General features: G+C 36.8%; 8 protein-coding genes, 1 long non-coding RNA gene and 1 pseudogene across 36 annotated transcripts; 3 read left to right on the forward strand and 7 right to left on the reverse strand.

The window, feature by feature from the left end:
• Positions 1-12,107: 12,107 nt before the first annotated feature.
• LOC103934487 lies at positions 12,108-16,661 on the reverse strand (annotated as a pseudogene).
• A 4,762-nt stretch (positions 16,662-21,423) lies between these two features.
• Positions 21,424-30,380, forward strand: LOC103934448 (ribonuclease MRP protein subunit POP4). Of its 15 annotated transcripts, none has more exons than XM_048567495.1 (17): positions 21,424-21,694; positions 21,827-21,858; positions 22,008-22,134; positions 22,872-22,952; positions 24,087-24,173; positions 24,945-25,047; positions 26,376-26,450; positions 26,563-26,738; positions 27,588-27,821; positions 27,925-27,960; positions 28,065-28,141; positions 28,215-28,483; positions 28,784-28,852; positions 29,012-29,070; positions 29,531-29,632; positions 29,794-29,900; positions 30,047-30,380. In XM_048567495.1, exons 8-16 carry the CDS (start codon positions 26,735-26,737, stop codon positions 29,889-29,891), a joined length of 948 nt encoding a protein of 315 aa, XP_048423452.1. In that variant the 5' UTR covers positions 21,424-21,694; positions 21,827-21,858; positions 22,008-22,134; positions 22,872-22,952; positions 24,087-24,173; positions 24,945-25,047; positions 26,376-26,450; positions 26,563-26,734; the 3' UTR covers positions 29,892-29,900; positions 30,047-30,380. The 15 variants fall into 15 exon arrangements, with proteins under 15 accessions (XP_048423452.1, XP_048423456.1, XP_048423450.1 ...); XM_048567499.1 differs by having other exon boundaries at positions 26,563-26,679; XM_048567498.1 differs by having other exon boundaries at positions 21,425-21,694; positions 26,563-26,679; positions 27,591-27,821.
• Positions 30,381-32,074: 1,694 nt separating this feature from the next.
• On the reverse strand, positions 32,075-34,969 carry LOC125469750. The gene is made up of 2 exons (XR_007251968.1): positions 34,542-34,969; positions 32,075-33,513 (listed from the first exon to the last, which is right to left on the reverse strand). It is a non-coding gene; the product is annotated as an uncharacterized LOC125469750 (long non-coding RNA).
• Positions 34,970-37,108: 2,139 nt separating this feature from the next.
• On the forward strand, positions 37,109-38,091 carry LOC108866218 (low temperature-induced protein lt101.2-like). Its single transcript, XM_018644448.2, has 2 exons — positions 37,109-37,183; positions 37,605-38,091. Exons 1-2 carry the CDS (start codon positions 37,109-37,111, stop codon positions 37,695-37,697), a joined length of 168 nt encoding a protein of 55 aa, XP_018499964.1. The 3' UTR covers positions 37,698-38,091.
• A 4,040-nt stretch (positions 38,092-42,131) lies between these two features.
• LOC103934412 (interactor of constitutive active ROPs 2, chloroplastic) lies at positions 42,132-46,834 on the forward strand. 9 transcript variants are annotated; one of them, XM_048567689.1, is made up of 4 exons: positions 42,132-42,434; positions 43,755-43,882; positions 44,582-44,756; positions 44,879-46,834. In XM_048567689.1, the coding sequence occupies exons 2-4, from the start codon at positions 43,854-43,856 to the stop codon at positions 46,541-46,543; spliced, it is 1,869 nt and encodes a 622-aa protein (XP_048423646.1). In that variant the 5' UTR covers positions 42,132-42,434; positions 43,755-43,853; the 3' UTR covers positions 46,544-46,834. The 9 variants fall into 9 exon arrangements, with proteins under 9 accessions (XP_048423646.1, XP_048423645.1, XP_048423649.1 ...); XM_048567688.1 differs by having other exon boundaries at positions 43,769-43,882; XM_048567692.1 differs by having other exon boundaries at positions 43,769-43,882; positions 44,585-44,756.
• Positions 46,835-48,879: 2,045 nt separating this feature from the next.
• Positions 48,880-53,204, reverse strand: LOC103934400. Of its 2 annotated transcripts, none has more exons than XM_048567696.1 (8): positions 52,948-53,204; positions 52,233-52,427; positions 51,856-52,119; positions 51,411-51,445; positions 51,238-51,330; positions 50,795-50,948; positions 50,047-50,681; positions 48,880-49,797 (listed from the first exon to the last, which is right to left on the reverse strand). In XM_048567696.1, exons 1-8 carry the CDS (start codon positions 53,078-53,080, stop codon positions 49,222-49,224), a joined length of 2,085 nt encoding a protein of 694 aa, XP_048423653.1. In that variant the 5' UTR covers positions 53,081-53,204; the 3' UTR covers positions 48,880-49,221. The 2 variants fall into 2 exon arrangements, with proteins under 2 accessions (XP_048423653.1, XP_009342421.2); XM_009344146.3 differs by having other exon boundaries at positions 52,233-52,430; positions 52,948-53,203.
• Positions 53,205-54,641: 1,437 nt separating this feature from the next.
• LOC103934392 (PWWP domain-containing protein 5) lies at positions 54,642-57,372 on the reverse strand. Its single transcript, XM_009344136.3, has one exon. The coding sequence runs from the start codon at positions 57,083-57,085 to the stop codon at positions 54,881-54,883; it is 2,205 nt and encodes a 734-aa protein (XP_009342411.2). The 5' UTR covers positions 57,086-57,372; the 3' UTR covers positions 54,642-54,880.
• Positions 57,373-67,900: 10,528 nt separating this feature from the next.
• Positions 67,901-75,504, reverse strand: LOC103934383 (E3 ubiquitin-protein ligase UPL4). Its single transcript, XM_009344130.3, is given in 20 exon segments — positions 67,901-68,396; positions 68,494-68,577; positions 68,670-68,798; positions 68,889-68,957; positions 69,038-69,118; positions 69,226-69,330; positions 69,415-69,645; positions 69,744-70,723; positions 70,726-70,831; positions 70,833-70,967; positions 71,309-72,136; positions 72,138-72,486; positions 72,571-72,692; positions 72,780-72,932; positions 73,179-73,340; positions 73,433-73,591; positions 73,676-73,792; positions 73,881-73,991; positions 74,112-74,784; positions 75,325-75,504. Coding segments are annotated over 19 exon segments (4,620 nt in total). The 5' UTR covers positions 74,745-74,784; positions 75,325-75,504; the 3' UTR covers positions 67,901-68,330.
• Positions 75,505-81,831: 6,327 nt separating this feature from the next.
• On the reverse strand, positions 81,832-86,352 carry LOC103934350 (nuclear transcription factor Y subunit B-1). Of its 4 annotated transcripts, none has more exons than XM_048567509.1 (7): positions 86,151-86,352; positions 85,788-86,018; positions 85,561-85,690; positions 84,889-84,894; positions 84,702-84,776; positions 84,360-84,410; positions 81,832-82,205 (listed from the first exon to the last, which is right to left on the reverse strand). In XM_048567509.1, the coding sequence occupies exons 2-7, from the start codon at positions 86,009-86,011 to the stop codon at positions 82,173-82,175; spliced, it is 519 nt and encodes a 172-aa protein (XP_048423466.1). In that variant the 5' UTR covers positions 86,012-86,018; positions 86,151-86,352; the 3' UTR covers positions 81,832-82,172. The 4 variants fall into 4 exon arrangements, with proteins under 4 accessions (XP_048423466.1, XP_048423465.1, XP_048423468.1 ...); XM_048567508.1 differs by having other exon boundaries at positions 81,832-82,211; XM_048567511.1 differs by having other exon boundaries at positions 84,360-84,415.
• An 8,252-nt stretch (positions 86,353-94,604) lies between these two features.
• LOC103934335 (probable LRR receptor-like serine/threonine-protein kinase At1g67720) lies at positions 94,605-101,169 on the reverse strand. 2 transcript variants are annotated; one of them, XM_048567594.1, is made up of 15 exons: positions 100,874-101,169; positions 100,011-100,542; positions 99,293-99,798; positions 98,977-99,109; positions 98,797-98,868; positions 98,614-98,682; positions 98,472-98,540; positions 97,630-97,698; positions 97,166-97,320; positions 96,831-97,069; positions 96,198-96,324; positions 96,052-96,120; positions 95,747-95,933; positions 95,317-95,452; positions 94,605-95,159 (listed from the first exon to the last, which is right to left on the reverse strand). In XM_048567594.1, exons 1-15 carry the CDS (start codon positions 100,938-100,940, stop codon positions 94,827-94,829), a joined length of 2,763 nt encoding a protein of 920 aa, XP_048423551.1. In that variant the 5' UTR covers positions 100,941-101,169; the 3' UTR covers positions 94,605-94,826. The 2 variants fall into 2 exon arrangements, with proteins under 2 accessions (XP_048423551.1, XP_009342370.2); XM_009344095.3 differs by having other exon boundaries at positions 100,011-100,539; positions 100,874-101,168.
• Positions 101,170-105,968: the final 4,799 nt, after the last annotated feature.

Here is a 105,968-nt window from a genome sequence, read left to right on the forward strand (position 1 = left end):
CTCCAGTTCCTAGTGGTCACAAACTTAGTGCATATGATGGTGAGCCACACAACAATCCAGAGATGTACCGGAGTATTGTGGGTGCCCTGCAATACTTGACAATCACGAGACCAGACCTTTCTTATGCTGTGAACCAGGTATGTCAGTTCATGCATTCTCCAAAAACTACACATTGGCAGGCCGTAAAGAGGATTCTTCGGTATGTAAAGGCCACATACAATCATGGCCTTGTCTACAAACCTGGTTCTACTCATCTCATGGCTTATTCTGATGCTGATTATGCTGGTAATCCAGATACTCGACATTCAACTGGTGGTTTCTGTATTTATTTTGGGTCCAATCTCGTGTCCTGGAGTTCTAAGAAACAAAAGACTGTTAGTAGGTCCAGTTCTGAAGCTGAATATAGGCAGCTTGCTTACACCGCTGCAGAAATTTCGTGGCTCAGGTCTTTATTTCGAGACTTGAACTTGCATCTTGACATACCCACAATTTGGTGCGACAATATTTCCTCAATTGCTCTTGCTTCCAATCCCATGTTTCACTCAAGGACAAAGCACTTGGAGGTTGATTACCATTACGTTCGAGAGAAGGTGGTTCGTCGTCAGTTACTTGTTAATTACATTTGTTCTCAAGATCAGGTTGATGATCTGTTCACAAAAGGATTATCATCAACAAGGTTCAAGCTTCTTGTTTCCAAGCTTTCCGTTGTTCCTCCACCTGTTAGCTTGCGGGGGGATGATAGACCACGTCAGTCTGTGATTCTCACTTCCGAGACTTCAGGGAGTTGTGATCGCTCTAAACTCTTATCCATGAAGAGTTAGCTTAGGTTACAACTCTTTCAAATGTTTGTTGGTTCTCGGATATATATATTTCCTCCAGTTTGTTGTAATCTTTAAATTTTGAAAAGCCTTGTAAATAGGGATTGCTTTCCCTGATGTAATCTAAAATGCAATATAAATACATGCAGCCTCTCGTTAAGGGGATATGCAATTAACGTGAACTCTTGAGCATTCTTAAGTTTTACATCTTCTTCTTCTAAACTCACAACAACAACAACAAATTCGAATCCAGATTCTCGATCAATATGACGACGACCTCCATTCTGTTCCCAATCTTGATCACCTTCCTCTTCCTTTTCACCACCATCACTGCCTCCCAACCCATTACTTTCCCCATCCTTACCATCCACACTACCAGTGTCCTCCAATGACACCACCGTTGCCGTTACGCCGACACTTTCAGCCTCTTACTTTGTGGAGGCCCAAATTGGGCTTCCACGGTTTCCCGTCAAACTGGCTTCAGCCAAGGGATCTTGGGGATTGACACCTTCTCATTGGTGTCGCGGCCATCCACAACCAGTCGACTGCCGTCCTTGAAGATAAACCACTTTATCTTCGGGCTGGGTAAACAAAACCTCATCGGTTTTGGCGCGCACAGTTCCATAGTCGGACAGCTTGGCCTCGGAAAGGGCCACCCTTCTTCCACCCTCTCACAGCTCAACATCTGCCGCTTCTCCTACTGCCTTCCGCTCTCCAATTCCAACCCCCAAAATACGAATGCAACCCTCGAGTTTGGCCCCAAAGCCGGACTAACTACTGCCTACTACTGCAATACCCCGATTATTGAAGGACCCCCCGACCACCCTTTCGACTATTACCTTAACCTCACAGCAATTGCCGTCGACAACGTATTAGTTTACACACCTTCAGAACGGAGAGAAGGAGGGGAACCGGGATTTGTAATTGACGTGGGAGCCACGGTCACCGTCTTGTACAAGGAGGCTTACATCCCGATGAAAAACGCTGTGATGGAATATCTTTCCAGTCACTTCGGACTGTACCCGGTTTACCCCTCCCCACCTGAGTACGATCCTCCAGCTTATGAGCTCTGTTATTACAACGAGGATCTTGAGTCCCTCACCACCCTCACCTACCCGAACATTTCCTTCCATTTCGAAGGAGGAGCGGTGTTGCAGCTGCCAGAATCCCAAGCCTTCCACAACTTTGTGGATGAGCTTCAAACGTGCTTGGTAATGATCCCCAGGACTGGGACAGAGCCAAGCCGGCTGGGTGCACCACAGCAAAGAGGGTGGAGATTCACGTACGATCTCCTCCATTCGGAGCTGTCTTTCGCTCCAAATGGGTGTTGAATCATCCGCCTCTGGGGTTTGGAACTAATAGCAGAGTTAGTCCCATTGCAAATTTCATCAACAATTATCGGTTTATGTTGTAATCAAGCTACTAAAATATTGAATTGGTTTATCTTGAAGAATATTAGGTATATGTTAAAGTTACTAAAATATTGAGTGAAAAATAACTTATTAGTCATTGCCAATATGTTTGTTGTAGTGTAAAGGATGGTTTTCGAGCATCCGTGCATTTGTTCCTATTCTTAAAAAACACGTGTGGAGATTAACATCCTCTTTCGTCCAAAACTAAACTTTACAACAATTTTACATTAATATATTTACCAATCAATACAATGCAATGAAGCTTTCAAATCACACACACAGTTCGAAAGTTATTTTGTTACACATTTAGGAGAAGTTACTCTCGGATGATTCACTCATGGTCTGTTGGTAACTATCCATTTTCGAAGCGAAGTGCATTTACAGAAGCATAGTTAGGAGCAATTGCAGAACCATGATTTTCTAGGAGCATGACATGTGCATCTCAGGTGGCAAGACTGACCACAGCCCATAGAGCATAGTTCCGACAAGTTAGGCTTAAGCCCATTAAAGATATTACTTGTCTCTCAAGTAAGGAAACTCTAATTCAAGTCAAATTAGGATACCTTGAGGATTAGACAACGTGATCCTAGGAGGATTGATATCTTATCCTAAATTCCCTCCTAGATAGTCTCCCAATTTAATTGAAATTATTTTCTCAACGAAGACTCAAGATCAATAGTCTAACTTATTATTAATCAAGGGACCTACTCTGGATTCTCCATCTTCTCCGATATACATATATTTTCTCTACACCTAATCTTTTTCACCATTTTAGGCCCAAATCAGGAGAGATTTTTCAGTGTGACCGTCACATGAGGTAGTATACCACGTGACTCTATATAAATGGTAGATTATCTGTGTTAAAAGGTTAATAACTTAAAAATTAAAATTTTTCATCACTTACATAAAAACATATAGTATATCATCTGTGTTCTCGTCATAACTAAAAATTTCTCCCACATCAAGGGTTTGTTCATTTGGAACTGGAATCCAATTTTGGCGCAAATGGGTTCTCTCTCTTAGCTATAAGGCCCACTCGAGGTTTTGCGAAGTCTCTAGAAAGTATGTTTTATGAAATTTCTAATGATATACGTGCGCTTTTATTGGTACAAACAAGGAACGTTGGACTGGCACCCCCAAAACATGCAAATTAGTCAGCCATTTGCCCATTTTACCTTCAAGTTTAAAATAATTGTACAACTGCTATTTAGTAATATGGTCTAGTAATGTTTTTCTTTACTTGTAAACGATAGATCTTAGGTTTGATTATTGCCAAAAACAAATTCGAACCATATTATTGATAACCCATTGTAAGGTTAAGTCCAACCCATCCTCATTAATGTAGATAAGATCATTTGTCCCAAAACAGAAAACGTAATTATGCAACTAAGTTTTAGTTTTGGTAATATAGTTTTTCAAAATTTGCTAATTTTGACCGTTGCAACTTGGAAGCCGAACTTGAAGTCTTGAACTGTCCAATGTATTAGAAGGCTAGCATTACTATAACGTGTTGGAAGAAGTTGGGTCATCTGTGTCCTATTGTATTGTGCTTATGACATTAGTATTTCGGAAGAGTAATGCTAAGTCGACTAAATTTGTAGATTAAAAGTATAAATTAAATGATGTGTCACTAATAAGAAATAAAAACATTAATTAACACTTCAATAATAATCCAATCAACAATTTCCATGTCATTTAGTCCACAAAATTTATTATCTCTAGCATTACCTGTAAAAAGTTGGATCAAATGCGTCTCGCAATTTTACTTATTTCCCCGACCAAGAAACATGAGAGACAGTTTACTATGCCCAAAACATCAATTGGTACGTCATATTTTATCATCTATGTAAAAAGAGGAATATATTTTCTTCAGTGTTCCTCTACTTTTAATTATGACATGATGTACCAACTCGTGTTAAGGGAATAAAAGACAGCTTCTCCAACAACGTCTACCATTAGTGCTAGTTAATAAATTTATCTTATAACTAAAAAATATTATTAAAAACCATTAATAAGTTACAACAAAACTGTCAAATAAATAATATCATGATACAATCAAATACTAATTTTACATTCGCGTAACGTAACCATCAAATAAATAAAATAATAAATATGAATGATCAATACATATTATTTTAAATTTCAAAACACCAAAAGAGTTGCAATAACCACTATATAAACACACGGTCTTTCCTCAAATATCAATAGACCTCAAAGGAAAAAGAACCAAGGTAATTTAGTTGAAGAAATATCAGTAGTCACAATGCGTTCCGGGTGTGTCATGGCATTACTTGCTCTACTTCTTTCCCATGTTTATAGTCAGGATTTTTACGGATTTGTGCCCATACCGAGCACCCACGTTCCATATGTGATCGAATTTGCAAAATTTGCTGTATCCGAGTACAACAAAAAAACCACAGACAAGTTAGCTTTCGAGAGATTGGTTGAAGCAAAGTACACCTGGGGAACTCCAGTCTATTACGTGCTTGTCATTGCGGCCAAGAACGAGTCACTGCCCAATATCCCCTCTTCAAATTATGAGGCTACTCTCACGATCGGACCTATTAAGACATTGGACAGCTTTCGTAAGATTTATGGCTTACATGCATACCCACCTATTAAAATCTAGCTCCAATAATTCTTAATAAAGTATCAATGTTGATTTCGCATAGTGATGTCCATTTGTTTTTGCTCGAGAAAAGACTTATAATTATGTCCTAAGTTGGCAAGACCATACAATTTATGTACCAAATTTGCAAGACTATATGCTGCCTTGTTTGCTTCCCTGAAAATGGATGTTACGAATTTTTCTTCATAAATGCTAAATATCTTGGATCATAGAATGGACTCGCCATGGGACTTGAGAGTTGTGACTTTTGCTGGAGGATTTGTATTAATATATGGGTGAAGTGCCAATTTTGTCCCTGAACTATCACCTCAGAAAAAAATAGGTCCCTGACCACCCTAACCTACCCGAACATTTCCTTCCATTTCGAAGGAGGAGCGGTGTTGCAGCTGCCAGAATCCCAAGCCTTCCACAACTTTGTGGATGAGCTTCAAACGTGCTTGGTAATGATCCCCAGGACTGCGACAGAGCCATGCCGGCTGGGTGCACCACAGCAAAAGAGGGTGGTGATTCACGTACGATCTCCTCCATTCGGAGCTGTCCTTGGTCCTATTCTTAAAAAACACGTTTGGAGATTAACATCCTCTTTCGTCCAAAACTAAACTTTACAACAATTTTACATTAATATATATACACCAATCAATACAAGACTGACCATAGCCCATGGAGCATAGTTCCAACAAGCTAGGCTTAAGCCCCTTGAAGATATTACTTGTCTTCCAAGTAAGGAAATTCTAATTCAAGTCAAATTAGGATACCTTGAGGATTAAACAACGTGATCCTCGGAGGATTGGTATCTTATCCTAGATTTCCTCCTAGATAGTCTCCCTATTTAATTGAAATTATTTCTCGACAAAGACTCAAGATCAATACTCTAACTTATTATTAATCAAGGGACCTACTCTGGATTCTCCATCTTCTCCGATATACATGTATTCTCTCTACGCCTAACAGAGACTCATCTTTCTCACCATTTTAGGTCCATATCAAGGGTTTGTTCATTTGGAATTCCAATTTTGGCCCAAATGGGTTCTCTCTCTTAGCTATAAGGCCCACTAGAGGTTTTGACAAGTCTCTGGAAAGTATGTTTTATGAAATTTCTAATGATAGACATGCGCTTTTATTGGTATAAACAGGAATGTTGGACTGGCACCCCCAAAACATGCAAATTAGTCAGCCATTTGCCCATTTTACCTTCAAGTTTAATGTAATTGTGCGACTGCTATTTAGTAATGCGGTCTAGTAATATTCTTCTTTACTTGTAAATGATAAATCTTAAATTGTATTATTTCCAAAAGCGAATTTAAACCACATTATTGATAGCTCATTGTAAGGCTAAGTCCAACATATCCTCGTTAATGTAGATAATATCATTTGTCCCAAAACAAAAAAAATGCAATTATGCGACTAAGTTTTAGTTTTGGTAATGTAGTTTTTTAAAATTCGCTAATTTTGACCATTGCAACTTGGAAGCCGAACTTGAAGTCCTGAACCGTCCAATGTATTAGAAGGCTAGTATTACTATTAACGTGTTGGAAGAAGTTGGGTCATCTGTGTCCTATTGTATTTTGCTTATGATATTAGTATTTCGAAAGAGTAATGCTAAGTCGACTAGATTTGTAGATTAAAATTGTAAATTAAATGATGTGTCGTTAATAAGAAATAAATACGTTAATTAACACTTAAATAATAATCCAATCAACAACTTCCATGTCATTTAGTTCACAAAATTTATTCTCTCTAGCATTACCTGTAAAAAGTTGGATCAAATGCGTCTCGCAATTTTACTTATTTCCCCGACCAAGAAACATGAGAAACAATTTACTATGCCCGAAACACCAATTGTACGTCATATTTTATCATATACGTAAAAAGAGGAATATATTTTCTTCAACGTTTTTCTACTTTTAATTATGACGTGATGTACTAGCTCGTGTTGAGGGAATAAAAAAAAGCTTTCTCCAACGTCTACTATTAGTGCTAGTTAATAAATTTATCTCATAACTAAAAAATATTATTAAAAATCATTAATAAGTTACAACAAAACTGTCATGATACAATTAAAGACTAATTTTACATTCGCGTAGCGTAACCATCAAATAAATAAAATAATAATTATGAATAATCAATACATATTATCTCTAACAATGATTATTTGGACATAAAGGTAACTTTTCAAAGTATTGAACACAAGGAAGTTTTTGGCCGGAAAAACCCACCTCTGGGTTAAAAAACCGGAAACTCTCTACTGAGTCCAATCCACTAGTATAAACAAGGTTCATACAAGGACCATACAAGCTCAATTCTTAGATCCCTATCTATGGAGCAGCTTTACCTTTGCGCAACCTTGCCTTACACAAGATGGACTCCTTCGGTCTTCACGAAGTGGCAACTCCTCATGAGGTCATCACCTTGTGACACTAAGATCAACACAATCAATGAAATGATATGATGTTATGATGTGCTCATGTAATGAGGATTCAACGACTAGTCAGGTTCTCCAGTCAAATAGTTGAAGAAGAACCTACCATGAATCCAAATGTTTAGTCTAAGAAAGACATGAAACTTTGAAGGTTAAACTAAGAACTTAATGCAAAACCATGAATACAATGCAACCCTAATATGCAGTGATTGGGTATTTGTGCATGAGATGGTTTTGTGACTAGGGTTTCGGGTTGGAAGCTTAAGAGGTAGCTCTAGGCTAAATGCACTCTTTTCTTGAAAATGTGAAAATCTTAACCAAAGAACAAATGAGACCTTGGAAAGCATTTTAATGGAAGCTGGATTTTTCAGACCAGAGGGACAAGGAGACACATGTCACAAGCCAAATAGACCTTCCCAGATCAAGGGTGAGAGATCCACGCACAGAAAAAGGTGTCAATTTGTCCATGTGCGCTTTCTTAATTTTCATGCCAGACAGCTGGAAAACAGACGAAAATTCTGACTAGACAACTACACTAGATGTGACATCCCACATCGCCCAGGGAAGTGATCCTTAAATGTATATTCCCATCCCTTCCTAGCACGAGGCCTTTTGGGAGCTTACTGGCTTCGGGTTCCGTAGGAACTCCGAAGTTAAGCGAGAAGAGGGCTAGAGCAATCCCAGGATGGGTGACCCTCTGGGAAGTTGCTCGTGAGTTCCCAAAAACAAAACCGTGAGGGAATGGTAAGCCCAAAGCGGACAATATCGTGCTACGGTGGTGGAGCGGGCCCGGGAAATGGTCCCACCCGGGCCGGGATGTGACACTAGATAAAAGGAATCTGGAAAAATAAGTTTGACATGCATATGTAAATGTATGACACAAACCCTTTTGTAGTGAAGATGGCTGGTGATTTAACAAGATCAATCCCCAGTAGTAATTCCATATTAGTATTGCACCCTAACTTTAAGCTATGAGCATGTGTGATAGAAAGGGTACGAATCAAGGAATGGGACCTACGCAGATGAGGCTCAAAAATGCCTAAGCGGAAACATCCTGACGTCGGGATTATATGCCTCGATTCTAACTCCTGAGGGGACGCAAAAACAGAAAAGGTGAGTGGACCAAAATTTATAATAATACTAATAATATGAAAACCATTTTATTTATGAACATACTAACCCTCTGTTTTGAAAACACATATAATACTACATATAGTAATTTTTCTGAAAACTCTAGCATGCACTGAAAAACATTTGTAAAACATGTATGCGCAAAACAATGCTTGGAGATGGTAGTAAAACTGCCCGAAGGCAAATCCGTAAATCTCGTCCATATTGTACTCTCTAGGGATATCATAGTCGCCCGAAGGCAGTACCTGTCCATCACCCGAAGGTGAAGCTGTACTACATTGGGTTACGCCAATAAAGAAACATGGTAGACCGCATCACCCAAAGGTGAAGCTGTACGACTCCGGGTTACGCCGGAGAAGAAACATATACATCACATATCCTCAACTGTAAGCTATGTTAGTTTTGAGTTCAACTTTAGTGAATTTTCCAAGTCTTGATATTGAGCTCAGAAGTTCATTCTTTTGTCAAAATTTCGAACTTGAGTATCTTTACGCCTGACTTGAGTTGAACCCATGGATACTTGGTCGTGCTCAATTAGAGCAAGTCTCGAGATGTAAGACCAAGACAAAGTGCAAGCTGCGGGGCGCTGTTTTATAGTTTTTGTGTGTATATCCTCTATACCTGATGTGTGTGTGTGTGTGTATATATATATATTATCTTTCTCAGGGAGACTACTCCTAAAAACAAGATCCGGGAAGCACATCGGAGGGTGATGGTTGCTAACCATCTAGATGCAGGGGGTAACCACCTTGCATCCAAAATTAACTAAGCTAATTAAATGATGCTTGGAAGAACCAAGGAGCTCTGCATTTTCAATATGTTAACTTGTCCTTTGCATAGCCATTCTTGCGAAGGTTTCACATAGTGAGTTTTAGGAGTGTCATCTCTGTTTTGGATCAATAATTTTCGGCGTATATGAATGAGCAACGAAGCGATTCTGTAGAAGTGAAATTAGAATTTGAGATCATGTAGTTGGAACCCTAATGGGAACTCTTGTACGTTTAATTTCATGAAATTTCTTTAGCAGTGAAGTCATATGTCTAGGATCTTTGTTAGTTTGCTTTGCCCCTGAAAACTCAGCAGGAATTCCTCGATATGGCACGTATTTTTGCTGTTGTACACCTCTGTCAATTTAGTTCTCTCCTAAACAAACTATTTAATATGGAAAAATAAGTTGTGAAAAGACTAAAAACCCTTCTCTTCACTAAAGACTAAACAACCAAAGTTTCTGTTATAAATAGCCAAAAGTAAGAGAGAAAACATTTGCTAAAGATAGAAGCAAAACGGATGCAATGTATTACATTGTTTATTTTCGTAATTGTATCACAAAAGGAGTGCATGTAAAGAGAGAGGAAGAGATATTAGTATTATTACTTTTACTTTTGATCTGGTGTGTTGTTTGGTCATACACTGTATGCTTTTTATATAGTCATCTACGTGCATAAGTCTACAAGGCACATTAAGGCATGTTGAAAACCAAGCCATACAAGTTGAAAATCATGTCATACAAGTTGACAATACCTACTTTCAAGCCAATTGATCAAATTCAATGGTCACTGTTCATTTATTTTAAGCCATTTAATAAAATCAACAGTGAATTGCAATCTGTGCTACGCACTGAAGGTAAATCGATTGGGAGAATGGAGAAGTGTTGGAACTTGAAAGAGACGAGAGCCACCAGAAAACTCACAAACTTGGAGAGTAGATGATAGCTCGGACACCAAAAACAGAGTGCCCATTCGATGCTGACTTTATTTACTGTTGAAAACTACACATTCAGATTCAGTGGCATCCCATATGTCAATATTTACTGCACGCCCGTCTTCATTTAAATTTACTCGGTTAATAAATATTAAAAATAAATACATTGGACGGTTTTGATTTATCCAAGATTTGTATAAATTTGGCTCCCTCCATTTCTCTGCGTTCCCATGTTCGACCTGCCAACAGTCTCGATCCTCACTCATCTTCCTCTGCTTAATTCACAACAACAACAATTTCGATTTCGAATTCACCTTCATCTTCCTCTTTGCCACCAATCTTCTTCTCAGTGTCACTGCCTCTGCTGCCTCTCAAACTCTTACTTTCCCAGCCTTACTAACCGCACCACCACCGTGTCCTCCAATGACACTGCCGTCACCGTAACGCCGACACTCTCAACCTTTTACCTTGTGGAGGTCCAAATTGGGCTTCCATGGTTCACCGTGACACTGGCTTTCTCTACGTCATTCCCCAACAACCTGGGTGCAGTAGGGTAAAGGTGTAGTCTGTTTGGACGTCCCCTCCAATTATATGAACTTCAACACCTCAGATGGTTTCAAATCGATTCCCGGGGACATGATGCCAAATATTGCAGTCCCCCATGTCGACAAAACAGCCACAGCGGCAGATCTGTGTCGGTACGACACCTTGTCATTGGTGTCGCCGTCATCCACTTCTAGTCCACTGCCGTCCTTGAAGATAAGACACTTTATCGTTGGCCTGGGTAAACAAAAACACCGCCATTTTGGGTGGGCACTGTCCGATAGTCGGACAGCCCCGGTCACCCTCTTTGTACAAGGAGGCTTACCTCTCCCGTTTTGATTACGAGCCCCCGACTTACGATCTCTGCCATACAACCAGGATCTTGAGTCCATCACCACCTCGCATACCCGAACACTTCCTACCATTTCAAAGGAGAAGCGGTGTTGCAGCTGCCGGAATCTCAAGCCTTCATCGCCTTTGGGGATGAGCTTCAAACGTGCATGGTAATGATCCCGAAGAATGGGACAGAGCCAAACCGGCTGGGTGCGTTGCAGCATAGAGGGTGGATATTCACGTACAATCTCCTCCAATCGGAGCTGCTTTTCGCTCTGAACGGGTCTGCCGCTGTCCAACTATGGGGCTGTGCGCGCCGAAATTGGCGATGTTTTGTTTACCCAGGCCGAAGATAAAGTCGTTTATCTTCAGGGACGGCAGTGGACTGGAAGTTGATGACGGCGACACCAATGAGGAGGTGTCAATCCCCAAGATCCCTTGGCTAAAGCCAAGATCGTACCGACACAGGTCTGCCGATGTGGCTGTTTTGGCGACAGGGGATGCAATATCTGGCATCGTCGGCATTCAGCACCCTGATTGTCGGGGTTGACGTAGAGAGAACCAGTTTCACGGTGAACCATGGAAGCCCAATTCGGACCTCAAGAAAGTAATAGGCCGAGAGTGTCGGCATAACGGTGACGGCAGTGTCATTAGAAGACATGGTGGTAGTGGGGATAGTAAGGCTGGGGAAAGTAAGAGGTTGGGAGGCAGAGGCAGTGACAGTGAGAAGAAGATTGGTGGCGAAGGGGAGATGAAGGTGAATTTGAATTCCAAATTGTTGTTGCTGTGAATTTAGAAGAGAGAGATGAATGATGATCGAGACAGTAGGCAGTAGGACTTGTGAACGTAGATAAATGGAGGGAGCCAAATTTTGTACAAATCTTGGATAAATCACAACCGTCCAATATTTTTGTTTTAAAATGTACTAATTGTTTTGCAACTCCATGGAAAACTCCATTTACTGTCAAGAATTCAAAAGAACGAACAAAAACGACTTCCCAAGATCTGCCAAACACCGCGATACTTGTACGGCTTTGTATTTTGCATTTTTTTACTGTGCCATTTGACTTAACCTTAACCTGGGTGTGAGCAAAAGAATTTAAATCAACTCACAATCTACATTGCATTCAAATGGAAAACTGAAAGCTTCCACTTTTTATTACTGTCAAGAATATGCAAATCCGAACAACATTCGGGGCACACGTCCTCACAAAAGCAGCGAAACATTACGTTGTTTACCCTTTCGTGGCCTTCAATGTTTAACAGTTAGATACAAACATTTGTATGAGTTATGAATCCAAAAGAGAGAAAACAACTTCCATTTGTTGAATCACATGTGATACAGTGAGCCGTGGACGGTGAGAAAAAACCATACCACCAGAGGAGACGCAAACTTCACGTAGACTGCGGCACCATTGCTTCACAGCATCTCGTCATCAAACGTGCTAATCCTCCAAAACTTTTCGAACTCAGCTTCACGCTCTGCTGAGCAAAGGAGCATCCTGCGGTTATTCTATGGTATTTACATACGAATTCTACGTAAAAGGAACCAATTATCAGAAAGGATGCGCAAGTCGCGAGAGAATCAAGCAATTGTTGATCTACATTTGTTGATCTTTCTTCCCGAGTTGATCTCTAACAGAGTATCAAGCATTTGTTGCTATCTCTTCTGAGTTACCTTCCAATGACGTTGTATCTATATCCAATTTTTCGACTACTGGACCTTGAGGGCTTCCAAAAAGAGTAGTGAAGATCTGTCTATGGCATTCATCGCAGAAGTACAAGTACGAGAAGTGGCCTTCATTTGGCAGCTTATGCACGTAAGATCCAGGTAAAACCCGTGCTATATAATCAGTCACTGATGGTGGGACTACCATATCATCCATTCCCTGCACATTTTTCATTAGGCATAATGTCATTAACAAAATTCTCGAGCCAAGTTGCACCGACGTTAATGCATGCATTTTGAATGAGAGTAGTTCTAAGTCCTCGGTTAGAATTTCAGCATATGATATAACTGACCCCCGCAAAACCAGCCGCATACAAAAGTAAAATGTCGCAAGATTCATAGTAGAAACACCAGAGCAGCAAACGTTGGATAGGCAATTAAGAAATACAAGGGGAAAATAATAAAATACATTAACCAACCTGCCATATGTGTATCTGGCCTAGAAATCCAGTCAGCATGCATTCTGCCTCACTGTTCCAGAGCCAAGCTAGAAATCCTCTTCGTTGACACTGTTTCTGTGCCTGAAGATCTGCCAGACTAAAACCCCACCGTGATACTTGTAGGACAGCTTCCTCTATGAAGGGTTTGATACTCCCTTGGCGGATCGACTCCTCTATATCCCTTTGCAAATGTTCCTCAACTTTTGGATCTTCAATCAGAATTTCATCCTGCACGTATCAAGAATATGAAAGTTGACACCTTGTGCAATGAATACACCTGAATATGTGTGAAGCGGTCCGGAGTGCAGGTTTCAAAAAGTGACTAAAAATATGAAATTGTTAATCTACCAAAGGCAGAAAAAAGCAGTCTTATTATAAACACAAAAATATACTGGCATGCATGATCATGCCTTGCTTTAAGAGAAATGAGAAACATAGAAATCTGTTTAAAGCTGGCACTGACTGCGGGGAAGAAAAAGGTTTTCACATCTTGCAGGATATTTCATGGATTAGATGACAATGAGCTCACCTTCTTCCCCAGTGAGAGAGACAACCATTTATCAATTCTGTCATGTTTCCCTGATAGGAAGCTTCGGCGATAAAAAGAGGACAGAAATTTTGGAAATCTACGAGCGAAAAAATACATTAATCTCCTTCGTAGAACCCATGGTTCCCAAGTCTTTTTCTTCTCCTCTTTAGTCATACCCGGCTCATAGGGATTAATCATTGGGCCCACCATGGCTGCACCTGCAAGTTCACTCAAGATTCATAACACAGCAAGTTATTCCTGATAAATCTTTAGAAAGTCATAGAATATAAGGGTGCACATAAATAAGGTTCGGATTTTGGGTGTTAAATATTATTATGCAAGCATCCACAGAACCCAAATAGAAATTAAACCATGGTCGTAAATTTTCAGAAAACAAGTAACATACCTGCAACTCTGTCAGGAATGTATCTGAGAGAAGCCCACGCATGCATCGTTCCACTTGAGTGGCCCAGCACCCAGAACTTGTCATCAACACCAATAGCATTTGCTAAGTATAGCATATCCAATGCCGATGAGTTAAGATTCCTGCTGGGATGAGGATCACTCTCCCCAAAACCAGGAAGATCATATGCGACCAAGCGGATACCAAACTCTACAAGCAATGATATCTTATTCCTGGTATACCTTTTGAGAAAAAAGAATAATAAATTGGAGGAGGAGGAAAAAACCAGTGTATGATATCTTTATACCATATACTCTTCAGCAAGAGCATAGATTATGGTTTCCAAGATTCTAACCACCTAAAATAATATAGCAGTACCAGTGATTTATTCACCTGCAAGTCGAGATGAAAGAAAAGAATGTGGAGCAATCAGTAAAAACCGAGTGCTCTTTGCTGGGACACCTTGTTCATGATAGGCCAATCGTCTCCCGTCTGGAAGTAGTACATGACTAGCACTAGGAGGATGTATTTGCACTTTCTTCACTGATCGGACCAAGCTGTCATGGTTGGTATTGACATTTATAGCTGCACATGTTTAGAAATGTAGACACGTCAGATCATGCTTATACCACGAAAGAACGCAAATGTATACTGCAGTCAAAATCAAGTTTTGGAGCTCCTACTGAAAAAGCCTTCTTAGTTCAAAAGAAAAACAATGACTAATCTAGAAAAACTTTACTAGGACAGTTGAAAGTTAAAGAAATAATAATTCCACTACATACAAAAAGGCCGAATAAGAATACCAAAACCACTCCATCGAGGACTGACTCAAGTAATTTTTTTTATTATATTTATTCATTCCACCAAAACTATCAAGTATCAACATTCAGAAGACTAGTATAGCCTTATCCAGAGGAATACAATGCTTTCCAGCATGGCTCCAGGAATCGTAGAGCACTTCTCTCGTTAACTCCTTGTAAGATTTAATGAAATGCAACAGAGTAAAGTTGCATCACCTAGAAACTATTTAGAGAATGCACAGAGGCGAAAATGGAAACCCCAGCATAGCATCGCAGATTGAAAAAAAAGAAAAGAGACCGCTACGTTTTGAAACCACATTTCCCTTAACAGTCTGCTTACATTTGGAAGGTTCCATGCAAAAATTACTTATGCAATTTTAAGCATCAACTTTCTGCCAACTGAATGACAAGCAGTCCAAATATTATCAAATGTCGCCACTCATGATCCATTGATCAAGCGGGGAAAGACTCGAGCTCAAGAACACGTTGTTCAACCATTGAATAAGGTACATCAAAAGAACAAAACCCGAACACTAACTGAAAAACATTAGGAACAAAAATAGAACACGAAAAATGCGAAAGCTCTATCCAAAAAAAGTATGTAGATCCGTAGTAGCTCCTCCCAAAACAATTGGAAACAGATCAAAAACCTTAATCACAAAAAAACACTTGAACAGTAAATTAATAGTCTTATGAGTAACAAATACAAATATTTATGCAATTATCACAATCAAATTAATGCAACAAGTGCATAATCAACAAACATTGAACATTTAACAAATGCAAAACAATATACCTGAAAGTGCAAGAATGAACACCAAGAGTATAACCGGCCAAGCGTGAGCCGGATCGCGATCCTCCGGCAAAAACTCATTCAAGTATCTCAATTTCGCAGACGCCTTGGCGCAGGGATTCCGAAGCTTTTGGACAATGTACGAGTCCTCGGTCAGAATGTTCTGCTCCACAATGTCCTTACATCCTCTTGCCAAATCCACAAGTATCTCGCCCCAAGCGATTGCGAATCCCTTAATCTGATCCTTGAAGTTCTCCGATTGCTCCAATTCTTCGCAGGAGGCGAAACCAGCATCAAACGAAGCCGTAGAGACTTCGATAGGATCGGCCGCCGCGTATCGTATCCCCGAGTCACTCACCAGACTCGCCAGCTCGTCCCTCCACGAGCTCGATCCTCTCACCTCCGACATTTCTGTGAAATTCGAATAACACAGTCGACAGAGAGTGAGAGTGAGAGCTCAGAATCATCGATAGGCTTATACATACATATATACATACATATATACATACATACATACATACATATATAAATATACATAGAGAGAGAGAGAGAGAGAGAGAGAGAGTTGCAGAGGCAATGATGTCAAAACTGTAACTTTCCAAGCGTGAAATTGAAGCTTGGTTTTCAACCTAATTTTGCTATAAAATTTAAAAAAAAAAAAAAAAAAAAAAAGAAAACCGAACCGACCACCGTTCAAAAACGAATCGGAACCAACACAGAAAAGTGAAAAATAAAATTATAAATATTCAATGCATCAAAAAGCAAAAGCCAAAAGCCAAATGCACCTCTGCATTGCTAACCTTACCTCAGCGGCGTTTTAGCTTTTGCTTTCCCTAACACTGAAACCGTTGCTTCTCTGATCTGAATCATTCAGCTTTTTACTGGAATTGACTTATGCACTTCTCGTCGGCCCTTCGCCAACGCTGGTTTTCTGCAAGCACTTCATACGGAAAAGCGTTTTTCGGTGCTTGAGGTTGAAGATGCATAGTCGAATACGAGAGCCGAGTTTACTTTTGGTGTGAAGTGGAATCGGACGGTCTGGATGTGTCCACGTCATCGGCTGCTACGCCGTGATTTAAACGGCTGGAGACCGGCTCGGGCGGTGCGTGTTGGGCGGTGCGTGTCGGGCGGTTCTGCCCACGCTGTCTGTCGACCTGGAACTGCCGGTTTTCAGTGTACGTCGCTGGGCCCATGTGACACGGGAATGTTCTTTTTAATTTATTATTCTCTACCGCCAGATAGGTAACATTAATTTATGCCTGGTTCGATCTTAACCGTTAGTTCTGGTCAATGTCTTTTCCAAACCGTCTCATCCAACGGTGTTTATTTGATTAGGTTTGTGAAAGGACGTGAGTGATGCCGAGAGGACTCGAAGATGTCAATGCGGAAGTTCCTTGACGTCGAGATTGTACGTCTCGATTCTAAGTCCTAAAGGGGGCAAAACAAACATGAGTGGACCAAGTTGATATATATATAATAAAACAGTTATCAACGTACTAACCCCAAAGTTTTTATGAAATCACATATATATCATGATAAACATAAGTTTTCCGAAACCTAGTATGCCGTGCAATGTCTCAAATCATAACTTGTATATATAGTAATCACTAGTGAATGTTTGATAACCCCCAGGCCCCATGCCGGCTCCCCATCTCTGAGCAGATAGTTAGAGGAATACATTTCAGGCTCCATGCCAGCTCCCCATCCCTGTGCTAATAGCCAGAGAAAACACACTCCAGGCCCTATACCAACACCAAACCGTCACCCGGGACAGACTAGAATATATCCCTACGTCCCGTAGCAGAAATGACCACTAGGTAAGTACAAAAGCATTGAACATACATATATTAAAAAGCAACTTCATAGTATAAAGTCATCCATCATCTATACTATAAAAAGGTGTTCTAAACATGTTCTAAATATCATATCATCATCCATCGGATATTCTATAAGAACACGGGGTTATAGGAAAAATAGTAATAATTTAAACTAGTCTTAGTAAGCATGTTATCTCATAAAACGTTTCTTAAAACATAGTCATCAAATCATGCTTTTCATGTATGCATTTCTACTATCAAAACATGCATTTTTAGAAGGGGTCCACTCATAGTACTTAGCCATTGAAGAGCCACGCAACTAGCGAAGATAGAACGCCACAATTAATTGCTCCTAAGCACATAAAGGGTACATTTAGTCAAACTCTACTCAAACGAATTAATTTGGGAAAACGAACGTCAAACATAGATTCAGGACGTCAAAATTAGCCTAGGAGGGGTCTCGCATGAAAACCTAAAAAGTCAACGGTCAAAGTCAACGTTGACCGTTGACACCGGGTCAAAGTCAACGAATCTGAGTCAAGGGTATTGTGTTGGACCAGGTTAGGTCAAAGGGTTTGGACTTGGGTTTGGGTTCTGATGGATTTGGGTTTTAGAATGCACGGGCCTAAGGCCCTAAAGGGAAATGGCCCAAAGGCCTTTAAATTAACAAAATAAAAAGAAATAAAAGGGTTAGGTTGGGCTGCCCAGGGTTTTGGGCTTGGCAAGAACGGCCCGAAGGCCTAGGTGGTTTCTTGGGTTGGGTTTTACGCTGGAGAAGAAGCCCGGAATTCGACCGGAATTTAGACAAACTTTGAACGTCCATAACTTTGTCAATACTTAACGAAATCGAGTGATTCAAAAATGAAAAGCATAGCTCTCGAAAAGACGAAGAGAAAGGTACCTCACAGGATGCTAACTCACCGTGGTTTGGCCGGAAAACACCTTAAAAGCCTCGGAGGTCGCCGAAAATTGGGTAAGATTCAAATGGATATAACTTCTTCAATACTCAACGAAATTGGATGATTCAGAAAAGAAAGTTGTAGTGCTCAGCGAGACGAAGAGATTGATACCTTCACGTCGGCCAACTCGTCGTGGTTTGGCCAAAAAGTGGCCTGAAAGCCACGGGTATTTTCTGGAATCTGGGTTTAGTTCTCTGAGGTGGTTTTCCTGTGTCAAAACGTCCCCAAGACAATACCTATTTTCATTTAAACCACCAAATCCTTGAAAATGAAGAATGAGTGATGGTATTTCGAGCCTCACCTAGTCGGGAATAGTAGAACTCGCCAGCATAGGTGTGCTAAGCATGATTGGGTGGTCTCTGTGCTTCACAGAGAATGAGGGAGAGAAGAAAGGCCCAACGATGGTGGTGATGCCGTCGTGTGTTTATATGTTTGTGTGTGTGTTCGACAGTGAGGAGGGAAGAGTAAGGTCAAGAGAGAGATGCATAGAGTTTCGGGGAGAGAAAGAGCTAGAGAAAGAGTCATAGAAATCAGAAAAGAAAGAAAATGGGAAGGGAACCGGGGGACAAAACAGGGGGTGGGCCCCTTGGGCTCACCAATTAAGAACCAAAAACCATTATTTTAAACAAAAGAAACCCAACCAAAGTGAAAATACGAAAATACCCTTTTTGTTCCGTAAATCTCGGGACGAGTTATTACAGTGGGCCCTGCAGTCAGCTGGTTGTTGGCCAACATCATCATCCCAACGACTATAATTGACATCCAATGGCTGAGGTTTAAGGACCGTTGGTTGATCCAACCATCATGATTCAAAATTTTTTTTTTTAGAATATGTTATTTTAAAATACATTGAATCCAATGACTGAAATCAAATATAATCAAATCTAACAGTAAAAAAAAAGATCTAACGTCCCAAATTTAAATTCAACGGCTAAAATAATTAAAAAAATTATTTAACTCAAAATTCACCCAAAAACTCTATAAATACCTATGTATTTGTTCAAACATCCACACAAAACTCAATTTTCTCCTACTAATTATTGTTTCTATTGAATTCCTAATAATTATCATTGTTTATGTACTTTATTAAATTTATGTCTTATTAATTATTGTTTCTATTAATCTAGATGCCTTCAATAATTATTCTATTTATTATTCCACACTTTGATGTAAAAAATTTGGTGTTGAACGGTTGGTGAATTGAAAGTTAGCCTAAGGTTGAAAGATTGGTGAAAGTTGAAGGCTTGCTTTGTGGAAAATTTAGTGATTTTTCAATATTTATCTGAATTTAAATATTTTTAGATTAAAATGTTCATAAAATTAATTTATGATAGTCTACATTTTTTTTAATTTAATTTAAGAAAAAAATAGCCTAAGTTCATTCTTTAATAATTCCGGACTAAAATTTTAGCCCAGAATGGTTAAAGCAGAAAAGCTGTTTCTGAGCTAAAAGCTAACTTTTTTTGGCTAAAAAATCTGGCTTTTAGCCCAACCATTGGAGTTGGTCTTATGTGGTACATTGATCTTTTTATAAATTTTGTTCTCTAACCGATATGTCAAATTTAAACTATTATTTATTACATTATTTACTTTTTATAGTTTTAATTAGTATTTTAAAACAAAAGATAACTATTAAAATTATAAAAAGTATTTATTAATTACTAAAAATAAATTTGAAGTTACTGTCAAATTTGACAACAACTTCCTCTACTGCCTTTTCATGTCATGCGAGATGACTAAAGATAAATGCGTAATGTTAATTTAATAATTGATGTGACTACGAGTTCGAATAATAGTTTGTTTATGCTTAAAAAGAATAACCTTAGGGTAAAGTATAAAACGACGTTATTTTGCTTGTTTTGGTTCAATTTGGATTCTAAACGGCAGAAAATCAAAACTACTAATAAATTTCAGTTCAGTTTTTTAAATTTGATTCGGTTTCTTTTTGTTTGTTTTTTTTTTCTTCTTAAATTTCCGAATAGACGTTTTTCCAAAATTCCCTGTTAGTAATTTTGGTTAAAATCAATGGTAGTCTCTAAAAGCCCAAACTGTATCTCCACTTTAACCAGATGGTGCATTTAAACTCTCAACGTCTTTGCGCGCGCTGGTAAGTCGACCTCTTTCTTTCGCAGAAATCCTAATACCCCAAATAATATCAACCGATTAGCTCACCTAAACACCATTCACTACAACGTCCTTCGGTTCTAAGAAGCTTCAAAATTTGACGCAACCAAGGTACGTTACACTCTTCATCTCCCCTCTCTGGTAAATTTGATTATCTACTAATTTCCCTTTTTTTTTTTTTTTCAAATTTGTATGGGTTACTCTTAGACTAGGGTTTTGGAAGGGTATATGTGTTTATGTAATTTTCATATTATTATGTTTTTGGATTTCTAGCCAAAGTTATTGCCTCCCCAAACTATTTGATAAAAACCCAAAATTGGATTTTGCTGAAATCCGATAGTCCAGAAATCTGTTTTGAACGGTTTTAGGAAGGATTAAATGGTTCGTTTACTAATCCGTAATCAAAATAAGAGGAATTGAATTGATGAGGAATTGTATTGAGGGAGAATTGAAATAGGGAGAAGTCAGAATCAAATTCCTGTTAAAGTTGTTTACTATAATGTCCTAGAATCAGAGTTAAAATGATATAAGTTGTTTACTAGTTCACCTGAATCGAAATGAAAATTAATATGATCACTAAAATACCCTTAATCTTAATAATAAAAAAAATTCATAACTTTTTAATACAATTTCACACATACACACACATATAGTTTTGTTAAAATTTATTTATATATACTAAAACCCAAACTTCTGGTTACTGTTCCAGAGCAGTGTGCGGACCAAAATGCCCCTCAATTCGTTTGTTAAGTCAATTTTTTGCCATCTTTGCTACAGTGAAATGGCATCGCTACCCTCCTTTGCCACGCGTTTGTCGTCGATGATTTCAGAAGAGGCTATCCCTTCTTCGTGGACTACGGCTTTTCTCTTTTCTGGACTCTTCTTTCCAATTCTATCTCTGTCTCACAAACCTTCTCTCAATCCTGGCCTTGCTCTCCCATCTCGAGTTCTCTCTGTGTCTCGGCTTTTTCCAAAAAATGGTTAAGTCGGTAAAATTTGTTTAGATCCTTTTGTCGGAGGCTGCAGACGACAACGCTCGCTTGCTAAAAAATAGTCAGTTTGATCTCGATTTGCAGAAAATTTGGAGCGGATCACGTTTCCTGCTGCCGATTTGGTATGGGCTTTGAATGTTATGTGCTTGGGAGTGTAAATTTGGATTTATAAACGGGTTTTTCATTTAAATTTTTTGGTTGTGATTTTGGGAATTTTGGCCTCAGATTTAATTTGGTTTTCTTTTTGGTTTCAGGAGATCCGGTTTTTCGGGTTTCTGACATTAAGGTGAGGAGTTTTGAAATTCTACGTTTTTTATTCGACTTCCAGCCTGAGATGTAATTTTAAAGCTGAAATTTCCGACTTTTTTTTTATTAATCTTAAATCAGATTAGTTAATTATAGTTAAATAATTTTTTTTTTCTTTCTGTTATGCAGCTGAAGTAACTAGAGTTGAGAAATAACAATTGGAGCTTAGAGTCTTTGCATATGAAAGTTGAATATGAGCCTTTGAAAGGCTTTGTAAACGTGTTCTCAATTGTAGGGCATTGGATAGCAATTTTGGGTGAGTCTTGATTCCCCAGTGCACATAATTTTGTTTCAGTTTATTTGTCTACTTTTGCATTTCTGTGGAATTTTTTGGAAACCCCAATGATTCAGAATTGAAATTTATGTGTAAATTGATAAGTGTGGGTATGTCTAACAGAGTAAGAGCAGTAATCCAGTTTTGTGATCAGTTCGATTTAGGGGTTTTGATTCAGTAAGGGGTATGGATAGTGTGTGGACAGAGATTAAGCTCTGTGGTGGGCAGAAACTATAGTGTGTCTCCTACGGGGTTGTCTTTTTTGGAATCTCATTGTTTAAATCAGTTGACAAAGTAATTATTGTCCTCACATGTCTTCCTAAACTACTCATGAAATTAACATTGGGACGATTATGGGATCCTCTACTTTACACCTCTACTTGCACATTTATTTATTCGTATTTAGAGTGTTGATGATTTAGTCAAAGAGTTAGTCAGTGCATGGTCTTAATATGCTTAAATTCTTTTTTTTTTTTACAATAATTTTTGTTATTCTTTTCCGTTTAGTTCATTTGAATTCGTTTTTAAAGTCCATTTGATCAATAAGTGTAAAAACTGAACAGCTTTTCTGAATGTATTTTATTGGACTTTGGTGGACAAATGTATCTTTGTTGATCAATCTTATCTTTGTGTGGTCCTTCTCTTGATGTTATAAATATTCAAGGCTGCAATTTTTTTCTATCTTTGTGATATTAATTTTTTTTTGGTCATGATTGCAGGTTTTTATAAAAATTCACCTTCAAAGATTGAGTAAAAATATATAAAGGTTGTTGGTGATCGGTATAAAGACAATAAAAAAGGTATGAATAAAATGTTTGAGATTATATGATTTGATTTGATTTTGTAATGTACAAAATTCTTTTTATATTTTTCAGATTAAATAGGTTTAGGACTGTATTGGTTAAATCTAATTAAATTTTTGGAATTTTCTATGAACAATATTTTGTTTCATTACAGGGTTTGGTGGTTCTACTTTGGGTTGAGAAAGGAAAAAAAAAAAAAAAAAAAAAGAAGACCATTTTGTTGGCAATCAATATAAAGACATAATACAAAAGTTATTCTTTAATGATATCATTTGGTTTCAATTTCTGACCTATGATTTGCAATATGAATTAATAATCTGAACAAAATTTGTTCGCGCTTATTATCTATTCTCTTCTTTCCATATATATATATTTTTCCATGTTTGATTTTGAATAAATTAACATTTGTTTCTGATGTAAGCGACAATTTATAATAGATCTTTATGTCCTGCGTTTCTTTTTAGGCTTAATTTTTGTTAATCATATAGTTGGTTTTCTTTATAATTGTCAAGATGATGATTTAATTTATTCATTGTTTTCAAGGCATGGTATACATATTTATATTCTTATTAACGATTTATTTCTATGTGTGTAGTTGCATGGGCTTATTTAGAGAAGCCTGTATTTATCATTTGACAATTTTTTATCAGTATTTATTTGCCCTGTATTAGACGTATTTTACAGCATCTGCGAGTTATTGTACAAAAATGGGGTCCATATGGTTTTGTTTTGTATGGAAATCTGAATAGTTTGATTCTAACGTACTAATGCTGACTCATTTTTATTTTTACATTATATCTCTATATTACATAGAGACACCAAACCAAATATATCTGATCCATCTTTCTACAACATTCTTTTTTCGTTGTTTTTGCAAAAACAATGTTTTAGAACTAACTACCAATTGATAATATTAGATTACATTTGACCAAAGAAACAATAATATATTATCACTGTCAATGATATCCATTGTGAGTATCTTTAGGAGGAAAAGAGAAGAGGAGAAAACACGTACATATTCTTCCTTTTTCTTTCTATGTGTTTTTGGGTGGAGGATATGAGAGATTGTTGGTGTTTGGCTTCTGTGGCTATGTTTGACTGTTTTTGTATTGATATTGTTATTCCTTTCAGGGTCGAGAGATCAACACAGAAAGCGTAAGAAATAGATGAACAAAGCAGATTGAGCTGAATAATCTCGATCAAACAACATTCATAATTGTAAGCTCAAGAGTAACTGTTTTTGTGTTAGTTGCATGTCTTAGTAGTTAGCAATCCTTTCCTTTACATTTGATGAAATCATTTATGCATTACTGAAGCTTTGTTATGCACCTAGCTCTTTGCTTCTCTTGCCTACTATCGTTTTCTACTATTGAAATACAACTTTATACATGTTTTATAAACTTTTAAAACCCGCAGCAACGCGCGGGCTCTATTACTAGTTTAAACTATTATTTATTACATTATTTACTTTTTATAGTTTTAATTAGTATTTTAAAACAAAAGATAACTATTAAAATTATAAAAAGTATTTATTAATTACTAAAAATAAATTTGAAGTTACTGTCAAATTTGACAACAATTTCCTCTACTGCCTTTTCATGTCATGCCACATAGAGATGACTAAAGATAAATGCGTAATGTTAATTTAATAATTGATGTGACTACGAGTTCGAATAATAGTTTGTTTATGCTTAAAAAGAATAACCTTAGGGTAAAGTATAAAACGACGTTATTTTGCTTGTTTTGGTTCAATTTGGATTCTAAACGGCAGAAAATCAAAACTACTAATAAATTTCGGTTCAGTTAAGTTTTTTAAATTTGATTCGGTTTCTTTTTGTTTGTTTTTTTTTCTTCTTAAATTTCCGAACAAACATTTTTCCAAAATTCCCTGTTAGTAATTTCGGTTAAAATCAATGGTAGTCTCTAAAAGCCCAAATTGTATCTCCACTTTAACCAGACGGTGCATTTAAACTCTCAACGTCTTTGCAGAAATCCTAATACCCCAAATAATATCAACCGATCAGCTCACCTAAACACTATTCGCTACGACGTCCTTCGGTTCTAAGAAGCTTCAAAATTTGACGCAACCAAGGTACGTTACACTCTTCATCTCCCCCCCTCCGGTAAATTTGATTATCTATTAATTTCCCTTTTTTTTTTTTTTTCAAATTTGTATGGGTTACTCTTAGACTAGGGTTTTGGAAGGGTATATGTGTTTATGTAATTTTCATATTATTATGTTTTTGGATTTCTAGCCAAAGTTATTGCCTCCCCAAACTGTTTGATAAAAACCCAAAATTGGATTTTGCTGAAATCCGATAGTCCAGAAATCTGTTTTGAATGGTTTTAGGAAGGATTAAATGGTTCGTTTACTAATCCGTAATCAAAATAAGAGGAATTGAATTGATGAGGAATTGTATTGAGGGAGAATTGAAATAGGGAGGAGTCAGAATCAAATTCCTGTCAAAGTTGTTTACTATAATGTCCTAGAATCAGAGTTAAAATGATATAAGTTGTTTACCAGTTCACTTGAATCGAAATGAAAATTAATATGATCACTAAAATACCCTTAATCTTAATAATAAAAAAATTCATAACTTTTTAATACAATTTCACACATACACAGTTTTGTTAAAATCTTAACAATTCTCATATATTTATTTTTAATAAAACTTGGAACTTTTTTTTATTTCTTAAAGAGTAAAAACCTAATTCAGCAAGGAAAAGAAGTAAAAAAAAAAAAAAAAAAAAATTTGAAAAAAGAAGAAAGGTTCGGGAACCTCTACGGTTCCACCACAACTCTCTCTACTCTCCCCGTCTGCATCCGCATATTATTTTTGCGATCATCCCCAAGCGCCAACTCTTGCCCATCCTGACCTTGTCGGGTTCTATCGGCCTGAAGATCTCCTTTTGGCGGTAAATCATGAACTCCTTGCCTGCGGCCATTCTCGGATTTCTCAACCATTTGCCAGCCGCTCAATGCTTTATGTTATGCTCTCTGTAAAAACGTCTGCAATCGAAATTCAATCCGTAGTGGGTAAGTCACAAGGTTTTTCTTTTTTTCTATACTCATCTGCATCTCTCTTTCCCCATCCGAATTTGGATCTGGGGTGTCCGGAGTTTGTTTGTAGAACTGTTGGGGTGGGTTGGTGATAGGTCTTGGCAGTCTGGGAGGTGGTGCGGTGGTCTGCGTCGGTTAAGGGTGGGGATGGGTGGGTGGTTGAATGGTGGGAGGCCGATGGGAGGGGCAGGGCAATTTCGGTGTTGGAGAGGAATTCAATTCCCTTTCTTCTACCTCCATTGAGGAGGTGTGTAATTGTATTAGAGGCATTAGAACTCTGACTGCCTTTTTTTTTTTTTGGACAAATAGAACTGACTGCCTAATTGTAACATTTTCAATTGCTTTATCAATGGTTGTAGGACGTAGGTTTTTACTGTTTAGAGTACATGATCTTGCCGAGATTTCAGCTCGTCTTCTTTAGATTTAGACGACGAGTTAAGTTCTTGTGACGAATACATTTTCCTTTCATACTTTTGCATTCCAAGTTATATTTGGGATTTGCTGAACATTTAATCCGCTCTAATAATTAGATTCAAATTTTGACAGGATCCTGCAAATGGTTAGGTTTTCACTGAATTGTAGTTCGGTTGAGGGTTCGGAGGAGGTTGCCCAAGAACGAAGGACAGTTTACTAATCGGTTTCATTGGTCCTGGGATAGCTCTTGTGGGTTTTGTTTTTGGATTCCTAGGCTTAGTTTTGGCTGATTTCACTCTCATTGATGAATATGCTTCTCTCTCTTTCTTGGAAATCCTATGTTGTAATGTGTTATTTTTGCTACTCTTTGCAATTCAGTTACTTAGTAGATATTTTACGTTAATTTGTTGGAAATTGAGTTTTTGAGACTTTATCTTGTTCGGTTTGCTAATAAAGGTATCATCTTTGTTTCTGAATTCTCATTTCTGCTGTGGTCTTGTTGTTCATCTTATCTGTTAATGTTCTCTATTGTTTGTTTTTATGTTCTTTTTAAACCTCATATTATCTTCAGGGCACATTTGTAAGATTCTTTGATATTTGAATTATGCCCTTTTGATTTTTCTATCATTCATTAACTGGGTCATGATCTGAAGGTGATCTAATTTCTCAACTAGAATTTTTTGAGTTTCAGTCATCCATTACTTCATGTCTAAATGTTTCTTCTTCAGCATCGAGGTCTTTTCATTTCACATAGCACTCTCACAAAATGAACTACATAATGAATGATCCGAGAGTTTACTGGGATTTACCTTTGGTATATATCTTCATGATTTATTTTCTTTTAGTTATGCTTGTCTTTCTGCATAAGGTGTTTGTTGACCAGTTGGTGTTTGATCAAATGTTTGGATATTTATAAACATATTAGTTATTGCATATGGACCATTCAGCCAAAGGCTCTATTAGTATTGTGTAGTTAAATGGATATCATATTCTGTAGTTTTGTTTATTGCATGCTAGTTCTTGTCTGATTTTATTTTTGTTATGTTTTGTCTCTTTGTCCAATTACTAGCAAGAGATTCCGTTTTGGGTGTAGGGCTGTTTTCAGTTGATGGGTTTGTAAAAGGGATACTAAACCAATTTTCCTTAATCTTTTCAAGCAGCCATGGCCGGTGAAACAATTGTTGACGATCAACGCCAACGCACTTTGAAGGCATTGGAACGAAGGTTTGAGGCTGCCCAAGTCGAGCTCGATTTACATCAAAAGAAGACTGTCAAGAGATCAAAAACCGATGAAGCTGGAAAGAAATCGCAGATTGCAAGTTCTTTGGCTGTTAATTCTTTACCAAATTTAGCAAATCCATCGGCCTCAAGTTCAACTCCATTTAAGAAAGGTTTGTGAAAATCTTAGTTTCAGATATTTAATTAAATTTTTTTTTCTGTTATGATTTTGTATATTTATGATTATTTGATTTTTCTCGTCTTTATTCTTAATAGGAGCTTTCACTTTTTCGGGGTATATTAATTCACAAGGTACTGTTTCAGTTTTAGTGAATCGAGGCAAAATTTTTTGGTAGTTTAATTTAAGAGATTAGGATTGAGGTTATATGTTTATTTTGCTTGTATTTGTTATTCAGAGATCGACGAAAGTGGTCCAACATATGCAAAACTAGTTCAATCTGTTGATGAGAATCTGCTGGCAACTAGTGTTGAGGTACTTTTTCGTGAAGTTGAAGCAAAATTTTTGGTTTAAGTCATTGGTTTAAGATCTAGTTTGTGAAATGCAGGTCTCTGGCGGTAGAAAGGAGAGTAAAGTTGATAAGGTTTTGCACGAGCTTCTTCAGAGTGGAGACTCAGCTCAGAAGTACATGCAAGGATCCAGAAGTAAGAGAATTGACAATTGGATTCTCCTCGATAACTATGTGCAAGGACGTGGCGTTTCAACTGGCTCTAGTGCCAGGGCCCTGCAGATTCATTCCAAGCGTTCTAAAAAGCACATGTCAATGAAACAGCAAAAAAGGAAGGGATTGTTTGATTTTCCTAAAGATTTTCATAGGTGAATTGTGTTTCTCAGCATATGTTGCCATTTGTGAATCTGTGATACTTATTTTTCTTCTTCCAACAAGTGAACAATAATAATGATACGCTAGGCAAATTGTTTTTTCTGATCCTGAAGTTACAAGCTTACGATTCAGAATGGCTTGTTTTTACTGGTTATCATCAATATATTTCTCCTTCAATAACTGGAGAGATGTTTTCCGTGATTGATGATAAGATCTTAACAATTTTTTTTTTACTTGTTATATTTTTCCATCTATGGTTCACTCTCTAATACTTTCTTTTGTTTGGATCACAGCTTTGATAAATTTAAGCCAATGCATGAGTTGTGGAAAGGCTATATTATGCAACTCTTAAAAACTACTGGGTGAGTATATCTTTCTCATTGCAGATATCAGAGTTATGTATACTTTTTAATGGTTAATCGTTTCTTTCTTAAGCATCTATAGTTTTGGGGGGCAATATGCTTTGCATTTTGTTAGTCTTCGATGTTGAAAACTAACCACAAGTTTGTTCAATCCCGCAGAAAAAATCAGCTGGCTCAGTGTATTCTTAGTGCAGATCTACATGGTGCTATTATTTCAGGTTTATTTCTTACTTTTTCATAACTTTCATTAATAACTGCCCATTCTTGTCCTTAATGTAAACATTGTGCATACTGTTTGTTCATTATTCACCTCTAATCATCCTCCAAGCCATATTACGAATTCTTATCACACCAGATAGATCACTTGTACTATGGCTTCTTGTAATTCCAACATGTTCAAACATCCTAAAATTGAGAACCTTTTATCTCTTTTGTCGATCAAAATTGGGAATTATTTAGGACTTTAATTCTGCTCCTTTAAGTTATTTTGTTCTTCTCTTATGTGAATGGCTCAAGGATACATTATTCTATATCAAGTTATGAACTTATGTTCAAATGCATGTCCTTTGAACTATCTGGACTCGTTCCTGCACATTGCTTGGCAGTGTCAAATACGCCCTCATCTTCCCTTTTCTCTCTGTCTATACTTACTGTAGTTCCCTGTCTATTTACTGGCAGTTGCCGAGTGTAAAGTAACTTCATACACTGGAGTGAGTGGTATCATGATTCGTGAAACAGCAGAAACATTTGGGATAATTACACAGGATAATAAATTCAGAGGTAATTGAGCTGCTGATTCAAAGCTTTAATTTATTTAGATGTTCTTGGTACAACTCGTGTTGATAGAACTTTGAACTGAACCTAAAGTGAACACGTATGTGTTCATGCTATTGATAATGGAATGCTGATGGTTTGATTATCTGTATGGGGCATATTTGCAGTGGTGCCCAAAAAGTTTTCTGTGTTTATATTTCAAGTTGATTGCTGGAAGATTACCTTGCACGGGGACAAACTCACTTCAAGAAACTTGGGCTTGTAATTGTTTCAGGTGATCTTCTCCACTATTTATATGGGATTTAAGAATTTGGCAAGCTATTTGATAACGAATCAATCAACTTTACTACTATCGACGTTGTTTTCGTATTCAGTTTACTTGTTAACTTGTTCCCGATTTCCAATTGTGGTAAATTGCAGAACAGTTAAGAGTTTAACAATATCATTGACAGTCGTTCGACAATGTTGGTTGGTGGATGAGCGGCTGAGACCAGCTTTGGCATTGAACAATCGAGAAGAACTATGATCACAAAAGGAAGGGGAGTGGACTCTTGCAGGTACCAGCTGGTCTTCAGTATGCCGCTTTACAATTCTTTGCTAGGCGTCAAATACAATTAATTGGGAGTTTTTCGTTAAAGTTCCCAATTAATAGATGTACGAAGCTGTGCAATTCTATAGTTATCTCTTCCATATTTCACTATGGCAGCCCATCTCTTACATGTTTCATAATCATGGAAGATGTTTTATTTTTGACGTTATATATGATCGCAAAGAATGGAAGCACTGCCTCCAAAATGGATCACATGAACCAGCACGCTAAACATTACAAAAACAGGCCTTTCATATGCCTAAATGGATCACATTCACATGGGTGGTGTGCCATTCTCATCACCCCACTAGTAATTAACACCTTAAAACGAACTTATGAGTCTCACCAACTGTAGGACTCAGACATGCTCTGCAACGTTCTGGATTATAATTAACACCGTCTCTAAACACACTTATAAGAGCGCACATTTAAGGGGCTTATAGATTTTAAGGCTTAAATAAGAGTTTGTAACCTGAATAGTTTTATAAATCTAATTTAAGTTTCTATTATTAAAACTTACCATATTTAAATATTTATAGCACATTTATTATTTATAACTGACCATCCGAAATTGTCTATCCTTCCATAATTAATGTATTTTCTTGTGCTTCCATCATATAAATAAATAAAACTTATTAAAATTCAATTTCTTATCAGCACGTAATTTCGGTACGATTGCATCGGTATATAAGTTTCGGTATAATGTATCTGTACAAAGTTTATGTACGATGCATGAGCATATAAGTTTTGCTACAAATGCATCGATACATAAGTTTCAGTATGAATGTATCATTACAATTGCATCGGTATATAAATTTTAGTACGAATGCATCGGTACATAAGTTTTGGTGCCGTTGTATCATTACATATGTTTCGGTACGAATGTATCAATATATTAGTTTCAGTACGATTGCATCAGTACATAAGTTTCGGTACAAAATATCTTGGCACATTTCTATAGTACATACATAGGTACATAATATGCATATATATATATATATATATATAAAGAAATTTACTCACGATAAAGAATATATGATATATATATATATATATATGACATTTTTTATTGTGGGACTTAATAATAATTGTCAAATAATATTTTCATTGTTTATGAGGATCAATATATAACCCTCAATAATTATTACAACCTAATTAATATAAGCTCAATAATTATTACAACGTAATTAATATTTGATCATTACAACTAATCCCAAAGACTAAAACTATGTTTGGATGAGGAAAATAAACTTGGAATTTAGGTAAAAATCAGAATTTGTAAATTGACATGCACCAATTCCCTTGTTTGGATTCATAAGCATAGAAATTTAGAATTTCTGCATAGAAAAAAACTTGGGATTTGGGACCTCCAATTCCTAAGTTTAAATTCCATGTAAATAGGTGTCATTTTCCAATTTCTCTGATTTAGAGTTTAAAAAGAACAAATTCCGTATTCAATTCCATTATTCTTTTAGGTTTACCAAACAAGAAAATTCACAAATTCTAGAATATAAAATCTCGTCATTTCAATTTCCGTCATTTTAAAATTCCTTAGTAATCTTAAATTTCTTCATCCAAACATAGTGTAAAGTTAGTTTTTAATCTTATACATGGTATTATTCTAAAAGTAATCCTCCCCGACTCCTACTTCTTTGGATCACTTCACTCACTCTATTGCGAAGATAGTAATAGGGGTTCGATAATTCTTCAAGGATTGAAAAAGAATTCACTATTTTATTAAGGGGTGTGATATTCACACACCCCTTTTTACTTCTTCCACATTTTTTTGGTTTTTAACCGTCGGATCAGATAAATTGAAGAAGATCAACGGACATAAATTAACAAGGCTGTGTGAGAAGTAAAAATGGTTGTGTGGATGGTACCCCTTTTATTAACTAGATTATAGTTATAAATCAACACTGGTACAGTTGCTATTACGTTTGGAGACCGAACAGAGAACACATCATGCTAGCTTTGGTTTGGAGCAAAGGCCATGACAGAGTTGCTGAGATCAAACAAAAACCTCTCTGTCGTTGTATGACCCCTATGATGCTGGGTCCAACTCCGACGGTGTGGAGAATAATACAGCTTTCATTTTCCTCAGAAAATTTAGAAAAACCCTGGGACAGCCCCATCATTGCCCCGTCTTCGAAACTGAACTCAATTCTCGGAAACAGATCATTTGGATAGCCACTAAGGCCAACCAGATCGTCTGTGGCATAGCACAAGTCAACTCCTGTCTTGCAATCCGGGACAGGCACGACTCCATACCTTGTGGGCAAGTATTCGACGACACGTTTTGCCAACGGATAGTATGTTGCATCAGCAATAATGTCAGCGGGGTTCCAACATTTATTACGAAGCCATGTATGGCTTCGATATCCCTTCACAAGGACTTGGCAGCCATGGCTCCGATGTTGTCGAGTACTTGGCCACAGTTATGGAGTCATAACTGTCTCGGATAGCAAGACAAGAGTTGACTTGTGCTACGCCACAGGCGATTTGGTCAGACTTAGTGGCATCCACATGATCTATTTCCGAGAATTGAGTTCAGTTTCGACGGCAGGGCAATGAGGGAGTTGTCTCAGGTTTTTTCTGAATTTGCCGAGGAAAATGAAATCTGCATGATTAATGTCCAGATCATCGGAGTTGGACCCAGCATCTTAGAAGCCATACAGCAGATCATAGTAATTCCTGTGAAATTTAGGTAGTACTTGAAGTACTCCTCCTCAGCCGGGCCTCAGATGATCGGAGTGAATTGGATTCCCTTGCTATCTATACCCGCCTCATCCCTAATGTCCAGTGTTGCAGCACCCTTGTCAACGTTGTTAGTTCTTCAACGGAAGGAAGGCAACTTGAGAACAGCTCCCATTCCGTAGTGGTCAGGTTCGCCTTGATCATCCGACGCTTTGTAGATGTGGGGTGGCCTGACCCAAGGCCCAACATTCACTTATGGCCAACCTATTATCTCCGAAGACAAGGTGGTTGTGTGTTGTGTGTACAACAACCTATGACGAATCCCTGGATCACCGATCCATCTGCATTTGAGAATGTGTCCATTCCGAGAAGTCCTTGGGTGAATCCAATGTCATAGACACATTTTTCTCATCCAGATGAAGGGTCCGGACCAGCAACCGCCAACAGCTGCAGAGCCTGGCAAGAACTGGAATGTCTAGGAGATGTTCGGGCTGAAGTTTTGAGATGGCACCTCAAAACACTCTTGGCAGCCGGAGGACTGAAGCCATGTGGCAGCTTTGGAGTGACAATAAACTTGGTGGTGTTGGTGGATGAGTTTGAACTGGGTAATGAGATATTAGTTTCACCAGAGGATAAAGATCCCATCCTAATTTCACGGAGAATAAAAAAACAGAAAAAACACAAATGAAGTAGTAAACCCCAGTGGACCCTAATTTCATTGAATAATTGGGCATAAGGTATGCCTAAGTTAATGTTGAGGATCATGTAAGTGTAAACTGACAGATATACTTATTTCAGTGACAGAGAAGATGAATGAAAGAGGAGAGCGGGAGAAGCAAAAGTTTAGGGTCTAGGGTTAATGATACAAGCACTGTGAAACAAATGGATGGAATACTGTAGCATTATTGTTAATCCGCTGTCATGTACGCCAGCTAACCCTTGGAATTTATTCCACAAAACAATGCATAACAATGCATGCATGTATGTATGGAAGTTACGTCTGAAATAATACTTGCATATATAACTAGCAAGCTAGCTAGGTTACAACAATAATGCATGAGACGGACAAATGATTAACCAATTGGCCGCAACTTGCAGGCCAATTTGACACTTTGTAACAATTGCGTTGGAGCTCTTAATCTTCTAGTGAGGGACCATTCTACCTTATAAATTGGAATGCCTTCACTAGTTGAGCTTTCTAGCTATAGCTAATTTTGCCACACAAAGGACGAATCTTAATTTATCAGTATGAGTACGTCTTGTAAATTTGTGCTGATATCGATATTACAGTTTTCACAACGTGTGCATGTAACATGTTGGTGTTGTAGAACATTATAATATATAGCTATATCCTTAGTGTAAATTTGTAATCATGTAATGCATGGTATACTCTTTTCTTTAAACAAAATTGAAATTATCTCGAAAATTTTCAAACATAGCCTTTCTCCCCCCACCAGCCTCCCATTCTCTCTTCTGCCCTTCTGCCTTAAATTGGCAAACCCACCCTTCACATGGATGTCAAACGGACGGTCCTAAACAATCATCACGTCACGTGGCACTTCCCAACAACTCTAATAAATACAAACCAAAATATCTAATCTAACAAATATCTGGTCTCAGTCAACGCACCTTCATTTTTAATGGTAGTCTAGCTGTGGGGCTCCTCGAGATGCAGTCGTTTGTAGAGCATCATGCCTGCTAAGCAGTCCATATGCTGAGCATTCTTCTGGTGATCTGCCTAGCATTGCTCTGAGAGCCAAGCAACCTGCTTGAGCTCGACGATCCAATTTTGCCTTGTGTCTCGTCATAGACTTTGATTGGTTGGTAATCATCACATGTCCTGAGTCGATGGTTAAGTAAGCTTGTTTCTTCAGCATTGTGCCATAAAGTTGTCAATTAGCCCACGTGCTCATGTCATTTGACATCGAAACTCAACCTGGCAGTTCAAACTTAATGCATAATCCGTCGGTCGACTGTAACGGTCGACCTAGATAACTCGGGAATTCTTTCTTTTAGAGCTTCATTTTGGGCTTCTTGGTATCTTGGGCTTGCGTGGCTTTACATTGGGCTTCTTCCTAACTTTCGTAGTCTTCTGATAGGCCTAAAAATATCTAGCGTTAATAATAGTATTAGAGTGAGAATTTGCTCATCATCCTTGCTTGGTGGTGAGCGTGACCACTTTTCATAAAACGTTCTATGTGTCTTTACTTAACCATTGTTAAGTAGTTATATTTTTAAATACATAAGAAAATAACTTAAATAGCTGTCCCTTCAGCTAATTGGTTCCCTTAAAATCTTGAAATTATTTCCTGTAATCAGCAATATATCGTTCTTTCCTACTAGGACAACTTATGTTAATGATACTTTTGTTTACTACTGGTACAAACGTATCATTGAAACTCTGCAATATAGTGTCTATTCCATGATTCTTTTACTCTTTGAAACATTTAACGTTTAGCTTGAAAAATACATTTTATTGCTCAACCACATAGAACGACATGAATTGCTTCTGTAAATTACCGAATCCACTTTTTGCTACTAGCACCTTTTCTCGCCCATCATTTTGTGGGCAAATATTTTTTCAATGGCTTTGTTGGAGCCTCCGCCCCAAATCAAAATTTGTACTCCTCTCAAGGTTTTTACCCTTGATTTGGGGCCAAATTTGTGGGTTGGTTGGTTTTTTATTTGAGAACTTTAACAAAAAATTCTCGGTACTGTTTACTTTAACGAAAAATCACATTTTTATACTAAAAAGTCAATCATGGTACTATTTACTTTACCATTTATTTTGTTTTTATCGTTAGAGCTCAAAGTCTTCAAGTCTTTTTTATTAGTTTTCCTTTTTTATTTTTGATGAATCAGATCCACCTCCTATGGCTTGGTCTCCACGGTGGAGTTATTCTTCTTGAGCAATTAGCGGGGACACCGCCTTACCTAGCCAGATTTGTGGTGGCTTCGCGGTGCTTTTCTCTCGGTGGTTGCGGATCTCTCTAGAACCGGTTAATTAAGTCGCAGGTGGTCCTAGCTGGGTGTTCTTATTTCGCTGTGAAGATGAGCCAATCAGTGGCTCCTGTTTTCGCAGTAGTGTAGGTTTAGTGTACTTTTGTACCGCATCTAGCTGGTGATGTCCCGACTAACAAGCAATGTGGCATCGTTTGTTAGCAATGATTTTGTGTGGTCTCGCTTATTGTTGATGACATTGCATGTTCCACAATGTAGGTCTCTTGAGGCTGCCGTCTTTGTGGCAGATGTGTGATGGCTATACTTGAGCTGGTACCGGTAGTTCTTGTGCTTATGGTAGCCATTTAGAGGACTATCATGTTTGCATGCTTGTTTGTGCAAATTATCCCCATAGCAATATATTGGTTACTTTAGGAATATATCTACACGGCAACCCTTGTAGGCTTGTAGCTATTCTTGTTTATCAATGGAATATCTCTATATTCTTCTAAAAAACAAAAATATACAAGTGAGCCTAATTTGTTTTCCTATATACTTACACGGCAATCCAATCTGTATTCAACCACACCCCACAACCAACCCCATCTACCCTCGTCGGAGATCATGGACAATTGTAACTGGATCTCGTCTCTATTAAGGGATGTGCACAATTTTGGCTCCAACATTGGTGCTTTCAATGGAGTTGAACTCAATTTCCTCCAGCCAACGACCTTTGCAATGAGCAATAATTAAAACTAAAGGACCCTGAAGACGGAGCTTTGATTGATACTCTAGAGAACATAACTCCCGCAGTTTGTAACAATCACAAATTATAGCGACTCATACGAAGATTGATTTTTGAATGGACTTAGTTGCTGCTACCGTCCATGATCAAGGACTAGTTTTCCCCATAAAAACACCACATGAATGGATTTCTAATACCTTTGGTTGTTTCTTAAAATATCTTTTGGTGTTCAAAATTTTCCAATAACGAAAAAGGATGGTTTCTAATACTTTTAGGTAATTGGTGTATGACATCCACCCGTCAAAGCACACCAAGCCCATAATCCTAAAAGGTAAACCCACCAAAGCATTGTTTGGTGGAATGATAGACGCGTGTATTGCTGGCCATGCAAACGTAGCCTTAGTTCCTGCGGTTTTCCACAACTAATTTTGCACGTTCTTCTCATCGGCTCTCAGATTACAAGGCTTCTCCCACAAACGAATTAGCAATAAAAACTCAGTTAATTAATAAGATGAGGACATGCGTAGAAGTCGTATGTGCCATAATTCTTCCACCAGTTGGTGTCATCATTCGCTATGGCTGTGCGGTAAGTCACATTGTCACCATTTGTATTGAATGAGAGTTCTTTTACATTTACCATTTCAACTGGCGATCTAGTAATCTGTCCACGCAAAGTTGGAATCTAATGGGTATGCATTGAAATACTTGTTTTCTTAATATTGATTGAATAGAACTGTATGTTTATCTTCAAGTGTATGCAAATCATGCAGTTATATATCTTCATTTGGCGATCGTAAGAAGCTAGTTTAGCAAGTTATGACGAAAACAATTTTTTGTTTATACAATTACATGATTATCTTACCCGTTAACTGAATATCTTTCAAGTTACGTGGCTAGAGTCCGTTGAGATGGTACTAAAAAGTATTATCATCGCTTTTGTGTGGTGTTAGGGGGTTTTTTTTTTTTTATATTTATTTTTTTATATAGGTTTGTTTGTGAAATTGCAGGTGGAGTTTTGGATTGCCTTATTGCTGACGCTATTTGGGTATATACCAGGAATTATATATGCACTTTATGTCATATTACGAGAAACTTCGTAATTATTTTAGTTTACATTACATTTTTAATTAGTGATCAATTTGTGTAATGTGTGATCTGATTGACATATTTTAAGATATAAATCTTCATTTTTGTTAAATTTTCATCTTGTTTTGTATAATTAGTCCACCTTTATACTTGGACTTTCTAGATTTCTTCTGTTTCTTTGTCTTGTATAAATATTGGACTTTGCCCAATTGTTCCTGCAGAGCATGTTTGGAAGTGTCTATCAAATGCTTTTGGTTCAAGTGCTTTTAGGGTTGAAAAGCACTTTAAGTGCGTTTTTAAGAAGTACTAGTTATATGCTTCTTTTAATTAGGAAGCACTTTAAGCATTTTTTCTAAAATTCATTTGTATTTTTACTAAGATAGATACTATAAGCACTTTTATAAAAGGATTTTTAACAATTTTAAAATCATTTCTAAACAACTCATAATTAACGCCTTGAGCGGAATAAGGCTTTGTGAATTGATGAGGACTGAACCCAATCCCAAAATGACTACATATCATCCTACATTGCACTAAGATTTTGATTTGATCAACTCCAAAAAAGCGTGACATTATATATGTTTAATACTAAATGAATATCAATTTTCTAATCATTCGAGATTCGAATTTGAATTTTTTTTTTATATGGTGAAAACAAATACCACTGAGCCTCAATTAGTAACATTGATTAAGATTCTCATTTTGAAGACTTGTGATGTTTATGAGCTCTTGGATTAATCTTATGGTAAATTAAACCATCAGCTTATATAATTTATGATACACGAAACAAAATAATTTTACGAAGTGATTAAATTAAAAAGAATTCTCGCGTGAAGTCTTCCATCTTCTTCCCTTACTGTCTCTCTAATCCACATCCCCTTCCTTCCTCCATCTCTCTCTTGATGATTCATTCTCCTTTACTCCACCTAAGTTTTTTGTTGTTTCCTTTTCGCCTGTACTCCACCTAAGTTTTTTGTTGTTTACTTTTCGCATATGAAAAAAGAAGAGGGATCTATTTTAAAATTTTCATCATCGTCGAAAAATTTCATATGAAAAAAGGGTTCATGTGTTCGAAAAAAAGGGGATCCCAATTTTCGAAACCACACAATCTCAATTTTTTTGTGTTTGTAACTAACTAGATTTGAATATTATTGATAAAAGATTCGATGAAATTGGATGTCTAAAGTTATTAGGGTTTTATGCAATTAGATTTTCTGGGTTTTTATATTCAGTGAGGAGACTAGGTTTTGCAGATGGAAGAGATTCGACCTGACGTGAAACCTTCTTCTTTCTTTTTTTTTTTTTTTTTTTTTTTTTGGTTTTGTGAATTAGTGTTTTGTTTCAGTGTAATAAAGATTATTTAAGTTGATGACTTAATCTACCATAAGATTAATCTGAGGACTCATATAAAAGGGGTCTCACAGGTCTTTAGAATGAGAATCTTAGAATTGTATATTGATAACAATATAAAACAATTAGAATGCAAAATGCATGTTTGTTAGTTAAGCAAAGGCATTATTTTTTCCCTTAGCAGTTTGAGAAATGATGTAATTTACAGACAAACAAGCAACAAACTAATTTACTTATTAAAAAAAAACCCTAATCGGATCGCTAGCCTATGATACATCAAGTTGTTGTGGACTAATATGTATTAAAATACCCCATCCCTCTCAGAGAAGTCTTAAAACAACAACCAAAGCCTTATTTTCTAATCCACTTTTGAGCAACGAGTGTGACTTGCCCTTTGCTTTCCAGATGGATATTTTGTTTTTGTTAGTTGCTTTTACCTCTTTTAGTTCAAAGAAATGAACAAAATTATACCTTATTTTATATGATACCAACTTGCTTTCATTGCAGACAAAGCAAAGGGCTTTGTACAAATAAACATATGGATTGCCCATTTGTCCTACAATATAGGACTAGTATATATCAATGGGTGACCTTTATTTCCACTCACATTTGAAATGCCACAATTAAAGAAATAAAGAATGATACCCTTCTTTAATTATATCAACTCATGCCATGCACACTACAAGGACACTTGACAATACTTTGGCATATATGTGAAGGCTATCTTCCATTGTTTTTTGCATTTTTTAAGCTTTTACTGTAGGCTAAGTTGGGTGCCTATGTGTGCGTTGGACGAATCCTAACTTTGGATATATTATCATTGTGGGTCTTGTTTGCTTCAATGAGAAGGAATCACATACTCGCGCATGGACGACTAGCTGTAGTATTAACACAAAATAATTTTTGTGCATGGTTATCCATACAGGCACTAGACACAAGGAGGATGAGACATTTTGTGTGTGCAATCAGACAATTACGTGATTTAAGCATCCACACATAAGAAATTCTCTCATATAGTGCTATTACTTTGAATAAATTAGAGTGCTCAAAACAAACTTATGCTCCATCTTGACATGGAAATGTAGTGACAATAAATAACAATACTAGACTCTTTGAGTTTGATGATTGGAATGATTGATTGTAACAAGAACAAGATAAAATTTGTTTTATCAGACAAAAAGAGGTAAGTGCACAAAAGAGGGGGATTGAGCACTTTAAGTATGTAATCAGATATTAACGTGATTTGAACGTCTGTATCCAAAAATTTCTCCAAGAAGACAACTCGTCTGCTTGATATGATTGATCATGCAGAAATTAGGCGGTTTGCCCATATTGTTCTTTGTTAGTATCCTAGTTTTGGGGGCCCATTGGTGCAATTTCAGGGGGACCCCATGGAAGAAGGGAACTAGTTAGCTACTTACCAGCCATTTGTGTCCTGTAACCCGAAGCAGAAGACTTAGCACATGTGATGGTTGAAAATGCATCCAAAGCCTAATCAATCTGTCTTGTCAGTTACTAAATATCAGTTGCATTAGTTTCCCCCAAAAAAAACAAAAAAAAAAAAAAAAAAATCAGTTGCATTGACCAGGCAAGAGTCCTAGGTCAATGGAAAGACAAATGTTGGAGATCCACAAATTGGGATCTACACATTGATGAGTTTATAGCCAATGGGGTCTAAAATCATTGACAAAAACTTTGAAAAATTGAAGCTTTGACAAATCCAAGTGTATCCCAATTGCCTGTGCAAACCAGCTGTTTAGAGGTGGGTATGTGAAGGATGATATGCTCTAATTCAATGAATCAAATTGAAAACATGGGAATTGAGAAGAACTAACTACTCTCCATTATTTTTGAGTAATTATAACTTGAAAGTCTTATTCACACTATTGAAAATCGGGGTCATGAATAATCTCCTAACCTAATTAAGTATGCAATCTTTATTAAGTAATATTATAAGACCTTCCGCAATAAGCAAGACAATTAAGTTTGATTCGAATTGTATAAGAATCAAACTCTTGCACATTGCGGAAAATAAGTTTATGGGACTGATTTCAATTCTTGAGTTCTATGAGAGTAAAGCTTGGAGATTATAAGAGGCTTTTATCCAAAATGGTCTTTGAAATTAGTATAACTCTTCACTTTGGTCTCTGAAATTTGAAATTAATAGAAGTGATCACTAAGATTGTCCACCATCAATTATTTTGATTATTCTGTGAAAAATCTTCATTAAATAAGGATAAAATGACAAAAATACTCAAATTTTGTCAAATCATTTTGGTCTATTGTTTATTAAATTAACAATATTTTTCTCATTTAAGTCCTTATTTAACAAAGTTTTTTAACAGAATTTTCACAGAATGACCAAAATAATTGCTGACGGACAATATATATGTGTGTGTGTGAATCAAACTCACCTTAAACAATTGTAAAATGCCTACGTACAACACACACCAATAAACAACTCATGCTAATGCATGCATACCTGAATGATTGTCATTATCTTTTTTCTTAATCAAGATCAGTTACGTATATCATGAAGGGTACCTAAGATTCGTTGTACAACCAAATAAATGAGTTTTATAAGGGAATTGAGAGACCAATAAATCATGCATAGGGGGCCTAATGGAAACAAATTATTGGAGATTAGCTTAAGATGGGAGAGTACACTATATATAATCACTAAATAACCCCATTTGTTCTTGGATGTTGGAACTTGAATTAAGCCTTGCTCTTCGCCCCAAAAACCATTTAAAAAAAAAAGAATTAGTTAATGGTTTCGTTACGTAATTCATCATTTTAAAGATTGAAAAGATTAACAGAAATATTTCAATTTTACCTGATTAATCATCGTGTAATTCATTAGTGTTTGAAGTTAAACTCAAAATGTATCGTGTCTAATATGAATCTGAAATTCACCTCCTGCAGCTAAGCCACCCCATGATAATTACTCAAAAACTATTCGGGTGGCTGTAGCAATCACAGAAGGTAAGACTAAGACCTACTATCACTCTATCAGCAAACCCATGTGAGTGGGAACGTGTGGATTAATAGGCGCGTGAGGGTAAAAACATTTATAAATTTCTATTAGCCAATTTAGGCATTGCTTTTGTCTGTTGCTCACTTCCCTCCCTCCACTGACAAATACAAAGAAATGGAGAGAAAGAGTCTCACTCACTTGGGAAGTGGGCACACAGAAGCAGCTACTGCAGAAGCTACCAAACCCTCCCAATGCTACTGCTGCAACTCTAAACCAAGCAAGCTCTAGGGTTTTCTGCCATTTCCAAAGCCTCTTTCTTTTTTCTTTTCTTTTTTCTTGTCTTTTGCCAAACATCTGCTAATTAGTACTATCCAACCTGAGGAATATTTGCAAGCCACCCTAGTCAGAGGCAGAGATCTTTGTGGTAAGGCCAAATGTCAAGGTTTTTTCTTTTTATTTGAACGACATTCTAATCTAATCTAAACTACGAAGAGGAGGAGGATTCTAACGGTATTTTGATGTCATGGTTTTCGTTGCAAAACCTTTCCCATTTGATACTATCCTTTCAACTTGAGTCTACTCTTATTTTTTACCTTCTGGTGAAAATGTGTTGTCTTTTCTGGGTTTTTAGAGCTTGTTTTAGTCTATGAATTTCTGGGTTCTGTTGCTTTCTTATGGAAAATGTGTCAACTTTTCTGGGGTTTATTTTTGGGTTAATTGTTTTTTCTGGGTTTAAAGAGCTTGTTTTAGACAGTTAATTTATGGGTTTTGTTGCTTTTAGTTTGTTCTTATGTTATGTTATATTTTTGGTTTAATTTAAATGTTGGGAACTTGTGCTTTTAAATGAAAATGTGGGTTGGTGGTATTTGAACTGAAAGTCTCTTACTTTGCAAGGCAATTTCTGAAGAGTTGCTGGAGAAGAAGAGCTAAAGTTTCTTCCTTTTCATGTTTGTTCTTTCAGATTTTTTGTTCCACCGCAAAATATTTTATTTTTCCCTATTTTGCTAAGCAGGAAGCTCTATTCCCATAGTCTCTCTTTTGAGTTTTTCCTGTTTCTATTTTTTTCTGTAGATCTGTTGTGCGAATCTGGGGTTCACAGATCTATGGGTTTCATTAATATATTGGTTCTGTAATTTACTATAATTTAAGAACGCTTTTGATTGCATTTTATTGCATTGCTGCATTTCCAAGAATATTATGTCATAGTTTTTAATTTGCAGCTAAATTTTAAGAGAGTGGATTTTCATCAAAGAACAGAAATGGGGTTCATTTGTGCTTCCGCTGGGTTCAGTATGCCCACACTTAAATCAATTATTACCGAAAGATCCTCCTTTTGTCATGAGCACTGATGCAAATTAAAAATTAAGCCACGGCAATCGCACGTGGTTATTGTTGTCATTTTCTAACTCCTGCTGGTCCCTTGTGGCTTAAATCATTTTTTGGAATGTAGTTTAAAGGTGGGAAAGGGAGAAAGGGAAATTAAAAGGTTAGCTTGTTTAATGAGACTCGATGAATCTTGCAGCTGCAGCCTTCTTTCTTAAATATATATTGAATATTTAGTGGGATTGGTTGGTAGTAGTGGTGTTAGCTTACTGTGGGATTTCTTTGAAGGCAGGTGTTGTTTGTTTGTTTGTTTGTTTGTTTGTTAGTTTTTGTACTTTATATGGATCTAAGGTAGCCATCTTTAGTGAGCCATTTTTCTTGTGTTTTTTGTGTGCATATATATATGGTAATCTCTTTGAAGTTTCTTTATCTCAGCCAAAGATCGTTTCTCCGAACTGCTTTCAGGGATTTGAAAGGGAGATCGAATTAGGATAACACAATCAGCACTTATAACAAGTAGATGTTGAAGATGCAGACACCAAAAGCAAAGTAAGATCAACATTTATTTGCTTCTTTTATAAGAATATTAACTTTGTTTAATTTTTTAGTGTTGTTTGCTTAACAATAATCACTCTTAGACTTCAAATTTTCTGTGTTCGTTATGGGAAAATTTTGACATATTGGGTAAGTAATGGTGATACAATTAGCTGAGAAAGCAAAATAGGACTGGTGTTCTAAATGATACTTGTCATCGAAAATCATATGCTTCAAATTATATGTAACTATCTAGAATAAAGTAAAAGGAAAGCAATAAACAGCTTGAGAAATATTTTACTTTGAGTTTTTAACAAAGTTTATAAACCTCATCTAAACTTAACTGAGTATGAATTCGGATTCAGATTTATATCTATCCATGCGGAATTTGTGTTATATGCCAGTATCATCAGATTTGAAATGCTGATTTGTAAGTTATAATTTTGTAAAATACTTCTCTCTTTTCTGCTTAAATTATTATCGCACTGTATCTGAAAGTAAGTTAGACAAATCAAAGAAGGTATTGCTTTGGTAAATGGTTGTTTGCAGTATATCCTCCAGATATGGGTGAATCCATTTGTAGCAAAGTTGTATCCGCATCTATCTTTTTTTCTGTGTTTCGTGTTCTTGATGCAACAATTTGTGAAACTTATCTTTACTTTGAGTACTTTGATGCATGTCTTCTGATATTTAACTTCCTTTTTGTATTGATAGCAGAATTGGCTCTTTGGAAGTGCCTCAAAGAAGATCTCCAGTAAAGCCTCGAACTACCAAGACGCCTGGATCAGAGCCGGTTTCTGTATCCTCTCCAAATAGGGCGACTAAGACCCTGAAAAACAGAAGTCCAAAAGTCAATGAGCGCATGTCACCACGAAGCCCTGTACCTGAGGTATTCCATGATAACTTATGTCTTTAAGAGTTGCGACTAGAAGGTTATCTAGTGTGGTTTCTTATCATTCAATTCGAAACGATTGTAGTTTCTCATTTACTTCCCTTTTCCCTGGTTTTGAGCTTCAGAAGAAGCAACCGAAAAGAGTGTCAGAATTGGAAACACAACTTGCTCAACTCCAAGAGGATCTGAAGAAGACAAAGGACCAGTTAAACACAACTGAGTCACTGAAGAGACGATCCCAGCAGGAGGCTGAAGAAGCGAAGAACCAGATATTAGCCATGTCTGCAAAGCTTGAAGAATCCCAGCAGCAACTGATGGAACTTTCTACTTCTGAAGATGCTCGTCTTCAAGAGCTTCGTGAACTGTCTCAGGATCGGGATAGAGCATGGGAGTCTGAACTTGAGGCTGTTCAAAAGCAGCGGTCAATGGATTCTGCTGCCCTGGCCTCTGCCATGAATGAAATTCAGAAGCTAAAGGGTCAGCTCGAAAGGGTAGCCGAGTCTGAGGACACTCAAAACAGGCATGCAGAGTTGGCATATGCTGAGATCCAGACCTTGAGAAAGGAACTTTCCGAAACTTTTTCCCTGGTTGAGAAATTGAAAGCTGAGCTCAATGAATGCAAAGAATCCGAATCCCGGGCAGTAGAAGTTATACAAAGCACTCATATGCAATTGGAAGCGGCAAATGCAACCATAGAAATGCTCAAATTGGACGGGATCAAAGCCACAGAGTCTTGCAACTCCTTATCGTTGGAGTTGGAGCAATCCAATGCTCGTGTTAAATCACTGGAGGGTCTTGTGAGCAAACTTCAAGCAGAACTGATTAATAGGAAAGGCAATCATTCGGTAAACTCTACAGACAATGTAAAACTTGTTAAGGAAGATGAAAATGAAGAAAGAAAACAGTTACAAGCAGAGCTGAATTCTTTGAAATCCGAAGTGGGTCAGTTGAGATCTGCATTGGATGCAGCTGAGGTCAGGTACCAGGAAGAATACATTCAGAGCACATTGCAGATTCGGAATGCGTACGAGGAAGTTGACAGTGCAAAATCTGAAGCGTCCGAGAGGGAAGCTGAACTGACAGCAGAACTGAAAAAAGCGAAGGATCATATTGAAGACTTGAAAGCACAGCTAATGGATAAGGAAACTGAAATTCAGAGTGTATCAAAGAAAAATGATGGGGTGGCCTTGAACGTTGAGAAAAATTTATCAACTGAAGACGAATCTGAACTTAAATTGGAGCTAAAGAAGTCAGAGACTGTAATGGTAGAGTTGAAGGCAAGTTTGTTGGATAAGGAAACAGAATTGCAGAACATAGCTGAGGAGAATGAAATGCTCAAGATGGAACTAAAAAACAAGGAAATCGAGAGGAATAAAGTTTATGATGAGGCTGTTTTTTCGGAGGAAGCTGCAAGGGCTGCAGAGGGAGAGGCTTTGGTGAAACTTGGCTATGCGACTGAGGAAGCAGATAAAAGTACCAGGAGAGCCGTACTGGTGACTGAGCAGCTGGATGCAGCACAGGCTGCAAATTCTGAACTGGAGGCTGAGTTAAGGAAGTTAAAGGTGCAGGCGGATCAGTGGAGGAAGGCCGCTGAGGCAGCTGCTGCCATGCTTTCAACTGGAAACAATGGGAACCTTGTTGAGAGAACAGGTTCTCTTGACAGCAACAACTACAATCCTATGAATTCACCTTATTCAGAAGACATGGATGATGACTCGCCGAAGAAGAAAAATGGGAATATGTTAAAGAAGATCGGCGTGTTATGGAAGAAAGGCCAAAAGTAGTCAGAATTATGTGACAAGTTGCTTATCGTCGCTTGCTATTATTTTGTTGGATTCAGTATGTTCTGTTGTAATCTTGACAGGTATTTTGGAGGGTGCTAGGCTGCTAGCACCCGAGTTTCGTGTGGAGTTAAAGACCGACATTTGCAGACTGTATAGGTATGTGGAAACTGGTGAACTTTGAAGAGTCCTTTCTCACATGATGTATCGCTATGAAAGACTTGGATTAATGTTGTATTTTACTTTGAGCCTTTCCATTTTATGTTAATTAAATCAGTTTCAGTATTGGATCAATGCAGTTTGCATTATGTTAATGTTGTGCTAAATGCATCCAGTCCTTTGTGCCGAACTGACCTTCCGGATTCAAGCCCGGGCACTGTCCATTTTCCAGACGAAAGAGTTCAAAATGCTCATGCATCTGCTTGCCTTTGCGCAAAGTTTTCGCCTTTTCAAGTTAGAAAGACGAAAGAAAGCAGGTGGTGGATTGTCTTGGCGAATGTCATTTTTTTTAACTCATTTCGTTTCGGGTTCAATCATTACTCATTCGTTTTGGGTTCCAATCATTCTCCTCTTAGTGTAATTTAAAATTAGAGTAGTAATATCGCTTGTAATAAAAAAATTTAAAAGAAAATTTTGAAAGGGAAAACAATAGTAGCATTGTGGGTTAGCTGAAAGGGAAAACATTAGTGGCATTGTGGGTTAGCTGAAAGGGAAAACAATGGTAGCATTGTGGGTTAGCTCAAATATAAAAAGCAAGTGCTTCTCTCAGCAATCATGGATGCCAAAAGATAAAACTTACGAAAAGTATTTGTTTAACATGAAGTATTGTTCTCTCACTAATCATGGATATCAAAGGGCCCTAGCATGCATAAATGATTATTATCTGTACTAAAAGCAAACTAAACGCAAAATATTTGGATGTGTTTTGAGTCTTGGATTGAAAGTGAAGTTATGCTAAAGATAGGATTCAATTGAGAAATTATAAGCACACGCAATTTTTACATTTTTAAACGGTTTTTTTTTTTAATTTTTCGATATCATATTGAATGAATTAGATTGAATGACGGAGGAAAAATAGTGTGTTCATATTCCATTCATATACTTTTTGTGAATCTCTTTTCTTCTCGATGTAAGGAATTTTATTCCAAAAGCATCATACTTTTTTTTTTGTTTTTGTTTTTTTGTGGCAAACTCCAAAAGTATCATACTTTATCAAATGTTAACCAAAGCAATTTTGGGGCCTATACTGATAGAGAATGAACTTTAGTAACTGCTGATTTTCAATAGGGTAGAGAGTGAATATCACCATCAGTCAACAGTAATGAGCAAAAATATTTTCAATTATTTACCGAGTATTTTTTGGGCGAATAAAAAAAACAACATGCCAAGTGAAAGAAAACCTCTTTACTATTTAAGCACCAATGTCAAATCATGACCGTCAAAAATCAAGAACAGTAGAATCTCAATAATTTAATGCATGTTAAATTAATAACCTCAATTAAATAATATTTTGCAACTTGAAAAATAATGTGCTAAATTAATAGTTCGTTAAATTTATAAGATAATATATTATATATAAAAAAAAACCTCATATAAGTCCCATATAATATATAAACTAATAATATGTATCATAATTCTTATGATTTGACTACGAGGCTTTTCTAAAATATGAGTCAATCATTCCTTTGTCTATCGAGTCATTGAGCATATTCTTGGATAACTCCCCGGCCATCCACGCTTGGTTGTTGGTTTTATACTCATAAAATTCATACCATGCAAGTTTAACATTCTTGAAACACCGCGGTTTAGCATACTTCCCAAATAATCCATAAAGGAGTTACAACAAATAACAACTGTTAGTTTAAGTTCATGAAAATCACTTTACCAGAACGCTAGACCTGACAATATTTATGTTCTTTGTAGACTTCTTTTCTCATTGATGGCCAACGTGTAGCTCATAGTTGTTGTCTGGACAGACATATCCTTAAAGTGTCATCTCTTCTTGTCGGTATACAATTAAGGACTAGGAGCGGTCATTGATGGTGGTAGTCATTCATTCTCGTTTGGTGATCTGTCATCTAGATTCGTTAGGCTAACTTATAAGTTCAATGTCTAGATCTTATCATCTTTTAGTGGGCTTTTTCAAGGCCCATCTGGTATGCCCAAAACAATTGTATATTATTTAATGAGTCTAAGGGACCCCTGCAACTGTATATGGCGTATAATTCAAACAATCAAATTAGGGTGTGAAATATTCTAACGGTCGAATTTTATGAGAGAAGAGAGAGAGAGAGAAGGCAGGGGAAATGCAGTAGACTTAACGTAATATAGAATAAGGGTACACGAAAAACCATTTAATTGGCAACTCAAATGCGTTCTTCTTGTTGATATATGCACCAAACAAACAATTTCAATGCAAAGACCTACAGAACAATCCTATGCAACAAGACCACTTTCAATGCTACCTGCCCTAATCTCGGCTTGTTCTCCCTTCAGCACAGGTGATCCTCTTGAATTATCAACAAACCCACACGCGTTGCAAAGGTTCGTTACAAGAAAATGCTACTCTTTTAAATAAACACCATCTCTGTGTCTATGTTCATGGCTCCAACTTGTTTGCTCAAGCCACTAACCTGATCTTCGAGATGAGATTTTTCCGACTGCTTGAAATCACTTGGTTCCTATGTTGCATCACCCAATTTATCAGAAAGGGGGTTGTCAGCATTACATGTGGAACTTGTATCAAAAATAGTAGGAGACCCGCCATTAATAGGAGTGACTTTTGCTGCCTTCCCATGGGAATGAACCTTCAATTGTGGGCTCACTTTATCTTTTGAGAAAGTAGGGCTGCCCCTTAACTCTACAACACAGTTTTCTTGCTCATTAATGTCAGTACCATGTTCTTCAGTTCCAACTTTCTCATCCTTCAAGTGATTTTCTCTGCCAGATTTATGAGGCCCTTGACTTGGAACTTTAGGAGATATGCTGTTCCTTGAAGGACGAAGGACCTTTGCAGCACTGGATGCTTGCTGGAGTGGTACTGGAGACTTAGGTTTCGTGCTAAAGGACGTTTTTTGAGCATCAGTGGTCTTATTCCCCAATTTAGATACATTTCTAACAGGTAAAAGTTTTCCCACCTTTCCCTTGTTTTGTCCCGCACTCAGGATAACACTTCGCACCCCACTTTTAGGCAAGCCACTACGTACAACAGGATGAGGCTGCATACTTCCCTTTGGGGAGGACACCGTTGTTTTCGCCTGCATAAAGTAAAACACCAGGCGGTTATTTTTTGAGGGGACCAGGTGGTTATTTAAAAGAGAAACAAAAGAAAAATAACAAGGTGATTTTGCTAACATTAGTTTCGTCACATTCACAAAAATGCTACTTTGAAGTTATTTAGCCTAGGCCTTCCGGTAACAGCATAGTTTATCTTATTCAACTTAGGAGACTAGAGATAATAATTTCCCATATAGAACACAAGAATCAAGAGGCAAGGAAAAACGAACCCCATCAAAGAAGCCAATTTTGGGTGATGGCAATCGTAGTCCGGAAGGTTTTGAAGCTGGAGGAAGTCCACTATTTTCGGTTGAAGCTTTCACATCACACTGACGAAGCAACCCAGTCACCTGAGTCTCATTTCCAATTGAGCTTTGATCATAAATATGGTTTTTCAAATCTAGAATATCTGGTGTATCACCACCTACGGAGCCGCTTTTGGACGATCTTGTGTCAAGGCTAGCTCTTGGACTGTATGACATTTTTTCTAAAGTTGAAAATGACGACGATGACTCTGAGGACCATGAGTGAGCAGGGGATGTGCTAGTAACCAGCTTTGTCCCAGGCACCTTGTTAGTTGACAGAAGAGATTTTCCAGATTGACATTTATTTCTTGGCTCAATTCGTGATGGTGTTTTGCTGGTAGAACCGGAGGAAGGGGGATTGGCAGTCCTGGAATCAGTTTTTCTCTTGGAGTTGCAGGGACCAATGTTGTTAGAAGTACTGCCAGAACTATCAAATGAGGAAGGAGCTCCTTCTCTCTTGGTTCCGGGTGAAGTATCCAAAAAGGAAGATCTAGCTAATGGTCCAGGCCCAGGTAGAACTCGTGAACTTAAGGGTATTTTTGGCAATGGAGCCCCTCTACCTGCAATGGTCAAACTAGGATTAGAGAATGATAACTTTATACCACAAGCATAAACACTTCGGCCTTCAAGGAGAAAAAAAGAAGAAATATAATCAAACAGAAGTTCTTGTTACCAGTTGCACTTTTGACATTATCCTTTTCCCTTTGGATAAGTTTGCTACCCAGAGAAGCCCTCTTGGTTAAAGGTTTTGGGCTAGGTATAGGCTTCCCTATTACCTTTGTTCGCTTCAAAAGAGATGTAGATGTGTCTCCACGTGCAGAATCAGACTTCATTTAGAGAACATAAGTGATGTGTCAATTAAGGATATCAAGACCAGATCTCTTTTTAATACTGTTTAAATGACTAAATCAGCATAGAGAAGAAATATGATCTCTGTAATGTTGAATTCAAATAGCATTAATAGCTTCATAGTTGGTTGAATTGTCGTTATACTATGACAAACAGATTCATTTCCCAGTCGTATTTGTTCCAGAACTAACTGCTTGTATTATAAACAGTGAGTAATTTTGATGGTATAGCATAATTGGTATTGATATCTATGTTTGTTTCACATGCCTGTGATACGTCTGGACATGTAGATGCCTTTTTCACTTTCCCTGGTTTTTGCACACTGACAGTTGGCTTCTTAGAAGCAAATCTAGGCATCACCTGAAATTCACAACATTATCTCAGATATTCTTGTGATCGTATCAGTGAAACTGAAGCTTGCACGCATTAACTCGGCATACCTTGTTTTGAGAAACAACATTGATCCCCTTCGAAGCTGAAAAATGACTAGACCTGGTTAGTTTGGAAAATAAGTTACCAAGAAAATTGGCTGGTATGAGAAGTGTGAAGGCAGTGGTACCACAAAGGTTTCAACATAGTTTCTAAGTTCCCTCAACAAGGGTATTATTTATATATATATAACACCAACATTACTTCTCTAGAGAGAGAGAGAGAGAGAGAGTATAGTAAAGAATCGGTTAAATTCCCTCTATCCCTTCAACTTCCAATTTATGTCTAAGTGCTTCAAAATAGGGAGAAAAAGGAAGAAACAAGTAAATCTGTGGCCCTAATTCCATTTCTGCTTCCAATCCTTGTCATCAAGCACAAATTTGCGAGCACCTAAACCAGGCTAATCCACACACTTTTTTGTTTCATACAGAATACAAGGTATAGAAGTATACTTACTGCCCCTATTATTGGTTTCTGTTACTCCCGAACCATCTTTCATACTTTCATTCACTGCTTTGGATGCTTTACTGGATTTCTGGATTGAAGCTCTCACATCTTCAAACAAATTGGCCTCACTACTTTCTAGTGTCAAAGTATCACTTCCTAATGTGGAGATGGAATCGGTGGATCTGTGAATTTCCTCTTGAATTCCGGGTAACATCTTTTTTCCAGTCTTATCTCCGTCAATCATGCAAGACAGCTCCTCAGGATCCAGAACACCTGAATCCACAAAATTTATATCACCCGCTATGAATTGGAATGTGCAAGATGGAAATAACCTGAATCACATTGACTGAAAACCTTCTGACAATAAAATCTACACACAAGCGTACCTGCACTGGTGAAAAAGGCTCTATCCCAAGCTAAACTCTTGCGAAGATTGCACTTGCCACTTTTCTTTGTCATTTCAGGTTCCAGTGATTCATAAGGTTCAGTTACTTGCTTGGTTAGCTCAAAGTTTTCAGGCACATCCTCTAATTTGTTAGCAGTCATACCCTCAAACAATTGAAAACTTCTGTTTTCCTGGTCTTCTGCATACCACATTGCGAAAGATTAGTTAAAATGCGAAACCAACCAGAGTAATTTTTCTCATTCACTAGCGAAGGCAGAAATATAGAAATTATAAAATTACACAAGAGTAATTTTTCTCTCATTCCTCCACACTCAGCCCGTGCATAACATAAGGTGTCGCCGTGCTAGGAAATCGAATTCCTTGCTTCCCTCACACAAAATTAAGATTTCATTTTCTAATTTACCACCTAATATTGTGCTCGAGAACAATTTCCCACTTTCCCCCTGTAGATAACAATGAAATATGCCTTGGTGATACTCTAACCTAATCAGCTATCGAGAAGCCCTGAATTTGCATATCGAACGAACGTAAAGTGTCAAAAAATTCAATGTACTTTCAAACAACAAAGGAATCAATTCAACCATTCCGAGCATTGCACGAACAAGATCATTCAGCTTCAAAGAAAACCTCAAATTCCTACAAAAATTGAAAATAAATCTAAAAAAATCCTAAAAAATGGTGAAATTGAAGGGGACCTGAAGTTGAAAACATGTTGTCTCCAGCAAACGAATTGAGGAGCGAATCGTCCTCAGCCGAGACGTCGATGAGGCTGAGCCGCCTCGATTGGGTGGAATCGGTCCTCTTGTTCGCCGACTCGGACTCGTACATCTCGGGCGAAATCGAATAGGATTGGATCGGGGTTGCTGCAGTGATGGAAAAAGCACAGTCGTTCTGTGGAGAAGGTGAAACGAAATATTTTGAACAGCGAAGAAGCGGCGGTTCAAAATTGTAATTATTTAATTAAATAAAAAAAATGGGGAGCGTCTTGTGTGGACTTTGCTCTGACCGGATTAACGGTGTTTTGCTTATTGCATGGGCACACCAGAACATGGGCCCCCATATTGATCAAAAAGTAGGTGATAGGCCTACATAAGGCCCATCTCTCATTTGAGATTTTCTATTGTATTATGAGCATAAGATATTCTAAATGTTGAATGTTTATTTAAAAAGACAGAGTTAAAATCTAACAGTTAAAAATCGGAATATTTTGCCGCTTAATATTATGATTTAGTGATATTCCTTTTATTTGTGAAACGTATCATGTTTGAATCTTGCCAAGGACGAATCTGAATCACATTATTACTAGTCTATTGTGAGGCTATGTCAACCCCCTCCCCTTTAGCGTAAATAACATCATTTGTTTAAAAAAAAATGGGTCATTTACTTTCATACTCCATTGTAGCTTAGAATATTTGCTTCCATCCTAACCTCCCTACGTATTTTATCAACATTTAAAAATTGAAAAAATAAAATTCGAAAAAACAAACAATATTCTTTTTTCTTATCACCAACAAAATTCTACGTAAAAATTTTAAACGTAAGTAAGGCGATAGAAGAAGCACATCTGCTTTACCGAATGTTTTTCTCAATTATACCCGTGTTGACCAATTTGAAAGATGATGATTATGGTCTAAAGAAAGTAAAGAAGAGTTTCTCTCAAGCATTGATCAAATATCCGTACCCACATTTCGAGCAATTTTTTAGTGTGACCGTTATTACACTGTAGCGGTCTTTTACTAATTCACTTGCTATAACATGGACGTACGGATGGTTGATCTCATATTTTCTTCAATTTGTTCTTTATAAACTATTTTACTCTTGCATTGGAAAAATAATTAAAAAGTGGAAGACAAATAGATGACACTGCTTGCTTGGATTGGAAAAAGCTAAGAATAAGGGAAAGCTGGAATGAGATCAACTCACCTCAATCAATCAATCTAGCACTTGGTTTTTCAGATCCAGAAATACAAATTGTAATGTGTGAGCCCCGTATATTTTGGGGGTTGTCTTCAATGGTTCGCGAATAAACGGTAAAGATTGACGAAAATTTCCATAAAGTCAATCTTCATCGTTCATTTCCCGGCCTATTGAAGAAAAATTGTATGTTTTGATTCCTATGCGTTAGTAAACATAACAGAGAAAAAAATCGAAAATCAGGATTATAATAAATCCCGTAATTACACATTCCAAGCAAGTAAACATGACACGAACAAGTACTTAGAAATTTGAAGAGCGGACGCATACCCAAACCTTGAAAAAATAGAATCAACAGAAAATCGAGGGAGATGAAATTTGCTCAGGAGACAGGTTTAGCTTCACTTGTGTTGTATAAAAGGTTCAAATCTACTCTGATGGTGGAAATGAGAATCTGAGACACTGCTCGAAAATATGTCAGACACAGCAAGAGAACCTATCCTAATTGTACCAGATAGTTACATTATGAAGTTCTGAAAGCCGATTACGAAATACGCTACATGGATATACACATATTTATTTAGCCTTCGTCCTATCAATTTCGATAAAAATACCGAGTCAACTACAAATTCATATGGTTTCTTGCTTGAAAGTTTCGTTAAAGAAAAACAGAACAGTAACTTCATTCTTGAGCTTTTACCTGAACAAAATGTATCACTTAGTTGCATTGCGTCCAGGTGCTGTTGCACATTTTCTGCCACGCTTTTTCGCATTGGTTGAAGAAGCAGCTTTACTTGGTTTAGACGGCAGGTACTTGAGGCTGTAACCGACAAGTGAAGGTCCAAAAGTACTGTATTTCCCTGTGCTGCTGAAAGCTGTTTCAGCATCAGAACGTTTCTCGAAAACCACTGTGGCCCGGCGGTTATTCCTCATCACTTCAGTCAAAGGCCCATAGCGGCTAAATATTTTCTTCAGGTTTTTCTCTGAAGGGACGGACTCCAAATCTGAAAATTTCAAGATCAGAGCTGTCCGAGAGAGATATTCATCACAACTCTCACTTGAGACAAGAGCTGGCTTCACTGTTTCTGACTCAATATCTCCACCAGCAATTTTCTGTTCAGAATCCAAATTGGGATCCGACTCAAGACTTGCTTGCTGTTCATCAGTAGAGGTCTCTATATCACTTGGAGCTCCAGGCACTAACCCTTCATTTTCATTTCGACTCTTGAGTGATGATTGCTCAGGAGGAATTTCGTGTGACTTGGATTTTTCAGTAATGCTGGAGCTCATTGATTTCTTCCCACTCCTGATTGATTTCTTAACCAGCTTACCACCAAACATTTGTTCCAGAGACATTTGATCCTCCTTTGGATTGGAATGGTCCAAGCATATAGTATTCCTAAATTCCTGGAAGCAAGTAATCATGGAACTCAAGAAGCTGTATCCATTCATGGGATCTATAGCCGCCAAGCAGACCTGAGACAGCATCTTATCAGGAGATGGGTACTCACTTCCTTTGCCTTTATCCTCAACTTCAACTGCTCCAGATGTTGCACTGTAATTCTTCAGTATTGAGCTCAATCCACTTAGTTGGCTTGCAACCCTGCGTATCCTATCTCCAACTTTAAAAGTCTGTTTATTTTGTATAGAATTACTATCAGCCCCTGTCAACGACTCAATTTTCCGTTGCTTTACTGCCGAGTCATCAGATGTAGCATCAGCTGCCTTTCGTTTCTTACTGGAAGATTGTGAAATCAGTTTACTGCCCACTTTCCCTTCCAATCCTTTCTCACTCACTGGAGTAGACAAATACTTCTCAGCCACTACATCTGGTATACTTCTCTCTTTTTTACTCGGGCGCATACTATCTCCAGACATGTTCTTGCGCTTCTGCGGTAAGTTATCTTTACTTTTTGATTGCGGCCCCAAATCCTCATCCTTAATTACTGGAAGTGCATTTTCACTTGCTTCAGCACACTGCTTCTCTCCCAATAGTAATATGTCAGCATCAGTCAGCAACCCACCAAGTATATTGAACTCTGGCAGTGGAGGACAACCCTTCCAGCAATTGAAGGCTGATAATTGGGCCCTTGATGTCACAAGTTCTAGTCTGTCAACTTTTCTATATGGAAACTGAGCCAACTTCTTTACAAACCTAATGAGTTTCACAGGTTCAAAAGAAGCAGCACTTAAAGACTTGTCGCCACCATCTCTTCTACTTGCTTCTTCACTGATTCCAGCATTTTCAATTATCTGAGTTTTGAGTTTTTCATATACTTCTTTGGATATGCAAGAACAGCTCAGCCCTAATTCTACCCGCCTTGAGACTTCATCCAAAGCACAACCAATTGCATTGTGGAATTCTTCCATGTTGCTTTGTTTCTCCATTTGTGAAAAGTTCTCAAAGAAGGGCTTAATCCGCATTGCTTCATTCCAAGCAAATGTATTATCCCAATAATACGCTATTAGGTAAGTGCCTCTTTTAAAATACTTCTTTGCCTTCACTGATGCAGCTGAAGGATCACAGATCTGCCCAGGCCACCAGGGATGACTCCTTACCTTTCCCCATACTAGATCACAATCACGGAATTCTAGTTCTGTGGAAGCAGACTTTCCATTTCTATCACTTGACACATTCCCATCTGAGGAAGTAGATTTTCCATTTTCAGTATTCTGCCGAACCGCATTCTCTGAAACATCACGGGTCAATTTGTTCTCACTTGTCTGTGCTTCCACATTAACTTCCATGGGCTGATTTTCTAGTCCATCACAGGTTTCCATCTTAGACTGCGTGCTTACATTCAGGTCTTTTTTATCCAAAGACTCACTATGATCAACAACTTTCACTTCCATAGCCGGGGTGCCTTTTGTTGTTTGTCCAACAGTTTCCAAATACTCAATGTCACCATTGCCACGCATAGAACTGGAAGCATCAAGACTCTGGTCTTCAACTTGGCCCTGCTCCACCTTTTGATCATTTCTATTTCAGCAGGAGCCATATCAGCTACTCGAACAACGTCCTCTTCTTTCTCATCTATCATGATGTCATCCCTTCCATGAACTGCCACATTCTGCTTCGCCTTAACACTCACCAAATCTCCATCCTCAGAACCCACAACTTCATCTTTTGTCCATTCCCCTAAAGTCGCATCCTCCCCTCTACCCCTTCTGGTTTCAAGGTTCCTCAAACCATCCTCAGATTTCAAAACCAACCCATTAACATTTTCCCCAACCACACCCCCAGCACCAAATTGCGGTCCCTCCAAGCCCTCTCTACCTTCCCAGCCATTAACCGCCACCTCTGACGAAACAATGCTCCCTTTCCCCTCAACATCCCCATCTAACAGTCCTAATTTCAATTCAGAATCATCACCTCCATCCACCACTTCACCTTTCTCCTCTACACCCCCATTCACTCCACCTCCCACACAAGCCATTTCATTCACTTCGCCCACCACTCCCAGCGCCGGCTCAGAGCGGTGAACCCCGTCACTCGGGTCAGCCAAAACGACGTCGGCGTTCAGGTCCATACAGTCAGGTATAGTCAAACGTATACAACCCTAGAAAGCAGAATAGAAATTATGCTACAACATTCAGGAAACCCTAACTGTGCAGAATATAGAAACCCTAGAGATGCAGAGAGGACGATGGAAGTAGCAAGACGTACCTTCCGGGTTGGCTCGGCCGGTTCGATTGCTTCGGCTTTCAGCTCCTTCAATGTGTCAAATATTTTGAGGGCTCCCTTTCAGAACTACAGGGAATAACAGAGGATTTCCGTTTCAAATCGATGACACGAGGAAGGCCCAGAGATCTTAGAGTGCACGTGGTAGAAATCGGCGGCTGTTATATTTTTGTGCGCATATCTTTCTTTACCCGTCTTTTCCTTTTTTATTTGTTTTAATTCAATTTTTTTTCTTTGACCAAAACAAAACATAATTATTTGAAAATTTTTATTTGAATTGATATAATTTTTTCTACTCCATTTAAACTATACATAATTATCATCTTGTACGAGACAAAATTAATAATAAAAAATAAATTTATAAATAAATTCACATTTAATATTCAAACCCTCATCACTACGTAATTTTTTACTACGTTATATTCAGACAAAGGCTTAATAAACTGGCTAAGGGCTAGTTTAGTATTGATGTGCTTTTAAAAAACCAGCTTCTCGACTCAAAAAAAAAAAAAATGCTTCTGTTGTGATATGAGAATCAGCTGTAAAATAAAGTTGTTAAGTGTTTGGAAAATCTTTTTTTTTTTGTAGAAGTGCTTTTAATTAAAAAAAAAAGTGTCTAAGTGATTGGTAAACTTTTATATAAATTTCTTTGAATATGTTAAATGACTAAAAATGATATAGTATTTAATGAGATATAATAATTGTCAAAAACAATAATGTAGGGGCAAAGATTGTAATTTTGTAGAACATGTGGGGTATTTCCCATTTGGAAATTTCATGAAAGATTAATATGCTTTGAAAAAAAAAAAAAAGTAATTTTTTAGAAGCATGGTAGACCTCAACTTCTGCTTTTCTACTTACATTGACAGCATTGTTTAAAAATAATTTTTTTTTTTGTTTTGTTTTACCAAACACATTTAATGTTCCAAAATTTTTAATAAGCTTTTTTAAACACCATAATCCCAAACCAACCCTAAGGCTCGCTAAATTGGCTAAAATTAGCATTTTGTTCCCTGGATGAGTTTTGAGATTTAGAACCGTCAGTAATGATTTAAATCAAGTGCATTATAGTCACATACTTTTAATTATCTGATGAGGTTAAAATTTTGTGTGGACCAATTCCTTGATTAGTTAGAAATCACAATGATATCGAAGTGTGTTGGAGAAGCCTTACAAAGTGGATAAATCACAATAACATGGTGAACTCAAACTCAAATGTATGAGAACACTAGTGAGTGTGTTGGAGAAGTCAAAATAAATGGAAGAGGATAGTTTAGAGAGGACGGCTTGTTTGACATGGTTAGGCAAAGCAACTTGAGATTTATTGAGAGCTACACTGGAGAGGGTGATGAAGACTCCATCAAAAGCAATTGTAGCATAGAGAGAATGGCCAAGCAAAGAATGTTTTGATTTTGGTTTTTTTATTCTTCAAGTGGATATAAAAGACAAATTTACATATTCAACTAGGTTTGTGGGGACAGTTTAGGTAGTAAATTTGAGTTTAAAGAGATATTGATAATCTAACGAAAAATAATGTGGGTGTAAGAGTAAGCTGGATGTAGAACGAATTTGCACGGATTCAAATAAAATTCTCTAATTATTTTTAGGTTAAGTCCAAATGACTACTTATTGGAGTGATTTTACATGGATTCTAATATTTTAGAACATTTTAAATAATTAACTCAAGTTTTGAGAAGTGGACAATTATTAGGTTCACTAGGTGTGTTTTTGTTTGCCACTCTCGAAGTGTCAGTCACGCTCACCATCCTACTTATTATCATTGGGTGCATTTAAATTTTAAGATTAGTATGTATCTACAGATCTCGAAATTTAAACTTATCCAACCCCGTGATAAATAAAGTGATAAAGAACAATATTCGTCACTTAAGTGATGATGTGGACAATAAGTTGGTCATGCAGTTCCACATACAAAATCTTCTCTATTTAACAAGATATTGCTGCCACTCAGCACTATGATCTGATGGTATTCCTCTTCACTTGTAAGTGAGAGGCCTTGGGTTCGAATCTCGTAGACAGCGAATTCGATACTAAATTAGGTTGTTCATTTTGTGGCTTAACCAAATTCCCCTCCCTTTTTTGTAAATATAACGTTGTACTAAAAAAAATCAAGATATTGCCTTCTACTTCAAACAACATCAGAGAGTGCAAAAGACATAGATACTAGTGGAGAAGGTTATTTGGTTTTAAGATTGAGGCTTGACCCACAAAAGGATGTTGATTTTGTTCCATTACCAGTACAACTTCTCCGTGAGTATATTGCTTATGCAAGAAAAATTGTGTGTTCCTAGGTGAATTTCACGACCTTCTGCAACTCTTGTGCATCCATTTTCTCTTGCAAGAGTTATCAAATGCTTCAGTTTTTATACTCTCAATTTTCAACTTTGGGTGAACCACGATTTCAAAGCCTACAGCTACAAAAATCTTACTTAAAATCGAGAGACCACGCTATGTCACTAATAACAGCAAGACAATTAGAGAGTCTGGCGAGGTTGATCGATGCTCGGCCAAGGCTGGATTTTAGAGAAGAAATAACAGCCCAGGATGCAATGGTTAGTTCTTATTTTTCTATCTAACAAATCTATTCAGTTTCCTTTTCCTCTTCTATCTAGCAATAATGTGGTTCAAATTTTCTTTTGGCAAGAATTGAATCTAGACCTCTCACTTACAAGTGGAAGAATACCGCTAGACCGTAGTACTGAGTGGCACAAGAGAAGTACTATTTGTGCTGACGTTAGGAAGAAAAGCACTACTGGACTAAGAGGAAAGTAGTCACTAGTTGGTGCTCAATGTTAAGAGAAATACAATGCACCTAAACCACCATATTAGATTCTAGCTTAGCTGTTAAGCTTAGGATGATTAGTGATTAGTTATACATTATGCTGAACTAGGCATATATTGTTGGGATATGATATTTATGTATAAATACCTTGTGTAATGATCTGTTGAGTTAATGAAAATCACAATCTTATTTTAGTCACTCTCTACAATTCTCTCTCTCTCTATAACTGAATCTCTATCTAGATTCTTAGTTTCTACATGGTATCATCACCATTGTCCAACCGACTACGATCCAACGCTTCCCTCTTCTTCTTGAAATGCGTTTCTTAAATTTTCTCATCTCCCAAACAGGTCGTTGATTCTCTAACTTCTTCTCCTCTTCTCTCAATTAAGCAAATCTTGATATGTCGACTGTTGTGAACTCTTCGAATTCTACTTTTCTGCTGATTCCTCCATCTCCGCCAAACCCTATTTTTCCAGTGCATCTCCCTCACAGTGAGATCTCTAATCCTCCGATCATGTTGATTTAATCAATTTCCATTGCAAATATAGCTGGAATGGTTTCGACGAAGCTCAATCGTCAGAACTACATCACTTGGTGCAGTCTTTTCATCCTTGTACTGAAACAATTCAAGCTTCTTGGACTCATCAATGGAGAGGATCTCTGTCCTCCTGAATTTGTTCATAATTCCACTAGAGCTCGTGTTCTTAACAAATCTTTTGAGACCTGGTGTGAGCGTGGTCAAATCTGATGATTTGGATTAACTTTACACTCTCTCAAAATCTTCTTCCTATGATTATTGGAATGAATGACTCTCGATCTCTCTGGCAATCTCTTGAGCTGCGTTTCTCTGGTGCTTCACGCATACATGTTCATAGTCTTCGATCGAAGATCCAAACGATTTAGAAAGGTGACTCTTCCATGATTGATTTTCTCAATTTGATCAAAGATATCTCTGATAAACTTGCTGCTACTGGTAAACCACATTCTAAATCCAATCTTGTAACATACATTATATCTAGACTTTCTAATGAATATGAGTCTTTTGTTGACTTTATTGAGATTTACAATGAATTTGTGACTGCTGATAAACTTCATGGTCTCCTATTGAGCAAAGAGATCTCGCTCCAAAAATGCAAAGTCAGAGTTTCTTCTTCATCTTCTACACCATTTCATGCCTACGTTGTTCGATCCAACAATTCTAGTGAAAATTCTAACAAAGGCAATTCTCGTGGTCGTTTCCAAAACCGAAATCAGTATAATCAGAATCGTAATTTTGGGGAAATAAACCTAACAACTACAAAAACACCTCAGGTGGCTTTCTTGGTGCTGGTCTTTCTCGACAAAATTTTGATCAATTTTCCTTCCCTAGTCGTTCTGTCCAATGTCAGCCATGTATATAATATGGTTATTGGGCTCCTACATGCAATCATCTCTCTCAATTTTCATCAAACTCAGCTTATGGTCAAGTTTTCTCCTCGGCACCTCCTACTTCAATGTCTGCCATGACCTCTCATGCACTTCCTAGATATTGGCTCACTAATAGCGGTGCTTCTTATCATGTCACACCTGATCCATCCACTCTCAACTATACCATTCTTTATTCTGGCATTGATCAACTCTTTGTTGGTGATGGAAAAGGTAAGTGCATTTCTCATATTGGTTATGCTCTTATTTGTACAAATAATGCTACCTTTAGACTGAATGATGTACTTTTAGTTCCTAAGGCATCACATAACTTGTTATTTGTTTACAAGCTTGTATATGACAATTGGTGTTCTCTGACATTTAATCCTTTTGGATTCTATGTCAAGGACCTAAGAACTAGGAAGATGCTTTTCCAGGGCTCTAGTGGAGGAGGATTATACTCCTTCTACTGGAATGCTTCAAATGGTGTTTATGGGATTGCAATCTCACCAACAACGTTGATGATTGCCAAGGCTGATATACATATATGGCATAGAAGGTTTGGATATCCTTATGGTGGTGTTTTACATACTATTGTGAATAAAAATCATCTCCCTGTAATTGTTATCGTTAATAAATTATTAATTTGTACTGCTTGTCAATTAAGGAAGACCTCTAGGTTACAATTTTCATCTTTATCTTGTACTTTCACCAGACCATTTTAGTTGCTATATACTGATGTCTAGGGCCCTTCTCCCACACCTTCATGTACTGGTTACAAGTTCTATATTATCACATCCCGGACCTGGCTCCACTCCGTCGTAACACAATATTGTTCGCTTTAGGCCCTGACCACGCCTTCATGGTTTTGTTTCTGGGAACTCACACGAGAACTTCCCAGTGGGTCACCCATCCTGGGAATGCTCTCACTTGAATTTGCTTAACTTCGGAGTTTCGATGGAACCCGAAGCCAGTGAGCTCTCAAAAGGCCTCGTGTTATATGAAGGTGGACATGTACATATAAGACATAGAGGATTCACTCCCCTGGGTGATGTGGGGTCTAACATATATCATAATAGTTGATGATTTCACTACATATAGTTGGCTTTATCCTCTAAATTTCAAGTTTGATGTATAATCCACTCTCAAGACTTTTATTTTAAAGGTTCAAACTCCTCCTGAATTTAAAGTTCAAAGTATAAGATCTGATTCAGGGGGTGAATTCTTGAATAAACCACTCCAAAGTTTTCTTATTGATCAAGGCATCACCCATCAGTTAAGTTGTCCTCACACTCCTGAGCAAAATGGGTATGCAGAGAGAAAACATCAACATGTAGTTGAAATAGGCAAAACACTGTTATCTTATAGTGGTTTACCTGCACAGTTTTGGATTGAAGCTTTCCAAACTGCAATCTATTTCATTAACAGATTACCTCCTCAATCTTTTGTGATCAGTATTTAGGAAACTTTGTTTCATGCTCCTCCTAAGTATCATACATTGAAGACATTTGGATGTGCCTGCTATCCATGGTTGAAACCAAGGTTCTAAAAGACGCTAGGTGCTAGTTGAGCAGTGAACTGGGGCTAGGCGAAGCCTAGGCGGATTTAATGAATTTATTAAATATTACATAAAATTAATTAGATTTACTATGTAATATATAAATAAATATGAAACAATATGTAACTTTGTAAAAAGAATAATATATGTAATGTAAGATTTCAATTATATTTGGTCTTAGAAAAAACAATAAAGCATTAAAACAAAACCCACATAATGACCCATGCACTCCACTTGTTCCAAATCACTCCCAATCGATGAAGCCCTACCTCTGTCACATTACCCATGGTTTCAATCTCATATCAAAGGCTTATAATGTAAAAAATATTGAAGAAATCAATTGTCTATTTAATAATAGGGCTAGTGGTGGACATGACAGTAAATATAGCAAAGTGGTACACTCTTCAACACCTTTTGATGCCTTGAAAACTGGAAAACTCTTTATTTTGGGTTTTCTTCTATTTCCTTTTCCTCCTTTCTCACATCTTCGTTTCATTTCATTTTTTTTCTTTTCTTCTATTTCCTCTTCCTCCTCTCGTAAATCTTCTTCCATTCTCTTCTGTAAATTCCTTTCTTTTTCCAGTCTGGTGTCGCGAGAGTTGGAGTTGAAGATGTGAGTCTGCTTAATCAAGGCCAAATAACATGATTTAGGGCAAAAGAGAATACAACGACGAGAATTGTGCACAGAGAAAAATAGAGTTCAAGATGAAAGTTGCAGAGCCAGCGATTGAAGAAGACAAGATTTAATCTACCTAGGCCGTCTGGACCGCCTAGAGCGCCTAAACGGCCGCCTAACTCCCCACCGATTTCCGTAACAATTTGCCTTAAAATGCATCGGGGCACCACCGCCCAACACCTAGGCCCCGCCTAGGGCGATTTGTAGAACACTGGTTGAAACCTTATTCAAGTGACAAGTTGGATACAAAGAGTAAACAGTGTGCGCTTCTGGGCTATAGTTTGAATCACAATGGTTATAGGTGTTTGGATCCTGCTACTAACAGGTTATACATATCAAGACATGTGGTGTTTGATGAATCCTTATTTCCCTACAAGCATTGTTCTCAGGTTTTATTTCCAAGAACAACTTCAAGTCATCACTCCACTGCTTATATTTCTCTTACTATCCCAATACCTATATCACATTCTGAGAAGTATGTCACCCCTGCAGCTCTATTAGATGCACCCAATTCAACTATGTCTTCAACAACTTCTCATACTCCAGATGTCATTCCCAATTCAACTATGTCTTCAACAACTTCTCATACTCTAGATGTCATTCATCACACAACAACATTTTCTAGCACAGAAGCATCTCACACTACATCTCCTACACCAGAAACATCTTATTCAACATCTTTACTTCCTCCAGCTCCTGTTAATTCCCATCATATGATTACAAGAGTAAAAGAAGGTATTCATAAACTTAAGGTGTTCACTGCCACCAAACATCACCTTCTATCTACTGTTGACACTTTACCAAATTACCTACTACTCCCTCAATTTTTCTTTAAGCTTATAAGCATTCCCACTGGATGGAAGCTATACAATATGAGTTTCAGCCTTGCAGTCCACTGGAACTTGGGAATTAGTTCTTAACAATCAAAATTACAACCTTGTAGACTTCAAATGGGTCTTCAAAGTTAAACACAAACCAGATGGCACCATTGAAAGGTATAAGGCAAGACTTGTTGCCAAAGATTTTCATCAACAGGAAGGATTGGATTTCTCATAAACCTTTAGCCTTGTTGTAAAACCCACTACCATCAAAATCTTACTATCCATTGTTGTCAATTATAATTGGTTTGTACACCAATTGGATGTAAGTAATGCTTTCCTTCATGGTCATTTGAATGAATATGTGTATATGATTCAAGCCCCTGGTTTTGTGGATCCTTCCAAACTTCATCATGTCTGCAAGCTTAGGAAATCACTTTATGGTCTTAAACAGACCCCTAAAGCTTGGTATGAGGTTTTCTACAATATTATTATCTCTTTGGGTTTCAGTTCATCATATTCTAATACCAGCTTGTTTATTAAAAGAGATACATCCATTACCTTTATATTGGTCTATGTTGATGATATAATCATCACTGGAAGTTTTTGAGTGTCAATCCATCATTCCAAGCTTCAAGCTCTGTTTCCTGTCAAGGATTTGGGAGATATCCACTACTTTTTAGGTATTGAAGTTCAAAGATCAGCAAAGAGTTTGTTTATGCATAAGTCTAAGTATGCCTTGGACTTACTTAAAAAGACGGACACGCTTGGAGTTAAACCTTATGCCACACCTGTTTTTGCATCCAAATTGGATCATTCCGGCACTCTCTTATATGATCCCACTTATTATAGGTCCACAGTCGATGCTTTACAATATTTAACTTGGACAAGGCCTGATTTAGCCTTTGCAGTCAACCAAGTCTGTCAATATATGCATTCTCCAAGAATTATTCACCTATCCCAGTCAAGAGAATCCTAAGATACTTGAAAGGCACTGTGGATTCAGGTATTTGGTTTACTCAAGGTTCTTAATGTCTCACTGCTTGGTCTGATGCAAATTGGGTAGGTTGCCCTGTGGATAGAAGATCTTCCAATGGTTACTGTGTTTTCCTAGGACCTAATCTAATTTCATGGAGTGCTAAGAAACAAGCTACAGTTGCTCGATCTTCAGAGAGGCAGAGTACAAATCTCTTGCCAACATTGCCGCTAAAATTACTTGGGTGTGCAAGATTCTGCAAGATATATCCTTTCTTTTGCTAAAGACACATGTGATCTATTGTGATAACAAAAGTGTCATTGCTCTTGCATTCAATCATGTTTTCCATGCTAGGACTAAGCATGTTGAAATCAACTATCACTACATCCGAGAGAAAGTTTTACTTGGACATATTGGTGTGCATCATGTTGCTTCTCTTCTTTAAATTGCAGATATTTTTACAAAGTCCTTAGTTGCTGATCGATTTGCTGCTCTTACTTACAAGCTCTCAGTACAATCTCCCTTCCTTCAACTTGAGGGGCTGTGTTAAGAGTGATACAATCTCACACAACAACAATGCACCAAAACCACCTAATTAGATTCTAACTTAGCTGTTAAGCTTAGGATGGTTAGTGATTAGTTATTCATTATGCTGAGCTAGCATATATTGTTGGGATATGATATTTATGTATGACTTTTTATCCAAAATAGTTCCTGAGATTTGCATAACACATAATTTTGGTCCCTAAAATTGAAAATCAATAGAAATGGTTCCTAAGATTTTCCATCATCCATGATTTTGGTTATTCCGTTAAAAACTCTGTTAAGTGGTTCCGGAGCTTTTGGTCGGAAGTTTGGGCAATTTTCAAAGCTTTGTAACTCAATCGTTTCTTAACCAAATTTAACCCATAATATATCAAAATCAAGATAGGAAAGTGTAGAACAAGATTATATCATTTGGAAGCCCAATGGTTGCCGAAAATGGCCAAAAAATAGCCTGAAAAGTGACTGGTCCGCGGAAAAATTGGAAAACTCGCATGAAACTGAGTAAATTTAAACGTTTATAACTTCTTCAATACTCAGCGAAATCGAGTGATTCAAAAACGAAAATCATACTTCTCGACAATAGGAAGAGAATGATACCTTTCTTGATGGCTAACTCGCCTTAGTTTGGCCGGAAAATGGCTCGAAGGTGGCTGTCTTGGTCACATCGAGTGGGCCAAACCATGGCAAGTTAGCCATCAAGAAAGGTACCATGCTCTTCATCTCATCAAGAAGTATGATTTTCGTTTTGAATCACTCAGTTTCGTTGAGTATTGAAGAAGTTATGAACGTTTAAAGTTTACCTAGTTTCCGTTGAGTTTTCCAGTTTTCCATAAGACCAGTCACTTTTCAGGCTATATTCTGGCTATATTCGGCAACCTTTGGGCTTCCAAATAAATATAATTTTGTTCTACACTTTCCTATCTTCATTTTGATATATTATGGGTCAAATTACAAAGCTTTAAAATTGCCCAAACTTCCAGCCAATGGCTCCGAACCACTTAACCAGAGTTAGAAAATCTCAAGGACCAAAACTATGTGTTATGCAAATTTCAATAACCATTTTAGATAAAAAAAAAACCTTTATGCATAGATAACTTGTGTAACGATATATTGAGTTAATGAAAATCAGAGTCTTATTTTACTCTCTCTCTCTCTCCGCCGACAAACCAATAAACCCTTTGATTAGACGTAAATTTACGTTTTTGGGAACATCCTCTCTAACGCGCTCTCTTGATCGCCATCCGACAGACTAATGATGGCAGCAACCAAAATTAGCTAAAAATGATGCATTTAAAATGTGGTAGAATATCACATCAGAATATTGGTTAGAAAGAAACTGCAACTAAATTTACATCAACTTATTCAACAACCAAAGACTAACTATTTTCCACTGCAACCAAAAAGGAAACTGTAATGATCAAAGACCTCTGTCCACAGCTTTGTAAGGAAATGCAAAACCATCAATCTGAACGTCCCCATCCTTTCTTTTCTACAGCTACCTGAAATTTCCCAACTACCTAAAATTTTCCAGGCATTCACACGACCTACCAATTAGTCAGTCAAAGAAGCTTCGACTTGTTCCAGCACTGTGTTCCATCACCATCAACAGCCACCCGTTCTTGTTATCTACACCAGCAAAGGCCTACTCTAATAATTACAAATTCACAGTTGAACTGACCCTTCGGATTGAGAAACGGAAGGCTACGAAAGGTGGAATGATCCCTGCCCTTCCGTAATGGCATATAACAGCTTCTCTTTCATCGTCTCCTGAAAAAGGAAAAGGAGATATGTTAGCATCTTGTCGGTGCAATGTTTCCCTACAAACGACTTCTAGTACGAAAGGCTATAAGGAAACAAAGCTCACTTGTGAAGAGTAAGGCGGCAGCTTAAGATAATTTGCACAAGTCATCACGCTTGGTAGGTCTAAGTCTGCGCAGTTGCTAGATTGCTGTAGAGACAAAGCAAAGAAGGATCAGATGACGATGCCTATACAACGAATAAAAAGCAATCAGGAAAAAATAATGTTTTTCTGATAGGCACCTTTCGAACAATAGTTAACTTCGGACTGAGAGATGCAAAACCTCCAGGAGGTAAGCGAGGTGCCCCAGTCACAAATTGCAAAAACGCTCTTCGCTGTTCTTGGTCGAACTTGTCTATGATTTCCAGCAACTGAAATTCAAAGGAAATGGTGATATAAAAATTTCTTAAATGCACATGAAACATCAACACAAACCAAAGAACAGAGAACAAACTACTAACATTGATAATGGGAGGACTGCTAACTGTGTAACCATGGTCGAATTTGATATGATCAAGGAGCTCATTGAACTGGCAAGATAAAAATTTATAAATTAGGAATATAGTCAATAACCCTTTAAAGTATTAAAATTAAGCGGTTGCAGACATACAGCCCAAGAATCACGTTCTCCACATAATAAACGCTCTAATTCTTCTTCGGTGAAAATCTGAAGATGCTCAATAGGGAAAACCTGAAACATCAAAGAAGAAAGAAAACATAAATCTATATCGAAATGAAAAGGCGTAGAGGTAATTTAGCCAGCATGCTATTGAAAAGACATTTCATGATAGTACACACCTGGTTAAAGCCAGATTTGAAAGCTTCCACTTGTCTAGAAATTCCAGCAGTTACAGTTGCATCCGCCACTAGTGAAACATAATCTTCCAAATTTGTAATATTTACCTAGAAAGTGGGGTAAATTGAATTTCCGGTTCACCAAATGAAATAACTCAGAAACAATAAATGGATAAGGTTAGTGAGACTTACCATTTTATGATCAGGCCTAGACGACAGAATAAAATCAGGATAGCCAGGAAGTGTGAAATCAAGACAAAGATCCTCAATATGGGTTTTCCGAAAGCACAAGTCAAATTTCAATGTTGTACTTTCTCCCTGAATGGATTCCGAAAATTTTTTCCTGTCTACAAGAGCCTTAAACTCTAGCAGTGTCTTGCCAAGCTCAGGATCAAATGACAGGATGTCATACACACCAAGTTCCTGGAATAAGAAAACATATGTTTTGAGATGAAACATTGCTTTACTAGTGATGATGAACATTCACTTTCAATAATAAATAGTGCAGAAATTGGGAGTACCTTGCCAAGAATAAGTTTGTAGAAGGCTGTGGAGAAATGCACATCCAAGACACGCCCATCTTGGAGCGCTTTTCCTACGATTTGCCCCAAAAGGACAAACTTCTTAATTACTTCACTGAACTGTGTCTGTATCTCATCAGATGTACCCAACCATGGACGAGGGAAAAGACCAAAAGGACATATCAAAATTCCACTGTCCCCAGCATGGCTTGTACCAGTGGTAAAAGACCCACGATCCTCTCTCCACATGCCTAGACCAGACTTCTGAAACTCGTGACTCACCAAGGTGTAGAATTCCAAGGTTGGACCAAGACCAGTACCAACTTCTTCATTGTATTCCACCTCAAGGAGCACCTTCTGCCTGGCATGCAGGTCCATCATTTGGGCAGCAGAATCCAGAATTTGGTTGCGGAAAACCAAAAACTTTTTTCGAGGCATGCTTCCGGAGCTTAGTCTCCTGTCACTGGTCACCCCTGAATCCCTATAAGATGGTGAATGAGGCTGACCTAGCAGTGGGCCAAATGCTGCCAAACGGAAGTACTTACATTTGACCTCAAAACTAAATAAAAAGGGACACGATTCCATTAACTGATTACACCACAAAGGCATACCACCAATGGACACTGCTAAAGCATCCCGCATCTGTTGTTCCAATTTTTCTGTCAATTTACTGCTCACGAACTCATTCTGAGGCACTGGAATAACTGCTGTCTGAAAATTATCCAAGTCATCGATTTTCCCTTTAGCAAAAGCACATATTCTTTCACGAGACATCAGATGAAATATAAGCTTATTCATCCTTTCCAAGCTTTTGAGGATGTATATTATATCATAAACGGGACTTGACTTCTCCAAGTCAGAAGCAAGATCATAAGCAAACGAGCTGGAGAAAAATGAAGTATACAACTCATGTACGTCAACTTTCTGAGCAGAACTTTCTGCTGAACAAAGACATTCTTTATGTGTACCATATTGACCTCAGCCTTTCTGTATGTTAATGTGTATTCTTGACTCCAAAGTTTTGAACCAATGACAATTTCATGTTCGTTCATTTGTTGTTGCAGAATTGCTTGGTACAATGTCAATGACTGGCTCCAGCTGTTGCCCTTCAAGATAAAATAACAGTTTCGAAGAAGAATCTTCTTTGCTACAAGATACTGGATACTGTTCTTCCATCTCAATGTCTTCCTCTGAGGCACATTGTGCTTCTTTTTCCACAGGTTCCTGAAACATTAAACCACCGACAAAAGTAAGGGCATTGGCACAATCTTAGAGCTGATTAGAAGAATCAATCATGACTAAATTTATCCAAAGTTGTTCAAAGAAAAAAGAATAGTGTTTTCTTAAACATAAGTTCATCAAAGATTTCCAGGACTTGTCTGTCTTAAGCTTATCGCTTGTTTAAGTGAGGCCACTGTTAAATTGACCTCATCTACCTGAGAAGTAAGGCTGAGGATGACAAAATGCACCCAACATAAACTCATAAAATTAAAATAAAAACAAAGACTTTCTCCTCTCTAAAAGCATTATTATCAGTATGATTAATTGTGAACCGGAATAAAAACCTGCAACTCAGGCAAGTCCGTTGACATGCTTTCAGGCTCCATAGGATGTGGACTTCCCCCTTGGCTAGAGCTTGCATTTGATGGTGATTGATCCGGTAGACTTTCAGATTGGTCCTTAACTTGTGTAGGTGATTTAATGTGGCTGGTTCTTTTTGCTTTGACTTTAGGCCACAGAACTTCTTCAATGGCATGCAATGAGGAAAAAGGATCCACAGTCAGAACACCTTCACGGTAATCACAAAGACGCGTGTCCCCTTTGTCTTTCACAAAATGAACTTTAATACATGGATATGTTGTGCGACGCCCATATGGAAGTGTAGCATATGAACTTCTTAGCTTGGGCACATTGCTCAAAATAACAGGGAAATTTTCCAAAGAAGATAGCGCATTTTGCAGTTTGCGTATTAATGTTATCATGGGTAGGTCCACAGTGATCATGTCTAAAGGAGAAAATAATAGCCTTGCAAACACCTCAAATCTTTTTTCTACAGAATAAATATCACTGTTACCAGCACTAAGTTCCCCCTTTTGTTTCAAGTACTGGCCATTGGACAGATAAGTCATTAAGGACCTTAGAATTCCAGATTCGATAAATTCAAAAGTGGAAATGGGTTCTCGTCCACCAAGCTTTTCCATTACTTGACGCATGATACTATAGAACCTTTCTTCATGCTGATCAAGAGCATCATTATTGGTGGACGCGTTCAAATCACTTATTGCAGAAGAAAATTTTCTAAGCTTCTGAAGGACATCAGTTAATGCTTTCTCAGGGTCATACAATTCTTGTGCAAAGTACTTGGTCCTTATATGCTTTGCAAGATTATAAACAGGAATCCTTTTCAAGCATGCAACTTCCTTTTTCTGACACCGATGGTGATCTATCAGTAGCAAAAGCATAACACAAGCACCTCAGGACCTCCCTCGAAGTAGACTTCTGACGAGGATCCAACAAAATCTGTGAGCCACTAAACACAGGGAACAACAACCTCAAACATTTTTCCAGGGTTACCAATTGACACTTATCAGGTGTTAACAGTGCATCAATGGCAAAAAAGACGCCTTCTTTTATGAAAGAGTCCAAGAAATAATCAGAAAGTTTCTGCAGGATTAGCTCAGCAATATGTAGAGCTAATATCAACACATGGGGATCCTTTCGTGTAAACACTCCAGCCAAAAAACTGCCACATTGAGAGGACTTATTATAATTAGCAAGAATTCCTAGATTTATTGATCTCTAGTGAAAAAACAAGGAGACATATTACCTTGAAATGTTGGCCTTCTGAAGCAATTCTACAAGCATGTCTGATGTGCTCAAATAAATTAACTTGTCGATAACAGATAAGCAGCCATAGCAAATATATAAATTGGCACCGGAGTTTACGAACTGTTGAGAAGTGAAATAAACATTACAATACTATTCACTGGCTGGATGGAGTGCAAATAAAGTGCCATGTATTATCAGAAACAAAACCTGAGTCAACAATGGAAGTATATCCATTCCAAACTTTTGCAGAAGATCAGGTTGATTAACTAAAAGAGATTCCTTATCCGACAACTGTGGATTCTCTTGATCTCTGGTCGAAGTTGGAAGAAGCTCATTTAGCAATTTCAAAACTTCATATACCTGAAGGAGACAAATAGAAACAATGATCCCATTCAATTTCCTCAAGTTATAAATAAAACAACACATGCTTATTTTGTAATCACAAAAGATTTTTACACATTTTCTTTGAAAGTCGGTAATCATCTCGCAAATAAAGAAAGAGTAGTAAGTCACAACATTTTCAAATACACAATTTGACATTCTTAAGATTCAATAAGAATCAGTAACCCTGGAAAAAGAAAAGAACCAAAAGATCCACTTGTAAACCTGATTGCAATGCCCATCCACCACATGATTAGAGGACATTCCATGAGAGAGGTCATATGTAGATAAGATATCCTTCAATATGCTGCTTATATTAAGCTCATACAGAGCCCTGAAGGCTACAACCGAACCAGAAGAAAGTTTGGCAAGTACCCCCATCAAACCCTGCCAACCAAAGTATAACAGTGAGAACATCTTCCAAGGCAGTAAAATACAGAAGGAAGCGGGTCTCAGAAACATGATATTGAGTTGCTTACATTACTAAGTGGCTGGGATAAAGTTGGCCGGGTATTCAAGCTCATAAAATGTGTGACTTGACGAATCATCCCATGCTTACAAAGTTCATCCAGCATCTCAGTGGACTGGCTCACTCGTTCTGTAATTTTAATTAAGCAAACAGCAACCATTTCGACAAGCTGAGAAAATAAAACAAAGTATGAGTAGTACGGTCATTTGAAATATATGCAAAAGGCATAAAAACACACTTTCACAGTCCATACCTGAGGATCCTCATACTGGAGAAGATTGCACAGTATGGGGACAGCCTCCATGAAGGGTGAAGGGCATTCAGAAGGAAGTTTCTTACAAATGTTCACCACAGTAGAAAGGGCAACTCTCTGATGCAGATAAGATATAAGTAATATAAGAACCATTAAAAAAGAAATGATCTAATTTCTAGCAAAAACACATCAGTAATTGAATTACCTGTATACTTGTCGAAAAAAAATCGATATAATTCAGAACAGCCATTATTGCCCCAGACTGTAAGCACGCAAGTGGCTGCTCCCGTGACATTTTCTCCAATGCTTGTAGACACTGCGGAAGAATAATAAAAGAATTTCATGCAAACCCATTATTACATTGTATAAACAATACCATAAATGTCATGCCTGGATAACATAAATATGACCATGTACAGCAAGTCAGCAACATTACCTGCTCAGGTACATCCAAGTATTCAAAAGCCATTAGTCTCTGGCAAAGAGCAGGAACTGCATCATGCCTAACAAGGAAGCCAGATGACTTCGGATACACATCGCATAAATAAGTTATAGCCCTTATAGCCAATAGCATGATATCCGGGTTAGTATCATGCCTAGCAAGTCTAACAAGAAGCGGTGATAATGCGTCTGACGTCATCCCGGATAGTGAGTCCTCTGTACAGAAAGACAGGACTTCACATAGCTCGGTGAGAACAGCTAACTGCCCAGAAGGGTCAGTGTCTTCACTTAAAGATGATAAGATCCTCTTAAACTTTCCATGATCACCCGAAGATCTCCGTCTCTGATAGTCCTTGAGTTCACTGTGTCTTTCGTCTGCATCATCTGAATCACAAGACCCATATGCTGAATCCCTCTCACGTTCTCCCTCTGAGCGACTATTAGCCGAAGCAGAGGATGAAGTGTCCATATCATGGTCATTGGTTTCAGGTGCAGAGTTCACAGAATTCATATGGGTTTGAGCTGAAGAGTTTGATGAACTCGCTCTAAACTCCAATGAATTGCACGCCCGCTTATCTGCTGGCAATTCATCATCAAGCTCAGTGCGCTTTTGACCTCGATTCTCCATTTATAACTCCAATTTCACAGGAACCAATATCTATCTACTCCTGCATGATCAGAGCATAAATCCACCTTAACTCTAGTTCTAAAACTGAATTCAACCCAGAAATCCAATTCATAATTACCAAACAATTGAAAAAAAAAAAAAACAATTAAACTTTAGCATCAGATAACACTTACAACAGACAGCAAGCACAAAATACAATCTTAAACTGAAAATCGAAACCCAAAAACAGACGATCATCAAAAAGCACCCAGATGATCAGCAAAAAGCTGGAAGCAAAATGTATTTTACTTATGCCAAAGCTTGCGTTTCTATCGCATACCAAACACTCAAATCTTCAGTAGCAATATAGATTCCCCAAAAACTTAAGCATAATCCAACAACAACCGACTCATAAAAAATATTTAAATCTCCAAAAAATAAAACCCCAGAAAAGCAAAAATCCACATTCAACACAAAAAACACATCATTGGTTGTTCATATCAACACGGATAAGTGTGATTATGTATTCAAAAGGCGACGGATTAATCAACAAAAAAATTAAATTAATCAGAATTTGGGAATTATGGTTGTCTAATTGTACCTAAGGTGCAGTAGTTGTTGTTGGTGCTGTGGTTGCTGGTATCAATCGGCCTTCGAGGGAGTCGAAGACGAATTGCAGAGGGAAAACGTGTAGGGTTTGCGTAGGGCTGAAGGGCTCGATTGTCTCTGGGATTTTTTTTCGCCTTGGAATTCTTCTGGAGGACGACGGTGGCGGTGATGATGATGAGTGTGTGAGGGAGGGTACGGAAGGAAGATATATATGTGCGAGGTGAATCTTTTTCAATCAAAAGACTTGTATGGAATGGAACATGTCGTATAGTTGAAGCTCTCACCTTTATTTTATTTTTCCAATTTTAATTCAATAATTTCATATTTTGGGTTTGGGCTACAAATGTTTAGTAGTTCGATTTGTTTTCTATGACTATTTTTTATTTTATTTATGAACAAACGATATTATTTATATTTAAGAAAATAGTGATGGGCTTAACTTAGGATTAGCAGTAATGTGGTCCAAACTTGCTTTTGGTGAGAATCGAACTAAGATCTCTCACTTATAAGTTAAGAGGAATACCACTAAACCGTAATATACCCCTACCCAGACATAATTATCTAAGCTCACCAATGAGCTCCATGCTCTTTTTGTTTTCTACCACTATTAGATTGATTATTCTTAACCTATGCTATTTGTTTTTCATGACATTCAGTTCTATGTACTAGTGAAAGAAAATTGCTGAATTTAGAATAGTAGAAGACTTATTTTGAATTGCTATTGACAATTGTATTATATTTAATTATATTCAATTTGTCTTGTGACGTAATTTATACTTACTAATTAAGGATTTAATAAACTCCTTTAAAATTTAATTGAATACACCTACACTTTCAAATAAATACTTATGAAAAAGAACTAAAATCTAATTATCAAAATCTCAATTGAATACGTCTTAGTGACCAATATCATGTGGCCTTTTTCGCCTCACAGGAGGAAGTCTTTATGTTTGGCACTGTTATGAGCCAGATTGGTTGTTTAATAATTTGTTTTATGGTGTAAATCTTTTAATTCAAATATGATGAAATTCTTATCTTTGGAAAAAAAAATACCAATAATAATTATGATTAATAAGTTATTTATTTATTTATTTATTTTGTTTAATTAGTTATTTTCTTTATAAGAATTGCATTTTTTTTACGGTTAGTACACTTGTAATGATAAATTAGAGATTTTTAAGGAAAAGACTGTCTTCCGAGGTTCCTTGATTAATTAGAACTCCAGAGGCTAGCTGTTAGCCATTGACTATTGTGTATATAAGTCGCATTAAAGCTGATGTAGGGCTGATGGCCGCGCGCCGGGATCGCTTTTGTGGATCATGAGTAGGATGGATCTGGACCGTCTGATTCTCGAGATTCATTAGCTTCATTAACACCGCCTTATGAGTGCCCCTTGATTAGGCCCTAATTCCAATGCTAGGTCCCAATCATGTAGAAATTGTAAATCTAATTGTTTGTGCAGCATATATTACGGTTTTAGTGGTAGTTTTTTTTATTTGTAAGTGAAAGGTCTTAAGTTTGATTCTCATTAAAGACGAATTTGAATAACATCGCCAAAGGCGAATTTGAAAAACATTATTGTTATCCATTGTAAGGTTTTGCCCACTTCTTCACCCCTTTAGGCCTTCTTTGGTGGGCTGGATGGGTAGGTTGTGATTAATTAAAATGGAGTTGAGTCAAGTCTGTTGTTTATTATATCAAAATGTGAGATGAATAGAACTAGATATGATGGGTTATGGATTTATAATAAAGTGAGTTATATTACATATTCTTATACATGAGTTACAAGTTTTATCTTATAAGTTCTTACCAATTCAATCATATCCCTAAAATCCAATCCCATCTAACCCACCAAACGAGCCCTTAGTTTATATAATATCGTTTATTTACAACAACAAAAAAATAAATAAAAAATAAAAATAACTTTTTGTTATACTTTATACTTTGAGTAAGACCTAATTTTAAGATGTCAATTAGTATTACGAACTAATAATGTTCTTCACTCGTAAATGACCCTTTAGGCTATGTTTGTTATGCATAAACGAACATTTTTCTATCCTATGTTTGGAAATACCAAGTTTTTGGAATATATTTGGCGTATTTAATTCTCAACAAGAGTAGGTTAGTCGTAAAAAATAAATTAATGCTTTATTTTGGTTAGGAGTGAAATTTTTACTACGTTTCGTAATTATTCTACGATTACCTTTTATTTTTATTTTTTTTTGAGGTAATATTATTTTACGTGTTTTATGTTATGTCATGATGCAGTCAACTGAGTTGAAAGAGACATTAGTTTTACAAACATGGACATGCTCTTTGGTCTTTCCAATCGATTTTCACACTTAAAACAACAAAATCACTTTAACCCAAACCAAAAAGACATAAAAGGCCGCACCTAAATTGCCCAAATTCTCTCCATAACAATTTAAAATGGCTCAAGTTTCCAAAGGTTGTCATTAGAATTCACAATCACAATGACTTATCCCTGTATTCATAATTGGAAAAACCAAAGAACCTACCACTTTAGTGAAACTACCGTCTATCTCAACCTAATTGACAAAATATGGTAACATAGAATACAAAAGATGAGTACATGGGGTAAAATGAGTCAGAACAAAATGTAGAGTATAAAGTGAAACTTTATGTATAATTGTTGACCTTGAAATTACAAGACCTATATGGTGTCAAGCAACTATTGAGCTAACTACATCATTCTTGTGAATGCGGGCGGTTGGGCGAGTAGAATAGATGTGGTGGTAGTGTTGAACGCACTGCTAACTTCTGCACTTAGTGACTACTACCGAGGACGAAACGCCTCTCGACCTAGGGTTCTAGAGCCTGAAGACAAGGTTGCTTAATTCATTGCAAAGTTCAAGATCTTTTGCACCAGGTTCAGCAACTTCACTTATATTCGTGAGAATATAAGTGGACCGAATCGGTCTCAAGCAGTAGGGGCAAAGATACTCAAATAAATTGAGTGTATTTATCGTGAACGTTGTTTGACCATCTGAATTAGGGGTGGGTTCAAAAAACCGAAAATAGAAAAAAACACACCAAACACCAAAACGAAACTGAAAACCGAAAAAAAAAAAACTGAACTAAAAAAGAAAAAACCAAACCGAACCTTATTGGTTTGGTTTCGGTTTTGGAGGTTCAGAAACCGAATTGAATCCCTTTACACTTTATGAATGTATGTCCATGATGTTTCTTTTGTGAAACTTTGTTGCCAAGTTTGAAACTAAGCCTAGGGCTTTTTCAAGGAGCATACTTTGTTCAATTAGGAAGGATATTTCATTGGTTATAGAGGAAAGTTTTGGAAGAGCTTCTTCATTTGTTTGCTTTTTGAATGGATACGGTGATCATTTTTCTTTGCAATTAAGGTTGTTGATAGAATAGAATTGGTTTATATGATCTCGTATACGTACAACTACCTTCCCATATTCTCACTTTCCTCATTTTCTTATCATTAGTCTACCAATGCAAGCCTCTTTTCTAAGTTTCATATTAAAAAAAGATCAAGTTTTATAAAAAATAAAAAAAAATCAAAAAAATCAAAACCGTACCAAAACCGAACCGAACAAACCAAACCAAAACGAATCAAACCGAAGTTTCGGTTCAATTTCGATTTTGGCAAAAAACCGAACTGAATGAAACCGAATCCACTCCTAGTCTGAATACTGAACTTTGAAATGCACATGTGAGTAGCTGATCATAGAACAACTCATTTCGACGAGAAAGCTAATGAAGTGACCTCTTTCTACAAAAGAATTAAAGACTCTTCGCCGGCTGAGACTTGGATAGATAACTGACTGAACTAGAAGTAGTGTTGTTCTACCAAACTGAAGGTACTCCTAGAGCGACTAGTTCTACGACTCAAGTGATGTTCCAATGAACTGAATATGTTGACGATTGCCAACACAGTGATGTTCTAACAAAAATATGTTGTCGGTGGCCAACCTAATTATATTCTAACAAATTGTATATGTGTTGATGGGGGATTAGGATAATTAATTATTTTTTTTTCAGGGTTGTGAGTACGCTTTCCTGTGAAGCGCTAAGTAGTTCGTTTGTTGAGTTGAAAAGGTTTCTCACATTGCAGAACCACTTCTATTTATAGAGGTGGATCTTGTAATGGGCAAGTCTACCGAGTTGGAAAATTCTGATAATATTCCAATTCCTGAGCATATTTTCTGAATACACTTGAAATTATTCTCGGGTGAAACTCTATCGTTGCCAAGTCTTGTCGTCTTCGACTAGGACTTTAAACCTAGATAGATTCTGCGATTGTTTCAACCTTTATCTAGAAACCAATCATGATCCTTAATAGTTCTCTTATCAAACAACTTAGAATATACGAGTGAAGTGGGTGCGAAATCAGGTCCAAATAGTAGTACAAAACCATAGCTAGAATTAAGGCTTAAATAAAGGGTGGTGCGTCTGAAAATTTTGTGATCATTGTGATTGGCCAAACAAGGAAAACCGACCCAACTTTTTATTGGCCAATGACAATTATAATACCGAATCTTTAGGTTGGTCCTTTTGCCAAATTTGCCACTATGTTAATTATGTTTTGGTTGGAATCCAACAATACTAAGCATGACCTGACATGAAAGAAGGAAATGCCTCATTTGCTAATCAGTTAGCAATGCTTTTAGAATCTAACGTTTCTAAAAGCGTTTTCAGATAACTAAAAGTTTAAAGGTAGAACAACAACGTTTGATAAGTTATCTTATATACTTTAGTTATAGAAACACTTTTTAGTACTTTATGAAAAACACACAAGTGATCCTTTGTAAAACACGTCAACGTTTGACAAGCGTTTTTAGCAAAATTTTTAGCAAAACCACTTACAAGTTCAAATACTTCATACGGAAGCAATCAATTCCGAACGGCTCTTATTAAGCGTTTTACAAGATATAAGCATGCGTTACATAACTTAAGCATATGAGACTTATGCTTTTCTACTCACAAGAATAAAGAAATAATTAGAGATTGATATCGAGGCATCTTCCACTAAGTTGCTACGTATGGGAGAAGAAAAGGAACAGGATTGGTGCACCGCGCGCAAAACCCGAACTCGATCGACGTGGAATTTGGGAGCGCAAAAAGCAACGTGTTGACGTGCAGCTCCGCGAACGAACCGCATCGACTCTCTCTATCGCTTTCTTTTTCTTTCTTTACTTTCTCATGGATTCCTTTTCTCTCATAAAACTATGGATTATTTCTTCCTTTCTGTGCACAAAACTGGTATTTTCATGGATTGAGTAGAGATTGATATAAGAGTAGAAATATCAACTTAAATGCTGACCAGATATTAGTTTTAGTCCTATCATGAAACCCCAAATTACTTTTATAGCACAGGTGTACTACTACTATAACGTTTCAAATTACTAATGCAAGACTATGAAAAGTCCTACAAAGATTATTCTATTAGTGGAGTCACGTTCAACAACTAGCCTTTGTGGTTCAAGACAATTAAGTCCCGTTGGTGGGTTGGATTGGATAGGTTGTGATCAATTAAAATAAACTTGAGTCCAGTCTATTGTTTGTTGTGTCAAAATGTAAGATAAATATGATTCGATGAGTTATGAATCTACAATAAAGTGAGCTATCTAACTTATCATTAATACATATATTATAAGTCTCTATCTGTCCAATCATATTCCTAAAACCCAATCTCATACAGCCTACCAAAAGAACTATTAAGATCATCCACCATTCAATCTTAATTTAACAGCCTACCAAGCGGACCGTTAAGATCACCCATCATTCAATTTTAATGTAATAGCATGTGATCATTTAATTTTTGTCGGTGTACTTCTTCCACCACTGTTTGATTAAAGTGAACGGCAAGTGACGACAATTATATTCGACCATGAAGTCAAAGAGAATGGGAATCCGTCTTAGTAACCCGTAAGGGTGTTAGTGAAAAAGGATCGAATCAGTACATTAAGAAGGGGCCGGAGACTATCTACCAAGTGTCCCAACTCCATATCACCGCATCCAGTGAAAAGTACGAAAACACCCTCCATTCATTTCAATTCACAACATAGAGAATCTTATGAGAACATTTGCTTCACTCACGTAGGACCATTCGTTGTTTCGCACGTTTAACATTGATTTTTTCTGCAAAGACGATGACTCCTTGCATATTAGAACTCAGAAGTTGCATATTTCCTATCTTAGGAAGCATTTGAAGGACTTACATAACACGAGTACACCGCTACAGTAATAGTACAAGCAAGGCAGGCAAGGGCCAATTAAGAAAGACTTTGTACGGAAACCCGTGTTCAACTAGAGTAGCGAACCTAGAAAGCTTAGTAATTAGCCAGGAAAGTTGGAGTAGAATGCAAACTGGATAAGCGAACAGTCATTTTTTCACGAATTCTAGCTGGTTGTAGAGGGATTAAACATTCCTTTGAACGCCATGAGAAGACCTAGGGTCCGTATCGTGTAAATTATTCTCCTACAATTCAGCGTGTAATGAAACTGCCCAGAATAACAAAAATTAAAATATACTATAGAATTTGGAAGTAAATAAGATTTCCTACACAGTTTGGTAACAGGAACGATGCCATAAGTCTACAAATCAGAAGAAAACAGATCCTCCTGAGATTTAAAATACCAGACATTCAACTTAAATAAACTCCTTACCATAAAAACCATACCAGTAAAGTAAGTACTAACGGACGTGAATGAAATCACTAATATTACCCTCGAATTATAGCTGTCACAACGGAAATAATTTAACAAGTTATTCGTCGCTGTTTGTTCCGCGCACTGGACAAGATCATCTCAAACGGGCAGCTGAATTGTTCTGTAGCTTCAAGAAGACTTGATCTACTCTGACCCTTGCATAGGAGTTATCATGTGCTGGTTCATGTGACAACAAATCATTCATTAGATCAGACCATACCGAGTACAAAAACCACAAAACCAACATACTCACAAGTCACAACTAGCAATAACATTTCTATAGTTTCATAAAGCGATTCATCGAAAACAAAGCCAAACAGACAAACAATAATATCGCAAAAGGCAGGCTCAAGAAAAATCCTTGACATGCAAAAATGTCATCTTAAAGTTTAAGGATCTTTCATACGTAACTTTGCCGCACCGCTGGTATGACATTCATCACATTTTCTCCCTACCCAAAATTTTAACATTATAGAAGCTAGACTAAGCTATTGGGAGCTCAAAGTTGAATTAAAACATGATCCCTTACAGTACTAATAGATCTACTAACATCGGATGCTAAAATGCAACTACTACTGGTCAGCAGTAAGGGTACAACTTGGGTTGGGCCAATCCGAACCTGCCCATGTCCAACCCAACTTTAAACCCGAACAAGCGGGTGTTTTTTTAGTTATAACCCGCCCGAACCCAACCCAATTTCAACCCGTTCATTGATTGGGTTAAGTTGGGTTAATCATTTGCCCATCCATCCCCAACCCAACCCGCCTAACCAAACCCAATCTAACCAGATTGTAACCTATATCAATTAATGCGCATATTACACCCAAGTGTGCCAAGTCCAAAAACCAACGCCCTTTCTAATAATTATTAATAAATTATCTTTTATAATTACTTAAGCTTTTAGGGAATAAGAGGCTTTGATTAGTCAGCCCATATTCATAGTCTCTAAATCCTAAAGCTTTATAGTAGATTGATTTATGAAATTAGAGTTAGCTAGCTTTGATGCTACTTGGCTTAATTTTTTTGGGAATTCTTGGAAATTAAGTTGGTACAAGATTAAACTTGAAAAAAATTGGGCAACCTAAACCCAACCCAAATAAACCCTAACCCAATTAAACCAGAGCCCAAATGAACCCGAATGAACCACCGAACTCGAGCCCGAATTGTAAAAGTTGGGTTAGGATTGGGTTGACCTTCCAACCCGCCCGAGTTGCACCCTTAGTCAGTAGCTTGCCACATCTCACGTTCACCCCAACCAACAGTTTATATTGTATAGATAATCTTAACTATTGGAAAGCACACACTTAACCTAGCATACGTTGGGTAAAATGAAAAACATAGCAACAACTACAAACTCTGCACAAAAGCACCAACTATAAACTCTGCAGCAACAAGTGAAAACCTCAAAGACGATCAAACATGGGACAATTTACACTAGTATTTCAGGGCATGCAAAAAATTAATGTATAAAAACAAGAAAACCTCACAAAAACATGCATGGTTTAAGTGCTTGGGTGCAGTTTTTGCTTTATTTTGCACAGAGAAAAGGTTATCCACATTCCACTAACAAATGATCATCCAGCATATGATCAATTCGATCAATGACATGCACAATTACTACATAATATTGAAAAGAACATCTTCGTATCTTTAACTGAAGTGAAAAACACCAACCAACCAAAGCCAGGAATAAGATTAAATCATGATGTGCAAACAAATTGTGTCGATGATTCTTCGTGAAGAACCATCACTTGGCTGTGCACATATCATGCTCAAAACATGCAAAGGAAGATGGAGCTTCAATGGACGGACCCCTCAAATAAGGACACCTTGTAGCCCCCACTCCGTATTATGTTCCAATGATCCAAACCATCTAGTTTTTAGGGCTTCCCGTAAACATCATCCTTGCAAAAAATACTCAAATCCAAAACCATTTACCCTCTTAATTAAATGATTGTCATTTTAGTGTCTTCTTGAAACATTTCCTTCTATTTTCTTGGGTACAACTAGATCTCTTCATGGTTTCGGATTTGTCCAATTTTGTGCAAGGATGCTTTTTAAGAAAATACCTAAAATTAGATGGTTTGGATCATTTCAACAAAATTCGGAGGCAAACCCTACAAGGTGTCTCTCGAATAAGGTTATTTGACAAATCCATCAATCGGAGGAGACAATGCTAAGGAAAATATTGCTTATATATAGATGGAAATGATTATAATTTATATGGAAATGTGGTGGCAATAAAAGGACTACTGTCTAACAAACTTTTTTAAAAGAAGGAATAATTTCTGAAAACAGTTGGGTAAGTGGAGACAAAGAGCAAGAGATTACTTGAGAATTTGAGTAGTTCCCTCCTTGGGAGAAAGAACCTTGGTGAGAAATCTGCTCTAAGAAAAAAATTGCCACCATAAGAGGATAAGATAAGCTTTCATATAAATTACAACCCCCTAAAAGAAGTAGCACAATTTATACCAAGTAAAAAACGATATGAAAAAATATAAAATAAAGATTATCGCTTCATTAATAAAATAAGGGAATTGTTATTAGCACTCCAAAAAACTCATTCTACACGCATCAGAAGTGTATTTTTCATTCTAATTAAGACTGTTTGGAATGCAAAATAAGATTTTTGGAGTGCCAATAACAAGTCCCTAAAATAAAACCATATTCAACCTGAGGGTTTAGACTTGGCTGAGCATCTTTCTTAGAAGATGAATCTCCGCCTTTCCCTGAACCCTTGGTATCACCCTGTTTGCCACCACAAATAGAAATCCGATAATTAGTGAGAAAGATCAATCAAAGCAAACGGTAGAAATTATAAAGACTGCTGCATGAATAAAAAATGACAATTTTAACTCACCTCCACCTGCAATATCCCAATCAACCCAGAAGACAATCACCAGAAACAAAAGCAACAATGTATTAGTCAAAGCACAAAATGAAATGTTACTAATAGATTTACCAAATTCGAACCAACAACAAATGAGATAAGAAAACACTCGTTTCATTTTGCGACAAAATGAAAACAAAATGTTACTAATGAATTACCAAATTCGAACCAACAACAAATGAGATCAGAAAATACTCGTTTCGTTTCGCGGAACAAAAACAAAATGAAATGTTACTAGTGATATTACCAAATTCGAACCAATAACAAATGAGATCAGAAAACACTCTGTTTCATATCGTGACAAAATCAAAATGAAATGTTATTAATGAATTTACCAAATTTGAACCAGCAACAAATGAGATCAGAAAACATTAAGTTTCATATTGCCACAAAATCAAAATTAAATGTTACTAATGAATGTACTGAATCCGAACCTACAACAAATGAGATAAGAAAACACTCCGCTTTGTTTCAAAACACTGAAATTCTGAGATTAATTGAATACAAGTAATTCAAAAAATAAAACAAACTAATGAGATCAATATTTTTCACTTCCCTATCATTTCCCAAATCCCACTAAATTTTCTCTGAAACCAAACAAATACAAGCAAAAAAAGGCGAACACAATTTAGACAGAGTTACCTCTCTGTATTTGGTGAGGTAAACCTTGAGGGGGTCGATATAATCCTCAAAGCCTAAAGTCGCCATTGCCCAGAGCAAATCATCACCGTTGATCGTCTTCCTCTTCTCTCTCAGGCACTTGTCACTCGCCCTGCACACAATTCCACCCCCACACATCAAACCAAAACAGACATGATAAAATTTTCAAAAACAAAATACGAAAAAAATATTACAAAGCGGCGTCGTACTCAGAGGTGACGAAGCTGATGAACTCAGAAACGCATTCCTGGACGGTTTCCTTGGCATCCTTGGCGATTTTTCCGTTAGGAGGAAGCGCCTTCTTCATGATTCGGCTGATGTTGGCGATCGGGAGGTACCGGTCCTGCTCCCGAACGTTCGAGCGCGGACTCCCGCTCCCGTCGCCGCCGCTCTCGTGGCTGACGCCGCCTGGACTCACGGGAGCTTCCGCCATTGAAACCCTAGCTCAATTACAGCAAAAACAGCACAGAAATAACATAACAGAACCGCAATCGGAAAAATCAGAAACCCTAGACTCGCCATAATTAGGAGAGAGAGAGCATAGAGAGAGAAATGGAGGAGTGAGAAAAAACCTGTTTGATTTTATTTGGCGCGAGAGATGGAGATTGCAGGGAGGATTTTAGATCGGACGCTGGAGAAGAAAGGAGAGAGGAGACGACTGGGATGAGAGAGTGAGGTTTATCAGCACCGTTGGTTTTTCCTTTTTAATATTTGGGAGAGGTGAGAGAGAGAGTGAGGGGAGAGATTCCGTGTTCTGTTGCGGTTACTGTTGTGGCGTGGTCGCTGTGTGGTCATAACGATTAGACCATGTGGTTTGGGCAGTTCCAGATGGACTCTGCATCTGTGCGCTAAACGACGTCGTTGTGGCTCCCATTGAAATCATGTTTCGTACGATTGTAAGCGTCCATCAACGAGAGAGAATTTTTTTTGTAATGAATCTCGGAAATTCTCTACTTATATTTGTTCATCGTATATTATACGATTAATTTTAATCAGATATATTTTTTTTAATTTTAAATAAAAATTTATAATAATTTATAACTGCACGATATACTATAAACATATATAATCTAATGATCCATAAAATCCTCACAAATAAGATTTGATGAGAATCTTCATTCACTCCCATCCAATCGACAATAATATCGGTGGTCGGTCCTGCTTAGTCCATTTTTTCACTATGACATTCACTGCGGTGGCAGAAGATTCGTAGCACCTAAGTTAGGTAAGAAAATAGATTTGGCATATTTCCTCATTTAGCTGATTATTTTGAATTTTTTTACTTAATCAATTTTTGTTTAATTTTTAATTTTAATCGATTATTTTATAAACTTTTATAAATAGTTAATTTTCGTTAGATTTTAAAAATTTTGATCTAGTTTTCTATATATTTTGATCATGTGAACAACACATAAAATTTTAGAATCAAAATGCAGAGCCCAAATTTTCTATTTATAAAATTTTAGGTGGTTAATCGGCTAAAAAGGTGTAGTCAAACTTAGATTTGAGAGGATTTTAAAAGACTTTAAAATCCTAAGGTAGTCAACTAAGGGGCCGTTTGTTTGCCCTCACTAAAATCATTGGACTGGACAGGACTAAGGATTAGTCCAGTCCTAAGTTTGTTCCCAGCAAAGATTAGATTTAATGAGACTAAGTCTCACTCGCTTAGACTAAATCATGGGCTAGCCAATCTTAACGAAGCCCCCCAAAAATCATGGGACTAACTAAGACTATCATCTCTCTCTCGTCCTCGTTATGCTCAACAACCACTCCTGACAGACTCCTCATCATCTCCGATCACCTAGATCAATCATTAACTTTTCGATTCAACTCTCTTTCAAATCCATTTCACAACCAACTTTCATGTAAAATATACCAAATTGAAGCTGGGAGTGACAAGATTACGATTCTACCTGAATCGAGGCCAAAAGGTGGTCGAATGTGGCCGGAAAATGGCTTGGAAGTCTCGGCCTGTTTGGGCCTCTTCGAATCCATGATAGATTCGAGCATGCAAAGCTAAGATCTCGGTCCAGGGATGGTGAGGAATTTGTTAGCGGTGCTAACTTCATCCAATTCAACGAGGGTTGGCTGGAAAACACGTCGAGAAACCTGCAACTCATCGGGAAAAATGGAGCCGTGAGGTTCCTTTCGAACAGCGCATAGCTAGAAAGGGAGGGAGGACTAGAGAAATAGAGACTGGAATTAATAAGGAGTTTGACCGAGAATGAGAGAGAGACAGGAATGGAGAGGTTTGGGAGGAAAAAAAGAGGGAGAAGATGGGACGAAGAACTAAGAGAAGAGGGAGAGAGCGGAAATAGTAGGAAAAGATGGAGAAAAAGATAAGATCATAATAAAATATTAATAATTTATAGATTAAATAATATAATATTAGAATTTGTTATTATCCAGCTTCTTAGTCTAATACTGCACCAAACGCTTCACTAAGTTAATCCCGCTTAGTCTAGTCTAAGCCAGTCGAGCTTAGTCCTTGAAGCTAGTCCAGTCCGAGATAGTCCGGCACAACAAACGCACCCTAAAGCATTTTAAAGGATTTTTAGAATCCATACAAATATAAGTGTAGTCAATCAAGATTTTAATAGTCATTTTTTAAATTCATCCAAATCTAAGTGAATTAAAAAATTAAAAATTTTGTAGGATTTCATTAAGTTGTGAATTTTGTGATATTTAAAAGCAAATATATATATATATATATATATAGCCATGACTAAATAAAATCCTAACTCACATAGGATTTCAAATCCAGGACCTCTTGGATGTCTGACTCTCACTTTTCCCTCACCACGTACTAGCCACTTTCTTTGGTGGATGTCTACTCTCTCTCTCTTTCTTTCTCCTAATTTGGTATTGAGATGATTCTGAAGAAAAATGACTATAAAAAAAAGCTAGGAGCTTTTTTATGTTTGGTAAACATTCAGCTTCAATTTTTTTTTCCACAGTTTTGGATGAAAAAAAGCCAAAAACACAAACCTGCAAAACCCAGCTTTGAAAAACTAGCTTTTTTTCACATCTGTTTTTCATAAAAGTTTATCAAACACTATAATACTGCTTTTTTTTTGTTTTTCAAAAACACTTTTACAAAAAAGTTTACCAAACACTCTGTTGCTTTATTTCACAGCTACTTATTCTTACAGCACAGCAAAAACAGTTTTTTTTTTAAAGCACAGCAATATCAAACCAGCCATTCGTCTCACTACCTACTAGCCACTCTCTTTGTTTTATCTTCTTCTTTCACCTCCACAATTTTTTCATCGTCTCTGGAATTTTTCTTCGATTATCTGTAATTTTTTTTTTTCTGCAAGTTTGTGCAATTTTTTCTTCATGGAAGAGAGGGAGATTTTAAACGACCTTAATCTCCAACCAACCTCCTTCTATCGTGTTGGGTTGATTTTGTAACTGTGTCTCCAGTTCTTCACCTTTTGGAGTGGTGTTGGTACGGCATATGGGCATATGCACTCTGGAATTACAACCATTCAAATCCAATCTGTATGATGCCAACAAATACTTTGATGGATTTTTCATCCTCTTGCTTCTGTATTTTCATCACGCTTTTTTCTTTATGGATTGTTTATGAACAATCCTACTTATATTGCTGGACTTTAATCGGTCTACTAGTCATATATATTAGACTGGACTAATATGAGTTCTTGCAATTCAATCGAGTAATGAAATTGATTAATGTATACAAAGTAATTGATACTTCTAGTAGACAGACTATAAAACGTGAAATGCAGCTCCAGAGCATAAACAGAAAGCAGCTTCATTTTTTAGATTTATGACCTAGATACATTTATCCTCATTTGATTTATTTGACGGTCAAGATTCAACGCTACAAACTCTATTATGTGAATCTTCTCAAATCTTCCAAAATCCATATGGATTTGTAGAACTCTACATAATCCTATGAAATCCATCACTTATCAAAATCTATTAAAATCCTCTCAAATCCTCTCAAAATATATGAACTTGGCTAATTATAAAAGTTCAGAGTAAAATTAAAGTTCAAGAGGAAAATTAACAACTTATACAAGTTCAGGGGCCAAACCGACAAATACCTCAAATAGATTTTACTAAGATTAGAATAAACTTAATTCTAGATGTTGGCGTTATATGAGTTCTTTTTAATTTTTTGTATGGATTTTGTATGCTTTAGTTAGTGCTTTTGGCGTTGTTGCTATTACAATTATGTTAAGATTCGTCGCTTTTATACGTTTTTGAGGAAAAGTACAAGATGTTTATATCGTTATTTCTTAAAAAGTTATGTGAGAATTGGATTAGATAATTAATCACTAGGTAGGCAGGAGAGGACTGTGTAGGTTTGACCCTTTTGCCTAGTATAAGGTATATAGACAATCTATTGGGTTAAGATACAGTTTAATTCTACAAGGGAAAATTTTATTTAAATTCTTATAACATTTTTTTACATCCAACTTAAATTTTAAATGTTAATTATATTTTTTACCCTATTACACAATTACTATTAAGTACAAAATGAAATTAATAATAAAACTCAAATTTATGAATAACTCCAAACTATAATCAGACCCTACCATCATTCCTTGTTTATCCTACTTTCATTTCGGTTAAAACCCTAATAGCTATTATAGAGAAAAAAAAATATTTTTTTATTGATGGATGATGATTTTGAAGTTTTGAATTTGCCAAGTAAAGTATGACTTGGTTTATGAATTTTTTGTTCGTTTGATTTCAAATTTTTTTTAGGGTTTAGAAGATGAGTATTTGGGTTTCAAATTTTTTTATCAATCCCACATTTTTTGTTAAACTTTGCGCAATAGCAAATTGTTGCAAATACTTTCCCGATCTCTCTCTACACCCCAAAACACTAAAAGGACTTGCAGACATTGCAAGGACTTTTGATTCCATTTGCTTCTTTTTTGGGTCAAATTTCATGCATTTTATATTATACTAGCATTTTCGCACACGCTGACCTGCATGTGAGAGACACTATTTTTAAGGGGAAAATTGATATAGGTCCAATTTTTTGAGCCAATAGCAGGAATAGTCCAATTTATTAAAATAAGTCCAATTTCTTAAATCTTATTATTTTATTATCAATAATTATCTCTTAAATGATAAGATTTATTATAAAAATCAAATTTATTCCTAATTATCTCTTTGATTATTATTATTATTTTTGTTCTTTTTTGTTCTTTATCCCGTTTTAAACCCCATTTATATATTATATTTTTTATTTTTATAATCAACCTATATCATAGGTTAATTATATTTATCTACGTACATGACAGATTTTTTTTTATAATCAAGTAAGATTCATGTGTCTTGCTTGTAAATATATATTATGTTTTTTTCTACCTTTTAGTTAAGTTTCATATCTTACTTATAGGTATGATATACATTCATATATTTGTTACTTCAGTTAGGGTAGAATGATTTGCAAATAGATTTATGTCAATATATTATTTTTTTTGTTATAAGATATTAATTATATTTTTTGGGGTTGAAAATTCATAATATTAGAAGATTTTAATTGATTTTTAATATTTTTAGAAAATATAAAATGAACATTAAAAAAATAAATACATATAATTAGGTAAAAGCCCCTATTTTAATCACGGGCACTATGCGTCCCTAAAAATGTATTGTGTTAGTTGTTTACCATTGTTATTCACTAGTTATAGACATTAATAGCGTCACTATAGTTTTAACTTAAGTTGCAAACTAACTAAAATCTTCGTTGGTCAAATAATATTTCTCCAAGTTCAATGAAATTTGATTATTACAAAGAATACATACTCTTCTTCTTTTAACCAATCTAAGGTCAAATAAAATTGGCTCACTCTCTAGAGTGTTTTGCAACAGCCCACATAGAACAGTAAGCATGGAGATCACAATCAAGGAAAAAACTTAAACTCGTTCAAATGTTGTTATGAGTATAAAATTAACAAATAAATGAGACAAAATGACGTAACAATTCAATCTCTATTCATTTCTTGATCCTCCCAAATTTTATTTTCATGGGATAATGGAGAGGTCAATATTATTAGTCTTGAACTAATATTGTTTAAACCTCCGTATCTGAAAGAGAAAAACACATAAACAGAGTGAAGTTAATAATGATGTTCAAAATCAATCTTGCAAGGAAAAAAATGGAAACTATAAAATAAACCTAGCAACATATATTCAATATTTCTTCTTCTTTATTTATTTATTTATTTTCTATGAAGGCTAATTTGATATTGAAACTGACCTAATTTGAGCCTCCAAATCATCAAGCTTGGCAGCATAATCTTACTAAACCAACTCCATAGCCTTCCAATGTTCTTCTTCTTTATTCATCCACTCCTCCCTCATTTTCTTCACCTCTTCGTTCAAGCCACGACTTGAGCTGTGGCCATTGCCAACATCCATCCTAATATCGACACTCTTAGAAGGGAACTATCACACCTGATTTTACTTATGTTTTTCAACCCACTTTTTAAATATATTTCTAACTTAAACAATAGAGAATAAGCTAAACGCAAATATTCAATATGTTTACTCTTCCTCAATTTGGAATGCTGAGTTGAGATTCCAAGTATGATATGGGAAGTGAACACAATAAAGCGATAGATAAAAGGCAGCAAATTAACTAAGATATTGAAGAACATGAATAACTAAGGTTACAATTAAGAAAAATTGAAACCTATATGACCACTGTAGTGTTTGACAAACTCAAATTGTCCCTTCAAACATGCATAGAAGCATCTTTAGCCTTGCAAGATACATCACAGTAGCATATTATTACCCAAATTTCTATCCCTAATGAAAAAACTTGTGTCAATAAAATTAATAAAAAAAAAAAGGGATAAACAAATGAAAACTTAATAAGAGAAACCCATCGAGTGTCAGCCTCTCCTCTTTTTTTTTGTGCAAAACCCTGTGATTGTAATACCTTATAAGCAATTGTGGCCTATAGTTATAAGAAAATTTGCTGGAAAAGGAAGAACAGAAAGAGAAAAAAAAAAAAAAAAAAAAAAAAAGAGAGATTAAGAAAACCAACCTACACTTGAAGTACCAAATGTTTTCGTTTGCCCATTTAGGTTTCACGTTACTTTTCCTCAACTCAACCCTACACGTCAACTTCTAGTTTCTAGGGTTTTCAATCTCCGATCACGTACCACCAATCCCCAAATCCATGGCTATGGCTTCAATGTTTTTTTGTTGCTAAAATTAATCACCAATGTCTCTAACGTTTGGAAGAGAGAGTGCAAACTCTTTGTGGAAAACAGTAACGAATGCATTAATCCCTATTGATAAAATACATATGTACAACATTGAAGAGTAAAAATAAACAGACAAACTACAAACAACAATTGTAGAGAACGTATATATCAAAGTGCAAATAAGAAAACTAAAGAGGAAGCAAGAAGTAACTTTAAATAATAAGCGCAACCATCTGGAATTCATCATCCATCATCCCAAATTGCACACTTTGGACAAAGATTGAAACTGCTATGACTTGTTGCGTTATACATACATACATCTTTTTTTTGCTTCTTCAATACCGTAACCTTTACCAATGGCCTCCGCTGAGATATCTGAAGTTTGAGATATCAACTGATGGAATGGCCTCCGCCTATCCTCCTCGGCAAGGAAATCTAATAGTTTGAGAAAAACTGATTTGCAAACATGGTGGAATTTGTCTTCTCCACGTTTGATTTCTAAATTGTACAATATTACTATTTTGTCCATATTTTGTTGGGTAGTTGTTAATTATTTTTTCTATCAAAGTGAGGACATAATTGGAATATTAAAAGCTTCATCTATTTGGGCTTCTCACTTTATATATATAGATTTTTATTGTTTTTTCTCTGCTGCTGCCATCTCTTCCCTCCTCCCTCCTCCCAAATTCCTGGGTAGTTTCATCATCAAGATGTGACAATGGGTGAGATGGTAGATAGTTACAGGACAACCATAGGTTGTTTTGATGTGTAGTGCAGGTGAACCCCTATAATGGGGTTGTCACTTTTCATGTGGAAGCCTATAAGCTCTGCTCCTCTACTTAGACTTCTGTGTCATAAGGGACCCGTCTCTGCAATCGCATTCCATCATAATGGCCATTTCATGATGAAATTTGGGAAAGAGAAGAGAATTAAGCTTTGGACTTGAGGAAACTTACGGATGAACCACTTCAATACGATTTACTGTCATTAATAAGTACAAATAGTAAGTTGGATATAGAAAGAGATTAGATGTGTTCAAATAAAATTTGCCTTCTACAAATGGTGGCGTTCATAATTTGTGATTCGCATGAGAGTTCGTAATCATAAGACGGTTATCCACTCAAGATCTTCCGCTAGGTATAACCCTATTCTTGAGTATTAATGTATGTATGTACATTCATATATTTGCAACATAAAATATATGGAGTTCAATGTAATTTTAGTTGATCACTTGAAGATTGATAAATCAGACACAAGTCCTAGAGTTAAATTTGATGATGAGGGCATGATTAATTATGAGGAGGTATCTATCGATAGCCTTCACAACAAACCAAGAATGAATATTTTAGCGCTTTTTTGCTGTAAGTTAGAATATAATTCTTTACTCTAGATTCTTCTTCGTAATTATTGTCAATTGTATATTTGTGATTGGTATTTGTATTTGTATTTAGTGTAGGTATTCTTCCTTAAATACAAATGCAAATATGTATCTAATATAAATCTTGGTGTTCTTGTTGTAATAAGTTTACTTTCTCTCTTGCATATTGCTATTTTGTTCTGCACATAATCTTTCTTTTTTTTTTTTTTTAATTTTTAAACAACCCATACCTAAGAGTGGGGTAGTTAGCTAAGCCTTATAATGAGCTAACAATAATATGGTTCAAATTTGCCTTTGACGAGAATTAAACCTAAAACCTCTCACTCACAAATGAAGATGATTACCACTAGACTGTAATACTAAGTAGCGGTTCCGCACATAATCTTAAACGTATTGGTTGAGGCCTCCGCACAACACTTTCTGCAAGGGCCAAAGGGCACTCAACGAAAAATCCAACCCAGCATTCCAATATGCTAATAATTTTGCACGATCAAAATTTACAACCTAAAGATATATCTATCTTGATCCCTTTATCCTTCCAACACTTTCCAACACGGCTAAGAGTAAGAGTTGTAATAATGCAAACCCGATGTACAACCTAAAATTACGATAGGAGATGAAAAAAAAAAAAAAAAAAAATTTACACGTCGTGTATGCCAACCGAATTACTATCGAGCAGTTGGCCGGGCGACAGACTCATCGATCGACAAGAAATTGTCATCTCTGCCAAGACCCAGGGAACCTGTGTTCAAGGAAGAAGGGTTTGAATTCTTTGATGCATCAGAGGAACCTTCTCTTACTGCTGCAGCATCCCTTTCCATTGAGATTGCATCTTGGATTTCCTTGAGAACTTCTGAAATGGACGGCCTCATAAATCCGTACGCTTGAACACACATTAAGGCTTTTTCGGCTATCTTCCACATTGACTGGATGTCGTATTCGCCATCCAGTGAGGGGTCGATTATTCCTTGAATGTCGCCATTCTCAATGTGTAATTTTGCCTGTGACAACCATTTTCACAGGTAAGAAAGGGAGCAACTCACAATGATGGTAATATGCCAATGTTGATACTTTCAGTATTAGTACTGAGCAAAAGTTTACGGCAAGTGATAAAAAATTTCAAATACTTCATTGCAATGCAAAGCAAACTACACTTACCCATTGCACTATGTTACGGCAGTTAACACCAAAGTTTTCATTAGAAATTGCTTCTTGACCTGATATCAGCTCAAGAAGAATGACACCGAAACTATAAACGTCACTCTTGTCTGTCAACTGCTGGGAGATGTAATACCTGAACACCAGTGAGAACGAAGAAGTCATTTTAACACTCAGAAACATGGGGTAAAAAATGAAATTGTAAAACAGTGCGTATAACTATTGTGCCGTAACTACAAACCTATCTCCTAAAGCGTTGACAGCTTATAACACAAATTAATTACTAATTGGAGCACTCTACCAAAGCCATTCAGCGCTTAACAATCACATGACAACAAAGCAGTAACATATTTATTATATAACTTATCTCAATGATGGCAGATTTGATCTCAACGAAAAACATAAACTTTCATGGAAAAGAAGGCCTTACTCGGGATCCAGATACCCTACAGTGCCCCGAACTTTGCTTGACACATGGGATGCTCCGTCTACTTCAAGTTTGGAAAGACCAAAATCTGAAACCTTTGCTCTCATGTGTTTGTCAATTAGAATGTTGCTGCTTTTCAAATCTCTATGAATGATAGCTGGAACACAGCCTGTGTGAAGGTATTCGATTCCTGAACAACCACGAGAAAGACCATGTATAAATTTAATATACCAAGGAAGAAGCACTTTTTGCTGCTGCTTAAATTGAAAAGAAGTAATAACTAACAAGAACTTTCTAGCGTATTAGACCTTTTGCAGCATCTTCAGCAATCTCAAGGCGCTTGATCCAATTGATACTCTGTTCATGTGTTAATGGGCCTACGAACAATTCAAAACTCGAAAACTCGTTAGCCGTCCAAATTTCAATAGATTCCATCAACAAGAAGCAAACTTACCATAAAGATGTTCCTTGAGAGTTCCATTATGCATGAACTCGTAGATCAGCATACTTCTTCCATCTTCTTGGCAATACCCAAGAAAGTGTACCAGGTTTCTGTGATGTATCCTTGAAAGAAGAGTTACCTAGATAATATCGAAGCATGTGTCAGTCCACACAGTTCCAAGTTTTGATGTCCAACAGTAATACATCAACCCAAAGTGACAGGATATGACAACAATTACGAAACCAAATTTCTTTTATGAATGCTCTTCAACACTAGAAGGGAACAGCGCGGAAATTTTAAAATGATTCGTTTTTTTCCATTTAGTTTCCAGAAAAGTTGCAAAATCACAATATTATACGATTTACAGGAAAATACATAATGCAAATTCGAGATTATGTAGAGACACTTCAATCCTTGCACTTCCCCGTCCTGCTTAACTTACGGCTAAATATTTCTTCATATGCAAGGAGAATTTAATGAATTTTTCGACCCCAAGAAAAAGAAGAATCATCAACAGTTCAATAAATAGAAAGATACAAACAGGCACACAGTAGCAAACAGACAGGGTTGAGCATCCTAAAAGAAAGAAAAAGCAACCTGAAATGTAAAAAAATGTAAAAGATGTCCAATAATACAAAAACTAACCTCATTTGAAAATTCTCGCTTTCCCTGGTAGGAATTACTCGTTAGAACTTTGACCGCAATTTCCTTTTCATCCTTCATTTTACCGTAGTAAACTACTCCAAAACCTCCCGAACCTATTTTCTTCTCAAACTTTCCGGTAGCCTCTTCAATTTCAGAGTAAGAGAAGCAGTGTGCAGATTCATTAGGAGCATCACTCTTAGAAGAACGTATTCCTTGCGCAGGTTGATTCCCAAGTTGATCTGTAGCGAGTTAGAATAATGTCATTGCATTCAAGCAAACTGAAAATTAAGAGAAACAAAAACCATGTAAACCTCAAATTTGTTTCAGACTCATACCATGCTTGTAAAATTTCTTCCTTCCCTTGCGGAAAAGTATGAAAGATACAATGGTAGCTATGACCAAGACAGCAGCCCCAACTGATGTACCAATAATAATGTTATTGCGGCTCCTGCTTGTTTTCCCTTTCCGCAGATTAACATTTCCAGCGTAGCTGTCAGGAGACAACATAGAAGAGCGAAGATAAATACATTGGCGTAAGTCCTAGACAAGGCCCCGATGACTAGAATAGAGAGAGCGAGAGATTTGATGCATCAAGATTAAGATGAACTTGGGTATACTATACAATATACAGGATGAAGGATATAATTTAAGACGTGTACTTACTCTAGGACACTCTGATTTTTACTATTAATGAAGCAGATAAATATAAGGCAAGGTTTACACGGATTTTAAGCTCTAGAATTTACTTATGATTTTGTTCTTATGCTCTTCAGTTTTATCTGCAAAAAGTGATACTCACTTCATATTAACCAGTTTATCGAGAAGACTTGATGGCACTGTTCCGGTTAACATATTATTTTGCACATACCTGCAACATCAGATTCGCCAAGATTAAGATCGTATATAAAAAACAGCACGTCAGACATTGATTAGAAAAAATGAAAAATAAAAACAAATGAGCAGCATAAAAAATTTCACGGGGTTACTTATTTTCCAAGTTCTGAATCATAATAATCGTCTATTTTTTTTTTCTCAAATAGACACAGAATGTTTGGTAGTGTATCTTAGACTATCTTTATATATGCAAATGTACAACTACAAAATTACTGTTGGACAACACATCCGAAAACTTAAACGATTAGGGAATGACCCAAAATGTAGTTCCCGCTAACATCTTATTTCATGTGTAGCCTCTTGTCCTTAGAGATGCAGATAGAGAGAGGTATAACTTATCAGACATGCTCCTTGCAATAAAAAAATAAGAAGAAACTGGAGAACGGAGGTCCAAGCAGCCTGAACTTTTAATACCATGTTAGACAACTAATAGAGCCATAAACTTAAGTTGTTAGGAATGGGACGGCAATATATAACATTGATTACAACACTGGCACCCACACATTGAAGGTCTTTTAAGCAGAAAAATTACTGAGGTCTTTTATTGTATAACTTGTGCCAAAACATGCGGTGGAAGCCACACTTTATATACTATCCACTATTTCAGTAAAATCATTTAATTAAATGATAAAAATATACACAAAGAGGGCCATGTGACTCATTGCTTGAAAGAACAACTGCCAGAGTATCACACACATTTTTTCCTTCAATTTGAGGTAAACTACATGTGAGTCCCGGAACACTTACAGTTCCTTCAAACTTGGTAGGTTCGTGAAAGAGGAGAGGCTGCCCGTCAACTGATTGTTCTCGAGATGACTGTATAATGCAAAGCTATTTTATTAGTATTAGCTCTTTAAAAAGCATTGTTAGAATAAGTGAGATCACTTACATGATCTTCAAGTCCACACATCCAGTGAAATCAGGTATTGTACCAGTCAGGGAGTTCCCGTCAAGCCATCTGTAATTGGAACACAAATATCAACAACGACACTAAAAAGAACAAGTATTATAAAACTAAATTTGAAAACACTCAATACCATTCAGAAATACAAGAATGCAATATGAAACTTACAACTCTTCTAAACTGCTCAACTTCGTCAAGTCTGAAGGGATATTCCCGGTAATATTCTTACTAGATAATTTTCTGCCAAGCAAAGTGATACAAAAGCAGTTGTCAGCTCCGAACTATATACCTATGCAGAAGCTTTAGTAATTCATACAATAACTTTAACTAGAAAAATATAAGCCATACATTTTAACTATTCTTGGTTGTGGATCTGAGTTACACTCAACCCAAGACCATGGAACTGGGAGGCATGGATCACCGCCTTCCAAAGTCCAATCTGCCGATGAGTACTGTGAAACAAAACTAGAAATAACAGCTCCTGAAAATCATACAAACCAAGTATCACATATAACAGGAAAGATTCAAAAGATTTTTTTTTCAGGGAATGATGAACAAGGGCATGCGCTTAATAGCGATAAATCGTGCAAAATTAGCAGTAAACATCATTGCATCAAGGGAGAAGAGAAGCCATAAACCATCCAGATACTACTGGGGAACTTACCATCTTGAGAACCATCATTTATTTCCAGATGTTTATTTATCTCCATTGCATTCAAGAGCGGTCCCCTGGAAGAATCGGCTGTTTTGGCAAATTTAAATGATAATACAAACGGAAGGGATAAGTTTGCAAACCCTGGTTCATAGAGACGATATTTTCCCTGAGCGTTCTCTTCAATATTAACAGTATCTCTGCTGAGTTCAGTATTTCCTGGAAGTACTAGCCTAAACTTTCTAGACTCATCTTCAGCTAAATCTTCAATTTCTGCTAAGTAGGTGTATGCCCATCCAAAACCAGGAAAACCATCCAGGTTCAGCCGGTAAGTTAGTGTTCCATTTGTGCCAACTACAGCTGTCTGCATAACTTTTTCGGGTGGCATGTCATCCCTATTAATGTTAATTGGCAACTTGGTTGACACTTTTTTGGTTCCAGCAGCAACGTCGACGAGGTAATTCGCTTTCTTGACAGAGTCTGATGTCCATATTCTATCGAAAGGGTCATCAGGATACCTGAAATTCACAGAATACATATCCTTCAAAATCACAAATCTTTGTCAAAGCGAAAAGAGTTCAGACTACAAACTTCCTAGCTCAGATATTCTATCTAAATCAGGGAATATTACAAAGTTTGATCTCACAGTAGTTTGTTACATACATTTGGACCAATACCTACTTCAAGAAGTAAGCCATGAAGCCCTCCTAAGCAGATAAACTTAGCATACCTGACTGGTGTTTCATCATCTGCACCGAAATTAATCCTAGCAGAGACACTGAGATAGAACTGTTGCTCATAATCAGAAATGTACATGGAACCATTGAATTGTCGAAGCTCAAGAGTCGATATAAAAGGTTGTCCAGTCGTAGCATTGGATAAACATACACTGACAGTAGGATTCCTCGCCAGAAATATAAGCTCGCGCATCTCCATCGTATTGGCATCCGAAATTACAATCGAAGACCAATGGGTTGCCCCAATAGAAATGTCAAATTTGGGATAAACGTTATTGCTATCAAAGTTACCATACAAGAATGTCGCTCTTAGAAGGTACCTAGTCCTACTTGTGACATTCAATGTGTAACAATATTTTCTCAAATCCGCCGGAAAGTGCCTCAACGTCAAGTACTGCTTCCTGGTCTCATTGGAAACAGCTATAGAGGACGTCTCGCCGAAATTGAGCTGATCAGGAGTCCACTCCACACCCAGATCATCAGTGAAATTTTCTTCACCTCCACAATCCAAACTCACAAACCCTGCTTCAAATTACACAAGGAAGGAACTTTATACAAGGAATTTGGACTAACTGAGTATAACTAAAACATGGGTTCAATAAAAAAAATTAGAAACTTTTAATCAATGGCTGAATTCATTAAAACTTAAGCTAATTTTTCACTTCTAAGGTAATTTTCAGACAATTTAAGAACATGGTTTTTCTAAAAACTAAGAAAACAAGCTAAAATTGTACTAAAAATACTAAAAATTCATGCTTTATTAGGATTAAATCAGTTCAATAAAGAAAACACTGCAAAAAAAAAAAAAAAAATCATGCAAGTAAAGTATAAAGATTCAAAAGTGAGAGAAGGGTACCTGGCGTTTGAGCAGAGGAAGGGACGAGGAGGAGGAGGAGAGAGAGAAGGAGAAGGGAAACCTCCATGGTGGTGTGCAAAGTTGGAAGAGAGATGGAGAGACCATAAAAATTGGCTCCGAGGTAAACCTCGAAAATGATAGTGAGTGTGAGTTACGGAGAGATAAAGTTGCAAACGCACTGAGGGGATTAAAAAAATTTGAAATTAAAGATGGAAAAGTGAATCCAACTAACAAACCCGAATAATGGAAAATAAAATATACTGACAAACAACGGAAGTTAAAGATAATGGTGGATGAGAGAGACAGATTTTGGAGGAAGGAGAAGTCTCTGACGGGAAATGAATGGGGTCCAAGGTTTTTCTACATGGGGAAAGGCGAATGGTTGGCCACGTGGGGCCCAGAAGAGGAGAATTATAGTGCTTGCAACTTGCGGACTAAAGACGGCGCCGGACTTGTTCTGGGGACAAAAATGTCATAATTATTTCGTAATCACAAAGATTAATTATATTTATAATCATAAATTAATTATTGCAGATTATTAATAATCTTACTTACTGTGTAATGGATTCTTCATCGGTTAGTGGTTATATCAATCTTAATTCATACCGAAAATATATTTGTTTATTGACGCATTATAATATAAGATACTAATTTTGTCATTATAATATGATAGATACATTGATGATGTTTGTTTGATCTCTCTCACAAAATGCAATTTTTTTAATTCTCAAAGTAATGGATTTGGTGAATATATATATATATATATATATATATATATATATATTATACAATAGTATATTTATTACATATAAATTATATTATATATAATATGTATTATTTGGGTCAGATTTGGAAGCAGATACAGATCAGTGACTCGTATAACCATGTCTGAAACCATAACCGAATAATATTTTTGGTTTTTTTCTTATCTAAAATATAACTTAATTTTTATCCCCAAATTCGTACCATTCAAACGGTTATTCACGGTTATCAGGTTTAATGGTTTGAATTGTCATCTCTACTTGCGATTATGATTCTACAGTCAATTTGAATTATCAAGTCATATTGAAGGATCTTAAAAGGAAAAAAAAAAGATCAAAAGAGACCGTTAAAATGGAAATATAATTAGCATTTCTCTTTATATTTTAATTAAGCTTGTAATCACTAGCCGTGACATAATGTATGAACTAGCAGAGAGCAAACACTTTGTGTGTGTGAACAATTTCTCTTAATAAGTGCATATTTTTTCCTATACTATTATTAAGAGAAGCCACCTTGTCAACTTTTTCCCCCTTTTTTTTTTTGCTATTTTGCCTCCCTTTTGTCAATAGTGTGTATCAAAAGTGAGGGCAAAATAGGAAAAAAAAGGGGAAAAACCACTCACCTCCTCCCACGTTCTCCTCAAGCGCAACCGCTTCAGTTCATTCAAACTATCTAAAAAAGCATCATGATTTCACTTATGTGTATGAAAAAAATGATGGTAGGACAATTTCTCTTAATAAGTGCATATTTTTTATCTTATGTAAATATTTTGATATAAAATTACTATTTTGCCCTCCTTATGTAAATATTATGTATCAAAAGTGAGGGCAAAATAGGAAAAAAAAGAAAAAAAAGTTCAAAAGATGCAAAATTACTATTTTGCCCTTCTCATGTCAGCATTGTGTATTCAAAAGTGAGCGCAAAATTGGAAGAAAAGGGGGCAAAAAGTTGACAAGCTCTCTTCTCTTAATTAATATAGCGTTTGCCTGCATACTTTGTGTGTATGAACACATTTTTTTAGAAAAATGAGAAGGAGAGAGGGAGAGAGACAACGTGGGGAGGGAGGAGTGGGAGGTTTTTGTTTTTGGTTTTTTTTTTTTAATTTTAAATCTTGGAAATATTTTAACATCACTTGTAGGTGAAGTTTCAATAAAAAAAAGTAAAATTTGGACCTATGAAATTACATTATTGCCCATCATTTTTTTATGTGAGATAGAAGACTAAATAGTATTTTCACCCTTGACAAAGAGGGTTTCATTAATTAATAGATCTATATATATATATATATATATATAGATATAGTATGTGAGTATTTTTTATAATCATATTTTTTTTCTTTGTATAAAGAGCAAAAATGGACAAATTAAACATTGTCATCCTCATTTTTTTTTTTTTTTAAAGTTTATACATGCAAGTGAAAATTTGAACTAAATTACAAAAACATTGAGTAAATTACGAAAAAAAAAGTGTAGAGAGTGCATTTGCTCTAGTCAAAGAAGCTTAAGCCTAATTATACTACCATTTGAAAATTATCACCCCGAAAAAGAAATTCAATAGTTAAAATTAAAGTATCATTCAATTATCATCGGTTTTCTTTTCAAGACTTACGCTCATCTTGTTTCAACTTTCAACCATAAAGTTTGATATCAAGAATCGTCATTGGTTGAATAACCACTCGAACGTCCTTGATCAACTAATCAAATGTGGTGAACTGGTTTTACTTTGACCCAAAATATTGTTTGACCTTGCATCTACATTTGAACTTTGCTAATAGATGACAAGAATAAATCAAAACAAATGCAAGACAAATATCTCGGTCCTATTGGTGTGGAGTAAGACATGGTCCTGAATTCTAGATGTTCAAAAAGGCATTAATTTCTACATGTTATTTGGTGGCTCCAAGGCTCCAACGAACGCGCAACTCCTCGTGGCTTTCGTGTTGCGTGGGACGATGGCTTGACCAGATCGTTGACTATGTTTTGAAAGAAAGGGCATTGGTTTTTGCTGTCACGACTTGACTTGTTATATAAAAAATCAAGAAAGATTTGATAAGTATACAACACTAGTCTTTCTACGAGAAGGATTAGAATTGAAATTTATTTTAACTTTGGGTAAATTACACTTTCATACCTCAGGTTTGAGGTCTATTTCAATTCCTTACAACATCTTTAAAACATTTCATTTTCATACCTTAAGTACTATTTTATTTCAAAATAATACCTCCGTTACATTTTCCATTCCTTGATCTGTTAAATGTTGACGTGGCTGCCACATATATGTCACGTGGCTGCCAAATGTCTGCCACGTGGCAAATAAAAATATTTTTTAATTTTTTTTAAAAAACCTGAATTTTCTCAAAAAAATTTGAAAAAAAAAGAAGCCCCAATTCGTCCCACCCGAGCCACCCCTTTCTCCCATCCCCCATCACCCCTCCCAAAAATCCCCCATCACCCACAAAAATTCTACCCGAGATTAGGTGGATCTACCACAAAACTTGTCCAAAAATCATCTCAAACTCAAAGTATTTTCAAAATCCACCCATACTGAAAATCACGAGATCCTGACCCCGAGGAGGGCGGAGAAGGGGGGAAGGTAGCGCAACGCCGGGGTGGGGGGGGAGACGACTTCTTCTTCTTCTTGCTGCTGCTGCAGGTTTTTTGGGTTTTGGGTTAGGGATAGGGATGTGTGTCGCTGGGGGGGAGGGGGGAGGGATATGTTTTTTTGAGAAAATTCAGGGTTTTTAAAGAAAATTAAAAAATTATTTTATTTGTCATGTGGCAGACATTTGGCAGCCACGTAGCATATATGTGGCAACCACGTCAGCATTTAACAGATCAATGGATGGAAAATATAACAGAGGTATTATTTTGAAATAAAATAGTACTTAAGGTATGAAAGTGAAATGTTTTGAAAATGTTGTAAGGAATTGAAATAGACCCCAAACCTGATGTATGAAAGTGTAATTTACCCTTTAACTTTCTTTGTACACTAAATAGGATTGAAACGTTAGTCAACAACTTAATTATGTGAATCACAATATAAATTTATGTCAAATACAATAAAGTGGAATCTTCTTATTCCGTGGGATGATCGTCGTTGGAAGGAAAAATCTCATTCGTCTATAGCGTTATGAGTGTGTCATGCTGCTACCGTTTATTGCGTCAAATGAGGAAAATAACCGTAGGTTCAAGAATTCTTATCAACTAGTTGCGGTGGATTTCAAACTAAACTTCAGTTGAGCTCCCGATAAGTCATCCATTATGCTGCTAACTTTATTGGGTGGAAATGGATGGATTGGTCCCATTGGTAGTTAGTGTGCTTGTTTTTTGCCCTCTTCTTGGGTGCTTTGATAAAACTTTGGTAATGAAGGTGAGTTCAAGCAATTAATATTATTGAGTCTCGTTTGATCTTAATTCAATAGTGGATGAAAAGGTACAACAATAAAAATTAAAAAATCACCTACTATTGGATTAAAATTTAACAAAGTGTACAAATTTCTCAAACTGGAGTGTCTAGTAGAAACAAGTCTGCAATATTACTTGACTCTATTTAAAAGTATGGTCTCACTTGGGTCTATGATTGTAATGGATAATTCACAAAATTCAACTTGAACAAGCAATTTATGTCAACTCCCAAACACTAGTAGAAAAAACCATTTGTGCGACCAAACTTTATGCGACGACATAAAACTCGCCGCGCAAAACAGGTTAGCACGACGAAGGTAACATTCCATCACTCAAACCCGTCGAAAATAACTTAATTCAAAGAGTTGAGGTTTAAAATGACATCTCAAAACAAAACGACGATGATTCCACAAAAAGTTATGCGTTATCTTCTAATAAAGTCCAGGCTTCAGCATTTGTATATGTCAATGCAAACTGCTAACGACATGACATGACATAAGGATAAACAGATGAATGATGATTTGATGAGGCATCCAGCTAATGGTGAGGCATGGAAAGAGTTTGATCATTTGTACCCCGATTTTGCTCGAGAGCCGTGGAACGTAAGATTGGGGCTAGCCACAGATGGATTTAATCTGTTTGGGGTATTAAACCAAAACCACAGCACTTAGCCAATGTTCGCAATTCCGTACAATTTGCCGCCTTGGAAATGCATGAAGAAAAAATATATGATGATGACTATGTTGATAACTGAGGATTCGGGCAAGTCTACCGATGTTTATTTGCGGCCGTTAATTGATAAGCTGAAAGATTTATGGGAAAACGGAGTTTCTACATGTGATAAAACAATTGGGCAGATGTTTACCTTGCGAATAGTAGTAATGTGGACTATAAACGATTTTCCCGCATATGCTATAATGTCCAAGTGG

Source organism: the organism of the source record quoted next, unplaced genomic scaffold (genome assembly GCF_019419815.1).
Source record: "Pyrus x bretschneideri cultivar Hongxiangsu unplaced genomic scaffold, Pyrus_bretschneideri_v1 Contig45, whole genome shotgun sequence".
NCBI lineage: Eukaryota > Viridiplantae > Streptophyta > Magnoliopsida > Rosales > Rosaceae > Pyrus > Pyrus x bretschneideri.

Coding starts and splice junctions, on each gene's coding strand:
- LOC103934448 (XM_048567495.1), top strand. Junction 27,822..27,924: donor TTCAACTCCATTTAAGAAAG/GTTTGTGAAAAT, acceptor TATTCTTAATAG/GAGCTTTCACTTTTTCGGGG. Junction 27,961..28,064: donor GGGGTATATTAATTCACAAG/GTACTGTTTCAG, acceptor TTTGTTATTCAG/AGATCGACGAAAGTGGTCCA.
- LOC108866218 (XM_018644448.2), top strand. CDS start 37,109: ATGAGGACATGCGTAGAAGTCGTATGTGCCATAATTCTTCCACCAGTT. Junction 37,184..37,604: donor TCATTCGCTATGGCTGTGCG/GTAAGTCACATT, acceptor GTGAAATTGCAG/GTGGAGTTTTGGATTGCCTT.
- LOC103934412 (XM_048567689.1), top strand. CDS start 43,854: ATGTTGAAGATGCAGACACCAAAAGCAAA. Junction 43,883..44,581: donor ATGCAGACACCAAAAGCAAA/GTAAGATCAACA, acceptor TTGTATTGATAG/CAGAATTGGCTCTTTGGAAG. Junction 44,757..44,878: donor CACGAAGCCCTGTACCTGAG/GTATTCCATGAT, acceptor CCTGGTTTTGAG/CTTCAGAAGAAGCAACCGAA.
- LOC103934400 (XM_009344146.3), bottom strand. CDS start 53,080: ATGTACGAGTCCGAGTCGGCGAACAAGAGGACCGATTCCACCCAATCG. Junction 51,446..51,855: donor AGAAACCAATAATAGGGGCA/GTAAGTATACTT, acceptor GTCATTTTTCAG/CTTCGAAGGGGATCAATGTT. Junction 51,331..51,410: donor ATGTTGTTTCTCAAAACAAG/GTATGCCGAGTT, acceptor TGTGAATTTCAG/GTGATGCCTAGATTTGCTTC.
- LOC103934392 (XM_009344136.3), bottom strand. CDS start 57,085: ATGCGTGGCAATGGTGACATTGAGTATTTGGAAACTGTTGGACAAACA.
- LOC103934350 (XM_048567508.1), bottom strand. CDS start 86,011: ATGGCGGAAGCTCCCGTGAGTCCAGGCGGCGTCAGCCACGAGAGCGGC. Junction 84,411..84,701: donor AGCCAAGTCTAAACCCTCAG/GTTGAATATGGT, acceptor TTCTTAGAGCAG/ATTTCTCACCAAGGTTCTTT. Junction 82,212..84,359: donor GGAACTACTCAAATTCTCAA/GTAATCTCTTGC, acceptor TGTTGTCACATG/AACCAGCACATGATAACTCC.
- LOC103934335 (XM_048567594.1), bottom strand. CDS start 100,940: ATGGAGGTTTCCCTTCTCCTTCTCTCTCTCCTCCTCCTCCTCGTCCCT. Junction 97,699..98,471: donor CTACCAAGTTTGAAGGAACT/GTAAGTGTTCCG, acceptor CTGATGTTGCAG/GTATGTGCAAAATAATATGT. Junction 96,325..96,830: donor AGCGAGAATTTTCAAATGAG/GTTAGTTTTTGT, acceptor GATATTATCTAG/GTAACTCTTCTTTCAAGGAT.